Consider the following 144,179-nt stretch of genomic DNA (forward strand, 5'->3'; position numbering starts at 1 on the left):
GATTGCTGGAGGGCAGCAATAAATTTATCCTGATTTACCATTTTCCTAAGTGTGCCACCGAACATGTCCTCCTTGAAAGACTTTGCACACCATGGATTGCCTGACCTTCATCTTTTAAAACAGCAAAAATATTTTGATTCTCTCAAACCCATAAAAATGGCTGGCTTCAATTTCTTTCTCTCATATTTAAAATGTGTCAGAGAAACATGAGTTATTATAATTAGATGCTTTTCTCATATGGCATTCTCAATTAAGATGACCATAAAACACCTAGCCACATACATATATTTAAAAGATGACTTCCTCTCTCCCTCGTCCCTCCCTCCTTCCTTCCTTTCCTTCCTTTTCTTTCTTAAAAGGCAAACCAGTGTTGACTCAGTTTGCTAGGAAATGATACCTGACACTAATAGGTACAGTTCTAACCCTTACTTCATTGGCGTATTGAATACCCAAACTTCAAAGCTGTAATTGGTCCAATTTCCTACCATTCCTATCAAGAAATCGAAGCCACAATTATGTGGTCAAATACCTAGTTATGACAAGGGCACTGAATGTTGCAGCTGGCTATTTAACTGAAATGGATGCATTCTGACTTGACGTTCATGGAAGGAAAAGGCTGCTTTGTCAAATTAAAACTCACTTCCAACTTAGAGCTTTGCAAATTTAAGTTATTGTCAATCATGCTGTATTGGAGTCTGTAATCCCCAAGCAAAGCATAACTACCTGCATTACTTCAAAATATTCAACACACTCTCTCTGCATCAGCTTCACTTATCGTCCTCCCCATTGTTTTCAGCTTTGTCATGAACACCTGTCAAGTCTTGATACTTTCTTCCTTTACTTTTTTTTTTTAAGTGTTCATTCCAGATTCATTGACACTTTCCCAGGATGTGATATATGTTTTTGGTTAGCTCTAGCCTGGGTTTCCTCTTTGATTCTTTCACAAGTGTGGTGTTTGATCATCACAGGCTTGGATGGGACAGACAGCTATGCTGCAGTTTGCTCATTAACTTGGCAGATTGATCAACTCAGAGTTTCATGGGAAGGCAGAACAAATGGACCATCTGGATATGTGGTGTATGGTTGTCATTTGAGTGGCTGCTCCAGCAGTTCTCACGTTTCCCATCCCACCTTTTCAACCAACACCATACATACACACACTGATTTTCACAACCTATTTGACTTTCGGAGTCATAATGTAATAGGGAAGAACAAATCTGACACCATATTGAATCTGTTTCTTTCACTTTAACCTTTGTATTCTATTGCTTTGGCTACAAGTTAATCGCTAAACGGATGCTGCTTATAGTTTAAAGTGTACATAATGGCCCATCTCCGGGAACCCTGCCCCCCATGCCTGAGTGCTAAGCTAAAATACCTTTTGTTTAGCTCACAGGAAACATCCTGACCAGGCCGACTTGTGAATGGCTGTAGGAAAGAAGATATTAACAGATTCCCTCTGCACTCTCGCTGGAACCAGGAAATATTTACAGTAACTTATCACCTTTTTACTTTACTTCCTCACCCCCTCTTCTTTGTTCTATAAAAGAAACTAGCATCCAAATCCTGGCAAGATGGTTCTTTGGAACACTAGTCTACCATCTTCTCAGTCTGCTGGCTTTCTGAATAAATTCACTATTTCTTGCCCCCAAAACTCATCTCTCTGTTGATTGGCCTGTCTTGCAGCAAATAGTGCAAGCTTGGACTCAGTAACAATAACTGTACCTATATTTCTGAGGTTTCTGCTACTGCTTGACTGTTCACCGAAGTCTTAATTCTTTTCTTCTTTGTCCTCACAGTGTGGTATGCCACATATTAGACTGTTTCTTACTATCTTAGAGACTTTTGGATACATAGACACACACACACATATATACACAAACTGAACAAAACTTGTATTTGTTGGAGAGAATTCCATTGTTATTGCTTCCATGAAGTACTGTTTCTATAAGGTACTAGCCAGAATTTTTAAACATACTTATGACAGCATATTTTACCTTTCAGTATTATTCCTTTGAGACTGATTTGTTCTGTTTGCTTTTGCTTTATTTTTTATTTTAATTCACAATTACGCTTTCAAAATTATAGACAGGAAGAAAAAAGAACCTGTTAGTTTAAAAAATAGGAAAGGATTCCTCTTTGGTGAAGCAAACACCTTCTTGAGAAGTGTTATGATGGGCCATCTGGTTTGTGGAATGATGTCTCTTGGTGTAAGAACAGGCTGGGCTAGGAGTGAGGCAAAGGCAAACCAATTGCTCTGGTGGCAAAATAAGAAGTTTGAGGTTCTCTAGGCAGCCTGAGAATGAGAGAGAAGATGAAAGTAGCTAAGGGATAACTAGCTACTGGATAACTTTCCAATGGTTGGCATTCTCTCTGGATGGAAGATGACCAGGCAAAACTCTCCAGTGTCAGAAAGGTGACCTCAATACTATGCAGCCCTCATATCCAGGGACTGACTTTGGCATTGCAATGTCATCTGCATGTAGGAAGGAACTCTGGCTATATTAATTGCATGATGTAGGTTATGTAATTTGTGCATTTGTGTGTATTGATGGCCAAAGGAGATAAAAAGGAACATAAGGAGAAAGGTGAAAGAAAGAAGAGGAAGAAGGAAAAAGGGAGGGAGGAAAAAGGCATGTCAGCGTTCTCCTATGCTTTGAAAATTGATCATGAACTTCCTGCTGGTGCCCTTCTCTCCTCCTCCTTTCCTTCTTCTCTTCCAGTTTTTCTTTCTGTTCTTTTTTTCTCTTCTTTTATTCCTTCCTCCTTCCTGCCCTCTTGCTCTCATTTTCTTCCTTGCAAGGAAAGAGAATGGTTTGCGAATTAGGAGTGATTTAAGAACTTGGGGAAAAGGTAGCTTTGAATCAGCAATTCCTGCATTCTCTTTGGGTTTGCTTATTTGATGCAGGGAAATAACTGCACATGTGTGCTCATGTGAGTCTTTGCATATTCAGTGGGATGAAGGATATTTGCCTAAATATGGAGATGGAGGCCAAGTATGAGCTTATTATCAAGGGCAAGTCAGGACATGGGAGAGAAAAGGGAAGCGGTAGGAAGAGGCTGAGTGAAGTCCATGGGGTACAGCATTGGTGTTCAGAGAAAAGCAATATTGGACAAGTGGGGCAAGACAAGGAGGTGTGGTGTGCTTTCTGTTCCTGTGCTTTCTCACAAACATCATCCCTGACTTTCAGACCATCTCCCTGTCATTTAGATTCCCATAGGATTCCTTCTAATTGTTTACTATAATTGAAATAGATTCATTAGCTGCTTCTTCCCTACTAGACTATAAACTTCATGAAGGAAGGGATTGTAAAGTGGTTATTCAGTTCCAAGTACATAACACACGTTATTATTATTATTATTATTATTATTATTATTATTATACCACTAAATATTCCCACCTTGTATAATATAATGCCTGGCCCCTGGTAAATATTCATTAAATGTTTGCTGAAGGAAGGAGTAAATGGACAGATGCACAGGGGAAAAGCATAGAGTCATATGAATTGTGTTGGTTCTTCCAAAGTGGATGTTCTCGTCTAAGGGCTACATACAGTCAGGTATATGACTTCATATCTCATTTTTATGCTTTCACAGGATGTTCAAGTGGAAAGAGAATTTGCTTAGCAATATTAATTCAAATACTTAATAAACAGATTTGAAAAGAATCCAATTTCAGCAAAATAATTTTATATTGTTAGTTTTTTTTTTTCTTCTTTTTTTTTGTGGTATGCGGGCCTCTCACTGCTGTGGCCTCTCCCGTTGCGGAGCACAGGCTCCGGACGCGCAGGCTCAGCGGCCATGGCTCATGGGCCCAGCTGCTCCGCGGCATGTGGGACCTTCCCGGACCGGGGCACAAACCCGTGTCCCCTGCATCGGCAGGCGGACTCGCAACCACTGCGCCACCAGGGAAGCCCTATTGTTAGTTTTTGATTTTACAATTTATTTATCATTCTTTGTGACACCTGCGAGAGTGAGTTAGCCATTTTATAGAAATTATTTTGGTGAATTCTGGCCCTGAATTTCACAGTGAGATTTTCATATAACTCATGACTGAATTAACTAGGATTCAATTCACAATTTTTAACTTACTTTGTTTAATAGATAAAATGTGTGAATTGGTTTATGTTAGAGACAAAGATTCCACCCTCCCTTCCATTCAGCAATGATTTTGTTTGTAACTATCTTTTGGAAAATTCCTTTAATAAGCTCATTCCTGGTACAAAGTATGAAGTACAGGACCTCTAACAAATTATACCACTGAATGTTGACATAAATCGTATTGTAGCTGTGCTATCAGTAGTGGTGATGGGTGTATTCTTTTCAGAGATTATAAGATTTCCTGCTTCTTAAAAGAATGAAGAGTAGAAATCCAAGTTGAGACTTGCCTGTACTTATATTGTGATGACTCAATGTTATGATTGAAGTTAAAAAACATGATTCATTTACAGCTTGAGTTTTTGAAATGGAAATACCATAAGAATCATGATATTTCAGTTGTACATATTTATATTTATAACTTATATTTATAATTTTCCTTCATTGCTTCTGAATATTTCCTCTGGAGTTCACACCTTTTCCAAAAAAATCACAGTACAAAAAATTAAAGCTCTTAATTACTCTAGGTGTTTTGAAATTGATCATTTATGAATGATTTTAGTTTGTTTAGGTTTAATATAACCTCAACCATCTGTTACAAAAGAGTACTTTCAGGCATTCCCTGATGACTGATAAAAATGTATGTTACAAGAGGCTAAGTACTCTTCCACAAATCTCTTTCAAGCCACAATTTAGGCTTAGTTAAGTAAAATAATTACAAGCAAGACCAGGCACATCTTACAATTCCAAAGATTCCAATGATTCCCTTACTGATGTGTACTATGAATCCTTCCTGGAGGTGACGGTGCTCACTGGGACTTCAGGTAAAGTTTGAAATGTCAGATTATTTTGTCATATAATTCAATCAAATTTTATTGATGAAATCATTCAAACATACAGAAAAATTAGAAAATAATATAACAAACACAGGGTGCACAATTTGGACTTAACAGACGTTATTTAACAGATATGGTGTTTCCTGGAGATCACAGTTTATTTGAAAGAAACACATTAAAGATCCCAACAAAGCTTCATTCCTGTAACCCTTCCCTCTCTTTCCTCTTCAAGGGTAACCACTCTTCTGGAGTTGGTTATATCCCTTTGTGTTTTTTGTTCTTTTTACTACATATGGAATGGATTCATAAACGCTATGCAAAATTGTATTGTGTGCTTTTAAACTTTACATAAGTGGAATCATACTGTGTGTATCCTGCTGCAACTTGCTTTTTTTCAGTGAGATGTTGATACATGCACATTTGGTTCATACATTTTACCAGTTTTATTGCATTTTATAGGAACAAGCCAGTTTATCCATTCCTCTATGACGAATAGTTAGGTCGTTTCCATATTTTTGATGTTATAAATATTGCTGCAGTGAGAGATCCTGTGCTTGTCTCCTTTGAACACTTGTATCGGAATTTCTTTACGGTAGATTTCTGGAAGTGAAATTCATAACTCATAGGGCAAGTGCAACTTTACATTTTCTAGATATTTCTAAATTGCTCTCTAAAGTTATATAAATTTATACTCTCAGATCAATATTTAGGTTTCTTTTTCCCCATAACCTCACCAAATGTGGATGTTATCCATCTTAAATATTTGTCAACCTGAGAGGGGTAAAATGTTAGTTTTTCTTTCATTTCCCTGTGTAACCTAGCTGGTTATGGTTTGTTACTAGGAGACCAGAAGGTACAATTACTTCCTTTATTTCCTTTAGGATCTCAAGCATTACATTCATTATATTCCTAGGTTCAAGATGCAAAACCATGTTAGAACATGCAGGGCCATATTGTTACTTACCTGTTTGTTTGTTTGTAAATAATGTCATGGACACATATGAACTCTCAAATCCTCTACCTTTGCATCCCATAACCCTGAATTTTAAAGTGTTTATCATTTCCTTGCCATTTAGGAATTGTGTGTGTGTTTGTGTGTGTGTGTGTGTGTGTTTTCCTTTGCTTGTTTTTAAACTGCATGAAAAGAGTATCCTATTGAAGGGTTTGGGGACTTTATTTTACTTAACATTATGTAAGATTCAGCCATGTTGTTATATGCAGCTATAGTTTTTTTTTTTCTTTACACTCCATTGTGTGGATAAAACATAATTTAACAATTCTGCAGTCGAAGGGAATTTGGGTTGTTTGTAATTTTTGCTTTCTAGTTGTTCTTGAGGACCTCTCACAGTGTATGTGTCAGCCTTTCTCTTAGTTAAATTGCTATGGGGAGAATTGGTGGGTTGTAGGGTGAGCAAATTTCCAACTGTACTAATCTTGGAAGTTTTGGTAAGATTCACCTGTAAAACCATCTGTGTTGCTCTGTTAACATATTACAACTCTCCAATTTCTTTAATAAAAATTATATTTCCATTCAGGTGTTCTCTGTCTTCACAGGTTAGTTTTGTTAGGTTACCTCTCTATTAAAAATTTTTCCATTTCACCTAGGTTTTCAATTAAACTTGAATAAAGTTGCTGATAATGTTTACTTACTATCTTTTTAAAGTTCACTTGCACCATTAGCATTATGTCTCCTTTATCACTCATAAAATTATGTGTGCATTCTCTCTCTTTTCATCTATCTGTGTTACCAGAGGCTAGCTTGTATTTTGTCACTTGTCAAAGATCCAACTTAGAGTTTATTGACTTCTTTATTTCATCTTCATCTTCCATTTCATACTTTTAATTATTTCCTTTCTTTACTTCCATTTCATACTTTTAATTATTTCCTTTCTTTACTTTCTTTGGGCTTAATGTTTATTTCTAATTTCTTATGTTGGACGTTTACTCTTTAATTTTTAATCTTTCTTCTCTTCTAATGTGAGTAGTTAAGGCTATACATTCCTCTCTTCGAAAGGCCTTAACTATTCTCCACAAATCTAGGTATAGTACTTTCATTTTTATTAATCTCTAAGGATTTTTAAATTGCTTACCATTTATTTTTTGACCAATGATTTTTTTTTCATGCGGATTTAAATTTTCTTATTTCCACCTTCTAACTTGATTGTGTTGTGGTCAGAAAACATAATCTGTATATCTTTTCTCAGAAAAGTTGTGAGATTTGTATTATGGCCTAGTGTATGGTCAACTGTGATAACTGTTCCATGTGTATTTGAGAAGAATGTGTTTTTTTCTTCTGATTCTGTCTTGGATGAGACTATGTTGACCCCAGGAAGGCTTATGAGGCTGGATGAGAAGGTTTGTTCATGTCTAGCAGTAAAACGTAGGGTAAGTTGTAATCAAATTGTAGATTGTACACTTCTGAGATTGATGAGGTAAACCTGGCCCAGATAAGGTGATCTTGGCACTTACTCAGATTGGTTTACATGCACAATTTCTCCAGGATTATGTCAGGCTAGATCTGGAGAGTAGATGTCATGCTAACAGAAAGCCAGGGGGACCTCACTCATCTCATTCATATCTTACGGTCTACAACTGGTGAACTTGAACTTCTGTCTGTGCTGAAGAATGTAGCTAAGAACTTTGAGGTATATGTTGAGTGCATTTGCTTCTTTCTCTGTGCTTTAGGTACATAAACCTCATTTGATTTTCCTAAGTGGTGCTGGTCTTCCAAATTTATTACTACCATTTGTCAATACAGTGATTGTGTACCTAGTGAGGTACACATTTTTATGTTTTCTGCCAAATGGGTTTTCTTCTCTGGAATAGTTTGATTAAATCCTTTCTGTCTTGGATTATCTTTTCTCATAGATTTTCAAATTTATATATTCTAGACTTTAAGTATTTCTCTTATTGGAAATATAAAAATTAACTTTCAGATATGGCCTATTTCTATGTTTATGGTGATTTTTAATGTACAGAAAAATGTCAACTTAATGTACAGAAAAATGTCAACTTAATGTGATAAATTTATAAATACTTAAATTCTTTTGGTATTTTTATAATTCTAAATATGTTATCAAGGGAATTCTATGTGCTAGGTACTAGGTCTTGGGAAATTCCCTATCTCAGCAGTGATGAAAAATAAATTGTTATGATGAAAAATAAAGCAGGGTAACTACTTTATATTACTGAGATAGCCTGATGATAATTATGAATTATTAAATACATTGGGAGTATAATTAAAGAGTTGGGAGTTTTTTCTCTTTTACTACTTTGGGTGACAGTTTGCTTAAGACATGAATTATGTGTTCTTTGATTATTTACAGATCTTCCCTATAAAACTACCAGTATGCTTTTTGTCCATTTGTTATACATGATTTTTAAACTGCTGATTAATTTCTAACTATTGAAGCATTCAAAATTTCTGTTTATCCATGAATCATTTTACATGTATTAGTGGTGATTCTTTAGAGAACTTTCCTTTTCTTCTCCTTTTCCTTCTCCCGCCTTTCCTAAGTAAACTATACACACCATTAAAAAAGTATGCTATAATCCATTGCAATCATTATCTTTCCTGATGCTCAAATTACCAAATTTGAACTATAAGAGCTGCTTCAAGAAAGGGTCTCTTTCAACCAGCTCTATTCATTATTGAGCACACTCTTGATTTATGGAATTGCATTTCTCTCAACATGAGTAAGATTGAAAATCTGGTCATATTTATGAAAGTCATTTGTATTTCCTTTTCTGTGAAGAATTTATTCATATGCTTTGCTCATTTTCTGTTGGATTGTCTTTTTTTCTTATTTACTTGTATAAAACTATTAAATTTAAAGAGGCTAGATCTTTGGTTGTAATATTAAATATATCATTCCCATTTTATTTTTTGAGTTTTGGGGGCGTTTTATTGCTATATGGATTTTAAAATTTGTATCCTCTTAACATTATCATTTTTTTAATGACTTCTGGAGTTTGTGTCAGTTAGATAAAACTTCTGCACTCCTAGATTCTAAAGGAATTCTATAACATGTTTTGTTATATACTTTTATGATTTTATTTTTACATTTATACCTTTGACCTATTAGGATTTTATTCCTCTTATATGGTGTGTAGAACTGGTGTGTAAAACATAAAAGTTTATGTTTTTCTAAATGGTTATCCAGCTTCCCCCACATCATTATTGAATAGTCCATATTTTCCTCTGTAGTTTGAGATGACACTTTTATCATAAAGTCCTGAATGTATTTAGGTCAATACTGGACTTTGTATTTTCTTCTATTACTCGGTTTTTAATGTACTGATGCCACAAATTTTAACTAATGAATAACTGTTGTATATTTTGATAACCTAGTATTCCCTTAATGCTCTTATTTTTCAGAATTAAAAACAGTATTCTTGTATAAGTGCAGAATCACTTAAAAACCAACAAACTCTTGGCATTTTCCTCTGGATAATGTTCTATTTATAAATTAATTTAAGAAATTGACAGCTTTATGATATTAGTCTTCCTATACAAGAACATGACATACCTTTCCATGTGGTGAAGCTGATCTTTTTAAAATATAAGTTTTATAAATCTCTTATTAAGTTCATTCTCTGATTTTAAATTTATCATTGTTATTATAAATGGCATAACTGATTTCATTATTTCATTTAACTTGTTTGTAGATATATATATTTATTATCTACTGATTTTCTGTATTTGTTTGTTTTTATTAATTACCTTATAAATTCTTTGATTCTGGTAGGAATTTTTTATTGTTATTGTTGAATGTTCTGTTTTTTACAGGTAATTAATCATAAAATAGTGAGCATTTTTGCCTCTTCTTTTTTATTTTTAAATACTTAAGTTCTTTTTCTTGTCTAATTGCAGTGACTAGTACCTCATAGATAATATTAAATAATGGTAACAAAAATTTTCTTTGAGTTATTCTTGACATTAAGAGGAATGCTTCTTGTGTTCTCAGATACCAAAGAACTTGCACAAGGCAGTGCATCCCTTTCCAGCTGTGTTTTTTTTCAGTTCACCTCAGGTGAAAGTCTTAGTAATTGCAATACAACAGCTTGAAAGGGGCTATGACTGCTCTACTTGCCGTTAGTTATGGGCTCCTTACTGCCATTTGACAGATGAGTGAGTCAACTACACTATCACTTTCTTAGACTTTACATTCTAGACTATATTCAATATCAGCCATCTTAGTTCAGATTCTCTAGAAAAAGATCATGAGATGAGGAATCATATGCAAGTGATTTTCTAAAGAAATTCTTTCATGAAATCTTGTAAGAGAATATAGAAAGCAGGGCAAGGAGGGGGAAGAAGACAAGCAAATATACAACTTTTCATTATACAACTTTTGTTATACAACTTTTCAGGTAACATTCCAGCCTGATTCTGCAGGAAGAACTTCTTGAGGGTAAACTATACCTTAGAGTTTTTCTCAACTCAAGGCAAGAATTATTGGACTTTCATATAATCAGATCAGTGGGTCATTGGCTGACATCTCGTAAGGCATGTAAACTCCCAGGTACTTCCTGTTCTATGAACCTGGGAAATGACTCCATTAGTCTGTGAGCAGTCCTCTGAGAAGAGTCACAGCTATAGCTTTATAAAGCAAAATCACAAGCCAGGAAATGGGTACACAGAAACAAAAATAGTGACATGAGGAAATTTGGATAGAACATCAATAATTGGCTACAGTGGATAAAACTTTTTTTTATTCATTCAACAAATGTTAAAAGAAGAGTGTTGGGCTTCCCTGGTGGTGCAGTGGTTGAGAATACACCTCCCAATGCAGGGGACATGGGTTCAAGCCCTGGTCCGGGAAGATCCCACATGCCGCGGAGCAGCTAAGCCCATATGCTACAACTACTGAGGCTGTGCTCTAGAGCCCGTGAGCCACAGCTACTGAGCCTGCGTGCCACAGCTACTGAGCCCACGTGCTACAGCTGCTGAAGCCCACGTGCATGGAGCCTGTGCTCCGCAGCGGGAGAGGCCACTGCAGTGGGAGGCCCTCATGCTGCAGCAGGGAGTGGCCCCCTCTCGCTGCAACTGCAGAGGGCCTGTGCGCAGCAACGAAGACCCAATGCAGCCATAAATAAATAAATAAATAAATAAATAAATAAATAAATAAATAAAATTAAAATAAGAGTGTTGATGTTGCCAACAATTGTGTATCAAATTTTCCTTATAATTCTATCAAATTTGCTTCACTTATTTTGTGTCTATATTTCAGGTGCATAAATATGTTTTATTTGCACAGTGGCTTCATCCATAATAATTTTTTATCTTAAAGTTATTTTGTTTTAACTTCATGTGATCTTTGTAAATAGCACCTAACTGAATGTTGATTTTTTTATAATTCAATCTAAATCTTTGTCTTTTAACTGGTGCTTTTACTCCATTTAAATTTATAGATATTATTCATATATTTGGATATATTTTATCATCTAATTTTGTGTGTTTTGTTTAGGTTGCCCTTACTTGGCCCTTTTTTCCCTCTTTCCTGATTGCAATCTGGAATAACTGAGGTTTTTCTATTTTCTTTTTCCTTTTTTTGGATTTGGGAGTCATGAATCACTTCTTTTTTTTCTTTTCTCTTTTTTTCCCTTCCCTCATTTATTCCTTCCTTCCTTTCTTCCCTTTTTATAATTACTCTTAAATTATTCACATGAATACACTACTTTATATAATCTAATTGATTAATACCTCTACCTTCCTATGCTCAAATAAAAAGGCCTTAGTAATCTTACTTTAACCACTTCCCTTTTTTATGTTATTTTATCCAAATCTAGCTATATTTTGTTAAATTTTATTTTATTTTTTGGTTTTATTTTTATCAAAGATAAGAAGACAGTTTGAAAATTCAAGTTATTCTCTAAGGCTTATAACACGATCGGTGTTCCTGTTTTAATATCCCTTTCCATCCTTCCCCTACCCTTCTTGGTGCTCCCCAGACACAACACATTCCCCCAGAACCTGATTTTTCTCCTATTCTTTGTGTCCATATCTCTAAATAATATGTGTGTCCTGTTAGGTTACAGTTATTGTTTTGTATGTTATATATCAACTTTCTGCTATGAAAGATGATGATTTGGCTCTTTGGCTATTCCTCTCTCCCCTTAATCCACCCCTTTTTTCCCCCAGTAGAGCTATAGAATAATATTGTTTATGTTTCTGGGAGTTAATAATTATCAAATACATATCCAGTACTTACTAGTCTGTAACACATTACAGGGTAGGCATTTCAAGATGCAGAAATAAAACTTCAGTCCAAGATGAGGGCGCTCACAATCTAACAAGGTACAGAGAAAATTAATAAAACTAACTGAAAAAGAATGATTATTTGTGATGGAAGTTAGTACAGCAGGTGAGAATGAAACATGTAGATATTAAGGGAATCAAATTTCAGGCAGAGGGAATAGCAATTGCAAATGCCCTAAGGCTGCAGCATGTCTATCTTGTAGGACTAGCAAGCTCTGAATGTTCAAAAACAGTTACTAGCAAGAGACAAAATTAAAAAAAAAAAATGGGTTGGCAGTTCCTGTGTGCTCCCTTAGGCCAGGGTCAGCACACTTTCTGTAAAGAGCTGATGGTAAGCATTTTCCAGTTTGTGGTCCATTCAGTCTCTGTTGCAATTACTCATGTCTGCCGTTGTAGTGTGAAAGTAGCCAAACACAATATACAAATAAGTGGGCATGTCTATGCTTTAATAAAAAATTATTTACAAAGTCATCTGTCATAGCTAGTGCAGTGACTTTGCATGACCTTATCCTATTTGCAGTCAAGGTATTACTAGACCAAGGGTTGGCAAACTACACAAGAGCTAGGAATAATTTTTACATTTTTAAAGTGTTGTAAAACACAAATGCATACACATACACACAGTCACACACACACACACACACCACACATACACACACACACACAAAGTACACTGGACAGAGACTATGTGTGGCCTTATACAGAAAAGTTTGCCAACTCCTACACTAGACTCACAAAAATGAGTTGGATGATGTTTCTTCTTTTTCCATTCTCTTAAATAACTTTTCTCAGAAAGATTATTTAGTTCATAAAAATTTGGTAGGTCTTATCTGTAAATCAAATGAAGCTTAGTTTTGTTTTCTTTTTTTGAGCCAAGGATATCCTTGATTACCACCTTAAATTGTTATTCAATTTTTTCTATTTGTTTAATTTTTCTGTTTTTCAGGGCCATTTCAGTATCTATTTGTTTTCCAAAAAGATGTCCATTTACTGTAGATTTTCACATCAAATGTATTTATCAAGTGTACGTTCAAATTTCTTGCCCATTTTCTACTGGGTTATCTGTCTTTTTCCTATTGATTTGTAGAAATGTATTGTTTATTCTGGATATGGGATCTTTGCCAGGTACTAATACCTTCTTCCACCTTATGGTTTACTTTTATTTATTTATTTATTTTTCCTTTGCGGTACGCGGGCCTCTCACTGTTGTGGCCTCTCCTGCTGCGGAGCACAGGCTCCGGACGCGCAGGCTCAGTGGCCATGGCTCACGGGCCCAGCCACTCCGTGGCATGTGGGATCTTCCCGGACTGGAGCACAAACCCGTGTCCCCTGCATTGGCAGGCAGACTCCCAACCACTGCGCCACCAGGGAAGCCCAATTGTTCACTTTTGATTATGTATTTTGATCATGTATTTTGTATCATGAATCTCTTGATCGTGTATTTCGATGAACTGAAATTCTTAATATATTCCAATGTACCTTTCTTTTATGGTTAGTACTTCGTGTGTCCCTTTTAAGAAATCCCCACATATACCAAGTTGGGAAATACAGTCTATGTTTTCTTGTAGATCAGCACTGTTCATTAGAAACAATGTGAACCACAAATTTGGACCACACATATAATTTAAACTTTTAAGTAGTCACATTAAAAATATAATGAAGCTGGAGAAATTAATAAGGATAACAAAATTATTAAGGTGATATTTTTTATTCTTTAAAAAAATAAGATTTCAAATTCTAGTGGATATTTTACACTTACAGCACATCCCCATTTGGACTAGGCACATTTCAAGTGCTGATAACCATATGTGTCTAAGGGCTATCATATGTGGCTATCAATATGCCATATTAACCTAGTTTAGAGGTTTTAATGATATGCCATTTACATTTAACTCTACCGCCCAAATGCAATTGTTTTCTTGTGTGTAGCATGAGATAGCATACTTAACCAGGAAACTAAGTAGCTTATAGAATTGAAGGAAGACCTTCAGGATCCAGAGCCAATCTGGGTTTCTTAGGAATGAAAACAGGGCTTGATGATGTTGGGACTTTCTAAGTATCTCTCTTCTCTGCTTATTCTTTTATTTTGCAAGGATTTTCTCAATATGGCAGGGGACATGGCCTCCAGTTGTTCTAGGGTCACATCTTTACAACTTCTGACAGATGAAAAAAAAATAATCTAATTGTGTTTAGAAATATCCCAGCTCAGGCCACATTCCTATACCCTTCAGCTGGGGAGATGATTATATCTGGCCAGGTCATTCATTATATGCCCATAGTTATAATCATGGGACAGAAATTCTTACCAGAAAAGGGAAGCTACCATGATATATCACATCTGTTTCTTCCATGAAATGCTTTTAGGGAGTGGGGGCTATTTCTTGTGCACTAAATTAATATTTGTAAATAGCACTCAAATAGTTTCCCAATTTGACAGGAATGCTTAAAATAAGGCCTAAAGCAGGACGGAGGATATAAATGCATTTGCTTGGAACTAATTTTTATGGTACACACATATTTGAAGACCATACAATTTTTTTATTTATAAGTTTAGGACTGTTGATTTATAAGGTAACCCAGAAGGTAACTCAATATTTTCTTTATAAACTACATTTTCTGTAAATTTCTGGGTGACTGGATGAGGTATACTGGTGTCTTCGGTAACTGTTCTGCAGCTTTGCAGAAGTTTTGAATTTGACTCTGTTTTATATAGATAGTACAATCCTTTTGGCCATTGTTCTAACTTCAGTAACTTTTCTTCGTAAATAATTTTTAAAAATACTCCAAAGGAGGAGAATGTCATTTGATATTAAAAGAATATTTTTCCTCCTTTAGAATGTATCTAACTTCTGTCTGAATGCATTCTTACTCTCAATTTATGAGTTTAATCATTTAGCACAAAATTTAAAATTGAACTGTGGCTCTGTGTTAGTTTGCATTCTACTTTTAACTCATATTTCTTCAGGGCTAGTCTGTTCCCCTTTTGGGGAAGCAAAGGCGTCTCCTCTCTTCATTATGTGCATTACTCAAGAGAATTGTGTGATTGAAGGACACGTAGGAGGAGAAAGAGAAATAGAATCTTCCTTTAGCTTTTTTTTTTTCTATAGCTTTTTCTTTTCTTTTCTTTTCTTTTTTTTTGTGGCATTTCAACGAGGTTGAATGAGGAAAACTACCCATCTTTATTTTTTGAAAGACATGAAGCTGGGAAAAGTATTTATTTTGGCTTGATAAAAACCCTAACTTGGTATACTCAACGCAAATTACGTAGGGTTTAGCTACATAATAGAAATAAGAAATGACATAGCCTCAGTTATCTGGATGATACAGTACTGATGTGGTATCATTCCTCAGGTGCCAACATAACAGAAAACAGTCTGACCTTCTCCATGCTACTTTCTAGTAGCTGTTTCTTTCTTGTGTCATCCTGACCCCCTCTCCATCCCCACCTCCACCTTGCACACACAAGTTTTCTGTCTGTTGTCTTTGCTTAGCTGTTCAGAAGCATATTTAATCACGTTTGCAAATGTAGCTTCAGGGTAATGATAACATCTAATTCTTCTCACTGAATCCAAAACCACCTATGACCACAGCCAAAAGTGATACCTAGGATTTCTTTTCTTTCAGTATTTGTTTTATGGACACTTGGTTAAGGAAGTTAATAGGGTTTTAAAATGTTTGCCTTTCTTACTGTTTCAAAGTAAACTTTTAAAAAAAATTTTTATTGGAGTATAGTTGATTTACAATGTTGTGTTAATTTCAGGTGTACAGCAAAGTGAATCAATTATACATATACATATATCTGCTTTTTTTATATTCTTTTCCCATATAGGCCATTACAGAGTATTGAGTAGAGTTCCCTGTGCTATACAGTAGGTCCTTATTAGCAAACTAAACATTTTAATCTTAGCTTATATTTCTAATTCATTCTAAGTTTATAATCATAATATAACAATAGTTGCTATACTTTAGAAAAAATTCCTACATAATCTTAACACTTTCCTCAATTTTATTCTGTGTATCCTTTCTCAAGCCTTTGTTATATGCATGTTTTTACATCATTGTAAATTTTGCTTAATTTTGAAATTAGATTTGTGTGTGTGTGTAATTTTTTGGAACAACATGCAAATGAAGAGTATATCTTTTACTTAGTTTAGGAGATCACCTAGCACTTATGAGAATCAGAAAATGACTCTTTTCTGGAGTCACTGTAATTTTTGAAGTAGTCACACTCAGATGGCAATTTTAAGTACTGGTGTTATTATGGGTAGTAAGAAATAAGTTTTATCTTTTAATGTTAAGTAAAACTTCACAGTTGTTATGTGCATGACAGCAGCTATACAGAATCATTCTAGGTTTGTAAATATTAGATTTGACCGTGTTGCTAGGAAACCCAAAAATAAAAAGGAATTTAAATAAGCAGGAAGCATCATGAAATCTAAATTTTGCTGTTATAAACAATGCAGCTTTGAGTTCTGTTCTGTGATCAAAAGGTTGGTATAAACTATTTTATTTGTACGTTAAAGAAAAGAAACTCCTTTCAACACAGTGATCATTTCCTGTTTCATTTTTCATTTTCTTTTCGAGTGAAGAGCTTTTGTCCCTCACTAGGAGTTGCTTGAAATCTCTCGGAAGGTCTGTTCCGAATTTACTACTTCTGGATTGGTTAAGATCCCTATTAAGAGTGTGCTTTGTTCTCTGAAAGCTTTGGTCAGTTGAGCAACTTGCAGCTCGTGGTTAAAAAAAAAAAAAAAAAAAAAAAAAGAGCTGAGTAATGCTGGAGCCTTCTCATGTGGCTGATGCAAACCTGGAGAATTTGCATCATCATGTAGCTGGAGTAAGTTGGGGAGACAGGCAGCAGCTTAAATACCAGCCCATGAGGAAGTTGAGCTGGGCTGTAATGATAGGGCGGCAGCCGCAGCCTCAGCAGCAGAGGTAGTCGGGGAGGTGGAGAAACCAGAACACCATGAACGAACACACAGGTGTTCCTGTGAGTAATTAGATTGCGGAAGGCGAAAATACACCTTAGAGTTTTTACCTGGGAGCACACTAGCGCTGAGAAAGAATCTGAAGGCAAAGAGGAAGAGATCAAATCGGTCAGTCACCCCAAGAGACACCAAAGTTGAAAGTTTGGAGGTTTTATTCTTTTAATTTTTTTTTTTTTCTTTTGCTCTGTTTCCTTTTTTCCCTGCGGGTCACTACCATGGTCAGAAAGGCTGTGGCATCCACCATCTCCAATGGGGCTTACCTGCAGGGCGGTGTCAATGCGAGGCTGTCTTCCCTGGGCGGCAAGGAGCCACCTGGGCAGGAGAAAGTTGTGCTGAAGAGGAAAATCAGTCTGTTGAGAGGGATCTCCATCATCATCGGCACCATCATTGGAGCAGGAATCTTCATCTCTCCTAAGGGCGTGCTCCAGAACACGGGCAGCGTGGGCTTGTCCCTGGTTGTCTGGACGGTCTGCGGGGTCCTGTCACTGTTTGGTGAGTGTTGCTGCTTCTCTGGGGGTGTGTCTGTGGGGCTGGGTGCCGTGCTCTCTGGGAGAACAGAGGGTGATTTCTGAGGAGGGAATGAATGGCCAAGGCTCCCCCAGATTTTCTGATCTGGGGGGAGGTATGCGAACTATCCACGCACACTCTCCACTGTTGGCAGAATCCTGAATTCCCTGAAATTGCGACCTGTAGGCTGTGCTCGCTTTTCCTGACTAAGGTAGATTATTTTCTGATTTTTCCCTGTGGCAATCAAAGTCAAGGCTAGCTTTGATGACCCAGTAAAATACAGGCAAGCTTTCTGTACCAGGCATTTGTGCTCAGTTACCTGTGTTTGGGGCATCTTGGCAGCTGGTGCACTGAATGAAACACCTGTGAAGTGAAACCCGGCGTGGCCTGTTTAGACACAGAACTGAGTGTTCAGCAGAAGTTTTACTGACTTTTTATTGGCAAAGCAAATGGGTGGCAGTCTTTTCCTTTTTAATTTTTTAACTTCATGCACTTGTCAGTTCCCAGTATTCTTTCAAAAGTCCTTATTGTGGAAAGAAGTGTGATGGCATATAATTCAATTCCTTTTGTAAAAGAGAATATTGCAAGGGTCTGAGCATATTTCACATTTTTTTCAACTTTTCATCTCTCCCCAGTACCCATAAACCTTTGCAATATAAATTGTAAAATTGGAATTGGGTGTTAGTTTGCTGTGTTTGCCCAGCTCTGTTTTCTTCATTTCTAGTTCATTTGGTCTTCAGAGACACAGATCATTGGTCCACCTGTCTGCTGAGTTAGTCTAAACAGAACTGGTAGAAGAAGTATGATTATTTATTTTTCTTCAAAATCTAGATCTCTTTTATTGACTTGATAATTAATAGTAAAGAGGTAATAAATGTCCCCCCATGAGGTGGGCACATTACTAGAAAGCTACCTGGGTTAGTTGTGAAGGTGACAAAAACTGGTGAATGGTCAAGAAAATTAAATTTTATTTATGTTATGCAAAAAATGTCTAAGACATATTTGCTCTTCTCTGGCAAACAGTGTATTCTGATTTCAAAAGATACTGTTCTTTAAAGGTACTAACTCTTTGTCCAAACTCTAGGTCCAAGTACTAACTCTTGGTCCTACATGGACCAATCCATTTATTCTTAAGGCCTTGCAGTGTTTTCAGCGTTGGTTTGAGCATTCATCTAGAGAATTCAAACTTCCGTTATTAGGAAGAAGGTATTTTAAATAAAACTTGTTCACACAAACACTGTATAGAAAGATCTACAGAGGAATTATTTTTGGTTTATTTTAGCTTACAAAGAGTTCGTGGTATTCATATGGTGTGGCATGTACGTTTATAGATGAACAAAGAGAAACTTAACTGTTGATCTTTCTAAATGACTGTGCCTCCTCAGCTTTTAATCTTCTCCAACACATGGTATATTCAGAACAAATCAGTGTCTGATAGGAGAAATCATAACCAGTTTCCTGGATTTTGCATACTGTGTGCATGCAGCTCCCACTATGCGATTCCATTTTCATACACAATAAAAGGTTATTCAGATATAATAAAATGGATGGCTCTGAGCATTAACTAGTTAAAGTGATGAAAGTGATGTTGGCCTGTACTAAGAAAATATGCTTCTGCATAAGTATATCATCTCAAGAAGTTCGGGGGAAAAAAAAAAAGCTAAAGGGACTAGCTAAGTTTATACTTGAGTTGGTATTCTTTGATTACTAACTGCAGTGAGTGTGCTCCTGTACTAACCTACTTATCTATATTTGCATTGCATTTATCACTTAAATTACTAGGAACTTTTGATAAGAGTGCCTTCTTAACAGGAAGCAAAGCAAAATATAAGGAAAAAAAATCCTTTGTCTTAGAACTCTAGAACTCTGGGACTAAGAGTAAAGAATTTGTATATTGGATTTACAGTTTTTTTTAAAGCCAGGGTCAATACATGGATTCTTACAACCTATTTTGAACTTTTTTCATCTGGGTAAAATGGTTATGGAGCTTGAGACCTTTAAATGAAAATTTCATTTCTCCAGAACTCAATTTAAACCTGGGGCAACTATCCTGGAGTTTCAGCAAAGCATACAAAGGTCTAGGTATTGATTCTTGGGGGATAAATTCTGAGGTACTTAAGACACTTTCCAGTAACATTTTATATTGGCTGCTTCTTTGTACAGCCTACCAACATGGTGACTGGTTTCCAACAGAGAGTGAATTGCAACTAGTTCCAATTAGTTATAAGTAGACAGGCTATATCAGTGATCCCCAAATATCAATCTGTAGACTAGTTACTTTAAAATTAACCTGTGTGAATTTTAAAATAATAGATTTTCTTGGATGCTTCTATTGGACAGTCTGGCCTCTCTTGGTTAGAGAGTATGTCTGGGGTATAACCTTAGCATTTGTTTTCTGTTTGTTTTTAAATAAAAAATTCTCCCCAGGTGACTCTGATACAGTACTAGGTTCAGGAATACAATAAGTGATACAGCAATACAATAACTGACACTAAGATTTTGCTGAATATCCAAATTACATTCATGTTGGACAGTTCTACCTGAAGCTTTACTGATTAGTAATAATTTCGCACACTTTGAGTCCCCAGAGCAGGCCAGGCAGAAATTATGTCTTATGCTTAAGTACTTAGCAGTATGGATAGAACTTTTCACATAATGTCAAAATATATTTTTCATTTTCTTGGAAATTAATTGCTTACATTAGTAGGTATAGCTGTATTTCATGAGGTGCTTTCTGTGTGTCAGGCCCAGCACTGTCCTTGGCACCCATTTTATATTTAAGCACACAAACTCCTTGTGATGTGAGAATTAAGATCTTTATTTTACAGAGGATGAAACTGAGGTTTGGGGAGATTATATAACTTGCTCAACTCTGTGTGAAGTTTATTGCTAAATGTTAAAATTTGGTCTATAGTTAATTTTACCTAGGTTAGTACATACCTATGTATGTAAATATGTCATAGCACCTCTTTTTTAAAAGTATGTGTTATTTCAGCCATAGAGAGTGTGTACTTCGAAGACATGCAAGAAAAACTTTCCTAAAAACAGAATATCTGCATCAAAATTCATTTTGTTGACCAACAAAACATATCCTACAAGTTAAATGAAGTCTTGCAAAGCCTTGAGTCCATACTTCTCTGGAGAACAGATGAATCTTATTTATTTTGACATACCACAGAAATATCATTTTTTAAAAGGATTCTCAATATAATTAGGTCAATTTGTGATAATTCCTTGTCTTGATGTGAAGTCCTTTGAAAAATAGGTTAGTAATATTGGCATCCATCTACTCTTTTTCTCTTGTTGTCAGGTTTGAGATTCAAAATTCTTAATAATGTGATATTGTTTTAGAAGTTTGTCCTTACTATTTCAAGTAAAATTACATTGTTTGAATAGAATGAACTAGATCTCAAATGTGAGGAAGTTACAAGAGGAATCTGGAGGCTCTTAGGAATTTGATGACTGTTATTAATTTTGAAAAAGGATGTCATTCAGATCAAAGGATGTAGTAACATCTCACACAACAGAAACGTTGTATCCATTCTACTGCTGGATGACTTGGTAATATTTTAACTTTTCACCTTTTTATTATAAATATTTCACAGGAGCCTTGTCCTATGCTGAACTGGGAACAACTATAAAGAAATCTGGTGGTCATTACACATACATTCTGGAAGTCTTTGGCCCATTACCAGCTTTTGTGCGAGTCTGGGTAGAACTGCTCATTATACGGTAAGAGGCTACATACAAAAAAATTAAGGAAAAATAAACCCATTCATTATACCATTTTTTGGTTTTTTTTTTTTTTTTTTTTTTTTGGTGGTACGCGGGCCTCTCACTGTTGTGGCCTCTCCCGTTGTGGAGCACAGGCTCCGGACTCGCAGGCTCAGCGGCCACAGTTCACGGGCCCAGCCGCTCCGCAGCATGTGGGATCCTCCTGGACCGGGGCACGAACCCATGTCCCCTGCATCGGCAGGTGGACCCTCAACCACTGCACCACCAGGGAAGCCCTTCATTATACCATTTTTAAATCACCTTGATTATTTTTAAGTAGTTAGAGATATACATGTCATATGATTATGTGGTAAGCATGTCTACTTCAGGACATAAAATCTGTGATGGAATACCTTTCTCAATTAATGTGTTTAATGCAATTTTGCCACTGGCGGTAGTTTGCCAACCCTGCCAAACTTTTAAAGCATCTGCTTTTTGTTAATATTCAATTATTCTCCATGACATTTTCAGGACAGATGCTTACTTGAACAGGATATGAAGCATCAAAATCTACCTTGATAAATCAGACCTTTTGTTTGATTGTAAATCATAATTAGACAAAATTAAATGTTATGTTATAGGAACTGGAGTTTTTCTTCTTGTAGATTACACCATTAAGCCATCTTAGTTTACTCAGTTTTCCTGACTAAGAAACTTCTTTTCCTAACAATTTAGTACGTCACCAAGTTTTTTTTTTTTTTTTTTTTTGGCTGCATTGGGTCTTCATTGCTGCGTGCGGGCTTTCTCTAGTTGTGGCAGGCAAGGGCTACTCATCATTGTGGTGCATGGGCTCCTCATTGCGGTGGCTTCTCATTGTGGAGCTCCAGGCATGCGAGCTTCAGTAGTTGTGGCACGTGGGCTCAGTAGTTGTGGCATGTGGGCTCTAGAGCGCAGGCTCAGTAGTTATGGCTCATGGGCTTAGTTTCTCTGCGGCATGTAGGATCTTCCTGGACCAGGGCTTGAACCCATGTCTCCTGCATTGGCAGACGGATTCTTAACCACTGCACCACCAGGGAAGCCCGTTACCAAGTTTTATACTCTGTAAAAGAACAAAACTTCACTTGTCACAGATGACTCACGTCCTCATCTTAAACAAATCAGTAAACGACAGTTGCGAAAAGCTTTTTTGAGTTTATTTTTGTAAGAATACGTTCCTCTTCCTGATTGCCCTGGTTTAAAATCAAACCAGATAATGCTAAGTCACTCTGAACAGCAAATTTCCTCCAACTTTGTGGGAAACTTATGATGTCACCTGAGAAGTTTAAAAGTATCCTGAAGGCAAATGGCATCCATGAAATGTGACTAGCACATTCTGATTGCAGAGTTTAACATAAATAAGTAGAGAAACTTGCTCTTACTGTAAACTTATCAAACTTACACAGCTGAGAGCTCCTGTGAGCTTTTATCCTGTCATGTGGGGCTAAGTGGCAAATGCAGAGCTAATAAGTATTGACTTAACACTAATCTTGGTTTTTATAGTTCTAGGAGTCTCTTTTTTTATCAAAGAGCTTAGAGTAGTATTTACTTCTTTGTTAAATCTGTTCTCATTTTAGACAATTCTGCATTATTTAAAATTTGTCATAATGAAATATTGATAAAGAGGTATTTTGTCCCTTTTCTAAACTCTGGGATTTGCCCGGGATGTGCCTTCCACTCTTTTCTGATAATCTGAATATTACTCTTCAAAGGTCATCTTAAATTCTCTCATTTCCACAGTTAATTTCCTGTTCACCCTAGTTTATAGTATGTCTTTCCTCTCTTAATTCTTCTGAAAAAAATGCAGTCTCTTCTCATTTGACATTGAACACAATGTCATATAACCTTACTTAATATTTTAGGAATCCGTGCTCTGTTTCCCTGTTAAAACTGCAAGCATTTCAAGCATATAAGACCAGGTCTCACACTTTTTGTAACCCTTACACTACTTACTTCAGTGCCTCATGCAAAAGGTATTCATATCCTTGTGTGGGAAGAAGCACACTGAAGAGGAAGGAAAAGCTTAGAGCAGATAGAGCCTTGAATTGAAGAGTTTTTGCATATCCTGAGCATGTTTTGAAAGCACTAAGATGTCATGATCAGATTTTAATTTATACATCAAAAATTTATAAATGATGGTGACCGAGAAAAATAATCTTGTTGGGGTGAGGAGGAGGTTCTCTTGGAAAAGAAAAAAAAAATCAAGAAATCTGTCATGCTAGTACTGGCAGGTTAAGGTTGGAACACATAATGGTGGTTGGTTTTCTGACAATTAGGAGTTGGACATGGGTGTTGTATAACCAAGAGAAGGAAGATAAGCTGAAAGGGAAGACAGGCAGGACAAAGTAGATAATATCATGGACTTGCCTGTGTATCTAACAAATATGCATTCATATACAGATATATTTAAACTGAAAAGGCATCTGTAATTTTTGCATAGAAATAGTTGAAAAATTAATATAGAATGGTTTGTTACCTATTTCACTATATACCTGAAGTTATTGCATTTTCTTATTTCATGCATGTTTTCTCCATTTTTAAAATTACAAGAGTACTTTTATTTTTCAATGTATACTTTGCATCTAAATATTTCTGTGGAATTAAGAATAATCACTTGGCTCTTCAAGTTTTGGTCTGCATGGAAAACCAAGACTAATATGATATCAAGGACATAAGCATATATTTGCCATGAACACTTATTAGTACTAATTTTTTTAAGGTGAGTTTTGTGTTCCTTTTCTGACCATGCCCCAACCCATTAGACCTGCACTGTTAATGCATTCATACTGTGCTGGAGTTTAATTGTTGACTTACTGAGAAAGAAGATTGCTTCTTGTGAGGCCCACCTCTGTCAGGATCTCAAGTAATAAACTCAATTTTTAAGAAAAAGTCAAATGTGGGAAGGCAGGGGCAAAACTGACAGTACCCAGCCTTGTATCCAAGGAGATGTGAAGTTTAAAAAGTAGCCACCAGGGGCTTCCCTGGTGGCACAGTGGTTGAGAGTCCACCTGCCGATGCAGGGGACGCGGGTTCATGCCCCAGTCTGGGAGGATCCCACATGCCACGGAGCGGCTGGGCCCGTGAGCCATGGTCGCTGAGCCTGTGCGTCTGGAGTCTGTGCTCCGCAATGGGAGAGGCCACAGCAGTGAGGGGCCCACGTACCGCAAAAAAAGAAAAAAAAACAACAAAAAACAGTAGCCACCAAAGTTGTAGACAATATTTCATTTAGAATGTCTATGACAACCTAATCAAATATGGAGTTCTGAAAATCACAGACTTCCCTATTTAATATGTTCCACATGCTGAATAATAGCACCTCAATGTAGAAAAAGTTTAGTGAAGATGCTATTTTTTTTTCTGTAGTTAACCTAAATATGTACTTTTTTTTCTAGCCCTGCAGCCACTGCTGTGATATCTCTCGCCTTTGGACGGTACATTCTGGAACCATTTTTCATTCACTGTGAAATTCCTGAACTTGCAGTCAAGCTCATTACAGCTGTGGGCATAAGTGAGTATCATAGGTGTAAATATGAAAAAGAAAAAAAATCCCTACAAAAGTGATTGGAGACAAAGTTTCTTGAGACTTTTTGTGTGGTGGGACTGCTCCCCACATGGTGTTCTTCTTGCTTACAGTTCATTGCTAAGTTTGTGTTGGAAAACGAAGAAAAGAATAAGGAGTTGGAGTGATGCCTGATATGACATTACATGCCCATTTTGCACTGGGTCAGTAGCTATGATGGCTAAGCTTTTAAAATAGGCAAACAAAACCACTTTGTTAGTAAAATAGTAACTGGATTGTACATAAAAAGAGACTTTTACAAATGAAAATCCAATTTTAAATTGGATTCTGTATTGGAAAATATCCTTCCTCACTGATAACGTGTTGAATTATAATGCACTTAGCCTCATGGAATGGTGTTTGTGTGTTGGGTGTGTGTAGTGTTCATGAATTTTCTAGTGTTAGCAGCTGTCACTCTCAGTGTTAGGATTTTAGCTGTCCATCGATGGTCACAAGAGTCTTCTTCCAGTATTTGATTATTAGTAGTGTTTCTCAACTAGGAGTCTTCTTTATTGTCTCTAAATTAGGAAGTTGTTCATTTTCACCAATGGGCACAGATATTAGAACTTTGTTTAAAAAAGGAAATTAAAAAAGAGGAACATGGCCAACATGATATAAGGGATATGAAGCCCAATATGACTCTAACTTCCTTTTATAAGAGTCGACATTCCAAGCTCTTAAATATGATGGGAGATGATCACTTACTTGTAGATACTAACTGAATCACTGTTTTCAGAATCAATATGATCCCACTTGATTAAGTTTGACCTACTTGGAGATAGAGAGCTCCCCAGGAATAATTGAACTGCATACCCATGAAAGAATTTGTAGTTATACATGGTTGAAGTATTTCAATAGAACAATGAAGAGAGAGATGAACATTTGACAGTAGAGGGGTGAGTGGTCAGTTAGCAGGAAAGAGTTAGGAATTGCACATAAAATATCTCTAGTTCTGGGTACATGCATGTCTGAACATAAGTAGGTTCATCCTGGATTCTCCCCCTTAATTCATGGAACATACACAAATAATTGTTCGGTGAAATCTTTGAAGGGAAACAAAGAAAAATACTCGAATTAGACATTTCTGAGTTCTGGAAAGGTAATGGTGTTCTTGATTCATCTTGTCCTTGATACATACTACCGATGTGAGACTTGGGGGCACATCACTTCAACTTTCTGCACCTCAGTGTTCTTACCTTTAAATCGTGCCCAGTCTCATCAGGTGTCTTGTGAAGATTAAACGATAGTGAAAGAGACAATGTATATAAAGTGTTTTGGAGAATACCAGAAAGTTTTTAAGAATGAAGTTACAAATGGTAGCTCTTTATACTCTTGTGGGAAAACATCTCATCAAATTCCATGAGACTAGGGGCTTACTCACTGCTGTGTTTCCAGCCCCTCCCATGGCACCTAGCAGTAAATATTTATTGATGACTGATGTTTATGAGAAGAGGTCTAAGAATTTTTCTCTAGTAGAGAAGCCAATGGAATGCCTGTGTGTTAAACTTGGAGGATTACACATCTTCAGGTCTCTCAGGCAGCAGGAAGATGGAGGTAAACAGTTTGCTCTGATCTGACACCATGGATTTTTGAATTTTTGAACCATCTTAGCATAGTGGTGATAACTCAGGCTCTGGAATTGAAAGTTAGTGTCATAATTTCTTAGTTATGTGATTTAGGGCTAAATATTAAACCTCTTTAAGCATTGTTTTTATTTATTGGTAAAATACCTGTGAAAAGATCATTTATCTTGAATGGCTGTGGAAGGATGAAGTTAGTCAGATTTTTAAGACTTAGCAGAGTGCCTTAACCAGCCACTTGAAAAATGAGAGTGAGGTGGTAGGGGGGCATTACTGAATACTAATTCACTCCCTCCTCTTTTAAAAATGCTCTACTTCGTTTCTGTCAAATTAATAAAAATGAGAAGTTTTTGTTTACCCCAAATCTTGTCCGTTCTGGTAAATGTATCAGGCACATGGAAGTTGAATGGGGAAATCTTATATATTCACATTTGTCTTCTTTCCTCTAGCCCAATACTGACATTACTCCCTTTAACTTTTATGGAACTCCATGAATTTTCACTCTCCTTGTAGCTTCAATAAACATTGAAGTATGTTCAATATTTGAAATGATATTTAGTTTTTTGGTTCTGCTCTCCTGAAACTAGACCCTGTTTAAGTATACACTCAAATGGCAGAATATTATAATAAAAATACTTTCCTTAACATGTGAGATCTAGGACTTCCCTGGTGGCACAGTGGTTGAGAGTCCGCCTGCCGATGCAGGGGACACGGGTTCGTGCCCCGGCCCGGGAAGATCCCACATGTCGCGGAGCGGCTGGGCCCGTGAGCCATGGCCGCTGAGCCTGCGCGTCCGGAGCCTGTGCTCCGCAACGGGAGAGGCCACAACAGTGAGAGGCCCGCGTACTGCAAAAAAAAAAAAAAAAATGTGGGATCTAGTCTCAGATGCATCCCTAAACAACCTCTCTCTCCATCTCAATTTTCTTACTAGTTTAGTTTACGTAGGTGAGTAAAGAGCCCTACCTTCTTCCCATAACCTGTGGGAATAATTGGGGGAAGCAAAGTAACACTAATGATGGCGATGTGAGAAAAAGAAATAGCCATTTCTACAAATGCAGTACTGTACTTTCTTTTCTAAAACTGTACTTTCCTGGCATCATTAAATTACATGAAAGAAACTCTAGGCCCAGTTCTGTGCTAGCTTCTCAAACATTGTACATGGAGTGGCTCTTTATAAATCTGAAATTGGACTATCCCTACTCCTTTTCTACCGTAATTAGATACCATGACAAGCAATTCTTAGGTAAATACATGTCGTATTGAAATATACAAGGACTGCAGAACAGCAACCGTACCCTTCAGGAGGATGAGAAATAAAATGTGGAATCAAAGTGTCCTGAAATCCCAGCGAAGTTAAACATGAACCTAGCAGAGAGGAAGAGTCACCGGGAATTTGGAAGAACTAGGTATATTAGTGAGATTGTATGTGTCTTTTGAGCTACTTCCTCATTGTTACCTGTGAACGACTGGTCAAAGTGTGGACTCTGGGGTCAGCTTACTTGGCTACAATCCTATCTTTACACCTTACCTTCGTGAACACGGGCAAGTTAAGTAATATCTGGATTCTCAGCTGCTCATCAGAAAAATAACACCAGTGATGGTAACCACGTCATAGAGATAGGATTAAATAACATTATCCATGTAAGGTCCTTGCACAATGCTGTCATATAACAATAGTATATATTTATTTAAGGCTTACCATTTTTATTCCCAATAGTGAGATCCTAGATATAGTCTCTCTGCTTTATAAAGGTTGTTTATTGCTAAAACCTGTCTGAAATTAATGTATCCAGGAAACGAATGCAAACAAAGAGATGGAGGCGACCCAGGCAGCTGCTACAAAGAACAGTGGAACAATTCACTTTAGCTCACCATGTCGCATCCATATAGTGTCCATATATTTTTCCAGTTTAGCACAGAGCAGTCAGAAGCCAGAAGACAGGGAGAACCTGAACCTGGGAGATAACCCAGTATATCCAGGCTCAGTAACCTCACTCTGCAAAACAAAAGACAGACTTGAATTACGGAAGTGCAGAAAGAAATACTTGCCAGTCCTTAAATCATAATACCAGTTTTTAACACTCCTCGTTGCTGCATTTCAGTTCTTAGGAAACGGCATCATTAATAAATAAATAAAAACTATATGTCCCTCTGTTTTCATTTTGGTAACATTTAAGGTAAGCAATAATCATAATAAGCCCAAACTGATACAAGTAATTCTTTTTTTTTTTTTTGCAGTATGCGGGCCTCTCACTGCTGTGGCCTCTCCCGTCGCGGAGCACAGGCTCCGGACGCACAGGCTCAGCGGCCACGGCTCACGGGCCCAGCCGCTCCGCGGCATATGGGATCCTCCCGAACCGGGGCACGAACCCGTATCCCCTGCATCGGCAGGCGGACTCCCAACCACTGCGCCACCAGGGAGGCCCGATACAAGTAATTCTTAATGCATGAAGTTAGCAATCATTATTCAAAGGACGTAAAGCTAGGCTGAAAGCTTGCTCAGATTTCTTTGATGATTACAATGTGGATAGATAGTATATAAAAACCAAAGTATTGTAGATGTTGTTTCAGAAACTCTGAAAACTTGCATTTAGTGAATCCCAAACCCCTTTTCAGTAGTGTTGGATAAGCAATATACGTAGACTTAAATTTCTCTGTAAAGACACATGATGAAACAGCAGTTCTAGCCACTTGAGGACCTTCACAGTGCCTCTGTACTGGCTACCTTGTTACTTGTTAAGCTGTATCCCTTCAGGGTCATAGAGGTACATCTCATCTGGAATGTGTCCTATGGAATAATGAGGGCAATGTCTGGATGCTCAGATAAAGCAGGGTTTTGAGAAACCTTTGAGAGAAATCAGGCTTAACCTGAATTTTTATTTCAGCTGTCTGAGAGGAAAGCAAGGTGAGATTATCCATTCATAATATTTGTTTGATTTTGTCTTCCATTTTTCTAAGAAAACTTTACAACATAAAATTCCCAAAACTCATTTGTTTTCTATTTCAATAGGCATTGAATGTAGTGCCTACACTCTTTATGAACATAACAAACCTTCTTTCCTCTTCCCAAATATCTAGAGGTTCTAAATATGAGAAGGCCTCTCTCTTTTCCCTCCCCCTTCTTCCCTCCCTCCCTTTCTTCTTTTTCTTCCTTCCTGTCCTCCCGCCCTCTATTCCCTTTTCTCCTTCCTCGTTTTTCTCCCCTCCTCTCCATACAACAGCTCTTTTCTATTGTGGAGTACTCTCAAAAATACTCCCAAAAATACTCTCAAAAATACTTTGGGGTTGTAGGAGCTCTAGATAAAAGAAAACAGTGCTCTTTTGTTGGTGGTGGGAACATGCACCCAATTATTATCAGATCAGTGCTGAATCTCCTTAACTAAAAAAATAATCCCTTTCTTATCATGACTCATTTATCACAGAGTAATTTACATAGAAAAAGGAAAAGAATCACTGGATAATGAAGATGAGCACAGAGTTGCATTAAATTATTTTCAATATATAAGTGCTTTGTATAGGGGAGAGAAAAATAATTATTTTTTATCTTTTCACTGATAAAATAATGCACTTGGTGATTAACAATGGACCTGTCTATTTCTTCATGTTTCCAGCTTCAAACATAGATAAAATATTTCTCTTAGCTTCCCCTGTAGCTTATTCAGGGCTCCAGCCTTTCTAATCATTCTCATCATTATTCCTTTGAAACATTTCTTCATTAGTAACCTCCTATCTAACTTTTCATGGTCCCTTATTCTTCCCATCTTTGAGTTGTTTTCAAAAATGAAAATTGCTTTTATTGATTTTTATTTAATACTTCATGTTCATTATAAAAATTATTTTAAATCATGTAGAAAAATAAATTTTTAAACTTGAAAATTGTTCAATATTCTATCATCTATAGATACCTTCTGTTAATGTTTTGGTAAACACTCATTCAGAATTTTTCCATTCCTTTCTCTCTGTCTTTGTGTCTTTATCTATCTTTCTATCTACCTATCAATTTATCATCTACCCATCTCTCTGTAATTTGCTGTATTGGTCAGTAAAACGTCATGTACAATCTTTCGTGTAATAAATATTTAACTGCATCATGATTTTAAATGGCTGCATAGTAAACCCTTAAAAAGGTATACCTTGGGCTTCCCTGGTGGCGCAGTGGTTGAGAGTCCGCCTGCCGATGCAGGGGACACGGGTTCGTGCCCCGGTCCGGGAAGATCCCACATGCCGCGGAGCGGCTGGGCCAGGGAGCCATGGCCGCTGAGCCTGCACGTCCGGAGCCTGTGCTCCGCAACGGGAGAGGCCACAACAGTGAGAGGCCCGCGTACCACAAAATAAATAAATAAATAAAAATAAAGGTATACCTTAATTAGCCTTCCTTTAGGGGGCTAGGTTATTTTAAAAATTTTGCTATTATACATTGTGTTGATACATTTGCTCCAATTCTTAAATTCTGAAATGAGCTAATGATTGTATCAGGCAATTAGAACTATGAAGATCACTCATTATTGTACATATGGAAAGCTTCCTATTGCAACCTGAACTGTAAGAATTCTGTGTTTGGTTTTATCCTCCAAGAAGTATTTTCATACATTTTTGTTATTTGTTTAGGGAGAATACACCTTTTTAAACATAAAACTTATAGATAATAACTACAAATATCAGGTATGAAGTAGCTTTTTGGGCAGTGGAGGAGGGAGCAAGTAACACTAAGCATAAGGTTTTAGAAAGAGCGTAAAGTTGAAATCCACTGTCTAGAATAAGTCACTCCAGCAGAGTACAGGAGGCACGGTTTGAGAATATCGCCATTCACTTTATTCCTCTTTGGCTGAAGTTGGTTTTTTAAAACTGAGGATCCAGCTCATTCATTGATTCAACAAAACCATGTTGATGATCTTCCTGGGCCAGGGATAAAGCTGGATACTAGCAAGACAGAGATGAATAATGCTTGTTCTGCCCTCAAGGTTCTCATGGTCCACAGTGCGGGGAGAGTGAATAGTTGAATACTACTCGGGACACTGTGGACAGTGTCACCAAAAAAGGGAAATTTTGCTGGCTTCAGACCCAATGTGCATCTAGGAACTCTTTTGGATTCATCCCTTGTAACCTTTTTTCAAGTTCCAAAACATATCTGGGAAGCCTATACATTTAGGGTAGGTTGAAAGTCACTCCTGACTGTGCTGATTGGAAAGTGAAAAGGAAATGCAAAAAGTGCTGTCTAAAGCTAGTCCTGAAGGTGAAGAATCATGTCCCAGCTCACACTTTGCCCCTTCTTGAGTGTGATGCCCGGCTGGCAGGTGACTATGCACAAGATCAATCATTGAACGAGGAAAGAGCTGCCTGCTGTATGAAGCTGAAGAGTCACATTCAACAATCTCATTGCCTGTGATGACTTCGGGATTTGCTTAGAAGGTATTTTTATATGATTATTAGGGCCCTACAGTATTTGTCCACTCTTATTGACATATAGAAAGAACAAGAGACAACTTCTTACTGTTCATAGGTTTCATCCAAGCCTCTGAAACTTCAGTGTGCATAAAAATCACCTAGAGATCTTGCTGAGATACAGATTTGTAGTCCTCAGGTCTGGTGTGGTGCCTGAGATTAAGCATTTCTCAACTGCTTCCAGGTAATGGCAACACTGCTGGCTCATGGATGGCACTTTGAAGAGCCACAACCTAAGACATCTTCATACCAATGATGATTCACCTTTTCTAACTTCATCTATTTGTTTGCAGCTGTGGTGATGGTCCTAAATAGCATGAGTGTCAGCTGGAGCGCCCGGATCCAGATTTTCCTAACCTTTTGCAAGCTCACAGCAATTCTGATAATTATAGTCCCTGGAGTGATGCAGCTAATTAAAGGTAGGGACTGAAAAGTAAATGCTTTTTAAAATACGTTTCTGCTTTTGGTCTCTTCTAACTCTAACTTTCGCTTGTACTAGCAGAATCCCTTAATTAGACTCTCTGCTCATGGAACTTAGACTCTGTAGTGTCATCTAATTGATTTGAAAGCCTGCAGCATTGGGGGTTGAGTTGGTATTTACAGCTGAATGGCAACAAGAGGGTTAAGACTGGGCCAAGCAACAAAATAAGGCATCAGTGAATTTTCTCTTGGTCTAAACTATTTGTAGTGAAAACACAAAGGGGGAAAGAAAAATAAGCCATTAGTTTTAACTACAGATAAAGATGTTTTCTTATTTTTACTTTAAAGTAGTTCAACCACAGTATTAAAGATTAGAGGGAAAAAGATATCTGGAAAATAATGAAAAATGATGAATAATTCTTTTACGGTTATTATTCCTTTTACCTTGAGAATAGATTCTTGACAGAAGGAGAGTCAGATATGGGAATAGCGTTCGCAAAAAGGCAAATATTATCTGACAATAAAGATAGCTGTAAAAATGTAACTTTTATTGTTACATTATTTTTAATGTAAAATCTGCATTTCTGTGGAAATGTAACACCATTTTCTGGGAGTATTTGCCTTATAGACTTGACTATTAAATAAGAAAAGATGAGATGGTTGAGAGTGATGTCATTTATAGTTTCAGTTGTTCTAGGTAAGAAGGCACAGGCAATTGCTTGGATTCAGGGGAAGTTGTTGGATGAGAAGGAGGTCCAGGTGAGTTATTTAACTAACAATGGGCACAATGGTAGGAAATAAGTAGGAAACTGAGATGAAATTGTAAAGGAGTGACATATAACTTGGGCATGTTAAGTATTTAATGTTTACATTGATATTGTCTGTTCCAAGAAAGGGAATTTATAGAGAAATTTAATGAAGTGGCAAGAGAAGAATTACACAAGACAAAAGGAAATGCCAAAATTAAGCAAAAAAATAATTGCTGATGGTAGAGGCATTAAACAGTAATAAAAGTGGAACGATCCGTTATTCTGTAGCTGGGGAAAAGGAGCTGCTGCTGTCCATTTAATAAGCCTTGTGGGAGAGCTTAGAGCTCTCCTGGCTAAATGTTTGCATCAAGTCCAGCAACCTCGTCCAGCAACCTCAGCCAACGTAAACACAATGAAAATGTTTAACACTATAGCTTACACTGAAGGGAAGATGTGAGCTCACTCTTCTAGTTCACCTTGGCCTCCACAGAGCTGGCCTGCCCATATTTTATTTGACCCATCAGAAATGTAGGGAAAATAATCTGTTTTGCTGCTGCTTTCCTTTTCTGGGCTAACTCTTTAGACTTCTGTAAGGAATTTCTTCCATTTTTGGAAAGTGCAGAAACTCTGGGTCATGGACCCTTCTTTTGTTCTAGTTTAGGTTCCAAAAGATGATATACTATCCTTTAAAACAAAGACTTTTTTCTTTTCTTTTTTCTTTTTGATGTAATGTAAGACTGTAGTCAGTTTTTACCACTTATTTATATATGTGTGTGATGTGAGGTGAGGTTGCCCAAATGGTAGTGTATTGCAAATTCCTTGAGAGCAAAAGTCATGATAGATTGTTTAGATTTGTTTTTTGACATTACAATAGAATGATCCTTTAATACTTATGATATTGTTACTGAACCAAACTTAGGTCTGCCTGCCCGATGCACAGCAAAGCCAATCTACTGACACCGAGTTGTGGTGAAGGAAAGTACAGTGTTTATTGCAGGGCCAAGCAAGGAGAATGGGCAGCTCATACTCAAAAGACCTGAACCTCCGGATGGCTTTCAGGAAAGGCTTTTTAAAGACAGTGTGGGGGAGAGGGTCACAGGGTGCATGATCAGCTCATGCACCATTCTCTGATTGGTTGATGAGGAGGTAACAGGTAAGGTCACAGAGGTCAGCATTATCGATCCTCAGGTGGCAGCCAGTTTGGGGGCCACAAGATTGTGGTGATCATGCAGTTAGCTTCTTCCACCTGGTGGGGGTTTTAGTATCTGGAAAACAACTCAAGGGTATGACTCAGGATGTTATCTATAGCCCTTGAGGAGTAACTAAAAGACCTTGAGTTTGTTTTACGGCTAAACTATTACTATTTTGTTTTGTCTTGTTTGACTGCTTTCCTTTGTTTCTGCATTTTCTCACTTCTCTGATTAAAATTGCTCTTTGGAACTCAGGGAAGGCCTAGAAGGTTAAAGCTTTTCTACAAACAAGAGGCAGGGGGCATGGGGAGTGGTCTGTCCCCAGGAAGGCCCCACAGGGTCCTGCTCAGTTTCAATATCAGTGCTTAATGTGACCATGTTTCCTTATATCTCACTTAACAGAGAAGTGACCTGAGAATTTTACTACATTTAAAGTAAATTAAATATTTTGGAGAGTATTCTTAGCAGATTTATTTACTCTATTACTATAAAACAGTGATTCTCTTTGTCTCTAACTTATCACATATTTCTCACATTAATATGAAACTTCAAGAAGAGAAAAATTTTACTTATACAGATTGTGCAGTTATTCTAAACTAATGAGATCCAGAAACTAGCTGTATGTTCTGTATTCTCTTATGAGGATTTGTTAAACTTTCCTTTGAATATAATTACTTTCATCTTTGTGAGACCTCTGTTATGCAGCCAAAATATTCCTGAAACTTAGAAACACCTCTCTTTCGTAATGCTCTCAAAATGGCCCTTTTTAGGATCTGTGCTTGGGATTCAGTCTTTGCAAAGTTTGATATCTTTTATTGATTATTCAGTGCTGCACTCTTAGGAATATTGTCCCGTAAGGCCAAGTAGACTACAGATCATGGTAAAGCAATATGCAACATATGTTTTTACAGGGTTTCCAGTATTTATATTTTCCTTCTATGAGGACAAGAGATGTTTCTGTAAAACAGGTATTTTTGAATTGACAGTATCATTTTAAAAAATGAACTATATTTGGGAATTGGATGCTTTGAGGGGAAAGTCATTTAGTGGATAACTCAATATTCTCCAATTTGGGTCTAAAAACTTGCACGTTATGTTGATACATGTGTTGTTGTCTGGACAATGCAGGCAAAAACTGAGATTTGAGTGAAGAGAGAAAGGGTCTTATGTATATCATCTACCTCCCATCCACCTTTTATTTTCTTACGGGAAGGCCAGTTTTGAAACAAGTCACATTTCCCATTTAGATCATCTCATTTGCTATTTTCTTTGGGAAATAGAGACTTTTCATGCTTAACTTTGAATACTGATTGACTAAAGTAAATCTGAATTTCTATTTTTTAATTATCCAAAAGATATACAGGAAATGTCCCATTATGATTTACAAAGTAGAGAAAACTGTTATGCCTAAAAGTGCTCAGTCCAGGGCTTCCCTGGTGGCACAGTGGTTAAGAATCCGCCTGCCAATGCAGGGGACATGGGTTCGAGCCCTGCTCCAGGAATATCCCATATGCAGTGGAGCACCTAAGCCCGCATGCCACAACTACTGAGCCCGCATGCCACAGCAACTGAAGACCGTGCACCTAGAATCCGTGCTCCGCAACAAGAGAAGCCACCACAATGAGAAGCCCAGGCACCGCAATAAAAAGTAGCCCCTGCTGGCCACAACTAGAGAAAGGCTGCGTGCAGCAGTGAAGACCCAACGCAGCCAAAAATAAATAAATAAATTTATAAAAAATAAAAATAAAAGTGCCCAGTTCACATGTTGATGCAAAAATTTGTTTAAACCTATTTATTTTAGAGTTCAGTATAGTTTCTTTTGTGTTTCTAGAAGGAAACCATGCCATTCTCTAGGAAAGTGTCTGCAGACTTTCTCTGTAAATGGGCGGATAATAAATGTTTCCAACTTTGTGCACCATGTGGTCTCTGCCACAACTATCAGCTCTGCTGGAGAGTGAAATTAGCCATAGACTGATAGTATCAGTCATAGGTAAATAAATGAACATAACTGTGCTCCAATAAATCTTTCTTTACAAAAGAAGCTTGGGGGTGCAGAGCAGATTTGTTCCACAGGGTTTTCCAACCCCTGTTGGTATCTAATGAACTATAGGGAGAAAGCAGAAAGTAAGTTAAATGATGTGAGAAGGTGGTTCTTGGCTTTCATGCCTCCTCATTGAAGATAGACCCTTGAATATTTCTTCCCAAACATTACATTATCATCATTTTTAAGAATTATATCACACTCCTAAAAACTATAGTTTACAGACGATCCTTTAGTCTTCTTTCCTGGTCAAACTCTGTTACGAGTAGAGGCATGCTTAAAAAAGAGATTGTTTTTGAAATGCCATTTTCCTCTTTGCCATGATTTTATTAAAATAAATGTGAGGTAGTGTTAGTGGCAATCAGTATACTTTTGGGACTCCTTCTGTAGAATGGATACAGCATTAATAAAGTTGGGAATGAGCAGAGAGTAAGAAATCTAGACCTGAAACTGTATAGTTCATTCCCAACCCCCCTCCCCCCCATTCATGTTTATGGTTAAAGAATGAATAATAACCACTTCTTTGAAAAGTCCTAAATCTTTCTATTCTTATTGTAGGGCAAACACAACACTTTAAAGATGCCTTTTCAGGAAGAGATGCAAGTATTATGGGATTGCCACTGGCTTTTTATTATGGAATGTATGCATATGCTGGCTGGTAAGTTGATATCGCTATCAACTGGTGATTTGGATGGTTCATTAATTCCTTCAGGTACTTTAAGTGCCAAGCAAGGTGCTAGGCAAATGTGAACAGGCATAATCCGTGTGACATGCTTTACTTGAAGTGAGAAAGATGATGTGGCTCCCTTCACCAGGCCAATTACCGTGCACACAACTTAACACAAACATCACTGAGGTTTCCAGTCAAGGCAACTACCGGATTTAACCTGATAATGTAAAAAAGAAACAAATGCTGGGTCTTGAGAACCAGTACAAATCACTTATAAGTATGGATCAATAAGGGCATAAGAGCGCCACAAGAAATTAAAGATTAGTATTGATACTTTGTCAGAAAGCCTCCCAGCAGAAGCTATAGAGGTGTACCCAATAGTGATTAATTGATTTACTCCACCTTCCCATGAGAAGGAAATAATTCAGTTACAGAAATAAGTAAGATGTTCCCAGGAGGTAAAATGGTACTCTAAAGGCAGGGAGGAGAAAACGGGGTAGTGAAATCAGGTGTACTAGATAATCTGTTACATTTTAAAGGACCTTACAAATTCCTTAAAATTTCCTCAACACTTGAAAACAAAAAAATGCAGGAAGGATGAATAAAATCACTGTGCCACAAGTACATTTCCTAAATCCCTGTCCAACTGTGATGCCATTCTGGTTGAAGCATTAAAGCTTTGTATTTATGTCTTGCTTTATTCAGGAACTTGAATAACAATAATCATGGCCAGGAGTGGGATTTTTTTCCTAATTAAATTTTACTGATCTAATAAGGTTTAGTTGAAGCGACTACTGCATGAAATCCCATTAGGGAGAAAAATACTACTTAAACATCAAAATAATTATAATGTAATTAAATTTCATTGTTTTGGAATAATTACTAGCAATAGTTCTTCTTTATTATTTATAGAGCTAATAGTTGTACAGTTGCTGTGAGAATGTTCTATGAGTCTAAAAATAATGAACTACACTAGCTCAAAAATTATGTGAATTCATTTCAAATACAAATACAATTTCCTTTTGTTTCTTTTGTTTTTAGCATCTTAAATTCCAGCTAATGCATGGAATATAAAAATATTTTTTCCCTGTTAATCTCACTGAATTATGGAAATAGAGCACTAGAGGAGAATTAGGAGAGTACAGGAACTAAAAATTTTAATATGGTATTTGAAGCAAAATGTTTGAAGTTCTTAGAAGATTGTAGCTCTAAAAAGTCTAGTGTAAAATGTTTGTGTACTCTCGAAATATTTTGATAGCCATTGCGTGTAAGCATTACTCTTAGTATTTTTGAAGTCTTTTTATTTTTGTCCAAAGCACAACGTGGTGCTGAACAAAAAATAGAACGCAATTGTGCTCCCAGGGTTAGCAGCAGAATCATCTATTCTATGGCTATTCAGCCTGATCACAGCTCTGGCACCCTGGGGCACCAGCCAAGCCCTGGGAGGGTCACCAAGAGACACCAGAGCAAGTGGGGAGATGACAGAAGCTTTCAGCTAGAGCCAAGTGTTGGGGGCTTGGCGGTATTCAATCAGGAATGCGGAATGTGGAGATTGTCACGAGGGAGATTTGATTAATTCTATTGAATGAAGTTTCTTTTGCCTGTGAGTACCATGCATCTGTTCCCACGGAATCTTAACAGTATTCTTCTATCCAATTCACTCCCCTACTATAAGTGCTGAATATTCAGGTTACCTGCTTTATGTAGAGCAAAACTTCTCCACTTCTGTAAGCTTTTGAGGGCTGGTAGATTTCTCCAAGTATAAAGACTTTTCATTTTGAATGATCTTATTATCTTAATCTTTAGTTTTGTTGATGCTGAACCCCAAACATTACTCTTGTTAAAATGGTTAAAAATGACAATTTAGGTGATAATAAATGAGTCCAAAGAACTGCAAAATGGGGTGGAGGACAGGAAGCTTTTATAGGATGAAGAGTAAGGAGCAAAGAAAAGAAAAATAGAAAATGAGTATGAAACAAGGAAATAATTATAGACCCCAGAGGTGGCTTGGGGTTTGGAGGTTGAGTGGCTCCATCTTGGGCCTAGAAATATATTTCAATACTCCGTTTACAGTGTAAATGGGGTTTACATGAACATTTGGTCATACTTTTACCCGTCAAATCCTCATGTCCACATCCTAGTTTAAAGAACAGGAAACTGTTGGTTTTCTTGTATTCTAGAGGGTTCAATCATAGTGTAGGAAATTAAGGCCGGGATTTTAAATGGACTGTTATGTGTTACCAATGGTTAATGTAGGGGGCAGATAAGTAACTGTATGTCTCCAACAGGCTGTTCTGCTACCTGAATGTTGCTTTGTGGATAGGTAGAAATCATCTGCTTGTTCATCTGTGGCCATCAGTCTTAGAAAAAGGGAGCTGTGTGTAGAAGAAGTAGTCTGTTGGTTTGGAGTGCCAGAGGAAAAAGTTAATATCTGGATATAAACGGAACAAGATGGAGACTAAAAGAGTTCCCAAAGCAGGCGGTGTTTAGGCACTTTCCAAATGTGATCCTGCCTCTCTGACGTTTTTTGTTTTTTTTTTTTTGTCTTTCATGATGGAATTATAAGACTGGGTTGTGGAATTATAAATTGGGTGCCATAAATGAGCCTCCACTCCCTGTGCTGCTGCCCTGACAATCTCTGATGCAAAAAAAAGGAAAAAAAAAAAGGGTGTAGGGGCTTCCCTGGTGGCGCAGTGGTTGAGAGTCCGCCTGCCGATTCAGGAGACACGGGTCGTGCCCCGGTCCAGGAGGATCCCACATGCCGTGGAGCGGCTGGGCCCGTGAGCCATGGCCGCTGAGCCTGCGCGTCCGGAGCCTGTGCTCCGCAACGGGAGAGGCCACAACAGTGAAAGGCCCGCATACTGCATAAAAAAAAAAAAAAAGGGTGTAGGGTGCACTGCAAATGAGACAGAAGCAGCTGTTGTCCTCAGAAGTTAACTACCCAGGGTGTAAGTTAACGCAGCAAGACCCCTGTTGTCTGGGAGGCCCTGCTCCATTAGTAAGTCACCCCCTATGTGTTGAATAGGAACAAGACACAGCCAAACCCTTGGATCTGAATAGAGCAAGCTGTTGATTTATGAGGAGTGCTGGACCTTTTTAGAGTGATGAAAACTCCTTCACAGAAACATGATTAGGGGGAAAGAAATCATTAACCCAGCCAGGTCACAGAGTTGGGTCAGAACAACTTTTATATTATTGCCAACGTCTGCATTCAGAGAAATATGTCCTCCAGTCTCCCTTGTGGCCCAGGGGAACTCAATCAATTTCAGTCCCATATCCTGACCCAAAGCTAAATATTGGTTGGTGGGATTTTTTTTTTTTGAATTGTGTGATAGAAAATAGTTTTTTGGTCTGTCTTTTTTCTCCCTTTTAAATCCTATCCTCAGTGGATTTAGTCTTTCTAAAGCACCTGCTGGGATTATTTTGTAGCATTGTGTCAAATCAAATCTAAAGAATAAGCTTCTTTTCAAAATAATTCACATAGTTGGGTATCAGAATGCACTGCCAGCTTTGCAGTGCCTTTTATACACAATCATGGGAAAGCTGGAACAATAGATCTTATGAACATTCTCTAGAGAACTTGAGGAGATGGGCTATGGATGCATGGCTGGAGACTGAGAGAGCATAAAGATGTATTTCCCACAAGAGTGAATGTTTGGACGAAAATAAGAAGCTTTCTCCTTCCCACCTCCCACCCTGTCCCAAGGCTTTTCCTTTTCTCTATGGCAAAATGTTTGAAATTGCATTCTTTTTTTATAAATATTTCCTTTCTCGCCTTAACATTGTTGGAAAAAGACCAGTTCTAAAACAACTGTTTAGAAGGAACTGGCTATTTTTGAAGTGAGAAGCCTGGAAATATTTCTAAGTGTGTGTGTGGTTTTTGCATGGGTTTTTTTTTTTTTTTTTTTTTTTTTAGGTTTTTCGTTTTGTTCATTTTCTTCCTGTACTTCCCACTGCCTTGGGCTTATAACAAACACATCAGATCCCTCAGAGTGCATATTCCAGATGTAAGTATTGATTGTTGCTTGCATTCCTGGTGTAACTACAACCTCTATTTTTAGAAACTTACTTTCTAGTCATTAAAAAATATCCTTGGCTGCTGACTTTTTAGATCACCTTTGGTGCTACTGTTTTCTCTCAGATATTCAAATATTTCTACTTAGAACATGGTCCTTACAGTATTAGACACCTGAACTTTATTAAAAGATAAACTGAGGCATATTAAAATGTTAAGAGTTTGAGCAAAAATCGATATGAATTGACAGCATCCTGTCTTGCAGACAGAAAGGAGCTCCAGGGAGCTGTACAGAAGAGAAGGCTTTTTTAGGCAGAAGGCGGTGGGAACAAGGAAGTTATACTAAGCCATAAAACAGCTTGGTTATTACAAAGTTATTTTCATTTAGGGGATGGCAGGGGTCTGTCAGGCAGAATGCTTAAATAATGCAATTCCTAATTGACTGGTTTCAGATTCTATTTCTGGGAGATCTGAATCTTTAAGTGAATTACAGTTTGGTTTGGTGACAGGAAGCTTAACATAAGCAATTCCATTTTGGGCCTGTTGTCTTGTGTTTTGTTTTGTTTTGTTTTGTTTTACAACCATGAACATCAACTGCCTATTTGTGAATAAAGGTGGAATAAGACAGGTTTTCTCATCTTTGTTTTAAGGTGTGAGATACCTTAATTATATTAAAGGCTGATGGGCTAATATTCCAGCCTCTTGGTTTTAGATGATAGAGAATTTGTCCCTATAGAACCATGCTTCTGTGGACCTATATAATAGCTATTTTATCTTCTAAGGAATAATAAGAGCATAGAGGAATACAATGAAAATATGACTTTTTTACTTTGTGGAAAGTTTCTAAGCCTCTGAAATGGAGAAGTAGAAAGGTCTTTGTATGTCTAGTTCTCTTCATTATGATCCCTTAGTTCTCCCATCTTCATGATCCAGTTATCTCTGTGTGCTTATTTGAGGAGTCTGCCTCAATTTTACATCTTGGAACCTTGAAAGAGAACTTTAAGGGCTTTAAATGGTCTCCAGAAGTCACTTTAGATTGGAAAAAGAAGTCAAGGATGCAAGGCAATTGACATGCCTGGATGGGATAAGTAATGTCATAAAGTGAGGGAAAGGAATCTGAATTTCTCTAGGGCAATAAATTTAGGGTAATATATGTAATCCTATGGGACTTGAAAGTGAAGTATTGTGTGCCTGCAATGCTTCTTGTCATGTAAGAGCTGACAAAAGTGTTCAGGATCTGGGGAAAATATTCAAAGTGTTCTGCCCTTTAGTTATCAACTTACGGTGTAATGACTAACAATGGGCCTAAAATTAGCTGCCTAAATGCACACATACACACATACACACACACACACACACACACACAGCAACTTCACCGTTGCTATTATGCATAAGGCATAGTTGAGGTTATTTGGGTGGGATGCATACTGGAAAACAGTGAATTGAAAGGAAAAAGTGCAAATTGAGAATTTATTATCCTTTATCCCATTTTTATTTCCTATGTGCCTCCTGTGTTCATATCCAGAAGCCAATTCCCTAAAACTAAGAAATGCTATTACCATGCTTCTATTGTCCTTCAAGTTTTTATCACCCCTACTAAAAGCTGGATTCCCAGAAGCCAAAGGCCATCTTGTACTTACATTCTGTTCTCACTCCCAGGGCACGCTTTGTGCTACAGAGTACTGAGCTGTTGCTCACACCCCTGTGCATATAGCACTTTCCCACACCCCCGTGCTCATGTGCTGTACTCTGCCTGGAATGTCCTCACACCACTTGACCAGGGCTAAACATCAAGCATTTTTGAAGACTCAGCTTGGGTGATGCCTTCTCTCAAAAACCTTCCAAGACCTGCCAGGCTGGTTTAGACCTCACTCCTGGCTTCCATGGTAACTGGACATGCTCTAACATTGCCTTCTGTGCTGTATCACACCACTCTATGGACCATTCTATGAACTATGAGCTCCTTGACAAGAAAGATTATAGATTTTCTACTTTTATTTCCCCAGTGACTGACATGTGATAATCTCATACATTGCTGGTAGGAATGCAAAAATGGTGGAAAATAGTTTGACTATAAACATGTATCTGCTCTGTGACCCAGTGATCGTATTCTGAGTATATGCCCAAGAGAAATGATTGCATGGTCCCCAAAAGAACATATGCAAGCATATTTATGGTATCTATGTTCATAATAGCTGTAAATTGGAAATGATTCAAATATCCATCAGTGGTAGAGTGTATAGTGTTACATTCATACAATGAAAAGCAACAGTAAAGAATGATGAATTACTACAAACAACATGGATGAGACCCACAGACATAAAGTCCAGCAAAAAAGCCAGATACAAAAGAATAAATATTGTATAATTGTTATACAAGCAAATATTATTAGTCTATTGTAATGAAACAAACAAAGCTAATCTATAGTGGTATGAATCAGAATAGTGGTTGCCTTTACAGGAGGGTGGAGGAGATGATAATGATTGCAAAGGACCTTGAGGGGACCTTCTAGGGTGCTAGAAATATTGTACCTTTGGATCCTTTTGTCAGTTACATAGGTGTATACATATGTAAAAATTTATCATTGTATACTAAGATTTGTTCACTTTACTGTTTGTGTGCTATACCTCTATGAAAAAGTTAAGAAAAAAAAAAGAGCTCCATAAATACTGCTTAATAGAAAAATGAATTGTGAGAGCTTTGGGTGCTGGAGATTTTCATCTTAGGTTATTTGTTTATAAAGTTTTTATGATTCTGAGTTTGATTTTAAATATTTAAAATTTCAAACTTTGGGTGATGATCATAAAATATATTAATGGTTTATAATTCATGTATGTCTTCTTAGGTTTTATCTCAACTTTGTTACTGAAGAAGTGGAAAATCCTGAAAAGTAAGTAGCCATAACTACTCTGAAATATTTATAAGGAATGAAATGTAAGGTTGTATGGTTAAAAAAGTGGACCTAAAGAAGGAATTCAATGAAGGCTAATTAGCTTTCTCACTATCATCATTCTCTTGGGCGGTAAAACTTACTTGATTTTATCATAAATTAGATGTAAATAACTTTATTGTATATTCTACATCCAATATAAAATTGTCCGATAGCCTGAAAGCATAAAAGAATAGAGTTATATTTTAGGTAACTCATTTCATAAAAACATACATACAACTTAAAATGGACTCTTGGATGCTCACAAACGTGCTATGAGATGTGAACTCTGAAAGTTGATTATTTCTAGTAATTCATGTGAGTTTTTTGAGAGCTATCCAATTAAAGAGAATAATGTAATTAATGAACAAGTAGTTATGAAAGCCTATAAATAAATGCAGAATACTCTAGGAACTTGTAAATTTGGGGAGCTGGACGACTGCTTTTACTTTTTGTTATTGGTAAAAATCATCCTTTTGATGATTAGGTGATTTGATGATGATTTATATAATGTTTCAGAATGAATTATTTTTAACCTAGGACTTTGAAAACTGAATTATTTTTATGATTTTTCTAAAAACTTGACTTTTTACAGGAAAATCACATAATCTATAGCCAGAAAAGGGAAATTTTAAGTAGTACAGTGTAAGATAAAGACAGAATTTTAGAGTTATTTAATTCATCTGACTTTTATGAAATATCTATACCATGTTCCAACTATTGTGCATCATCTGACATGATGAATAAGACGTATTCAAGATTCCATTGTCTAGTCATTGAGTCAAATGTGTAAACAAATAACTAACATGGTGTGATTGGTACCATAGTAGATTATTTTCCCCATTTGACAGAGACGAAAGGAGAAAATATTTATCTAGGGAGATGTCGCTTATATAGAGACTCAAATGATGAGTAGGTGTTCCTTAGGTAATTATAAGGGGGCGGGGAGAGAAGGGAGAGGAAGGGACAAACTTCCAAGAAAAGGAAACAAGTACAAAGGTGAGTCAGTATGAAGTAGCCTGGACTTCAGAGAACATGCTTAAGGATTGACAATTCAAATTAATGTAGACTAAAATTCGGGCAGCAAGTATATTGGCAGCCGATTAGATCTGGCCAAGTACCAGAGTTGTCAGAATTTTGAATAGGCAAACCAGTAAATGAGGTTCAAATAGTGTTTCATACTCTCTGATTTAACCATTATGCACATCACTATGTAATATAAACATGTGAAATGTTTATTTTATTGAGAAATATGATAAATTTCTAGCAATGTTTTCATATTTATACCTGGAATTTTGGTAGAGAACATACATTTACCAAGAACTAGTTCTTTCTAGCATGGCTCTGAAATGATAAACTACATTATGACTCTAAATCCGCTGATTACAGAGATAAATGGGTTGCCCTGCCTTTTTATTTTTGCAAATAATTAGTGTGTAAGTGGCAATGAGGAGGAAAGACTCCTCTTACTAGATTTTATGTAAAGTATTTATTGAGTCTCCATTGTGTGAAAGAGATTACTATGGTTCATGACTGTCTTTTTTAAGTCTACAAACATTTTAAAGAGACCAATTACTAAAATCCAATATCAGAGAATATTTCTTATGAAAAGAATGGCAAACTGCAGGTCTGTGGATGTGATCTATAATGTAACAGTTATTACATTGTACATCAGTGGCATGGAGATAGTTCATATTCTCATTTAATGTTATTTAATAATTTAAGCATAGATCTTGTTTTCAATATGTCCAATTATACTATTGTGCATATTAAGCATATTCAAACTATGCCATTATTAAGCTTGATCTGAATTTCTGATGCATTCTGCCATAGAGGTATGCCAGTCAAGGATTCTCTCTCTCCCTCTTTCTTCTTCTTAATTTAAGAGGCTTAGTTTCACACATTGATAATCTTCATGATCAAGATATACAAATACTAAAGAACAGTGATGTATTGATTCGGGGTTTGTTGTCCGCTGTTGCAAAGAAATTTCCTCATCTCAAAAAGTGAGAATAATAATAGCACCTACTTCATTGGGTTGTGGTAATGAGTATGTAGATTAGTGACTGTTACTTTTTAATCTCTACATAACTGGTTGTTGCTACTATTATTATATCCTTATTTTAGGAGCAAGGTAAAATGTTACTCCCATAAGAGTGTTTCCTAGATTTCAGTATCCTAAGCAATTCTCTTTCTTCAGTGTTTTTGAAAGAAATGCAAAAAAAATTTTCACACCATATTGAAGCCTGTTGTATAAGACTAAGATTGTTATCACTGGTTACACTGGATGAAATATTGTCATTTTCTGGAAATCATGATTCTTCAAATTGCATTAAATATTCCTAGAATACTTTTAATTTTAAAATTATCTATATATATATATTTTATAACTTTATTGGAGTATAATTGCTTTACATTGGTGTGTTAGTTTCTGCTTTATAACAAAGTGAATCAGTTATACATACACATCTGTTCCCATATCCCTTCCCTCTTGCGTCTCCCTCCCTCCCACCCTCCCTATCCCACCTCTCCAGGCGGTCACAAAGCACCGAGCTGATCTCCCTGTGCTATGCAGCTGCTTCCCACTAGCTATCTATTTTACGTTTGGTAGTGTATATATGTCCATGCCACTCTCTCACTTTGTCACAGCTTACCCTTTCCCCTCCCCATATCCTCAAGTCCATTCTCAAGTAGGTCTGTGTCTTTATTCCTGTTTTACCTCTAGGTTCTTCATGACATTTTTTTTTCTTAAATTCCATATATATGTGTTAGCATATGGTATTTGTCTTTCTCTTTCTGACTTACTTCACTCTGTATGACAGACTCTAGGTCCATCCACCTCATTACAAATAGCTCAATTTCATTTCTTTTTATGGCTGAGTAATATTCCATTGTATATATGTGCCACATCTTCTTTATCCATTCATCCATTGATGGACACTTAGGTTGTTTTCATCTCTGGGCTATTGTAAATAGAGCTGCAATGAACATTTTGGTACATGACTCTTTTTGAATTATGGTTTTCTCAGGGTATATGCCCAGTAGTGGGATTGCTGGGTCATATGGTAGTTCTATTTGTAGTTTTTTAAGGAACCTCCATACTGTTCTCCATAGTGGCTGCGCCATTTCACATTCCCACCAGCAGTGCAAAAGGGTTCCCTTTTCTCCACACCCTCTCCAGCATTTATTGTTTCTAGATTTTTTGATGATAAAATTATATTTTAAACTCTTAAACTTAGGAACTTTTCAGGAGAGAGTACAAATCTCTAGATTTTTAGGTCAAGATAATGAGTAACTGCCAAGACAACTTGAAGAAAGAGACCTCCGATACCTTTTGGTTCTTTTATGCTAGGTACTCAGATATTCAATGTTTGCATGGAGGAGTCTGTGTAAAACTCAGACAACACATTTATTTTCTCAAAATCAGAATATGAGAAATCTCCAAAATCCCCTTAATGGAAAGTCAAGGTTAAATTTGTACTATGTATTTATCAACCAAAGAAATTCAGGGTTTTGAGCAATTTATTCAATGTCTTAATTTTAAAAATAGCATTTCCCTGAAATGTTGACAATTTTTCCAGGTCTTTTAAAACTAAATCTTATTTTTTAAACACAGAGAATGCTTTGGGAAATATTGATGATCGAATATAGAGAACAGATGGTAAAATTATGTGGACCTCGTCCAGATGTGTAATTTGTATTATTTTGCAGGGAGACACGGCTCCAAAATACCTTTAGATACAAGGGAGAATAATTATAATTCCATCTCCTTTGTGACGTGCCAAGATAAATGTGTTTGCCCATCAGTCACGGGTGCATGTGTCCAGGTGTGCTGTAACGGGCAGCATTCAGCAGCTGGTGAAATGAATCATCAGCTGGAATTACAACCCTTTTTACTGTCCTCCTCCACCTAGGCAATAAAATTTCCCTAAAATTGTGACCTGACAGAAAAAGGGATCATTAATTTAGATCAGTGAAAATAGCAATGTGAGTTAAAATATATAGGATGTGGAATAAGGTTTCATGATCACAATTGGCTACCCTTTACATATAGTTTAATTTCAGTGGAAATCTTTCAAATTAGCTAACATTACTTTATGGAATAATTTCTGAACTGCTATTATGAGTATGACTTACAGAACAGTTCCTTAATGTCGTAACAAGTGGGAGAGAAACTGGGAGATTAATGCAATCCAAATAACTAGCTCGTGGCTTCTTTCTATTCTTAAGTTTCATCTATTCTTTAAAGCTTGTAAAGCACTAATGCTAAAAATTTGGGCAAAATTCCTGTTCTGTGATTACATTTGTAATGTTAAAAAATGTTCCCATGGTTGGTCTTATAATTTGTTTTCTTCTCTAAGAGTAGCTTTGGATCTATGGGAGTAGTTACCCTTTAGGAGGTATTTAACATTTTTATTTGAAAACACAGTGATTATCATTGAAGTTTTATAGAAATATAAAAGTATTTCATTTAATAATTATTTATAGCATGGTAACTGGCTCCACAAACAATAAATATTAGAGTAAGAATAGTATTTTGAGGAGCACAAATATCCAAAGTTTGGACCATGAAGGTGATAGAATCCCAAGGAATATATGAATTTTAAAATGTTATTTTCCCCCAAATGAAGTGTATAGTGGTAATAATTGCTAATGTGTACATTTGTTCTTAAAAATCAAAGTGTTTTTATTTGCAAATATAATGAGTTTTGCTTTATGACATTAATTTTGTGGCAACTGTGCAATCTATCACTGTTCAAAAAGTTACACGGTGCAAAGAACATATCATTGAGATGTATAATGTTTGTAATCCTGCTCTCAGATGGATAAATCATGTCTCATGCTGATGAAAGCCAAGAAATGAATTGCTTTACTTTGACCTTGGGGGTCTGAGATTAGTCAGTCTGTCTATCAGACTCATTCCAGTGTTCTTCTCACTTCATTTATTCCTTCTGTTCTGAATAGTTGGAAATACTAGACTTGAAGGAAGTCAGTAAACCTTGATATCATCCGTCATTGTTGAAGAGCAGGCTATCAACACTCTGTGAATAATCAACTTTAATAGAAGGTTTAAATAATCAGGGTGTCATGTTTAATTAATACTTTGCCTGCTTTCAATTTATATTAATTGATGCCTGAAAGTCATCACACCTTGCACCAATGATAACTTAGAAGAAGAGAAATTTGGTTTGGGAAAAATGCCCCAAAACCTTTAAGGTCTGTGATCGATCACAGGGGCTCATAAATGGTCCACTATCACATTACTTACATTCAGTTCAGATGGTGCAGTCTTAAATTCATAGCATATATGTTTTAATCCTCACTGACTTATATTAAGCCAGAGTAAAGGCATTTATTAATAATATTTTACTGTTTTATAAGGCCTATTGCTTATAGGACATATAAAACTGTTAACATGATTAAAAACGCAGCAAAACTAGGGCTTCCCTGGTGGTGCAGTGGTTGAGAGTCCGCCTGCTGATGCAGGGGACACGGGTTCGTGCCCCGGCCCGGGAAGATCCCACATGCCGCGGAGGGGCTGGGCCTGTGAGCCATGGCCGCTGAGCCTGTGTGTCCGGAGCCTGTGCTCCACAACGGGAGAGGCCACAACAGTGAGAGGCCCACGTACCGCAAAAAATAATAATAAGAATAAGAATTTGCCAAATGAACTTCTTCGAAATGATGTCTCCTGACCAGGTTAATTTGTAAAATTGAATTTATACCAAAATTTACCAAGATTTCTTTGACAAAATGAGGCATCTCTTTATTAATGACAACAAGACATTGTTAGGATTATCTTAATATGTGACAGTGTTTCTCTTCAGTTGTTGAAATAATTGAAACCTAAATTAACATCACTCTATTTTATGCATTTCTTCTGGAAATATATATATATATATACATATACATATATATATATATATATGTATATGTATATATATATATATGTATATGTATATATATATATATGGAAAGTTTGGTAAACCCATTTTTAAATATAGTAGTTGAGCCACTGAGGCAGACAAAAGATCAGTATTTGCCCAGATGACACAGAGACGAAATGATTCTATGTTCAGACAACAAGGTCACCAAGTTGCTCTGCCTTTGTGCAGTTTAAAAATTTCTCACTGATGGAACATGAGGTTGATGTACCCTGGGATCAAAATTCTTGCATTTCTCAGCTTCACATATGCATAAAAAATACGTTTGGCTCAAACACAGTTTGTTCCTGTAAGGCTGAAATGTCAAATAAGTGGTGCAGAAATTACAGGATTATGTTATAGTATTTTATCAGGCAGTAATCAAAGAAGACAGATATTAATCCTTCAAGTGCTTTGTGGAAGACATTTAGATATTTAAAAAAAAATTTTAAGGATTCTAACCCCATTATGAGGCAAAAATTTGAAGGTCAGTGCTTTTGACTGCTTTACGTCCTTTCACATTAGTTGTTTCTAAATTTGAATTTTAGCTTTATTGAATTTATGTTTTGAGTCTAGACTCATAAACTCGTGTTTTAGGAGCAATAATAATGACTGATTTAATTCTACCCTGTGTTTCTGATCCCATTAGTTATCCATAAAATAAGAGACCACAAGTGAATAGAATCAAAGAACTTCAGAACTAGAAGAGGACCTTGGACACTGTATAATCTAGCTTTTCACCAAATGCACGAATCTCCTCCATAATATCTTTAAACAGATATAATTCATGTAAAATACAATGAGAAACTTACTATAACCTCTTTGACTGGGCTACCAATAATTTTTACCTGCATATGTTGATTATCAACCTGCTTATTTCTTTTTTTTCCACATCTTTATTGGAGTATAAATGCTTTACAATGTTGTGTTAGTTTCTGCTGTATAAAAAAGTAAATCAGCTATACGTATACATATATCCACAAATCCCCTTCCTCTTGAGCCTCCCTCCCACCCTCCCTATCCCATCCCTCTAGGTCATCGCAAAGCTCCGAGCTGATCTTCCTGTGCTATGCGGCTGCTTCCCACTAGCCATCCATTTTATATTTGGTGGTGTATATATGTCAATGCTACACTCTCACTTCATCCCAGCTTCCCCTTCCCCTCCATGCTCTCAAGTCCGTTCTCTACGTCTACATCTTTATTCCTACCCTGCCACTAGGTTCATCAGTGCCACTTTTTAAAATTCCATATATATGTATCAGCATACAGTGTTTGTTTTTCTCTTCCTAATGTACTTCACTCTGTATGACACATACTAGGACCATCCACCTCATTACAAATAACACAATTTCATTCCTTTTTATGGCTGAGTAATATTCCATTGTATACATGTGCCACATCTTCTTTATCCATTCATCTGTCGATGGACATTTAGGTTGCTTCCTTGTCCTGGCTATTGTAAATAGTGCTGCAATGAACATTGGGGTGCATGTGTCTTTTTGAATTATGGTTTTCTCTGGGTATGTGCCCAGTAGTGGGATTGCTGGATCATATGATAATTCTATTTTTAGTTTTTTAAGGAACCTCCATACTGTTCTCCATAGTGGCTGTATCAATTTACATTCCCACCAACAGTGCAAGAGGGTTCCCTTTTCTCCACATCCTCTCCAGCATTTACTGTTTGTAGATTTTTTGATGATGGCCATTCTGACTGGTGAGGTGATACCTCACTGTAGTTTTGATTTGCATTTCTCTAATGATTAGTGATGTTGAGCATCCTTTCATGTGTGTGTGGGCAATCTGTATATCTTCTTTGGAGAAATGTCTATTTAGGCTTTCTGCCCATTTTTGGATTGGGTTGTTTGTTTTTTTGATATTGAGATGCATGAGCTGCTTATAAATTTTGGAGTTTACTCCTTTGTCAGTTGCTTCATTTGCAAATATTTTCACCCATCCTGAGGGTTGTCTTTTCATCTTGTTTATGGTTTCCTTTGCTGTGCAAAAGCTTTTAAGTTTCATTAAGTCCCATTTGTTTATCTTTGTTTTTATTTCCATTTCTCTAGGAGGTGGGTCAAAAAGGATCTTGCTGTGATTTATGTCATAGGGTGTTCTGCCTATGTTTCCTCTAAGAGTTTTATAGTGTCTGGCCTTACATTTAGGCCTTTAATCCATTTTGAGTTTATTTTTGTGTATGGTGTTAGGAAGTGTTCTAATTTGATTCTTTTACATGTAGTTGTCCAGTTTTCCCAGCACCACTTATTGAAGAGGCTGTCTTTTCTCCATTTTATATTCTTGCCTCCTTTGTCAAAGATAACATGACCATATGTGTGTGGGTTTATCTCTGGGCTTTCTATCCCGTTCTATTGATCTATATTTCTGTTTTTGTGCCAGTACCATACTGTTTTGATTACTGTAGCTTTGCAGTATAGTCTGAAGTCTGGGAGCCTGATTCCTCCAGCTCCATTTCTCTTTCTCAAGATTGCTTTGGCTATTCGGCGTCTTTTGTGTTTCCATACAAATTGTAAAATTTCTTGTTCTAGTTCTGTGAAAAATGCCATTGGTAATTGGATAGGGATTGCATTGAACCTGTAGATTGCTTTGGCTAGTATAGTCGTTTTCACAATATTGATTCTTCCAATCCAGGAGCATGGTATATCTCTCCATCTGTTTATGTTATCTATGATTTCTTTCATCAGTGTTTTATAGTTTTCTGAGTACAGGTCTTTTGCCTCCTTAGGTAGGTTTATTCCTAGGTATTTTATTCTTTTTGTTGTGATGGTACGTGGGATTGTTTCCTTAATTTTTCTTTCTGATCTTTCATTGTTATTGTATAGGAATGCAAGAGATTTCTGTACATTAATTTTGTATCCTGCAACCTTACCAAATTAATTAGTTCTAGTAGTTTTCTGGTGGCATCTTTAGGATTCTCTATGTATAGTATCATGTCATCAGCAAACCATGACAGTTTTACTTCTTTTTTTCCAATTTGTATTCCTTTAATTTCTCTTTCTTCTCTGATTGCCATGGCTAGGACTTCCAATACGATGTTGAATAAGAGTGACGAGAGTGGATGTCCTTGTGTTGTTCCTGATCTTAGAGGAAGTGCTTTCAGTTTTTCACCATTGTGAATGATGTTTGCTGTGGGTTTGTCATATGTGGCTTTTATTATGTTGAGGTAGGTTCCCTCTATGCCCACTTTCTGGAGAGTTTTATCATAAATGGGTATTGAATTTCATCAAAAGCTTTTTCTGTACCTATTGAAATGATAATATGGTTTTATTCTTTAATTTGTTAATATGGTGTATCACATTGATTGTTTTACGTATATTGAAGAATCCTTGCATTCCTGGGATAAATCCCACTTGATCATGATGTGTGATCCTTTTACTGTGTTGTTGGATTCTGTTTATTAGTATTTTGTTGAGGACTTTTGTGTCTATGTTCATCAGTGATATTAGTCTGTAATTTTTGTTTTTCTGTGGTATCTTTGTCTGGTTTTGGTATCAGGGTGATGGTGTCCTCATAGAATTAGTTTGGGAGTGTTCCTCCCTCCACAATTTTTTGGAAGCATTTGAGAAGGATAGGTGTTAGCTCTTCTCTGAATGTTTGAGAGAATTCACCTGTGAAGTCATGTGGTCCTAGACTTTTGTTTGTTGGAAGATTTTAAATTACAGTTTCAAGTTCATTACCTGTGATTGGTCTGTTTATATTTTCTAATTCCTCCTGGTTCGATCTTGGAAGCTTGTACTTTTCCAAGAATTTGTCCTTTTCTTCCAGATTGTGCGTTTTATTTGCATATGGTTGCTTGAAGTAGTCTCTTATCATCTTTTGTATTTCTGCAGTGTCAGTTGTAATCTCTCCTTTTTCATTTCTAATTTTATTGATTTGAGTCCTGTCCCTTTTTTCTTGATGAGTGTGGCTAAAGGTTTATCAATTTTGTTTATCTTCTCAAAGAAGCAGCTTTTAGTTTTATTGATCTTTGCTATTGTCTTCTTTGTTTTTATTTCATTTATTTCTGCTCTGATCTTTATGATTTCTTTCCATCTACTAACTTAGGGTTTTCTTTGTTCTTTTTTTTTAGTTGCTTTAGGTGTAAGGTTAGGTTGTTTGTTTGAGATGTTTCTTGTTTCTTGAGGTGAGCTTGAATTGCTATGAACTTCCCTCTTACAATTGCTTTTGCTGCATCCCATAGGTTTTGGATCATCGTGTTTTTGTTGTCATTTGTTTCTAGGTATTTTTTGATTTCCTCAGTGATCTCTTGGTTATTTAGCAGTGCACTGTTTAGCCTCCATGTGTTTGGGGTTTTTCCTGTTTTTTTTCCTGTAGTTGATTTCTAATCTCATAGTGTTGTGGTTGGAAAAGATGCTTGATATGATTTCAGTTTTCTTAAATTTTCCTAAGCTTGATATGTGACACAGATATGATCTGTCCTGGAGAACGTTCTGTGTGCACTTGCAAAGAAAATGTATTCTTTACTTTTGGGTGAAATGTCCTGAAAATATCAATTAAGTCTATCCGGTCTATTGTGTCATTTAAATCTTGTGTTTCTTTATTTATTTTCTGTCTGGATGATCTTTTTCTTGGTGTTAGTGGGGTATTAAAATCCCCCACTATTATCATGTTACTGTCAATTTCTCCATTTATGGCTGTTAGCATTTGCCTTATGTATTGAGGTTGCTCCTATTGTTGGGTGCATAAATATATGTAATTGTTATGGTTTCTTCTTGTATTTGTTCCTTGATCATTATGTAATGTCCTTCCTTATCTCTTTATTTTAAAGTCTATTTTATCTGATATGAGTATTGCTACTCCAGCTTTCTTGTGACTTCCATTTGCATGGAATATCTTTATCCATCACCTCACTTTCAGTCTGTATGTTCCCTAGGTCTAAAGTGGGTCTCTTGTAGACAGCATATAAAAGGGTCTTGTTTTTTTATCCATTCAGCCAGTCTGTGTCTTTTGGTTGGAGCATTTAATACATTTATATTCAAGGTGATTATTGATATGTATGTTTCTATTACCATTTTCTTAATTGATTTGGGTTTGTTTTTGTGGGTCTTTTTCTTGCCTTGTGTTTCCGGCTTAGAGAAGTTCCTTTAGCATTTGTTGTAAAGCTGGTTTTGTGGGGCTGAATTCCCATAGCTTTTGCTTGTCTGTAAAGCTTTTGATTTCTCCATTTAATCTGAATGAGATCCTTGTCGGGTAGAGTAATCTTGGTTGTAGGTTTTTCCCTTTCATCACTTTAAATATGTCCTGCCACTCCCTTCTGACTTGTAGAGTTTCTGCTGAAAGATCAGCTGTTAACCTTATGGGGATTCCCTTGTATGTTATTTATTGCTTTTCCCTTGCTGCTTTTAATATTTTTTCTTTGTATTTAATTTTTGATAGTTTGATTAATATGTGTCTCAGCATGTTCCTCTTTGGGTTTATCATGTATGGGACTCTCTGTGCTTCCTGGACTTGATTGACTATTTCCTTTCCCATGTTAGGGAAGTTTTCCACTATAATCTCTTCAAATATTTTCTCAGACCCTTTCTTTTTCTTTTCTTCTGGGACCCCTGTAATTCAGATGTTGGTGTGTTTACTGTTATCCCAGAGGTCTCTGAGACTGTCCTCAATTCTTTTCATTCTTTTTTCTTTATTCTGCTCCCCAGCAGTTATTTCCACCATTTTATCTTCCAGCTCACTTATCTGTTCTTCTGCCTCAGCTATTCTGCTATTGATTCCTTCTAGAGTATTTTTAATTTCAGTTACTGTGTTGTTCATCATTGTTTGTTTGCTCTTTAGTTCTTCTAGATCCTTGTTAAATGTTTCTTATAGTTTCTCCATTCCATTTCCAAGATTTTGGATCATCTTTACTATCAGTACTCTGAATTCTTTTTCAGGTAGGTTGCCTATTTCATCTTCATTTATTTGGTCTTGTAGGTTTTTACCTTGCTCTTTAGTCTGTAACATATTTTTTTTGTCGATTCTTTTTTTTTTTTTTTTTTTTTTGATGAGTAGGGCTGTATTCCTGTGTTACTGGTTGTTTGGCCTGAGGCGTCCCACACTGGAGTTTGCAGGTAGTTGGATAGAGCCAGTTCTTGGTGCCGAGATGAGGACCTCCGGGAGGCCTCAGTCCAATTAATATTCCCAGGGACCTGAGGTTCCCTGTTAGTCCAGTGGTTTGGACTCGGATCTCCTACCACAGGAGCTCGGGCCCGACCTCCAGCCCGGGAACCAAGATCCCGCAAGCCAAATGATGTGGCAAAAAGGAAAAGAAAAAAGAAAGAAAAAAGAGCAGCACAATAACAAAGAATAAAAAACAAAATAAAATTAGAAAGATAAAAAATATATTAGGAAAAATAAAAATATAATTGAAACAACTGCAACAAGGTAAAACAAAACCACACAGAAAAAAGAAAACAAGAAAAAGGGGAACAAGCCAAAAGGAGCAGAACAATAACAAAGTATAAAGAATGAAATAAAATTAGAAAAATAAAAGATTTATTAGAAAAAATAAAAATATAAATGAATCAACAACAATGAATCAATAGCAAGGTGAAACAGAACCCCAATCTAAAAGAGGAAAAAAGAAAAAAAAATCTTTGGCTGTGGGGGATGGAATTTAGGCAGGGGTGGAAGTTAGGCAGGGGTGGGGTTTTGGGAGGGACAGGATCTAGGCAGGGAGGGCGGGGGGCATGGGGGGTGTAGTCTCAGGACCCACATAGCCGGAAAAGGCCCTGGGGGGGTAGGCCTAGGAAGGGTGATGTTCAAGCATGGGGCGGGGCCCCCTGCTTAGGACCTGCCCGGAAGCGGAGAGGCAGCACAGCCAAAGGGGGGGTCTCTGGAGTGTGGAGTTCCAGAGTTTGGAGGTAAGGCCCTGGGTGAGGCTGTGTGGGTGGGGCTTAGGCCCAGTGCATTGGAGGGGGTCTCAGGACGGGGGTCTCCAAGTGTAGAGGGCCCTGGGTCAGGGTGTAGGAGCGGGGCTTGGGCTCTCAGTAGGAGGGAGGCTCCGAGGACAGAGGATTAGGCCCTGGACCCCAACAGTCTCCCCCATCCCTAAGTGGACAGGGAAAGCGCTGGCTGTGTTCCCCTCCATTCCTCCATGCCCCCTCCCCCACGGTCTCCCCCAGGGTCTCCCCGGTCCCCACTGAACCCCTAACCGTGGGTGGGTCCCGCTGGGTGTAGGAACTCCTCCCCTCCCCCAGCCGCCCCTCAGGGGTGTGGGTCCTGGAGGTCCAGCCTTTACTTTTGCTCCCCGTTCCCTCCCTCCCACTCCCTCAGGACCTTCACAGCTGGAGGGGGCCTTGGTGGGCAGAGGATCAGGCCTGGGATCTCAACAGATTCCTTGGGGCCCAAGTGGGCAGGGGAAACCTGGCCACACTCCCTTTTGATCCTCTGACCTTTAAATGGTTCCCCAATTTACCCCTTCAGGCGTGGGATCCCTACCCCTCCCCCAGCCGCCCCTCAGGGGCACCAGTCCTGTCCCTCCTCCATTTCTCCTCCCCCTTCACTCCCCCTATGCCCCACGTCCTACCCAGTCGCTGGGGGTTCCTCCCGTCCCCTTAGGTGTCCGTGGTTCTCCACTGGTGCCTGGTGGGTGCCCTAGTTGTGCTGCGAGGTGATTCGCAGAGATGCGAATTCTTTGTCCTCCTAGTCCACCACCTTGACTCCGCCCCCCAACTTGCTAATTTCTGTGACCATTTCAAACTTTGATAAATTTGTTGGCTGGCTGGCATAAATAGGGTGAGCCAAATGTCTTGACTAAATAGGTACAACCCAAATGTCATTTAATTTCTCATACACCAGAGGTTGCAGAGTTAGAATCCTCTTAACTGAAAGGAAGTGCCTCCTGCAATTAGAAGTAATAAGTCAGTCATTAGATTGTCTCCTGCTTTTGAGTTCACACGTTAGTAGGTCCCCTCATCCATATTCTGCTTTATGCAAATAAGCTACCCTTCTCTATTCCTGAATTGGAAAGTTAATGATTGTACCCAACAGGCGGCTCATAACTAAATTTTACATTCTGGGTTATAATTGGTGAAAAACTTCTTAGACCCCCTAATATCTAGTTCGTGGACTGCTGCATGGTATTCATTCATTCATGAAACAATGTTGTTTAAGATTCTCACAAAAATAGAATAATATCCCACATTGTTCCTTATGGGCAGAGACAAGATGCGTCTAGGCTGTTATCTGTGTGCTCGCCATGCACTGAAGTAATTTTGATAATTTAGTTCTAGTCATATTCAAACACTGACTCAGCTTACTGACCAATTCAGGAAAATGAACCACTTTGGAATTCGTATAGGTGCAAGCTAAAGCTGTATTACCAATAATTTAAACACCTAAAATGAACCCAGTAAAGTTGAGACTTTCCAGTAAAGCAACATTTTCCTTCACTTTTGTGAAGTATAAAAATACTTACTGAGTCTTTGAAAATAGCACTTGTTCAGAAAATAAACATTCTAATGCTGTCTCCTCTTAACTAGATGTTTGACCTTGGGCAGACCTCTAAATTGCTTCTGAATCTTTGTTTACCCCTTTTAAATAGAGGGTAATAATCCCTATATTGCAGTTCTCATGGGGTTGTGAGGATAAAATATGTGAAAATCAAAAATGTTAATGAGCCTGACAAGTAATATACAAACCCATCTGCAACCCAAACCTATGTTCTTCAAAGATTAGAATATTTCATAATCTTTGGAAAAAATGAGAGGATTAGCATAATTGTTTTATGAACAGGGGTGCCTTTTCAACACACATGACTTATTAATCAATTTGAAAAGTTGTTCTGCACTGTCAGCCAAGTACCCAATTATCGGTAGTTAAAAGGTTCAGAAGATGATGAGAACTGCTTTTTATTTAATAGTCTCTAACCTCCCTCAGGTGGTAATATGCTCACGCATCATAATCAGAATGAATTTCTTGGCAGGTTTTTTTTTCCTTCTGAACCAATATTTGCATACCCACACCCATACTGCCCTCGTCACACTGTTGGCCAATGGTGCTGCTATAATGGATGGACTATTTGTACTTCCACTTCAGTCACCTATTTTTAGGCTCACTATCTTACCAAGAAACTCCTTTATGAAATCTGACAAACAAGGTCTTGATCTGAGTGGCTGGTATCATGTATTGAAATTTTTATTTTTTTTTCCAGGAAAGAAGCTATAGAGTTGGTACAAAACAGGAGAATACAAGTGTTAGTTTAGCCCCAAATGATTTTTTAATGAATTTCTGTCTAATTTAAAAATGCATTATTAAAAATATAAATGATACTTGTTATCTGAGTAAGAGATGGATGACAGGTTAGCACTAAATTATTTTTGAAAATACGATGTGTTTTATTTCCATTATTCAGTTGAGAAGGTGCATAGAAGTGAATTCACTTCTCACGGCCATGTAATTAGTACGTGAGGAAATCAGGATTATAATCCATGTTAGACATAACTCATGGACTGTTGGTCTGGCTCTAGAGATTTTCTTTTCTTTTTCTTTTTTTTATTAAAGTATAATCAATTTACAATGTTGTGTTAGTTTCTGGTATATAGCAAAGTGATTCACTTATACATATGTATATGTATATATGTATGTGTGTGTATATATATATTCTTTTTCATATTCTTTTCCATTATGGTTTATTATAGGATATTGAATGTAATTCACTGTGCTCTACAGTAGGACCTTGATGTTTATCCATTCTGTATATCACAGTTTGCATCTGCTAATCCCAAACTCCCACTGCATCCCTCCAATCGCCACCCATCCCCACCGCCCTGGCAACCAAACATCTGTTCTTTAAATTTGTGAATCTGTTTCTGTTCCGTAGAGAAGTTCGTTTGTGTCATAGTTTAGATTCCAAGTATAAGTGATATCATATGGTACTTTTCTCTTTCAGACTTACTTTGCTTGATACGATCACCTCTAGATCCATCCATCAGAGCTCTTTTCAAATGCCAGTTGTTCTCTTTGGGAGGCAGAGCAGAAATGATCCATGGGTATGCAAGGTGGTGTAATGGCTGACTAAGGAAGTAACTTGGCTGTGGAAGAGGAAGTTGGGAGAAGGGCAGAACCTAGAAAGGTAGACTAGAAAAGTAAAGGCATCTCAGATAGGGAATGGGCATGCACAAAGCCGTGGAGCTGTTCATTGGTTTCAGGGAAAACTGTGTAGACTGCTGTAGCTAAAGCAAAAGATTGTGAAGAGGAATAGAAGACACAGGGGTAGTTAAGATGTGGGTGCTGTCATGGGGTGAGCCTTAGCTTCCATTACAGGAGTTTAGGACCTGATCCAGGAGCCCGTGGGATGGGATGGGTGTGGGTATGTTGCATGTTTTTGGTGTATGTGAAGCAGTGCTTGGGGAAGAGTTTCAAAATATTTTAAATAAGATGTGTTAAAAAAGCTGACCTTCAAACATTTGATATTCCAGGGGAAGGGGGAATAAGGAGGTGAGGAAAATAGCTATGCCAGTATAGGACAAGAGTTGTGCTGGGAGGTAATTGGCATTGCCAGCCACAGTGAGATTCACACTGGTGTTGTAGAAATAGCTCTGAACTTGGAGTAAGTGAGTAACGTTCTAGTTCCGCTACTGAAAATATTTAATTTTGTGACCTTAGCTACATCCTTTATCCCCTCTGAGCTGCTAATTTTTCATCTGCAGAAAAGGAATGGTAGAGTAGCAAATTCTGAGTTTTCTGTCAACTCTAGTATGTTCTATGATTCTTGTAGATGACACACAAGTACCTAGTTTGACAAGTAGAAGTTATTTTGGGAGCATGGCGAAGGGATGAAACTTGTAAGATCTGTCTCAGGAAGAAAAAGTGTCAAGTACACAGATACAGAGAAAGGGATTCTGTGACCAGTTTCTAGATTTCATGATGATTTGGAGATCAGACAGGACCAAAGTTTTTCGAGTTATTTCAGAAAATGGTACGAAATTTGGATGGACAAATGGGGGTGGGGTGGGGATAAAGCAGATTGGCACCTCTTTATGTGGAAACTTAATTATTAGATCTGAAGATCTAGGGTTAGTCCAAGCTGTGGAATCTGATGCAGTGGGGTCACCTTTAGTACAGGATCTTATGATATGTGGTGTGAACCAGGAGGAATATAGATGCTAATACACTTGTTGGGATGATGATCAGTAATCTCATGATGAATGATGAATCCTAGATCCTGTTTACTATTTTTATCATATATGCCTACAGAAGGTATAAAATGGTCTATAAAGTGGTACAGGATGTTCCTAGTAACCTTTTACTGTGTTTATTTTTCTCAAGAGTCTAAGCATATATTATGAGGGAATTACTTATGCAGGGAGGTATCTTCTCTGATAGGTCTACTACTTTAAGCATAAGATATTTCCAATAATTCAATTAGAATTATTGATTTATTTATAATTTTATACTGCCTACCTAAAGAATGAGAGAGGGAGAGAGAGAGAAGGAGAGGGAGAGAGAGAGAAAGAAATAGAGAGAGATTTTGGTAATAACTTTCAAGAGTGTATATGCATTCCTTTACCCAACTGTTAAATGGGTATTCTAATGCTTATCTTGCAGAGTTTTGGTGAGAATGAGAAATAATATACTGACGTGTCTGACATTATTTTGCTCATAGTAGATTCTTATTTAATGGTAGTCAACTTACTTTTTATTGTTGTCATCAAACATCATGTCATTAGCTCATTTGTAATCCAATAGGGATTATCAGATCAGGATTTGTAAACTTGGGCAAAGTATTTCTCTTCTGTCCTGCTTAAGTCTTGGGTTTGCAATCCATTATGACAAGGTAAAAGACACACTTTCTGAAACACTTTGCCATGGGAGGCGGAAATTACCTCAGTCTCAGAGTTAGGCATTTCTAATCTTTGAATTTGGAGGTTGTTTTTCAAAAGCATATAGTATTTCATTCATTTTCTAAGGAGACCAGCTCATAGCTTTTAAAAATCAAATGATTTTCCCAACTGACTGTTCACTACTGTGCCGTATTCTAATTTTCCTCTTTTCTTAAATTCTCTCTCTTTCTTAAAATTTTAGATATGGAACAAATAGAACTGCTAAAAGCTTAACAGTAATCAATACCAATGCAAATTAGTTGAGAATGCAGTGATGAAATACAAAGGCCACTGTTTTACAATATTATATGGAAGATAGTTTATGAAATTAAGTCTATAGCATAGCACTCAAATATTTCATAATATGTGAAAGAGTAAGGCTTATAATATATAGTCATATATCATAAAATGAGAAAGAGACTAGAGATTATAATTCATGGCTTTATAAACAGTCATTTCTAGAACCTGGTAGGTTACCCATCACACAGTGCTTTTTATAGGCATCTCATATTCCACCTCATCCAAAGTGTCTCACCTGTTGGCCTTTCATGATGCCATTTTTCTTCCTCTCCAACATTCTACCATCATGGTCATTCTCTCAAAGATAGATCGCAAAGGATGTGATAATGTCTCTAAAGGTCTAAATTGTTTCAATTTTCATGTTACCTCTGTGTACAAATAGTTCTCCACCCATTTACCTTCTTCCATTCACACATTGGCATTGGGGTGGCCTAGTTTATTAGACTAACTTACTGTCACAGTCAACAACACAACGAACTTGACCTTGGGAAAATAAATCACAAAGGCCTGGGGTGTTAGAATTGGAAGGGAAGTAGCCATCACATTTTACAACTCTTTCTTTGTAAAGATAAAAGAATCAAAGTCATAGAGATAGATTAATTTGTCTATATTTATGAGTTAAAATCCTGAACCCTTTCCAGTCCTCTTTCTAAATACTTAATGTTGTTTGAATACACATCTAAGAGGGATGGCTAGGGCGAGATCGTAGCCTTGAAATTAGCTGGGAGAAGAATGTAATCATTAGGAGTGACCTGTACTGTCATTTGAGAAGAGAACAAAACTGCTTTTAAAAATGTGTAAAAGCATTAACATTTGCCTGCATTCGACTTTCTAAAACTGTTGTTCACACACATAATGAAAGAGGTCCCAGGCTAACTTGAATTAAGTATTCTATTCCAGGTCGTTTATTGAAGGTCTTTTAGTTACAAGATTAAAACAGAAATTTGATGATTAGGAAATGCTAAAATGTTAGGCTCTTCTCAGGAAATAGTTGCTTTTTATTTTCTCTAACATCTTTACAGAGAGACTGCTTCTTAAAATAGTTGTGCTATCTCGGGGGGGTGGGGGGAGCAATATTTAATTTCCCTGTCTTGATATTGTCAAACAATCAAAATCTCCCTTCCTGTATTCTGGCCTGAGGCAGGCAAAAGAGAAATTGAGATAGAAGATGCAATTAATTTTTTTTTTAGCCAGAAAATGACAAAAGAAATGAATGAGATAGATAGCAAGAGGAGGTCATGATTCTAAAAGACTGTTTTGTAGCTGCTCAGGGTCTGATGGAGGAAAGGTTAAATGTGTTTTAAATGTAAGTGTTTAGCTATTTGATCCTGGTAATGCCGTGTACTCTTGCCGAGGAGGGAGGGGTGGAGCAAGTAGCAAAGGTGGGGGGAAAGCAGCTGCAAATTGAACTCAGTGATGTCTCTGTCTGGGCCACGAAGCTGTTTGTCTTGCTGCCAAGCCACAGCCTGAACTCTGAAGGGCAGCGAGCGAGAGAGCTTCTGCTTGGATATGTAGGTGCTTTCAAACCGTCAAGTTTATGATACACATCAGTAACTAAACAGAGCGGCAGTTTCCTGTTCTCTAAAAGATAGTGTTAGTTCCGTTCCTGCTGTTGCCATTTGTATAGCAACTCCTCCCCAAAGTCTCTCACCTCTCAGCCTGGCCTCACAACTCCACATGGCTGATCCAGGGACACCTAGGAGCACAAGATACCCTGGTTATCTCATTCTCATATTTCTCCTAACAGACACACCTTGCTTATTCCATTTTTTAAATGGCTAGGACACAATTCTCCATCTCTAGTTGTAGTCAAATGATTTAGTCGAGAGATAGAAAGGAAAATTACTTTCTATGGCTTCTGTACCCTACCAGGAAAAGTCAAAGTAAAACTTTATGATTTTCAGTATTTTCAATAACAATATGTAGCCTTTCCCCCTTTCTCTTAATAATACTAGATGATCAAAGTTTAGAATATTCAAAAATATGTAGAAGAAAACTAAAGTCACCTATCTTCTCATAATCAGATCAAATGAAAGTACTCATTGTTATTGTTGATTTTTTTCACATTTGTGTGTACATGTGTTATTTGTGCCATGCATGTGTGTATTGCATTATATTACTTGAGATGAATGTACATATGCATTTTTCTTCATAACTTTGGCATTATATTTAGTATGTATTTACTTGTTTGCTTATTTATTGTCAGTTTCTCCTGTGTCATTCATTGCTGCATCCCCAGCAGTTTGGAGGTACCCTAAAGTCTGCTCTGCCATCTAGATGTGCTGTATCTCGAGCTTAGCTCTAGCTCTTTCTATGAATCTAGATCTATCCTTTTTTCATTTCATGTCATTTCATTAGATTTTCCTAGATCTTTAAAATCTAAGTAAACACCATTTTTAATGGTATAATATTTCATTGGGTAGGTGCACCATTATTTACTTGTTTTCCTGTTAGGCATTGAAAATGTTTCCAATTTTTCTTAATTTAATAATGCTGTGTTACTCATTTAATATATAAATCTTCGTACATATTCAATGATTTTCTTAGAAAGATTGATGAAAGAGAATTACTATGTCAAAGGCAATGAACTTTTAAAAAGTCTCTTTTTGTATTACCAAGTTGCTTTACAAAATGGGTATATGTTTCCTTTGCCATTAGTGATAATTAAGGATATTTAATCAGTGTGTGTCATTATTAACAAGAATCTTTGTTAACTGAAAGCAAAAATTATACCTCATTTGCAGTTTTTGATCACGCATGAGGGTTAATACTTCTCCCGTGTCTAGTAGCTGTGTGTGGATGCCATTTGGGGGCATGAATATTCACGATTCAGCAGAATTCTTTGTATATCATGGGCACTTATTCTTTATATCCTATATTTTTGGTAAACATTTCATCAGTTTTTCATGTAACTAAATTTTTCTTTATGATTCAGCTTATAGAACTTTGAATTTAAATATAGTAATTAATAAGTTAGATATTTAAATTTAACTACTACATTTAAATGTAACCATTAAAATTTTTTTCTATATATTGCTTTTATACCATAAATCTTTCTAATCCCTAGATCATTTAAATCTCACTCATATTTTATTTGTTTTTCCAATTTCTTTTCCCATTAAACTTTTTTTTTTTTTTTTTTTTTTTTTTTGCGGTACGCAGGCCTCTCACTGTTGTGGCCTCTCCCGTTGCGGAGCACAGGCTCCGGACGCTCAGGCTCAGCGGCCATGGCTCATGGGCCCAGCCGCTCCACAGCATGTGGGATCTTCCTGGACCGGGGCACAAACCTGTGTCCCCTGCATCGGCAGGCGGACTCTCAACCACTGTGCCACCAGGGAAGCCCTCCCATTAAACTTTTAATCTTATCCGGAATGGATTTCTTTGAGTGTGATCCATCCAGTGTAAGCTCTTGATTTCCCCCCAAATTTCCCAATATCCCATCATTTATTGAACAGTCATAATACCACTTAGCTTATGGTATTTACTTAGTTTATAATACTTACTACACATCACATTATGTATTAAGTTTTTATGTCATATACTAGATTTTATTTCAAGGTAATCTATTCTGCTCCACTTATCTTTCTATTGATGTATCAGCCAATTACTATACAATTTTTATTATTAAAAGTTTTAATACTCTTTTTAATCTGGAGGGAAAGGTGGCCGTAATTATTATTCTTTTTCTCTAAATAAATCAACGCTGAGTATAACTTATTTGTATGAAGGCAGTTTTTACTCTCAGCTTTTCATGCATAGGAAGAGAATCTATACAGTACTTTGAAATTTAAAGCTCATAGTTTTTCAAATTATCTTGGTAGTATTATCTCATAATATAATCTGTACTGTATAAAGATATATTCTTCATATATGACTAAATCCTTTGTACTCCAGAAATTTCTTTTGCTGTGTACTATGGTTAATTGTTGACTTCTGTATATTGGTTATATTATGGTTAATTGGTTTCTTCTTTTACTTCTATCAGATTTAAAAAATACTAACTAATTAAAGTAACCTACAAGGTATCTTCTGATAATATTAGTCTTATTTTTTCCCCTTTCAGCCTTTCTTTTTTAACCTCTGAGCTCTACTAATGAAGCACCTTTTATAATGATTTTCTATTTTCCAGAATATTTTTAAACAAAATACCAAATGCCAAAATATTAGTGGAAATATCAATGGAAGCATGCAAAAAATTATTTCTTTATGATCCTTGTAATTGGTGAAACTGCTCTGTAAGGGATTAAACATGAATTAATTTAATTATTATGTATGTATCCAAATAGTTGAGTTTATATTCCTGAGAAATAATCCTTTGGCACATAGATTATTAACATGGTAATAAACACAATTCCTAAGCAACATACATTAGACTGAATAAGTTTTTTCCTTGATATCCTTCTTATGATTGAACCAAACATCTGTTGGAAAATATTTGAATCATGTTTTATGCGTCTCTTAGACATTTACTACTTTTCTTACAAAATGAGAATGGCAATATTGGATTATGTCATTTCTAGCATTTGTTTTCTCATGTTGGTTCCAGTTCACCTGGTATATTCCAAATGTATGCACAGAAATCAACTCAAGACACAATTGTGCTGCTCTCTTGATCTAATAGTCAATCAAGAACCTCAGTGCTTTGACCAAGAGTGAATCAGCTGCTATTGTGTATTTAGAATTGAGTCTCCCTCGTGCCCTTTTCCTTCCTCAATGACATCATTTTAGTCTGTGTTCCATTTCCATTGGCTTCTCCCCCCAGTTTGTGACGCCTGATCCCTTCCATGGTTCGGACACCCTGTTTGTTTGTACTCTTGATTCCCTGCCGATGGCTGCCAGCTGACTGTGCTGTGCTGTGTTTGTTTGTGTTTTATGGGGAGATGTTCATGTGTGGCTGCTGTGTTTGATATTAAATCTGAGATGAACTTCAGGAGGTTTCCTGCTTTTTATTAAAAATGATTTTGGCTAGGGGCCGTGTTATCCTGTTCATAAGTCAGGTGTTCTCAGAGATTTAATAATTTAGAATTCACATGAGGTTTTGGTGGAATAAACATTCCTTTTCTCTGTTAAAGCTGCCTCTTAACCTTTTATTTCCTTTTTCCTCTCCACTGCTTCCATTTATTTATTTTTTTAAAGTCTTCTTTTGGGAGGCTTGTACAGATTTATCTCAAAGCTGTGAAAATAATGTAAAAGGAAGAGTCAAAACGATAGCTTAGTTTGGTTGGAGTGATTTAAATTTGGTAAGTTTTGTGAGTCTTTTCACCACTATTATAAGCACACTTCTATTTTAATTATTTTAATCCCAAGTTATATTTTCCAAAGTAGTTATCTTCTCTCCCTGTTTTAATGAACTATTTCTTTTAGAACATGTCCTACAAATAAAATAAAACATGTACAAATAAAAGGTTGATAAAAAAGCAAAAAATAAATAGATAAATAAATAACAGAGGCCAAAGAGGTCAGGAACTCTTTCCATGTGTGATTACAAGCTAATGAGCAGAAATTATCCTTAAGGTTGGCAAACAGTTCTGACAACTCCTCTCAAAAATATTTGCCCTAGGGCTTCCCTGGTGGTGCAGTGGTTGAGAGTCCATCTGCCAATGCAGGGGACACGGGTTCGTGCCCCGGTCCGGGAAGATCCCACATGCCGTGGAGCGGCCGGGCCCATGAGTCATGGCTGCTGAGCCTGCGCATCCGGAGCCTGTGCTCCGCAACAGGAGAGGCCACAACAGTGAGAGGCCCGCGTACCGAAAAAAAAAAAATTTTGCCCTAGAGATTTAGAGGATACATTTTCAGGCCACATTACGTGCTCAGTTGAATATCCTTAATTTCTCCATAGAATTTGGTGAGTATGAATATGTAAAGATATTTGAGAAGACTGTTGAAGTTAGAAAATGTTTGGTTTTGTTTTCCTCCCATTAAAAATAGTAGAGAATGAGGAGTACAGGGGACGTGGGGCATACTTAGAAAAGGAGGGGAGATTTCTCTGAGGAGGAGACTTTTGATTTGAGCCTAAGTGAAAGGAATGAGATGATCACGTGAAGAACCAGAGCAGGGAGCTCCATGTCTTATCCTGTTTGAATTTTAGATTCCACGAGAGAGTGAGTTTTCGATTGTAGTTGATGTCTTTATCACTTTACTTATAGTAATGTCTAGCATAAAGAAGATATTTGATAAACAGAGGTGAAGTGAACTTTTTATAAAGGACTCTGATAAAGGACAATATCCTTCATAATATTACTACAGATGTCCTCCTAAAATTCATATGATTTTTTAAAATATATTTGCAATACAGTTTTGATAAAAACTGAAGGCATAAAATATGAGTGTCTGTGATAAGATGGTCCATGTAATGTGGCATTCAGAGGTCTGACCTGATCTACAGACACTATTTTAGAATCTGGAAGGATGGACAGACCACTTGTCCTTTATTTTTTAATTTTTTTTAAACATCTTTATTGGAGTATAATTGCTTTACAATGGTGTGTTAGTTTCTGCTTTATAACAAAGTGAATCAGCTATACATATACATATGTTCCCATATCTCCTCCCTCTTGAATCTCCCTCCCACCCTCCCTATCCCACCCCTCTAGGTGGTCACAGAGCACTGAGCTGATATCCCTCTGCTATGCAGCTTCTTCCCACTAGCTATCTATTTTATATTTGGCAGTGTATATATGTCCATGCCACTATCTCACTTCATCCTAACTTACCTTTCCCACTCCCCATGTCCACAAGTCCATTCTCTATGTCGGCATCTTCATTCCTGTCCTGCCCCTAGGTTCTTCATAACCATTTTTTCCCTTAGATTTCATATATATGTGTTAGCATACAGTATTTGTTTTTCCCTTTCTGACTTACTTCACTCTGTATGACAGACTCTAGGTCCATCCACCTCAGTACAAATAACTCAATTTTGTTTCTTTTTATGGCTGAGTAATATTCCGTTGTATATATGTGCCACATTTTCTTTATCCATTCATCTGTTGATGGACACTTAAGTTGCGTCCATGTCCTGGCTATTGTAAATAGAGCTGCAGTGAACATTGTGGTACATGACTCATTTTGAATTATGTTTTCTCAGGGTATATGCCCAGTAGTGGGATTGCTGGGTCATATGGTAGTTCTGTTTTTAGTTTTTTAAGGAACCTCCATACTGTTCTCCATAGTGTCTGTACCAATTTATATTCCCACCAACAGTACAAGAGGGTTCCCTCTTCTCCACACCCTCTCCAGCATTTATTGTTTGTAGATTTTTTGATGATGGCCATTTGGACCAGTGTGAGCTGATACCTCATTGTGGTTTTGATTGGCATTTCCCTAATGATTAGTGATGTTGAGCATCTTTTCATGTATTTGTTGACCATCTTTATGTCTTCTTTGGAGAAATGTCTATTTAGGTCTTCTGCCCATTTTTGGATTGAGTTGTTTGTTTTTGTGATATTGAGCTGCATGAGCTGCTTGTAAATTTTGGAGATCAATCCTTTGTCAGTTGCTTCATTTGCAAATATTTTCTCCCATTCTGAGGGTTGTCTTTCATCTTGTTTATGGTTTCCTTTGCTGTGCAAAAGTTTTTAAGTTTCATTAAGTCCCATTTGTTTATTTTTGTTTTTAATTCCATTTCTCTAGGAGGTGGGTCAATAAGGATCTTGCTGCGATTTATGTCATAGAGTGTTCTGCCTGTTTTCCTCTAAGAGTTTTATAGTGTCTGGCCTTACATTTAGGTCTTTAATCCATTTTGTGTTTATTTTTGTGTATGGTGTTAGGAAGATTCTAATTTCATTCTTTTACATGTAGCTGTCCAGTTTTCCCAGACCACTTATTGAAGATGCTATCTTTTCTCCATTGTATATCCTTGCCTCCTTTATCAAAAATAAGGTGACTCTATGTGCATGGGTTTATTTCTGGGCTTTTTATCCTGTTTCATTGATTTATATTTCTGTTCTTGTGCCAGTACCATACTGTCTTAATTACTGTAGTATAGTCTGAAGTCCAGGAGCCTGATTCCTCCAGCTCTGTTTTTCTTTCTCAAAACTACTTTGGTTGTTTGGTGTCTTTTGTGTTTCCATACAAATTGTGAAATTTTTTGTTCTAGTTCTGTGAAAAATGCCATTGCTAGTTTGATAGGGATGGCATTGAATCTGTAGATTGCTTTGGGTAGTATAGTCATTTTCACAAGGTTGATTCTTCCAATCCAATAACATGGTATATCTCTTCATCTGTTTGTATCATCTTTAATTTCTTTCATCAGTGTCTTATAGTTTTCTGCATACAGGTCTTTTGTCTCCTTAAGTAGGTTTATTCCTAGGTATTTTATTCTTTTTGTTGCAATTGTAAATGGGGGTGTTTCCTTAATTTCTCTTTCAGATTTTTCATCATTAGTGTATAGGAATGCAAGAGATTTCTATGTATTAATTTTGTATCCTGCTACTTTACCAAATTCATTTGATTAGCTCTAGTAGTTTTCTGGTAGCATCTTTAGGATTCTCTGTGTATAGTATCATGTCATCTGCAAACAGTGACAGTTTTACTTCTTCTTTTTTAGTTTGGATTCCTTTTATTTCTTTTTCTTCTCTGATTGCTGTGGCTAAAACTTCCAAAACTATTTTGAATAATCGTGTTGAGAGTAGACAACCTTGTCTTGTTCCTGATCCTAGAGAAGATGGTTTCAGTTTTTCACCATTGAGAACGATGTTGACTGTGGGTTTGTCATATATGGCCTTTATTATGTTGAGGTAAGTTCCTTCTGTGCCTACTTTCTAGAAGGTTTTTATCATAAATGGTGTTGAATTTTGTCAAAAACTTTTTCTGCATCTATTGAGATGCTCATATGGTTTTCCTCCTTCAGTTTGTTAATATGGTTTATCACACTGATTTGCGTATATTGAAGAATGCTTGCATTTCTGGGATAAACCCCACTTGATCATGGTGTATGATCCTTTTAATGTGCTGTTGGATTCTGTTTGCTAATATTTTGCTGAGGATATTTGCATCTATGTTCATTAGTGGTATTGGCCTGTAGTTTTCTTTCTTAGTGACATCTTTGTCTGATTTTGGTATCAGGGTGATGGTGGCCTCATAGAATGAATTTGGGAGTGTTCCTCCCTCTGCTATATTTTGGAAGAGTTTGAGAAGGATAGGTGTTAGCTCTTCTCTAAATGTTTGACAGAATTTGCCTGTGAAAACATCTGGTCCTCAGCTTTTGTTTGTTGGAAGATTTTTAATCACAGTTTCAATTTCAGTGCTTGTGATTGGTCTGTTTATATTTTCTGTTTCTTCCTGGTTCAGTCTTGGAAGGTTATGCTTTTCTAAGAACTTGTCCATTTCTTCCATGTTGTCCATTTTATTGGCATATAGTTGCTTGTAGTAATCTCTCATGATCCTCTGTATTTCTGCAGTGTCAGTTGTGACTTCTCCTTTTCATTTCTAATTCTCTTGATTTGAGTCTTCTCCCTTTTTTTCTTGATGAGTCTGGCTAATGGTTTGTCAATTTTCTTTATCTTCTCAAAGAACCAGCTTTTAGTTTTATTGATCTTTGTTATTGTTTCCTTCATTTCTTTTCCATTTACTTCTGATCTGATCTTTATGATTTCTTTCCTTCTCCTAACTTTGGGGTTCTTTTGTTCTTCTTTCTCTAATTGCTTTAGGTGTAAGGTTAGGTTGTGTATTTGAGATTTTTCTTGTTTCTTGAGGTAGGATTGTATTGCTATAAACTTCCCTCTTAGAACTGATTTTGCTGCATCCCATAGGTTTTGGGTCATCATCTTATGTGTTGAGGTGCTCCTATGTTGGGTGCATAAATAGATGCAATTATTATATCTTCTTGGATGGATCCCTTGATCATTATGTAGTGTCCTTCTTTGTCTCTTGTAATAGTCTTATTTTAAAGTCTATTTTGTCTGATATGAGAATTGCTACTCCAGCTTTCTTTTGATTTCTATTTGCATGGAATATCTTTTTCCATCCCCTCACTTTCAGTCTGTATGTGTCCCTAGGTCTGAAGTGGGTCTCTTGTAGACAGCATGTATATGGGTTTTGTTTTTGTATCCATTCAGCCAGTCTGTGTCTTTTGGTTGGAACATTTAATCCATTTACATTTAAGGTAGTTATTGATATGTATGTTCCTATTACCGTTTTCTTAATTGTTTGAGTTTTGTTATTGTAAGTCTTTTCCTTCTCTTGTGTTTCCTGCCTAGATAAGTTCCTTTAGCGTTTTTTGTAAAGCTGGTTTGGTGGTGTTGAATTCTCTTAGCTTTTGCTTATCTGTAAAGGTTTTAATTTCTCCATCGAATATGAATGAGATCCTTTCTGGGTAGAGTAATCTTGGTTGTAGGTTTTTCCCTTTCATTACTTTAAATATGTCCTGCCACTCCTTTTTGACTTGTAGAGTTTCTGCTGAAAGATCAGCTGTTAACCTTATGGGGATTCCCTTATATGTTATTTGTTGTTTTTCCCTTGCTGCTTTTAATATTTTTCTTTGTGTTTAATTTTTGATAGTTTGATTAATATGTGTCTTGGCATGTTTCTCCTTGGATTTATCCTGTATGGCACTGTCTGCTCTTCCTGGACTTGATTGACTGTTTCCTTTCCCATATGAGGGAAGTTTTCAACTATAATCCCTTCAAATATTTTCTCCGTCCCTTTCTTTTTCTCTTCTTCTTCTGGGACCCCTATAATTCGAATGTTGGTGTGTTTAATGTTGTCCCAGAGGTCTCTGAGACTGTACTCAATTCTTTTCATTCCTTTTTCTTTATTCTGCTCCCCGACAGTTATTTCCACCATTTTATCTTCCAGGTCACTTACCTGTTCTTCTATCTCAGTTATTCTGCTATTGATTCCTTCTAGAGAATTTTTAATTTCATTTATTGTGTTGTTTATCATTGTTTGTTTGCTCTTTAGTTCTTCTAGGTCCTTGTTAAACATTTCTTGTATTTTCTCATTCTATTTCCAAGGTTTTGGATCATCTTTACTATCATTACTCTGAATTCTTTTTCAGGTAGACTGCCAATTTCTTCTTCATTTGTTTGGTCTGGTGGGTTTTTACCTTGCTCCTTCATCTGGTGTGTGTTTTTCTGTCTTCTCCTTTTGCTTAACTTACTGTGTTTGGGTTCTCCTTTTCACAGGCTGCATGTTCGTAGTTCCTGTTGTTTTTGGTGTCTGCCCCCAGTGGCTAAGGTTGGTTCAGTGGGTTGTGTAGGCTTCCTGGTGGAGGGGAATAGTGCCTGTGTTCTGGTGGATGAGGCTAGATCTCATCTTTCTGGTGGGCAGGACTGCATCCCGTGGTGTGTTTTTGGGTGCCTGTGACCTTATTATTATTTTAGGCAGCCTCTCTGCTAATGGTTGGGCTATGTTCCTGTCTTGCTAGTTGTTTGGCATAGGATGTCCAGCACTGTAGCTTGCTGGTCGTTGAGTGGAGCTGGGTCTTAGCGTTGAGATGGAGATCTCTGGGAGAGCTTTCACCGTTCGTTATTACATGGAGCCAGGAGGTCTCTGGTGGACCAATGTCCTCAACTCGGCTCTCCCACCTCCGAGGCACAGGCCTGACACCTGACCGGAGCACCAAGACCCTGTCAGCCACATGGCCAGGTACATGGGGAGTTTCTTGGGAAGCTTTTGGGAAGTCTGAAGTCTTCTGCCAGCGTTCAGTAGGTGTTCTGTAGAAGTTGTTCCACACGTAGATGTATTTCCAATGTATTTGTGGGGAGGAAGCTGATCTGCATGTCTTACTCCTCTGCCATTTTGAAGGTCCCTCACCACTTGTCCTTTAAATGCTCTTCTGTAATGATCACTGTTATCAGCCAGGCTGATACTATGCAGGTACTATGATGTACTGGTATTCCTGATTGAGGATAGGATCATAACCTCAAGACCCAGGAGAAGAGTTGTTAAAATCTGCGTCCTATTTTTTTCCTCTGAGCAACAGAACAAGACAGACGCAGGCACTTCCTTAGGATGCTCTGTTACATGAGCAAGGACTGAACTAAGTTTTCAAAGTATTCTGTTAAACAGTGTTTATAGATCAGCTTTATTTGTTAAAGTGATTGAATAATGAACTTCCAAGAGAAATGGATGTTAGGTTTCATTAATTCAGCACCCTCTTTAACTAAGGAGGAAGTTTATGCCTAGAGAGGTCCAATGTTCTCCAGGGTTCCTGCCAGTGACTGGAACATGACTGGACCCAGCTTTCAGATTGGAGTCCAGAGAATGTCCATAATTCTATGAAATCAAAACAAACACTGAAGGCAAAACATTGGAGACAAGATGTTGCATGAAGAGAACTTACACTTGGGATGGTACATATACAATTTTTTCTTGGTTATAGGAATTTGGGGATGGGGCTGAGGGAAATTATGAAAGAGAAGGGAAATTATAGGGTGGGTGAATGTGGGGACCACTTCTCTTTCTGGGGCAGGTAGTCCCTCAACCATTGCATGTTGTGTTTGACTTTACAAAAGTATCTTTAGGGAGAACTTTGCCTACGAATCCTTGTAGTCTAAGAAAAGGCATCACCAAATATAAAATAAAGCACAAAAGCTTATTTTTTGAAAGGTTTAACTTTTGAGCTGAAAGATAAAAGATAATGAAATTTCCATTTCTGCTGGGAATATGAATCTTTGTAAATGGACAGCCCGAGGAGAGGAGAGGGGAGCTTACAGGAAGTTCTGCCATTCTGGGGGCCTTTGTGACCTTTGCAGGGAGCTGTCAACTGTTCCAAGCAGTAATCAACATCATCCCTTTCTTGACAATGACATATCATCCCTCTCAACTGGAAATACATTTAACCCATCAATTCAATTTCTTCTCATCTTCACCTTTCTCTGCAGCTCCATTAAGCTGCTGTGTCATGTTCTCTGGGGCCCAGCCATGTGGATTTACCACTTTGATTAAAGCCAGGCCATAGCTATTGGCTCCCCTATCAACCTTATACCTTTCCTACTCTGAATGTTTCTCTCAATTACCTATAAATAGGATTTCTTGCAGTGAAAAATTATTTTCAACTTTGTAGGATCAAATATATATATACATACATACATACCTGTATAATCATTCATAGATAGGCATTTTATGAAACCAATTCATAGAGTTTGAAAACCGTGCTTTAGGAAGCCAGCATTGAGTCCCAAAAACGTATTTAAAGACACAATTTGACTTGTAGCATCTAGTGGAGTGGTGTTAAAACTGTTTGAAAGCACTGGATCCCTTCAGTTGTATATCAATACATAAAACAAGGAAGAGAGGACTGATCTGGTTGAAGTGAGTGAAAACAGGTTAGCCTCTAATCTTATCAATTGTCCATCTTCTATTCTGATTCCCATATTACCCTCGTGTCTCCTTGCCTACCAGATGTCAAAGTAAAATGATTACTAATAATTAGACTTGTCATTGTTGGTCACAAATATTGAAGGCAGTTTTCAGTGGTAGAAGCAGTAGTTCATTTGTCAGGGTTGAATGTCTCCATATGTACCTGTTCCATTTCTTATCGTGCAGCTGGTCAGAAATGTGACTGGATTTGATTTATGGGTTTATAGTAGGAGAAGTGTTATCAGTTTCTTCTAAGACATGTGTTTATGGCCTGAGGAAATTTTGACTCTAATTCCCACTTATTATACCAAAGTGGGTATATTTATTTTACCTTGCCTTGTACTTAGCATAAGAGTATATTTATTTAACATTGCATTGTTTTATTATGTGTCTTTGGCCAAAACAAGAGGCGATTATACTTTGATCTTTGTTGGATCGGAGGCAATTGTCAAATGTGCAGGAGATTTTATATTTCAAAATAGTGAACAATGGGGTCTATGTTTGCTCTGTTTCTGGGAAGTTTGAATAATAGAATTTTCACTGTTTTAACTTTAGCAAATGTAAGTGTTTCAATTTGATCTCATTTGGGACATTATTTTAAAGACTTTATGTCATATACTGGTCTCTTACAAAACAAAAAAATATGAGATAAAAATTAATGAGGACCCATTCTCATATAAACTAATTCACTGAGATCTACAAAAAGTCTTGATGTAATGAGGCCCTTCATTCTTTTATTAGTTAGGGTAATACCAGATGCTCCAACAAGAAAACCACAAATTTTCAATGGCTTTAAACAATTGAAAGTTTAGTTTCTAGATCATGTCACAGTCCACTGTTGGTGTCCCTGGCTGAGTGGTGGACTTTCTTCCTCATGTTGATTCTGTGGCCCAGATTCCTTCCACATTGTGGCTTTGCCTCTCTATAGATCCTCTATACAACTAGGGAAAGGGTTGGGGGCAGACAAGGCAGCCCACTTCTTAACCACCTTGGCCTGAAACGGCCACATCAGTTGACACATAAGAATGAGTCACACTCCTACCTAGATACCAGAGAGTCTGGAAAATGTGGTCTATCTGGGTAGCTTCTTCTCAGGAATGACTGATACTTTGGAAAGAGGAATACAAAACTGTGGTGAGTACTTCATTCTGTCAGCCATGCATATCTGAATCTCAGGAACTCAGTTATAAAAAAAAAAAAAAAGGTTCACTGAGATGTTGCATCACCTTAGAGTACTTTAGACAAAATCCTGAGGGAAATGATAACATTTTAAAAAGTATACTGTAAAAACAATATAACAAAAATAAGAGCTGAACATTAGTGTGAAATGTAATTTACTGTTATTAAAATATTTTGTTTCCTTAGTTATTTACTTGCTAACATTTTATCAAAACCCAGTTTCGTTTCTATTTTTGTGCACTCAAACTTGCTTACTAATTTCTTTACGTTCATCCATGATAAATATGGATAACTGTAATATATCTGGAAGACACACTCTAAATCTTGAGAAAACGAGAACAAATGAGATGCAGACAATGCAGATTTTTTATTGGTATGAAATTCAAGCAAATGAAAATTTACCCCCAGCTATATTTTGCTGAATAATTTTATTTAGGCAGGAATTTATTCTGCTAGTTGGATAAAAAAATAAAGTATTATTAGGGTTGAAAACGCTTAGACTCATGCTTCTGATTGCTTATGACCCTATGTTTCTGAATTATAAGTTTCCATTTCGGTTCATTTTTCTATGTGGTTTTGCTGCACTTTTCTATCTCCTTCATGCATCTGTGTACATTTTTTCCATGAGCCTCCTTCAGGCTGCAGTCTTTTGATCTGTGTCTGTTCATTTCTTACATCTTCCTACAGGTCCCTCTGTCTTCTCTTTTTGTTTATGGAGTTCTCCATCTGTGGACAATGGAGAATGGTGAGATTTAGATTAGACATCAGTGGTATTGAAATTTAAAACGTCTCAGTGAAAACACCTGTAGTTTTGCCATGGTACAGTAAGAAGCGGAGGGCAGGTGTTTAGTGCTTGAAATCAGTGGGATCACTGTGTACCTTTATGTGACAATCTGCTCGTCACATCACTGTGTTCAGCCTTGGCCCAGAAATTCTCATTAAGTTAGAACATGAACCATGGACCTTTAAGAATGTTTCTAAATAGGTTTATTGAGTGTACTCTTCCTCTTGCTACATTTTCTTCTTTCAGTGACAACCCACACCTTCCCCCCCAACTCGCCATGTCTCCTCAAGTGCATTTCTCTTATACTGTTATTAACAGTCCAGTTCCCACTCACAATGTACAACTAGAGATACAGTGATAGCACTAAATGACAAGGGGGCAAAATCACCAAAAACATACAAGGCAGTTCATAGGGTTCCAGTCATCTGTAATCTAATTGTTTCAAGTCTGGAAAACAATCAAGAACCCGTATTTGTAATTCAGTCCCTGCTAGAAATATCAGAAATCACATAGCCAGATAATACAGTTTCATGCTTGCCGGGGGGCAGGGGGGTGTCTCTGGAAAGTTTGAGATGAGCAAGAATCAGGGAAATTATGTAAAAATGTATGGAAGAAAAAAATCACGTGAGTGAAAAATATAGATAGATTTTCTTTGAGATATACTAGTATTTATCTTTTGGATTGTAACACATGACTGAAGTTTGAGGAGTACAATAAAATTAACAGCAGTGGTAATAAAGTAAACTGAATAATCCTTCAAAAATAAATTGGTAGATCAAAAAGAGAGAAGTAAGAGATACTTGAGTCACTTCTGGGTCAGATCTAGAGAAAAGCTTTCAAGGTCTCTACAGGGTCATTATAAAGAAAATGTGAAATAGGTATGATTCTAAAATAAATACTCAGAATCAAGAAATACTCATTTATAATTTTAAATACTTTATGTTGAGATGAATCATGGCTTTGTTTCAATTATATATAAACAGTTTACTAAAAAATTTAAAAGTTCTTTGAAAAACCCTGTTTTCCTTTTTATTTGCATCTCACATATTAAGAAGTTCGTCATTTTCTTGCCCTTCTTAATTCCTCTTTTCTCCCCTCCCTCTTTTTTCCTGAATGCAAGATATATGTGTTAAAACATTAATGATTTTTAAATAGAAAATGTGAAGTATAAAGCACTTCTCTTAGAAGATTCCAGAACATACAGGAGAAGGTTTTAGCAGAACTGGCATCATGCCCAGTCCCATGGCTCAAAGACAATTTTAGACGCCCCAGGATCAATGGTTTCTGTGGTCTCCAGTGGATGTATCCACACCGGGGAATGTATGAAACTTATTTTGATTCACATAAATCTCAGAAGATTTTGCGCCAGTTATAAAACAATTTTAGGAATGTCCTAAATACAAGTGACTACAGAATTACTTGGATGGCCTGAATATCAGAAATCCTTGTGACCTTCTTGTGTCCTCAACTCTCTGAAGCTAGGTTTACTCATTCTGTTTTCATGGCAGGAGTCTTTTTAGCCAACATAAAGCACTGGAAACAATGATCATCGCTGATGCTCTAACATATAGTTGCAAAGTATATTAAAAATGCATCCCATGCTCCATCATTTGCAAGATTATTTGTGATGACTATTAAGTGCATAGTAAAATGTACTTGGCTTAAAATGTGTCACATTGTAACAATCAGCCTACTGATATTTGTATCATATATATAAAATAGAGTACATGTTTGTCAGCATGTAAGGATCCTAGGAACTTTGTACCTAGAGTTAAAGTAGGCACAAAACAGCCATGATATCACTGACAAGATATTTCAGGAATGTGGGACTTAGCAATGGAGGATCTGAATTCAAGACCCAGCTTTCTCACTTACTACTTTTGTGACCTTGGCCAGTCACTTAACCTCTCTGAGCCTTGGTTCCATTGTTTGAAAATGGTGGTATTACCTCCTATTTCAGTGGGTTGTTGTGGATTTTGTCATTTGTTCATATTCTATGTTATTCCACAAAGGATTTGAAATGAAATGTGTATATTTGGAGATAAAATGCGTTTGCCAGTGCTTTGTAGATTATACAAATATAAGCTACCTGCCATTACTATTGGGGCCATTTAAATTCCTGGGGAGCTCTATCCTTAGAATGAGAGTGCTTCTAAGCAGATGTTCCAGAGACTTCCATTTAATAATTTCCAATAAAACTAATATTTATCTATGTGTTACATAGACTGGTTACAGATGCCAATTTAAAATAAACCTGCAAGGAAAGAAGACTATCCAAGACCTTTTGATTGAAGATGATTTGCAATTAATAAAAATATCAGATTCTCACTTACTTAGTGCTTATTTCTCATTAATACATAATTGAAAAGACTATGTATAATGACAAAAAGCTCTTAAGGATTAAGTAACTTCTCCCAATACATTCGTATCTTGTTAATCATAAAAAAATATATACACAACATTTGAGAAAGCTTACAACTCATAGGTGTGAGTCATTTTTATTCAGCTTAAAGACAATGCTTTTGTTGCACTTAGAATTGGTGGATACCTCACAATTACACAGGGGCTTTGAAATGTCAGTTGCCTACCAGTTCCTGTAATTCCTTTTATTATCATGAGCCATTTGCCTTAATCTTGGATTACTAACTGTGTTTATCTGCCCTCTGCATCTAAAGCCTCCAGAAAGATTGCTCTGGCATGCCCTAATAGCTCTTATCAGCTCACCCAGTGGCTCTTAAGCTTTGCTGCTTGAAATCCAGGAGTTAACCACACAGTGCCAAGCCTTTCTGAACAAGTCAACTGATTTCCTCGGTAAATGATTGCTGTTTATGCCAAGACAGCCACAAACCCTTCTCCTTCCCTTTGTTAAAGTGAAATGGAACCTTAAGGACAGAAGCTACTGGCTATCTGGCCACATCCTCTTCAATTCCCATGGCTTAATTTTACCTAGGGAGGAATTACTGGGTTTGCTGTGAATTGCTGCAAGGTTAGACCCCTTTTCTCTTTTATCCTATATTTTAAGCTCCTTTGATTTTTTTTTTCCTCTAGTATCTATATAGTATACTTGGCTGATAGTAAAGCTGCTAAAAATCTGTTTCATTTTGTCTGATAAGTATGCTTACTTTTCCTCCTTTTCTATAACAGTTGTCTAGGGAAGTTTATTCAGTGTGCCCCTGTGGTTTTTTAAATTCAAAATAAACTAGTATTTCCAAAATATTGAAACTTTTGAAAACATTCACTTGACATTATAGTTCATATCACACAGAAAAATTAAGAAAATCGTGGAATAAGTCTTTCCCCCTCCTTCATACTACACAAAACTGTATTTTCAGTGAATACATGAGAAATACAACCTTGATAAGAGCTTTCCAATAAACATTATATTCAATAATTATAATTTCTCTGAAAAGTAATAGTTAAGAGTTTGAGAACCCACATGCATGAGAGAGAATACACTTCAGTGGTTTAAATGCTTTGACTTCAGGGTAGGCTAGATCCGCAGCTGAATTCTGGGTTTCCACTTACCAGCTGTGTATCCTTGAACAGTTTTTTAAACTCTCTAAGACTTCATTTCCTCATATATAAAATGGTGATTGTGCTCCGAACTCACAGGATTTTCCAAGGACAAAATGAGGCAAATATGTAAAGTAGCTAATAAAAGGGTGGGTACATAGCAGCATCTGCTGCTGCTGTTTTTTGTTATTGACAAGCTGAGGAAGAACAAAAGGAAAACTAACCTGAAAGTTTCAAATTTTTTAAAGGTCCCTTGTGCTAACGTCAGTTTAGAAATCCTCCCTCAGAAAGACCATAATCTCCGGGCAGGAAACACAGGCTGCCTCGAAGAGCTGGGCTGGGAGGCTAGATTCTATGCTGGCAGGGCCACAGTCAGATTTCAGAGTGACTTCTCTGTGTTCTTTGACAGCATCGTGTGACGTGACAGTACTACCTGTCCCGGACAGGTTAGGTGACTTCACTGCACTGAACAATAAATCACCTCACTTTTTATTAGCAGAGCCTTTGCATTTCTTTTTTTTTTTTTTTTAATTAATTAATTTATTTATTTATTTTTGCTGTGTTGGGTCTTCGTTTCTGTGCGAGGGCTTTCTCCAGTTGCGGCGAGCGGGGGCCACTCCTCATCACGGTGCGCGGGCCTCTCATTGTCGCGGCCTCTCTTGTTGCGGAGCACAGGCTCCAGACGCGCAGGCTCAGTAGTTGTGGCTCACGGGCTTAGTTGCTCCGCGGCATGTGGGATCCTCCCAGACCAGGGCTCGAACCCGTGTCCCCTGCATTGGCAGGCGGATTCCCAGCCACTGCGCCACCAGGGAAGCCCCCTTTGCATTTCTTAATCCTACTCTTGCGAGGAGATCTCTAGAGAGTGTCTTTCTCCCTCTCTTTCTCTCTGCTTCTCTCCTCCACAGGAGGAACTCAAAACCCCATTTGGCATGTTATAAGAGCTGAAGGATTCAAGTTTAAAATATTGATAATACAGTGAGTGGTTGAAAAGCTGCCGATACGCTTTTGTGCTCCCCTTCTTACCCCTTTGCACTGATCTATCACCTCTCTTTCAAAGAAACAGAATTCATCAATTCATCTTTAATATGCCTTCTGCCACTTACCGCTCGGTATTTAATTGGCCCAGTGATTTCCTTTGCTTACATGTAGCATTTATCAATCCCAAGCAGCAATGCGTGGTACGGCATGAACAGAAAATTCCACAGGACCCTCTTCACACTGGGGAAGGGGAACATCTGCTCCTTTTCTAGTAGGATGCCAGGATTTTAGAGGTCAATGTGTTTCCCCATCAAGGCTTAAGGCTTTGGGGACCAGGGGAAGTGTCGGGCTCCAAGCAGCATAATGAATGGCAGTTGCTGACTGGCTGGGTTTGCCTGTTCTCAACAGGGGATAGAGAATTCAGAGTAATGAGCTGGGACTTAGCGTGCTCCACACACCCAGCTTGGGGAGTGAGGCAGGCTGTGCCTTTTTTTTTTTTTTTTTTTTTTCCTGGTTCGGACCTGTATTTTCATCTTGGAAGAAATTATATGGAGGTCTTCATTAGTGGCACCCAGCAGGGTTAAGGCTCCATGAAGGCTGATAAGCTCTATGGCTAAAAAAGAAAAACCACAAAACTCATCAGCCTTTGTGCAGGGAGCCGAAGGTTTAAGTTGCTTGAACTGGAAACGGTCTGAAGAGGTGATTTTGTTAAGCAAGTAATGTGTATCGGTAACACGGAGTCAAATTATGAGGGTCAGTAACTTCCTGGCTTTCCCAGTGCGTTAAATGAAGACATAACATTGTATTTGTGCCGGCTACTTCTTGATGCCACATAGTGTCAGCACTGTCCAGTCATATGTACTTCACAGCATGTCACCTCTAATTTCATGGGATTATCTGTGCTGTTGCTTTAATAGATACTCATGATCTTGAGGTTCCTTTGAACTCACAGCAGGGCAGTGCAAAGGCATTATTGGGAGCACTTCTGGGCTTTTTGTGTTATGTACAAAATTATTATTACTGTCATTTAGAAAGGTAGATATATGTTGCTGTCATGCTTCCAAAAGTGTACACATATTCGATGGCAAGGGGAATTACTGAAGGGGAAAACACTGAATGCGAAAGATCTTTTGGGAAACTAGTATTAGAAAGGTGTCAAGGCAAGTGAATCAGTATTTGAAAGGCATATATATAGGACAGTGGGTCTCAAAGTGTGGTCCCCTGGCCAGCAGCATCAGAATCACCCAGGAACTTGCTAAAGATGCAAATCCTCCTGAATCAGAAACTCCTGAGGTGGGCTCAGCAATCTGTGTTTTAACAAGCCTTCCGGGTGATGCGTGCTCAAGTTTGTGAAACCCTGCCCTAGAATTTATGGAGCACAGGAATCGGACAGACCCATATGCTCTGTGGTAGAGCAGTAGACAAGACAAATGTAGTACCTCCCCTTATGGACTTGATTAAATTATAAAGGAATATGTGGTACTTCACCCTGATGAAATGTTTATACATACCCAACAGAGCCTGTAGTTATCCATACCATTTTTGTTCTTTGTTTGAATGAGCCTGTTATCTTCTTTGCTTGCAGAGAAATGACTAACGAAAGATGACTGATAAGCGATTCCTTTGTGCATTTCAGAACCATCCCCCTTGCGATATGTATATCCATGGCCGTCGTCACCATTGGCTATGTGCTAACAAATGTGGCCTACTTTACAACCATTAGTGCTGAGGAGTTGTTGCTTTCAAAGGCAGTGGCAGTGGTAAGTCTAAGCTGGGAAAATGCCAGTTTGAATTTAGGTTAATGAAATGATGCAATTTTATAGTAGTTCCCTCCAGCAGAAAGTGTTTTGAAATCCAGTAATTTTTTTTAACGGAATGATAATGAATATTTAAAAAATTTAGAACATACCTTAGCATATTCCATTTAACTGATACAGCTACACTCCTATATGATTTCTCTGTACTGTTAATTTCATGTAAAACATTTCCACATATGTCTACTTGAAAACATATTTCCACACATACATGTTGAGTAGAAGTCATTATTCTTCCAACATGTCTTTAAAGACAGGTGGGCAGTTACTGAGTTTAAGTGAATGCATTTTGGGATATGCAAATTGCATTTATTCTGTACTCCTCCCTGTTTAGACGCTTTTCAAATGCTGACTTAAAATCTTTTTCCCAAAGTACCACTTTAGAATTTCCAAATGGACCACATAACACTTTTTTTCTAGTATATATATCATTTTGAATACAAGTTCTAGGATATTATTAATTTGAAGAAATACTGAGTTATTCAAAGTTAAACAGATGTCATTGCTATAATACTTTTCAGAATATTAGAGAAGCTAATGTGCATTTTAACTCCCTAAGACGTGGATACTCATAATTTTACAGCATTTTCCAAAATTTATTTGACTTCAGGACCATCTTTTGCTTTCAAAGGTCATGTTATGGGACTGCTATTCTGTGACACAGACTTTTTGGTATAAAAACTTAGCTAGTAAGAGGGCACTCATTCATGACCTTATAACAATGAAGGGTGAAAAAAAAAGAACTTCCCATCACTAGATGTCAGTCCCTTTTAAAATAGTCACTATTACCTCATATCAGCAACATCCACAGGGAACAAATTATCTAATTTCATGTGAACCTATGTACGAGTTCACTGTATTAGAAAAGACTCTGTCCACTGCTGTAACTTCTACCAGACAACCAAATGCACAGAGCTTCCTGATGTCAGGTCGTCATCTCATCTTACTAGACAAAGGGCAGCACTTAGTCTTTGAGCGTAATGTGGTCCATTAATTACATAGCACCGGCTGCATCAAGGACAAGTAAAGAATCCCACTTTTTTTTTTTTTTGAAAATACATCCTTCATGAAAATTTGCAATGTTGCACATGCCATGGAATGTGCAAAAGGAAATGTCAGAAGTTTTGTTTAACTTTTATATTTTCTGTAGTTTGATTTCCTTGGACTTGTGTTGGTATTCTAGCCTTTTAATAGGAGACTACAGAAGGAATTGGCAGATACCTGAGAGGGCGGGATTGACTTCATAAACAGAGATTCAGCTGATGTGATTATTCTGGGCAAAAGATTTTCAGAACTGTTCATATCCATAGTATACATGATTAAGTCCTCAATTATTTTTTGCCACGCTTTTAAGTCATAACAGTGGGATTGGTATATGAAACAGGTATCTGCAACTCTTCTCAGAATACCTTTGTACTTTGCTATAAAAATGTGGCTTTCCAGACGAAAGAGAAGGTATTATACAGAAAGATTTCTGTCTCTAAAAGGAGAACTTCTGTACTGAGTTTTTTGTATTTACCAAAGTCAGAGACAATAGATATCATAGTTGATAAAGATTTGATAAATGGATCATTGCTCTTTGGAAGTAGAGGGAAGGTGCTTGTTTAGACTATTGCCCATAATTCTGCAACAAGCAAGGACATGGTACCTGCCTTTGATTATTGTTCTAAGAGGTTAGTCTGACCCTAACCCAAAAAAGGATTATAAAACACACACATATCACCAGGTGAACAGAAAGTCATAGAGCGTGTTTAGCCTAAATTGTTGCATTTTATTCCACTTTCTGGCAAAGCATTAATTTGCTTCCGTCTGTCTTTCACTAGACTTTTTCTGAGCGGCTCCTGGGAAATTTCTCAGTAGCAGTTCCAATCTTTGTTGCCCTCTCCTGCTTTGGTTCCATGAATGGTGGTGTGTTTGCTGTCTCCAGGTGAGTGAGTTCAAGCATTTCTAGAAACGCATTTCTGTGTTTGAGATGGGATGTGATAAGGATAAGTTTAAAAAGAAAAGAAATAGTGCCTCTAACCTGCTGTTTTTAAAGGGAAACGCAAGATTGAAATCTTCCTCCAAGTATCAACAGCATGTCCTATTCTGTCCATTAGAGGGCACTGCTTGTCTACTCATAGCCTACTCTGAAGCCAGGGATGAAGGGGTTTTTTGTTGTTGTTTTATCGTATGTCTACAGAGTTTAACAACAGCATTTTATTTCTGGCAATAAAATCTTTTGTTTCGCTAAAGGTGACAAGCAAAAAAGTAAAGTAAGAGACACAAGACATCACCATCCCACCATCTGTATCCCTTTTGTTTGATGCAGAAGTCCCTTTTGTTTTAATTTGATGAAAACCCAATCACATAAATGTGAATGTTGTGAGTGTGTGTGTGTGTGTGTGTGTTGAGTTGGACTGGATTGATAACACACGTGCAGTATTAGAAATCTAGAACTAAATTCACCACCAGCTATTTATATGTGGGGTGAGTTATGCTGAGTCAGATGTTGCTACTGTTTCTCCTCAAAGGAACATAACATTTTGGCAGATTTTATAAAATTCGAAGTAATCACCTAAGAAATGTCAGACCATTTGGTATGAAGAAGATGCAAGTTTTCTCTTCGATTTCTGGATTTTTTTTCCCTTGGAAATGATTAATTGTACATTTTTCTCCTGTCAGGTTATTCTATGTTGCATCTCGGGAGGGTCACCTTCCGGAAATCCTCTCCATGATTCACATCCGCAAGCACACTCCTCTGCCAGCTGTTATTGTTTTGGTAATGCATAGTAACATGTGTATCTAGATGTAACCTCAAAGAACAGCTTAGCAAAGAGGATTTCAAACTTGACTTCAGCTCCTGCTTTCTGTTCTCATTCATTGCTAAATTGGCTCTATGTGTATCCTGGTGGATTTGCAGAGGCAGGATATTTTCCATCGCTTCCCTTCATCCAGTATATCTGATGCATATTTGATGCTTTGGAGCAATAACACGTCACTTCTTTTTCATCTTTGTAGAAATCTGTGAGATCAAAGGGAAATGATTGCCTGGGCTCCTGTCACCGACAGAGAGCCTTGCAGAAAAGGAGGTCGAGTAATAAGTCCCAATTCTACTTATTGAAAGTGGAGCTAAAAGCTACAGTCCCAAAACGCCCAGATGTCTCATCAGAGGCCCCTTATAATGAAATGCATACAAAATTACAGAAAAAGTCGACAGAATCCTAGACAGTGCAGGGATTCTGTGCTTGAAAGTGAGAATTTTGAGAGCAACCCTAAATGGGAGAAATAAAAGCACCAAAACTTAAATTTGAGCTGTACGATTCTTTATGCAGAGAAAAGTATTTGTGAAACATGGGATATGAAAAACTGTGTAAGGTGTAGAAGTCCTCAGATCCCCCATTGGCAATGTTATATTCCTTTTTACCTACTATTTTGTAACATTTTTTCCCAATCTCCTGCTGTCAGGCGCACCACAGAAGGCATTGAACACTTTTGTACCCCCATCTCCACCCCCCATGGGTTTCATTTGTTTCAAAATGTTTCCTTGAAATTTCTTTGTAAAGTCCCGGTGGGCGGGCGGGGTACTCTGTGTGGATTCTGGAAATTTACTTCACTTGTGGGAACAGAATGTATTATTGAAGAGGGCTTTCATTTTAAGCCTGCATTATCAGTCATGCTGTCCTTGGTCTGTGCAGCTGTAGAGACTTGCTGTGCAGATCTCTGTGCTTCATTCTTTTCTGCGGTCTTGAGGGTCACATGTGGCAAGCACCCAGGGAGAGGAAGTGTGGAGGAAGGAAAGGTCAACGCTTTGCACTCAGGAGAGGACACAGTCTCTAGAGGTGGCTGTCCTTCCTGTGTATGCATAGCCAGGGGCTCATCAGACACCATTCACGGAGCTCTCTGCAAATGTGTGTATTGGATGCGCTTTTGACTTTTATTGTTAGTTATTTACCGACCATCTCAGTCTCTGGGTCTTTAAATTTTGGGTCATTGAGTGTCCTGTGTTTTGCTCTTTGAAAGCATGTTCTCTTAACTCAAATGAAAAACAGCTAAAAATAATGCATCCATATGTGTGTGTAAAGAGCAAGTAGAAAAGCTGGATATATAGCTAGGAGGTTAGTTGAGTATAGGTGTTAATCGCAATGGTCGTTTATCAGTAGAAAGAATCGTTTGGAAAAGATAATAATAATGTGTAGTGATGGTATTGCTTGTTATCACATGTGTTCTCTTTTAACTCACTGTGCATGATTTTTCTCTCCCTTCCCCTCCCCCCCAGCACCCTTTGACAATGATAATGCTCTTCTCTGGGGACCTCTACAGTCTTTTGAATTTCCTCAGTTTTGCCAGGTGGCTTTTTATTGGGCTGGCGGTTGCTGGGCTGATTTATCTTCGATACAAACACCCAGATATGCATCGTCCTTTCAAGGTAACCTCAGCAATCTTGATGGGTTTACATAAATCTTCCTCCTAATACCTGGTCCTCCCTTTGTCATAAGTTGATGATGAAGAGCTTGGGCAGAGGGCAGAATCCTCTGGAATAAAATGTTTAACTCTTGCAGGTCATGCCTTCATATGGGATTTATTTTACTTTGGAAAAATAGTTCATCGGCTTGTTTGTGATATACTGAACTTTGTTAGGTCACATTGTTGAAAAGTGGGGATATTAATATACAATGTTTGTTATATTGATTTTTCATGAATGTGTCTAATGACCTGATGATATGTTCAAAATATAGACTGCTTCTTTTTTTTCTGCTGAATAGTTGTGGACAACCATACTGAGAAAGAGTGAGGCAGATATGTATGAAATCATCACTAATTAAAACTTTAAAAAGGATGCTGCTTTACAAAAAGGCATTTTAAGTGTTCTTAAATGTTGTGACTTGTTATATTGCCCCTTTTCTGCCTTGTACACTCCAGAAGGAGGAGAAATGTGAAATACATAGGGAAAGTGAAGATGTGTGAATATACCACTTAATAGAATGTCCATTTACCATAGCTAAGTGTTTCCTTTTGGGAGGGCTGACGCATATGCCTCTAGCCTTGAAAGCTCATGGACTGATTTGTCTTTACTACGTATTTGCTTTTAAGAAATAACACAGATGATCTTGTCCATCATGTTGTCAGAATTTGTTTCTAATTATATTCATTGCCTAATGCCGGCAACATCTTTCTTAGTGGTTGAATAGGAGTTGGCCTGTTTGATCCCTGTCAGTTCTTATTGTGAATCTCCAACAGAAAATCAATATGCACTGAAAGGCTTTAACATGTAACAAGCAGCCCGTGCTCTTGGCTCTACATTAAAGTGTATTCTAATCATAATTATCAAAGAACCAATCTTTTACAATCAAAAACATAAATCCTAAAACATAGTGCTTAACTAGTAAAATAATTCAAACAGAACATCTCTAATGAAACACACTTATTTATCCTTAGATTTTGTTCTACCCGAAGTTGTGTTTTTTTTTTTTAATTTAAAGGAGTGTGTTTAATATAGTCTCTGTGCCCTATGCAAGAGATTTTGGTATGAAGGTGTGATAGGATGGTGCCTGTCACTTGGTCCCGTGATCAAGGTGTATCACCTGATCACATGACTGATGTGCTCATCTTGAATCCACCTTTTGTCTCTTGAACTGCCCTTGAAGTGATTTTCTTTTGTGTTGTGTTCCAGGTGCCGCTCTTCATCCCAGCTTTGTTTTCCTTCACGTGTCTCTTCATGGTCGCCCTTTCCCTTTATTCAGACCCATTTAGTACAGGGATTGGCTTCATCATCACTCTGACCGGGGTCCCTGCCTACTATCTCTTTATTATATGGGACAAGAAACCCAGGTGGTTTAGAAGAATGTCAGGTAAGACTTTTAAGCAGTTTTGGGACCTTTTGCGAGACCATGTTGTAGAAAACCCATCTCTGTGTACATATATAACATGCATACCTTAAAGTTTGAAAATATAAGTAGGGAAATTGCTAGTTTGAATACATTACTGTATTCTAATGAGAACTGGCAGAAGAAAAGACAGGAAGGATGTTTAGGGTAGAGCCACTGAATCCTTTTGGGATATTGAGTTTCAGTTGCTTTAATCACTTCTTAGGAGAACAAATTTTTAGATAGAATTTTATCAGCAGTTCTGTAAATGACCTAATTGTTCTTCTGAATCCCTTACTAACTTAATTGTTCTTATCCTGGGTTGAATATAGTGTATTGATTCTGTATGATAACATACTACTTAATGAGTGATATGAGATTTGGTGGGGAGTTAGGTAGAGCCTGCAAAGGGCTTAAATATCATTATTATAACACCACCCTATTGGTGAATCATGGAGGGTCATAAGAATAGCAAGAATGATCAAGAGCCGCCTTCCCTGGTGGTCCAGTGGTTCAGATTCCGCGTTCCGGGCTTCCCTGGTGGCGCAGTGGTTGAGAGTCCGCCTGCCGATGCAGGGGACCTGGGTTTGTGCCCCAGTCTGGGAAGATCCCACATGCTGTGGAGCAGCTGGGCCCGTGAGCCATGGCCGCTGAGCCTGCGTGTCTGGAGCCTGTGCTCCGCAACGGGAGAGGCCACAGCAGTGAGAGGCCCACGTACCGCAAAAAAAAAAAAAAAAAAAAAAGACTCCACATTCCCAGTGCAGGGGGCCCAGGTTAGATCCCTGGTCAGGCAACTAAGATCCTGCATGCCGCAACTAAGACCCGGTGCAGCCAAATAAATAAATATTTAAAAAAAAAAAAGAATCAAGGGAAGAAACTTGATAATTACTGAGTGATTTCTATGTGTTAGCACATATATAACCTTGTTTAATTCTTATAACAACTTTGTGAGGCAGGAAAAATTATCCCCGTTTTATAGATTTTGAGTTATGGTATGGGAGAATCCTGTGTTCCAAGTCATGTAGATATTAAGTAGAAGACCTAGAATTCCAAATCAGGCAGTTTTGTACTTTGTAAAAGTCATCCTGGTGGAGGGGTGTGGGCAGTGAAGATGGATTAGAGAGCATGAGGCTGAAGACATTCTCAAAAATAGAGATTGGTGGTTATCACAGTACTCCTGACAGAACTGAGGAGGGTTTGAACACAGGTCATGTTGGCAGGGGTCCAAGAGAAAGTGAAAGATATTAAAGGAGAACAACCAACAGAGCTTGGTGACCAGGTGAGTTGGGGGAGAGGAAGCTACAGTAAAATCAGTAGGTAGGAAGGGTGCTTAGGAACAGCCTCTGTCAAAAGCCTCACCCTCTATCGGGGGCTCTGCCAGTGAAGCTGTTTTCCTCACATCATCATCTCATTCAATCCTCCACAAGATCCACATGTGAACTGGTTGATTTCTACACCCAGATGGGAAAACCAGGGTGCAGGGAGATGGAGAATTTAAGTGTATAGATTTTAAACCACTGAGCTGAGATTTGAACCCACATATGCTGGACTTCAGATTCATGCTCTTTTTAGATTGGGTACCTGTGGGAAGAGAGAGAGTGAGAACTTTATCCAGAGGAGCAGATAGGTTCTTGCTGGTGAGGTTGGTGAGTTTAGAAATCCACTTTTTTTCTTTTCATTCATTTTAATTTACTTACTTTACCATCATTAATTTTTTAAAGCCCAGTAAAAAGTTCAGGGAGATTTCTGGTAAAATTATTAATAAATTATGTCAGTGTTACTAAAAATAAAAAACAACCAACAACTTTGTGTACATATTGCATCTCTAGTGTGCTACACAAACTCATTTAGAAGCTAGTCATTTAAAATAGACTTCTGCTACTACTCCCTATTAGCTTTAATTGGTGTTTGATATCTTTAGACCTTATACTACTATTTATACCTGCATTTTGTTTCCTAGCTGGCAACACTATTCCCAGAGGAAGTGTTACTATAAAAGTTAGGTTCTTCAAGGTTTACACAGGCACACGGATTGCCTAGCAGGGTATTTAATCTCTGTGTCTTGTTAGATCACACTGGTTTTCGGTAGAATATTTTTAGTTACGTTTTATCTGTTGTAGGCAATACATAGAGAGCCTTTGCTGAAAAACAAATCCAAGTCTTGTTATACAGTATTTACCATTAGAATTGCTCGTTATCAATGTTCAGGGTAGATTAGTACTCACCACTGGTTGGGGGGCTGTGTCTGTGTCCATCTCAGATCCTGGCTAGAGACAAGGAAAACCCCTGAATGCATGGAAAACCATGAGAATTTAGGAAGAAAGAGTGGGTAGCCCTAGAGTTGGACTACAGTGTGAGAGACCATGATGAAAGAACAAATTCCTTGTTCTTGCCCACTTAGTAGGCATTTTGTCCTTCCTGTTTGCAGTCAGCCAACTCTAAAAATGCTTTCCTTCTGCTAACATGTGCATATTTTCTTCCATTTCTTTGCCAGTACATAGCAACTACTGGTTTTCATACTTGCTCCTTCTTTGATGTTTTTCCATGCTCATGTAGTTTTGAAGTTTTCTGTTATTTTTCTGTCTCCAATGGCGTTTTGAACATCTCCAAGGACACTAAATGTAGTGTTAGCCATTCGTGAAAGCAGCAGCAAGTAGCAGTCCCATAATGGTTATTTGGTTCTCAACAACGCCATTGAGTCTTACCAGGGAGCGTGGCAATTCTGCCTTTAAACTGCGATCATTGTAACTCTTTATTTTTATAGCTGACTTTTGAGTGAGTTTGCGAAAAGCAGCAATCCTCTGTAATTTTGTTTGATTTTCCTCTTAGGCAGCATTCTTACAGTAAAATAAAGAAAATTCATCATATTTATTGTGGCCGTAGCAAGTATTTTCCTAGCCTTTGGCCAAAACAAAACACTCACACACGGACACACAACACAGCAGAGTCCTGAGCCATCACCTCGCCTCTTCTCCCAATTGCCTCCTTGTTGTTAGGGGGAAACTCAGTGTAAACTTGGAGCCAGAGAGCCTCTGCTTGGAGCAGGGTGTAGAGTTAACACCAAATTGTTCTGCTGGGGAACATTCTTGTTTTGTTTTGTTTTTTTGCGGTATGCGGGCCTCTCACTGTTGTGGCCTCTCCCGTTGCGGAGCACAGGCTCCGGACGCGCAGGCTCAGCGGCCATGGCTCACGGGCCCAGCCGCTCCGCGGCATGTGGGATCTTCCCAGACCGGGGCACGAACCCGTGTCCCCTGCATCAGCAGGCGGACACTCAACCACTGCGCCACCAGGGAAGCTGAGCTGGGGAACATTCTTTAGCCTTGGTCTGATCACTTATTTTCACCCGAGTATACCTGAACAGATCATCCCTGTGAAATGATAGTTTATCAAGATACATCTTACCAGGGGGGCATCCATTAAAAACACACAAGGTCACCGAACAGCGTTCAGAAAATGGAGACAGGCTGCTGAGTTTAGATAGCCAGAGAACGTTCAGAACCCGAGGAGCTGAGAGTTTCAGAGACTTGATGAATTTCTCTGGCCACAGGATGCCAGTATTGAACCACGCTTCATTTGATAGCATTCCTGGGATGAAAAGGAAATGTGCTCTTAAGGGAATAGTCGGATGTGCAGAGAGCTTTTTTCCCCCCATCTGTGATGGAGTGCTTAATTTGTCTGGATCGATTTATTTATAGAAACACAAGCTTCTCACCCAAGGAAGAGGGGACAGATACCCCACTGACATACTCAAATTCATGGGGATGCTGGAGCCGGCAAACCCCAGCCAGGGCTCCCCACAGCCGTTTTCCTCAGCTGCCTCTGTTTATCCGTCCACCTCCATCACAGCTGGGAGTGAATGGGGTGACTGGAAGTTGGTCCCTCTGGCTCCTGGCGAGTTGTGGAGGACAGCTGTATTTAAACAAAATCTTTAGTTATAAAGAATCATACCGGGCAGCACCAGCAGAATGACTGTTGCCCGTTGTGGTGGACACTGATTTTGCAAAACTAGAATTCTAAAAGCATGTTCTGCATACAGTGTGTTGTGAGCAGTTTGTTTATGATGCTTCACTGAAAGCTGCTGCATGCATTTGACAGACTCTTCACAAAGACTGAGGTGTGATGTTTTACATGAGTTAAGCTTGCCTGCATTTCTTACCAAACCATCTTCACTGTAAGGGTAAAATGAGGCCATGCATGTGAAAAGGTTTCGAAGGCTTTTCAAAAAAAAAAAAGAAAAACATAGATACTGTTGTTATGATTTCTGGGGAAGTTTGGTTTTGTGCTAATGTTTCATAGACTTATTCCATTTTGGCTGTAGTTCCCACGCTTGTACGAGGTATTATTGGGTAAATCAGATTTTGCAAGGGCAGTAATTGTTTCAATGGATTTCAAAAACAACTACTGAACATGGAAGACAAAGCTAAAAATATTTCAACTGCTATTTGGTCTTATAGCTTACATAACTAAAAACACCAAATGCAGACTCAATGGCTCGACTTTATTTAAAGAAATATTGTCAGGGGGCTGATTATCCCCAAAGCCAAAGGCCCTATATGGGTAGGGATGTAGTTGGAGACCACATGCTCTGCAGCTTTTTTGGGCAAGCAGGAAGCTTCCTCAGAGGCTTACTTGGGTCCGCTGAGCACCACTCTGTGACCCCCATGGCTGTAGATGACCTGGTGGGAAAAGTTGGTAGGACTCCAAAAGCCACTCAGAGCCCAAATCAGTCACTGTGCTCAAACCTCCATCATGATGAAAATTATTTAAATCTCGAGATCCCAAGAGAGAGCATAAGAAAGCCACACGAGGGACTGTCAACAGGGCTGACTGAGCGTGAAGGTTCTACTGGGTGTGTAGAATGAGTAGAGAGGTTCTTTAGCCCCCAAAGTGCTACTGAATAGAAGATCCAAATGGAGCTTTCAGGAAGGAGAATGTCACACGAGCGAAGCAACAGGATCTCTTAAGTTGTTCTCCCTTTGTCTGGAACCCATGCAGTGTTGTGACATGGGTCGGTAAGATGTCTAAGAAAGCCTAGGGCTGGGGGATGCAGAATACAGAGACACACTTTTGGAAAAGGCTTTCATTTGGGGCATGGAGGAGTAGATGCTGCATTAAAAAACAAATAGTTAAAAAAAAATCTCAGTAGACAAATGCATAAATAGTCATACACACGCGTGTGCACGCACACACACTCAAGAACAGCCGTCGTTATGGAGACTAGTTCGAGTAGCAACTGCAGGACTTCTCCAGAGAGGAAGGGCTGCAGAACATGTCACCTTAACCCCACCACTTTGCATTTGACCATGGCAGAACTCTTGTTATTTAAAGCTATCAGTTAGTCCTAACTCCATCTCTGCCTGCAAAAGCCACATCGCCCTTACTATTGACTGATATCTACTTTTCCACAGTCTATTTTTCTAGGATAATTCTATCATTTCCCTTTTCTGTAAACATGAACTTCAGTTGCTCTTGAGCACTCCCTTGTGCTCCATGTACATCTCAATGTCAAGAGTGGGCTGTGACAGAATAGAATTCATTCGAGAAACATTTTCATAGAGTTTACCATTTTCCAGAATGATGCTGGACCCTTTGTAATGAATATATTATAAAAATCAGCGTGCTGAGGAAAACAACTTGGGAACACTGTTAGAAAATAAAGGATGAAAATACGTACCTTTTTTAGTGGCATTAAATATTGCTTGGAAGGGACTCTTACAGGTGAGAAGTCATAAAAGAGGAGAAAGATGGCCTGTCTGGATGAGAGATGATGTGGCTCTGAAAACCATCAAGACAATAGGTACCAGGGGCTTCAGGACCAGTAGCTGTTTGAAGAGGTTTTGTGGAGACCAATTACAGAGATAAGAGGTGGACAAGAACTAATATCTCGGGAAAGTGGAGTGACAGAGTTCTAAGACTGTTGAGATAAAATGACCGTAGAAATCACCTAGCCCAGTGACCCCTGCACTTTAGTGTCTATCAGAATCACAGATTTATGGGCCTTACCTTCAGTTTCTGATTCCGTAGGTCTAGGATGAGGCTTCAAAAGTTGTATTTCTAATATCTCAGGTGATTCTAATGTTGCTGGTCTGGGGATTATACTTTGAGAACCACTGATCTAGTCCAAGACCCTCATTCTTCTTTATTTATTAATTAATTTTTAAATTAAGAAAAAATTGACCTATAACATTGTGTAAGTTTAAGGTGTAGGAAGTGTTGATTTTGATATATTTATATATTGCATTAGATAAAACACAGTAGCATTAGCGCCTTTACAATGTCTTTATCATGGTAAACATCTTTATCATTTGCTGTTGTTGAGAACAGTTAAGATATAGTCTCTTGGCAACTTTTATAATACAGTATTGTTGACTATAATCTCCAGAACTTATATATTTACTAGTTGTATGTTTGTACCCTTAAACAACATCTCTTTAATTTCCCCACCCTCCAGCCCATGGTAACCACTCTCTGCTTTCACAAGTTCAGTTTTTTTAGATTCTACATATAAGTGATATCATACAGTACTGTCTTTATCTGTCTAACTTATGTCACTTAGCATATGTCTTCCAAGTCCACCCATGTTGTTGAAAATGCAGGATTTCCTTTTTTTCTCATGGCTGAATAATATTCCAGATGTGATATATATACCACATCTTCTTTATCCATTCATCTGTTGATGGACACTTAAGTTATTTCCTTATCTTGGCTACTGTGAATAATGCTGCAGTGAACATGGGTGTACAGGCATCCCTTTGAGATACTGATTTGAATTCCTTTGAGTACATACCCAGGAGCGGAATTGTTGGATCATACCGTAGTTCAATTTTCAGGTTTTTTGAGGAACTGCCATACTGTTTTGCACATTGTCTATACTGATTTACATTCCTGTTAACAGTGTATAAGGGTTCCTTTTCCTCCACATCCTCACCATTTGTTATCTCTTGTCTTTTTGATAAAAGCCATCCTTTTGCTAAGGTGAAGGTGATATCGTGATTTTGATTTTCATTTCCATGATGATTAGTGATGTTGAACACCTTTGCATAATACCTCTTGGCCATTTGTATACCTTCTTTGGAAAAATATCTATTCAGGTCCTTTGCCAATTTTTAAATTGGACTATTTTCTTTTTTGCTATTGAGTTGTGAGTTCTTTTTATATTTTGGAGAGTAGTCCCTTATCAGATGTATAGTTTGCAAATGTTTTCTCCCATTCTGTAGGTTGTCTTTTCAGCTTATTGATTGTTACCTTTGCTGTGCAGAAGCTCTTTAGTTTAATGCAATTACACTTATTTATTTTAGTTTCTGTTGCCAGTGCTTCTGGTGGCTTATCCAAGAAATCATTGCCTAGGCCAATAACGAGGATCTTTTCCCCTATGTTTTCTTCTAGGAGGTTTATAGTTTCAGATCTTACATTTAAATCTTTGATCCATTTCAAGTTAATTTTTGTGATTGGCATGAGGTAGGGGTTCAATTTCATTCTTTTGCATATGGATATCTAGTTGTCCCAAATACCATTTATTGAAGAATCTGTCCTTTCTCTATGGTGTGTTCTTGGCACCGTTGTCAAAAATTAGTTGACCATATATGTGGGAGTTTACCTCTGTGCTCTCCATTCTGTTCCACTGATCTATATGCCTGTTTTTATGATAATACCATACTGTGTTTTTTTTTAAGATTTATTATTTATTTATTTATTTATTTTTGGCTGCATCGGGTCTTAGTTGCGGCATGCAGGCTCTTCATTGTTGTGCACAGGCTTCTCTCTAGTTGTGGCGTACAGGTTTTCTCTTCTCTAGTTGTGGCGCACAGACTCCAGAGCGCATGGGCTCTGTAGTTTGCAGCACTCGGGCTCTCTCCTTGAGGCATGCGAGCTCAGTAGTTGGGGACATGTGGGCTTAGTTGCCCCACTGCATGTGGGATCTTAGTTCCCTGACCAAGGATCGAACCCATGTCCTCTGCATTGTAAGGTGGATTCTTTACCACTGGACCACCAGGGAAGTCCCCATAATGTTTTGATCGCTATGACTTTATAATATAGCTTGAAATCGGTATTATAGTGCCTCCAGCTCTGTCCTTCTCTCTTGGGATTACTTTGTGGCTCTAAATAAATTTTAGGATAGTTTTTTTCTATTTCTGTGAAAAATGTCAGTGGAATTGTGATCGGGATTGCATTGAATCTGTAGATCACTTTGGGTCATATGAACATTTTCACAATATTACTTCTTTCAGTCTAGGAACATGGGGTATCTTTCTATTGGTTTGTGTTTTCTTCAGTTTCTTTCCTTAAAGTCTTATAGTTTTTAGTATACAGATCTTTCACCTCCTTGGTTAAATTTATTCCTAGGTATTTTAATTTGTTTGATGCTATTGTCAATGAGATTGCTTTCTAATTTCTTTTTCAGATAATTCATGGTTAATGTATAGTAATACAACTGATTTCTGTGTGTCAATTTTGTATCCTGCAATTTTACTGAATTTATTTATTATTTCTAACAGTTTTTTAGGGGTCTTTGGGATTTTCTATATAAGATCATGTCATCTGTGAACAGAGATCATTTTACTTCTTCCTTTTGATATGGATACATTTTATTTATTTTTCTGCCTAATTGGTCTGGTTTAGTACTATGTTGAATGCATCCTTGCATTCCAGAGATAAAACTCACTTGATCATGGTGAATGATCCATTTAATGCATTGTTGAATTTGGGTGGCTAAAATTTTGTTGAGAAGTTTTGCATCTGTATTCATCAGGGATATTGGTCAGTAATATTCTTTTCTTAGAGTGTCTTTGTCTGGACTTAGTATCAGGGTAATGCTGGCCTCATAAAATAAGTTTGGAAGTGTTCCCTCTTCTTCATACTTTCATATATTTTCATGCTACTGATTAGCATATTTTTGTTTCAGCTTAAAGATCTCCTTTTAGCATTTCTTGTAGGGCAGGTCTAATGACTACAAATTCCTTTAGCTATTGTCGACCTGGGAAAGTCTTTCTCTCTCCTTCATTTCTATATGACAGCTTTTCTGGGTGAAGTATTCTTGGTGGTAGTTTTTTTTCTTTGAGCGTTTTGAATATATCATCCCATTCTCTCCTGGTCTGTAAGATTTCTGCTGAGACATTTGCTGATAGCCTTATCAAGATTCCCTCATATGTGATGATTCTTTTATGTCTTGCTGCTTTCAAGATTCCCTTTTTGTCTTTGATTTTTGAGAGCTTGACTATAATGGGTCTCAGTGAAGACCTCTTTGGGTTGAATCTGTTTGGGGATTTTTGAGCTTCTTGTGCCTTGATGGCTGTATCTCTCCCCAGATTTGAAAGTTTTCAGCCATTATATTTTTAAATAAGTTCTATGTATCTTTCTCCTTCTCTTCTCCTTCTGGGACTCCCATAATATGGATAATTTTTCTTTTGATCATGTTCCACAGTTCATGCAGGCTTTCTTCTTTTTTATTCTAATTTCTTTATTCTCCTCTGAGTGGAAAATGTCAAGAGGTATGTCTTGAAGCTCCAAGATTCTTTCTTTTGCCTGATTGAGCCTCCTTGTCAAAGCTATTACATTTTTCATTTCATTCATTGTATTCTTCTCCAAAATTTCTGATTTTTTTTCAATGAGTTCTATTTCTTTGTTGAATTTCTCATTTTGTTCATATACTATTCCAGAGTTCATTGATCTGTCTGTGTTCTCTCACATATCACTCAGCTTCCTTCAAATCATTATTCTGAATTCTTTCTCAGATCAGTCACAGATCTTTATTTCCTTAGGGGCAGTTAATGGAGTAGTATTGCATTCCTTTGGTGATGTCATGTTTCCTTGCTTTTTCATGTTTCTGATGGGTTTGTGTTGATATCTGTGCATTTGAGGATGAAGTCACCTCTTCCGGTCTTTTCAGACTGGCTTCAGTAGGGAAAGACTTTCACCTGGTGGTGGCTGTTAGAGCACCTGCTGACTGGGATGCAGTGTCTTTGGTTCCTGAGAAGGCACAGCGATGTAGCCTCCATGCCACTCCACTGGCTGAGGCTGAAACTGGCCAGACTGTGGGGTTCTTATATGGCTAAGGCTGCAGAGGACCTATAGGTGGCAGGTAGGGCTATTGGTATCTTCAGAGGCTAAGGCTGCTGACATCTTCCTGCTTCTCCTCTACTTTTTTGCTCTTGGGAGGAACCTCTACTTGAGGAGACCCCTCTTGGTGCCTGGTCTGATGTGCTGACACTCAAGAGTTCTCAGAGCAGTCTTGGAACTGAGGTCTGGGGATCAGGCACACATGGAACTACCACAGTGCCAGGGTCCTGGAGCATAGGCACACTTGCTGTGGCTGTGACACAGGTGTCTAGGGCATGGACATGTGCAGATATCCTATGGAACTGGTACTTGGGTCTCAAGGGCTCACTACTGTGACTTGTGCCGGTGAGAGGGAATACAGCAGTGATGAGGACCCTGGGATGACAAGATGCAGTGGTGGCTTGGGCAGAAAAGGCAGAGTGCAGTAGTAGCACAGCCTGGGAATGGTAGGTCAAAGTCTGACCTCTGCCCCCACCCCTCCCACCGCCCACTGGGAGCGCTCACAGAATAGCAATACTACAACTCCGGTAGTTGTTTGTTAAAGCTGTGTGTTGGGACTCCGGGAGCTGGGCACAGGGTAGTGGCAGCAAGGCCCTGGCAATGACAGTTCAGAGCCGCAACCTGGGATGGGGGGTGAAGTTCAGGGCAGTGGTAGCCTGGTCCCAGCCTCCATGGGTCAGAGTCCTGACCTGAAATCTGAGGGGCGGAGCTCAGGGCAGTGGTAGCATCCCTGGCAAAGATGGTTCAAAAGCCTCAATCTGGGATAGAGGCGGAGCTCAAGGTAGAGGCAGCCCAGTCCCATCAATGAAGGGTCTCAGCCTTGACCAGACCTGCCATGGGGGTGAGACTCAGGATAGTGGCATTGCCCTTAGCAATGATGAGTCAGAGCCAGAACCTGGAACCTGGGAGGCAGTAAGAACTCATCTCAGCAATGACAGTTCAGAGTCTTGACCTGGGATGGGGCAAGGGGGTGAGGCACAGGGCGACAGCCAATTCGGGCAGCCAAAGCATGACTTGGGACCCAGGAGGCACGGCTCAGGTCAGGGAGATTGCCTTGGTAATGATGGAGCAAGGCCCCAACCTGGGGCTGGGGTGGGCAAAGAGCAATGGCAGCTCTGGTGTCCTATATGGAGATGTGCTGTGGTACCCAATGTGTGAGAGTGGGGCACAGCAACAACTGGGACCCCTGAGGGCAGGTCTCACCTCAGCAACATCTCCAGCCTCTGGGAGTAGATCCAGAAGAGGGTGGGGGGGTACTACAGGCTGCTCCATCAGCTAGGGTCAGCGTCATTGAAGACTGAGAGGCTCTTGTACCAAAAGCTGCAGACATCCACAATGGCGAGGCTTGCTGTGGTCCTTCTGCTCTCCTTCTCCCCACGTGGTGACCTTCCTGAGAGGATTCCTCTTGGTGCCCAGCAGCTCCCGACTGGGGGATGGGGTGATAGGGACAAAATGCTTCCTTTGCTTTTGTATGTGGCCATCCTTGATTTTTGAGATCTGCCAGGTTTTTTTGCTGCTGCTTCTTTGTCGTCTAGAGCTTTCCCTGAGCTGTTTTCTTCCATTTGTAACTATTATTGTTCTTGGTTTTCTTTTTTGTTTGCTTGTTTTTGGGGGTGTGGGGGACCCCCCGGCCCTCCATCTTGCTGACACCACTCCCAAGTCCCCCCCCATTCTATAGGGGAAGCAAATGAGGCCCTAGGAGATAAAATGTTTTGCTCAATAATATACTACAAGTTTGAGACTGGAAATTATATTCTGATTCTTTGAGTTTGCTGAGGAGTTGGATGTACTCTCATAGGTGCAAAAACAACAAACCAATTTTAGACTCAATATGAAGTATAGTTTTGAACATTTATTTATATCTTGGTCCTATTGTCTCAAAATATTTTCAGCCTCCTGGTTCAGGAATAAAAGTCCTTATTTGAACGCAAAATATTAATGTATTATTATTTTTAAAATAAATTTTATTAATTAATTAATTTTTATTTTTGGCTGCATTGGGTCTTCGTTGTTGTGGCAGGCTTTCTCTAGTTGTGGCGAGCGGGGGCTACTCTTCGTTGCGGTGCACGGGCTTCTTATTGCTGTGTCTTCTCTTGTTGCTGAGCGCGGGCTCTAGGCACGCAGGCTTTAGTAGTTGCGGTACGTGGGCTCAGTAGCTGTGGCTTGTGGGCTCTAGAGGGCAGGTTCAGTAGTTGTGGAGCACAGGCTTAGTTGCTTCGCAGCATGTGGGATCTTCCCAGACCAGGGCTTGAACCAGTGTCCCCTGCATTGGCAGGCGGATTCTTAACCACTGGACCACCAGGGAAACCCCGGTATTAATGTATTCTTTCTGAGAAGCCATCATGGGAAGTTACAGAGGTGACTAATAAATTAATTGAGCATGATAGGATTCTAATGAAATAAATAATTCTTGAAAGTGCTCTATGAGATAGGCGGTTGTGAGTTTTCAATATTCAGTCCCAAATAATTTGCATTTTGCTGTTTTTATGCATTTCTGATTTCTGTGCATTTTAAATTTCTCTTCTTTATGTCTTTGTAGACATTACAACCAGAACATTACAAATAATACTGGAAGTTGTACCGGAAGAAGATTGTCATAAATTATAAATTAATGCATTTGAAGTCTTGGCAATCTATCCTTGGCTTTGTTTCTGCTCAAAGGGCTGAAACAAAAAATGTATCTTCACTCCTTTTATGAAAATCCAGAGGATTGCAACTTTGGAGATGGACTAAAGGAATTGGTTATTTCTGTTTAGTCTTCCAGTGTATTCAAACTTGTTTCTAAGAAATTTAGTTATTATTCCATGTGGTTATAGAATGCTGATATGCAATTATACCGTAAGTTCACATGATCATTGTGAACTATCAAGTCCCTGATACCTACCTGTTGAGGTTAGGGAAAAAGACTACAGAATGGCAATTACTTTAGTGGTTTTTCTCTATAACATGTCTTATGGCTAAGAACCTTCAGACTGAAAACTGAGATGTTTTCTTTAATATGGGTTTTGTAAAAACAATTTTTATATACTATAGATAACTGTACTGTGAAAATTGTTTTCTACTCTTCTGGGGAAAAAAAAAGTGTATGTCATCATTATGGACAGAGGAAAGAAAGAAATTTATTTTACATTGGCATTGCATTGCTTCCCACAGATATCAACCTAGATATCATACATGTTTTAATGGATTATACCCAGAACATTTTGAAAAAGAAAAAAAATTAGGGGTATGCCTAATTTTGATGAATACATGAAAGAAGAGTTTCTAGGGGCTATTGTTTATGAGACAAATCCAGGAATTATGTTTAAGTAAAAAAAATGCTTGAGAATTTATTATGTTAGGATTTTTTTCACTCATTATCAGGAAGCTTCATAGTTACGTGCCATTTGTTTTCATGGCAGCCTAATTGATCAGGAAAGGATGTAACGCCTTTCTTAGAGCAAAGCAGTAGTCAGTTTGGTATTAAATCCTCTTAAGCATGATCATGTGTTTCACTAATAATTTACTCTTTGATAAATACATCTAAATATGTGCATTTTTAAATCAAGTTACAATATCAACAGAAGACGGAAATCACCAAAAAAGAAAATGCCAAAATATTATGCCCCACTCTATAGTTCTACATACATTGTTAGTGTTTCTGAACATTTTTTAAAAATCTCATAGCTGTTTTTACATGGTGATGAATTTTGACAGTTTTACGTTTTCTTTATACATTTTATATTGTTAAAATATCTCTTTGGACAAAACTGTCCAGATCAATTAGGAAAAGATACATATTTACATAAAAATTAAGGAAGAAATGTCGCTGCTAAATAAGATTTACAACTGATGTTTCTAAGAATGTTTCCATTTCTCTCTCTAGGCTTTATCAGTAATTTCCTGACAAAGTAAAAGAGATAACTGATAAATTCACTGAAAGAAACTGTACATGAAATGTATATATTCAGACAGGTATCACTATGCTGGGTTTAGAAAATACTGTGGAATTTTCAAATAAGAATAATACAATGATGAAATTTGTTAACCATTATTTACTTAAGTCTCAGAGTAAATAGTCATGGCCAGAATTTTTTCATCCATAATTTTTGTCCATTTGAAAAGAAGAATTTTTGGAAGAATTACAATGATTAAAATCATTAAGAGCAGGTATATAGAGTTCATAGACAGTTGATCAAAGTAGAAATGATGATAATTTGAGGCAATTTCAATTAATTAATTTTCAATTCGTTAATTTCAATTTCAAAATTTAATTCAGTTAATTAAATTTCATTTAATTAAATTTCAATTTAATATATATCTGAGATTGAAATTTTTTCAGCCAAACGTAGTGTTTGGGTCTTTACGTGAATTTATAAAAATTCCTTCCTTTTTCTCTTACCATGGATTTTCAGAATTTGATCTGTAGTCTGTACATCTTATATCCATTTGTCTACATCTGTCCCCACTAAATTGTTGCTATTGGTGAAAACAGATTTCCTTTATATTCTTTTTTACAGTCTAGGCCCATGTAATCTAAACCAGCAAACTCTCCTGGAATTGTTTTTTTCCCCTAATGAAAAAAAAAATGGTAAAGTCTCATGGAGAAGTTTGTATAGTTACTGATTGTTCCTGAGGTTAATGTGCTTATATCAAAAGTGGAAGATAGGTCTCCTCCTTTTAGTTATTTTAGTTTTGGTTCTATTCTCTTTAAATATGTCATTATACAAGCTAACTAGAGAACATATTCATTATTATTTTCATCATTTTAAAAATGATTTTTGCATTGTTGAATTTCTAATGCCATTGTAATACCATTTTAACCAGATGGAAAGTCAGTCAGTAATTTTTTTTTCTTTTTAAAGCGATGAGGATTAAGTTGTATTTCTACTTATCCTTAGGATACATCATGACAAGATACAGGGCTTCTGTAATCATTCATTCAATAGTTGTAACATTTATTTGGAATGGTATTATGTCAAGCAGATTCTAGTTTGAAAACTCTCCTACACACTTTTATATGTATATATTTTTTTATGCTAAGTAATTTTTTCTCATATATATTTTTCTCATATATCGAACTGTTAGATGTGATACATTTGTGCCAGTGTGCATATTCAAATGTTTAAATACATTTTATCCGTTTATTATAACACAAAAAAGTAAAAGTAGCCAATATAGTTTACGACGGCTAATATACTATTTTCAAATGTTCTGCTCTTTTGGTACATAGATTCTCAAGTATTTAAATATGAATTTAGTAGATCTAGTAAAGACCTCCAAAGCTAAAACAATTTGCTAGGAGAAATGGAATGATTCTCCTTACACAATTATGAATATTTCAGTAAACGTTTTTGACCCCTTTTAAAAAATATTAGACTAGTTTGCTGAGATTTTTCTAAGATTGAATGAAGAAAACTGACCATTATAACTGGTGTCTTAGTCAGCTAGGAGTAGACCCTCTTCTTATCTTTCTTTAGGAGATTAAAGATTTGCCCTAGAAAAGATGGCTGACTCCAGTGCCAAACATAAACGTTAGATGTGTGTATGCACACATTTGCATACGTGCTTATACTGTATCTCCCCTGCCTCTGCTGGCACAAAATTAGGACAGATTATTAAATTACATTTCCAATTCATGGCAGTTTCTCTAACACTAAGATATGCAAGTTGAAACAAGTTTCTACATTGTTTTATGTGTCTGGTACAGTTGTTTCCCCAATTGCTGTTTGATATATCATCAGATGGTTAACATGAGTATAATTACATAACTCAATAGAATTCTATGTTGAACTGAATCAGTCTTCAGGAAACTTATTATCTCTATTTGAGATGAATGTAATGCTAACTGAGAAAGGGAGCATCTTTGACCTATAGCTGATTTCTTATAATTGAGGAGTGGGTTATGAAAAGATAGAAAACTAAAGGTCAGAGTAGCAGGAAATGAAAGGTAGCATGTGATTGGAAGGAACTATATTTTGGTCTAACTTATTATGCAGTATAATCAGAGAAATATAAAAATTAACTGTCTCATGTATTTCGGGGATTTTGGTTATGCCCTTTTGAATCCCCTAAAAGCTAATGAAATGTAAGCTTCAGTGCCCCTTACTTAGACATGCCCTTCCCTAGGTCCTGTACCTAATTTTGCATTAGGAATTTTGTATTACATTTCTTGAAGAAGGTTAGCAAAATTATATATACTTCTGGCCCTAAAAAAATCTGCATCTGTCCCTATGAGAAAGGTCAAGGTACTCCCATTACTTTATCCATTAGAAATAAGCATGGGGTATTTGTAGGATATATTTTTAAGTAATAAAGTTGTGAGTTAATTGAAATATCTCTATATAACTAAGTGGCTTTCTCATAGTACATATTATATGTGGTATATAAGGAGAGAGTTTCACTTTGGACATATTTTATGTGTCAATTCTGAATGATAGAAAAACAATGGGATTTTAATTGTAGCTCTTTTTCTTAGTTTGGAAAGAAATATAGAGAGATTTGAAATTTGAATGCAGAGGAGTCAAGAAATTTGATTTTAGTTAAATAAAACCTTGTTTCATTTCACCCTACGTGATATGCTTTATGTTGGTGCTGATCATGTTTACAGAGCTACATTTACTTTCGTAACCATTCAAAGTCAGGAATTAAAGCATGGCATTGTGTGACTGACGAAGCTCGTGGTGGATATAAATTAGAGTAGATAGAGTCATCTTGGCAGCTTCTGTTTACATTATTTATATATAGGTAAAAGAATTATTACCTATAAATGTATTTTAGGTTAATTTTCCCATAAACAGTATTTTTAATTTATCTCAATATATATAATACCTAAAAGTGTAACCTCTAGGTATTATTAGTACTGTACTTAAAAAGATATTTTAATAGCCAATTTTGGGAGATAATCCTTCTTTTTGTCACATTTTCAAATTAGTTGGAGTCTAAAAATAAATGCTTGGTCTATTTTTAGTTCTGATAACAAATTCACAGAGGCATACATCATGGTCTCACAGAAAGTTCACCAGTTTTCCATATGTTGTGAGATAATTGTCCTTCCCTACAATCTCGTCAGGATAATAACTTGATCTTTTTGAACCAGTTCTCTGTTTCCTTTGAGTTAATCAAATGGTTCCCTTTATGTTTTATTTTTTTTGACATGATATTTTCAAGATAGGAGTGAGTCTTAATTTTATACAATTACTTGATATTCTTAGTCTGAAACTACCACTTCGGTTATGCCCTTTTGTGTGTCCCTGCTCCCTTCTCTCTGTTACCGTTGGCTTTAAAATATCAGTGGAGGATGGTTACACTCTCCAAATAGTTATCTGTTACACGTGTGTATTTTGGCTACTTGGATCAAGGGTACATTTATAGTATCAATAAGTGCCTTAACAGTTTTATAGATAATCTCTCAAGAAACTGTGGAGCATCTAGGTGTCTAGCAGCCATACAGATGGATGCACTGTTTTGAAAGTGAGCATACTTTTTGCCCTCAACGTATACACTACTGATTTTATTTTTAAAAGTATGACTTTCAAATGAATTAATTTCTTGGTTAGAAGACTTGCCTCCCGAATCCTTATTACCTCTTGTTGAAGCCTCTAAAGGCCATGTTGAAAACTGGAGAGGAAGAAAAAAAAAAAAAAAAAAGACATGCACAGTTATCTCTTTTGCAGCAGTGACTGTATTTTGAGTACTTTGTGCAGCAGGGTATTTTGTACAGCATCTTGTGGGAAAACAGATTAGGCCTTTGGATGTTACAGCTGTATAACTGGTTGGGTTGTGATTGGCCTGACTGAAATGAGGATTGTGAAGTTAGAGCCCACTTATTCCTACTGATTAACATTCTTCTGCGCATGCTCTGAAGCACATTCATAGCACACCAGGAGGCGATGCAATGTGGTTCCCTGGTTTGAGGTTTGAGCTGTCTTATTTTAAAGCATGTCTGAATTATTTTTTTCCCTAGCAGTTCTCCTTCATTCCAAATTTCCACTTACTGACTAATGGAATAGAAAGTAAAAATACTTTGGAGAAGTAAAACACAGATTGTTTCAAATGAGCGTATGCTTATAACAGAATAGAAATGATCAACGTTAAATTAATGTGTATGCTAATTACTTCAGACACTACCACAGAGCACTTTTAAATTGCTCTGGAAGCAAAAACAGTATATATAACTATGGTTAGCACACAAACCACAAGACCCCTGCAAAGATTTCAAGTAGTCTGGGATTCTTTTTTTTTTTTTTTCTTTTTTTTAAGTCTGGGATTATTTTGATCCTCTTTTTGGAGAAATTTTTTACTTTATGGTTTTCCCTTGTGAATGTTGTTACTACTGCTTTAAATCTAGAACTTAACTATTGATACTTATTATCTTGAAAACAGGGTTCATCTTTTGACAGTATCCATCTGTGTTCAGAGAGTGGCATATCACCTTACTCTTGTTTACTGTGGACACAGGCATTTGCCTCAAATTTCTGTCTTTTTGTAGATGGATTGCAGCACAATAGTAATGAACTTTCAGTGGTACCTTTCAGCATTTGGGGAACTTTGCCAACATAAGCATCAGATGTGTTTTAAAAAAAACAAACAGAAATGGCTTATTACCATGTAATGCAGTGTCTTCTCTTTACGCCAAACTGGTGAACAAACGTGTATTGATAGAATTGTTTCACTGATGCTAAATGTTGACTACCTGCAGTTTTATAATAAGTGCAAGTCACAAAGAGACAAGACAAATGGCCTCTTGTACTGAATGCTTCGAGAACTTAATTTGTTCTAATTTTCTGACGAAGATTTGACTCTGGGTTTCAAAGAGCTTGGTTTTTACTTATCATAGAGCAAATTAGATAGTAGTGATGTACTGGTAGAGATGGTTTTTAGTTATTGACTCAGAATTCATCTCATGATGAATCTTTCATGTTGTTTTATTGTCTGTATATCTGTATTGACTTTATTAACATGGGTTTAGTGAGCTTTGTGTTAAAATTTGACCTGGTAGCAATAATTTCTTTTTCAACTATCAAGGGGCAGAAAAATCCATATGTATTGTAATGTTCATTAACATATTACTAGGTACTATATATGAATGTATTCCAATGCTTTTCACAGTCTATGTTAAACATCAATAATAAGTGCCGATGCAATCAATTTAGCCCAGTGGGAAAGTAGTCCAGTTATTCGGAAGGGCTGTGCTGGCAGCTGTCTCTTTGATCTGTGCTTAGATTGCAATTTATAGACCAGCTATATCCATTAACTTGGATCTGGAATGGGTTCATCATGACCTTGGACCATTCATTGTGAGTGGAGGGGGTGCGTTTGGGCTGGTGCTCTAAAATACAGGAACAAGAAGTGCAGCTGAGGGAGAGGGAGGCCCAACATCCTACATGGTCCTCATCTGTGGTGGGGATTCTTCATCTTAGCATTGTGATAATGAAACTCAGTAAATGGGATTGTACTATTTTATACAAATTTTGCACAGTATCTTGTATTGATAAATTTTTAAAGAGCAAAATTTCTTTTCTATATCTACATTCCAACCATATTAGAAGTACTAAGATATTTAACTATGAAAATATAAATGGTGCAAAGGGACTTTCATCTGTGGATTGTGCTGTTTCTTAGGGTTCTGTGGCACTGATGCCTATACCAGCATGTGATATGTGAAATAAAATGGATTTTTCTACAGCTTAATGATTTCCCTCCAGGGAGAGTTCTGGTACAGCAATCACGCTGCCAGATGGTGTTTACGGGCTATCTGTGTAAGTGGTAAGATACTATGAAATAAGTGTGATTTCATCTGATGGAAACTCTTGATGCATGTGTTTTTGTATGGAATAGATTTTGGTGCAATATAATGTCACTCAATGTTGCATTGAACTTAATTTCAATTGTATTTACGTATATGTATACCTGTCATGCTTCTAGTTGCTTCAACCTTTGTATATATATTTTTGTACATATTTTTAGTAGAAAACATTTGAAATGGAAGTTAAACATTTGATAGTTTATCTAATAAAAATCATGTTGTGTTTTTTGTTGTTGTTTTTGTTTTTTGTTTGTTTTGTGTGGATTTTTTTTAGCAGTGTCCATTCCATTAAATTGAAAGCTTTGGTTTTAATGATTGGATTTATCTGTCACTCATTATGTGAATTTGTTGGAGTATCCTACTTCACAAAAATTTCCTGTACTAAAAACTGAAAGTGGTGGCGGATTTAGCAAACACTGTAGACATTCTTCCTCATGGCCTACATCCATCTGTCCTCTGCTCTGAAATATCTAGCAACTTCTCTTTTCTTTTTTCACCTGTCCTAATTCGGTCTTCTTATTCCCCGTCTCTTAACAGAAGTCTCATTTCTTGTCTTTCTATAATTCAGCCTTCACATGTTTCCCCAGAATGTTCTTTCTGAAACACAAATATGTTAAAAACCCTCTATGGGGACTTCCCTGGTGGCGCAGTGGTTAAGAATCCTCCTGCCAATACAGGGGACACAGGTTCGAGCCCTGCTCCTGGATGATCCCACATGCCGCGGAGCAACTAAGCCCGTGCACCACAACTACTGAGCCCACGTACCCTAGAGCCCGTGCTCCACAGCAAGAGAAGCCACTGCGATGAGAAGCCCGCACACTGCAATGAAGAGCAGCCCCTGCTCTCTGCAACTAGAGAAAGCCCACGCAGCAACGAAGACCCAACGCAGCCAAAAATAAGTAAGTAAAATAAATAAATAAAATAAATTTATTTTAAAAAAAAGAGATTTGTACATGTTTAAAAAAACCCTCTATGACTTCACATCTAGTAATTATTAATATTTATTTCTGGGTGGGTAAAATCCATACTTCTGTATAGCATACTGGGCTTTCCATAATCTGCCATGTTTCTTTCTCCAGGTACAAGTGACCACTTCCATATTCTCTGCCACAATATTAAATGTCTTTTTAGTAGTCTAACAAAGAAAATATGCCATCATTTCATTTGGCATACTGCAGATTCCTACAGGACTTATATTTTCTTCTACCATTCCTATCTCCTATACCCAGCGTAGCATACTTCTACCCAACATTCAAGTTTGAGATTCAAAAGTCACTTCTTCTAAAAACTTTCCCCAAGCTGGTTCAGGACCTGAGCCCTGACCATCTCCATCTTCTGGGGTGCACTTCTTTTGTAGAACTCACTGTACACCATTGTAATCAATATGCTCGATTCCTTTCTCTGCCTGGATTTGCAAATTTTTAGTTGTCTTTTACTGACTAAAGCATAATAGGTGCTCAGTGCTTTAGATTCATACATTCAATAAATGAACAAATGACTTTTATTCATTAGGTTTCATGATAAACTTTTTTCTGAAGTAGTTTACAGTACCTTTAAATTTAAGCAATCTGTTAGCTTCTGTGAAATTCTGTGAAATTCTGTGAAATGTCTTACCTTCAGGATATAAGAAAACTGGAGAGTTTCAGACTCTCTTCTCTCATGTTTGTTCTCTCTTTCTCCCCACTCCTACATCCCCAGTTCATGTTGGTAGGTGAGTCTTGCATAGAGGAAATGAGCAAATGACCTACTATGATCTCTTCCCATGAAAATGCATTTGGGCTCCTATGTTATTGATAAGGTATCTTTTTTCATAATACTAACTTGAAAACAAATAATGGTCTGAAATGGAGAGCAGAAGAAAATCTGTATTTCTGATGACCAAACTTCTCTTTGAAGTAGACACAGGAGATTAAGTAGCACTTTTTCCTGATGACATATTTTGGGAGAACAATAAAAAAGGAAATGTAACTTTTGCACCTGTTAAATTTAAACACTTTTGAAAAGAAATACAAACCATGTGATATGTAGATATACTTATTTTAAAATTAATGAATATGACTGGAAATGTAACCAAAATGTGTAGGAAAAACTAGATAATACGTAATGGCTAATAATTTTTTAAAACTTTCATTAGGTTCTTAAACATGCTGGTTTAGGTTCACAATGACTTTTGCAGCTGAACTACATCTAATAATTTTCTACTGGAATTTTTAGGCTATGTCTAATTTATAAAAATTTGAGATGATGATGTATCCTGGGATGGGTGGGCAGGTCACGGATAACTGTACTGTTGCTTTTGCCTCCACATGCCCGAAAAATTATATGTGCAGACTTTCTAGGAATCTGACTTAGAAGGTCAGGTCTTCATAGCGATTTTATTGTTTTTATAGTATTAAGCCTAAAAACACCTGGTCACCAGCAGACATTGATTAAAAACTATGATCTTAAAATGTTTGATGTTTGAAAGAATTTAGAAATAAAAATATAATTAGGGTTCAATATGCTTTAAGTTTTTAGCTTTGAAGATTTATTAATCTCTGAAAAGACATGAAACAGGATTTCAAAGGTGTTAATTCAGGTTAAATTACTATAAAAATTGAAATCCCCTCTAGCTGTAATAAACTAAATTAATAAGTATAAATGAGTATAACCCTAAGAAAGGTATGAGCAAACCAGTTACTTTCCTCTTATTCTAACTTCTCTTAAAAATAAGAGAAACGAATCTTACTTTTGTCATAATAATTAACATTGTAATTATATAACAATATGTCATTATTATCTTTATGTATTCCATTTCCTAAAATCTAAATATGCCGTAAATTTTTTTCATGTTCTGAATTCCACCTTAAACTTATGTTTAGTTCTCACTCCCACATTGCCATGTTCCTTTAATAATTTGTTACTCAAGGCATTAAAGTCAAAGTTTATTTGTTTATTAATTCAAGAAAAATTCCACAAGAACCTCCCCATGCCAAGCAAAGAGATGGGTGCTAGAAATATAATAATTAACAGTTGGTATTGCCTGTGCTTCATGAAGTTGAAGACATAGATACTTTTTCTTGATCACTCAAATGTTAAGAATTAAGGTAAATCTCAAGTGCTAGAAGGCAGTATACCCCAATGTGATCTGGTCTAGGAGGTTGGGGAAGGCTTTCCTAAGGATGTGATATGAATTGATATTGAAGGATGGGTGCTCATTAACCAGGTAAAGGGAAGGTGGGATGAGGAGTGTTATAGGCAAAGCAGACTGTGTGATAAAGACCCTGAACCACAGAAAGCAAGGCTCGTTAAAGGAAATAAATGCAAGACCAGTGCAACTAGAGCACAAGACAAAGTTTATAATGCACTTTAAAAGAGGAGCAATTGTAGAGGACTTATTAGGCAATGTTCAAAGTTTTGGTCTTTACCCAGTATAATGGAGATGTCACAGACAAAAGAAATTCACACAAAACATGAACCTTGAACTTTATCAAAATTTCAAATCTTACCCTCTCCTAAAATTCTAAATAGAATTTTTCAGTAGTAAAAGATAATTTGTTTTACCACTTTCATATTATTCCTATATTTTATCTAATTAGTTCACACTGCCAAAGGTATTTGTAAACTGCAATAGGCTCAGCATCTAATATTGAAAGAGGAAGTAATTACAGGAATATGTAATCAACATACAAGGGAAATCTTTTTTCTGGGAATTTTATTGTTGTCTCTCCTTAGCATGTTTTCCCCTCTCTCTTCCAAGTTAGATTAACATCTGATCTACAATGTTGAACATTCATCAACTATCTCTAGGATGGTTTGTAATTTTTTTTTGAGAGAGATATTCCTCTGGTGCTATAATTTTTAAATCTGTTCTTAACTTCTAAATTTACTTTTTGCCCAAATGAAAACATTAAACAAAAATCTACCTTGCATGACCTATTATTAACAGAGTTATTGTCTTATGAAGAAAGGTATCATTCATCTGACTCTAGTGGGTCAATGTGAAAAATGTCAATACTATAAGTATTTGAAATTTTTTCTGGTTCTGTAGAAACACAGAGAAGAACTTTTCATTTTTTTCCCCACTCTTCATAATTCACAATGGATGAAAAGTGACTTTTCTAGCAAGAGAACAAGAATTTCATTTGAGGAAATAAGGAAATAAAGTAAGAAAAATTATTTGAGATTATTTAAAGAACACTTCTATGGAAAATGGAGAATTCTCTGATACAGTTTTCCCCCCAACTTTATTAAGATGTAACTGACAAGTAATATTGTTTAAGTTTAGTACAATGGGATGATTTGATACATGTACATATTGTGAAATGATTGGCACATTAAGGTTAGTTAACACATCCATTGCCTCATACAGTGACTACTTTTTTCTGTAGTGACAACATTAGGATCTATACTCTTAGCAAATTTCAAGTATACAGTACAGTATTGTTAACTACAGTCACCGTGTTGTACATTACATGTGCAGAATGTATTCATTTTCTAACAGAAAATGTGTACCCTTTGACCATCTCCCCATTACCCCCACCCTTTAGCCCCTGGTAGCCACCAATCTCCTTCCCATGAGTTCAACTTTTTAGATTCTACATATGTGAGATCAAGGAGTATTTGTCTAATAGTTTTTTGGTGGCAAACTTAGAGTTTGCTAAATATATGATCACGTCATCAGTAAACGAAGACAATTTTACTTCTTCCTTTCTTATTTGGACTCATCTTATTTCTCTTTCTTGCCTAACTGCTCTGGCTAGGACTTCCAGTGCTATGTTGAATAGGAGTGGTAAGAGCGGGCATCCTTGTCTTGTTCCTCATCTTGAAGGAAAAGCGTCCAACATTTCACCGTATGATGTCAGCTGTGGGTTTGCTGTGTATGACCTTTATTATGTTAAAGGTATATTCCTTCTATACCCAATCTGCTGAGAGTTTTTATCATGAAAGGATATTCTGTTTTGTCAAATGCTTTTCCTGCATCTATTGAGAAGATCATACGATTTTAATCTTTCATTCTATTAATGTGATGAATCACACTTATTGATTTGCAGATATAGTGCCATCTTTACATCCCCCAAATAAATCCCACTTGGTCATTGTGTACAGTCCTTTAAACGTTGAATTTGGTTTGCTAGTATTTTGTTGAGAATTTTCGAATCTATGTTCATCAGGCTGTGCTCCCCAGCCGGATGATGCCACTGGCTGGACGCTGTTGAAGCTGGGCTGCAGCCTGTGATCGGGCAGTCCGCTGGTTGAGCTCCACTCTTAGGTGAAGTCTCTGTCTGGGATCCCTGGTGGAGCAGGGCCTCCAGCTTTACCTGGCAGTGGGTGGGGCTGGAGGCTGTGATATGTGGTCAGTAGGGGCTGCTGTCCAAGGCTCCTGGGCAGGCGAGGCCACAGACTGTGTTCCATGACTAGGAAGGGTTGCTGACTGGGCTCCCTGCCTGTAGGAGGAAGCTTGCTGTGCTCAGCCAGCAAGTACTGCGGGCTCGGCTGGAGGCTGCCTAGGGTCTTGATTTGGGCTCCCTTGAAGACAGGGCTGGAAGTTATGCTCTGAAGTTGGGGCTGCCAGCTTGGTTCTCTGCCTCAGCTGGGCTCCAGGATGAGCTTCACAGCTGCCCAAGGTCTCTGGCTGGGCTTGCTGGTCAGGCAGGGCTGGAGGCTATGTCTAGCAGTTGAATGGAGCTGCTCACCAGCTTCATTCTCTTGGTGGGTTTAGAGGAGGGGCTCTGCCACTGGGACAGCCCTCTGGCTGTGGACCCAAACTGGGCAGAACTTCTACTAAGCTCTCTGGCTAGACAGGCCACCGGCTTGGGTCTGCAGATGGGCAGAGCTGCTGGCTGAGATCTAAGATCAGGCTAAAATCACTGCCAGCAGAAATTTGTCTGCCAAGATCTATACGCTCGTTTCTGTGAGCTGTTCCTCTTCTCCAGCTCTAGCTGTTCGCCCAGTTGTTCCCATGAGGAGCTACCTAAGTGGGTTTCCTGGGAAGCTTCCTGGATGCTGGGGAAGCTGGGTGTCTGCCTTGGGCTCTCCTTTTCCCCCTGGAGAAATTGTAGGCCAGGGGAGAACTGCTAGGTGGGATGGCATACTGACCTGAGAGAGGGGAGACTTGGTCAAAGTGAAACCATTGCTCTCACCCTTCTAATGTGTCTCTTCTTGATTTCTGTGGTCCAGGAGGGTGCTTCAGCCTCACCCCTACGTTCTGGGATCTTCACAAAGGCATCTTGTCTACGGGCAGTGCTCTTTGCTCTTTCTGTGAGGGGGAATGAAGTCGGGAACCATCCATTTTGCCATTTTGCTCTGAAGCAGATTTTCATACCCAGGTCTCCCTAATCTGAAGTTCCATTACCAGGTGTTTCACTATGCTCTTATAGTGATATATTGATTTCCTTAAAAGAATAATTTGATACCATCCAAGCATGCCTAATGATAACAAAAGGTTAATGTAGAAAGTCTATGATTCTTAGTAAAACGCTTTCTCAAATTAAAGCTCTCAGATTTCAGTGAGAGAATATTGAATCAAAGGACTGAAAGGGCAGAAGAAATTGAACAATGGTTCAGTTTTGTAATAGATGTTATTTATCATTTTTATTAAACCTTGTATTAGCCATGTGCTTTGCATTGACTGGGATACTCCTCACCACTCTCTATGAATAAGAGAGATGACAAGTCTTACTTCCATTTTTGGATTAAGAAAATGAGTCCAAAATAGCTAAAATGCCTTGCCTCGAACAACAGAGAAAGTCAAAAAGGTCAGAGTAGAAATGCTGATTATCACATCACTCTTAAATTCCTGACTCTTGGATCGAACCATCTCTCAGGTAAAGACAATTACTTTGTTATATTTATACGTCAATCAGTCATTAAATATTTATTTTGTATCCACTATACAGTTAACAATGAACTTTATGGTATGGGAAATGTATCATGATTCTTCAGCGCAAGGTACTCACAGTAATTCAGCTTGGATAAAGAAGAATCTATAATAATAAACCGCAGGAACACATCATTGAATACAGTGTATGATTAACTGTGACAATGTGTGTTGGGCTTCGCATTAGTTCTTAAATATTTGAAGGAGGGGGTCGGGGGGGTAGATGTTGATTTTGGATGATGTGTGTGTGGTTTGCAATTTGGTGGAAGGTATGTATTAAAAGCATACTATGCTTTTAGTTCATAACAGAGCTAATTCTGTTGGAGTGGAGTTGAGGACAGTAAATACAGAGAAGTTGATTGTATCATGTCCACTTATGCCAGTACCTTTATATCAGGGAAATGAGTTTAACTGTAGATAGAAGCCACTGAACACATTTCTGAAGGGAATTGTATGGTCAAAGTGGCAACTGAGCAAGGTTGTCAACTCTGCTAGAGTTGATGAGGAAAGATCTGGGTTCAGCAAAATCTAGCTGACAAGCTTTTGCAGTAAACAGGTGTGAAGAAGTCTAGATTGGGATGGGAAATAAAAGGGCAGATGAATGAGAAATTCTGGAGAAAAAAAGCAACACGACATCATGCCTGACTCACTCTGGAGGATTAAGAGGAAGAGAAGTCATAGGTGACTCCATGGTGTCAGGCCTGAATGAGCTGATAAATGAAGGGGCATGTGACTGACCAGAGGTTTTTTGTGGTAAACATCTGATTTCCTTTTATGAGGTGATTGGAGATTACAGCACATTTTCATTTGTGAAGTGCTAAAGTTGAGGTCGTGAAAATTCCATCTGTACACATCCCCTGATCATCAGATTATAGGTCAAGAGCTCAGGTGAGAGGAGAGAATTTACATACACATCGTTAATGTTCTTGGGGAGGCTTATAAATAGCACCTCTCTTCCCTACTTGAATTAATAATCAATTAAGATAGAAGTCGAAACTGTAAGTCAGATAGGAGAACAAAATATCACCTTTATTTCTGATACAGCTAATATAGAGGAATGTGATTCATAGCTATGGGCAAGTAGGCTTTCTAACATTGAACTCTGGGGTTAGAAAGGTTTACTCACCCCACCGCAGGCAGTCTAGTACCATTTCAGGCCTCTTCGCATGGGTCTCTGCCCCTGTAAAACTTAAGGCATGGAGCAGTACAGCAGAATTAATGCCCTCTGAGGTCAGGATAGCTCCCAAGAGAGAAAAGACATGCAGTTGTTTTTTTTTTCTTTCCAAACTTACCAATAAGATTAAGACACTAACCTTCTAGAATGAGGCTAAGAGTGTTTCCCTAACATGGTGCCTTCTACATGGAAGTAAATATCAGCTATGGGAAAGAACCATCTCTCCTTCTGCCCACCCCATCTCATTTAAGAGAACTCTGGGGCTTCCCTGGTGGCGCAGTGGTTAAGAATCCACCTGCCAATGCAGGGGACACGGATTTGAGCCCTGGTCCAGGAAGATCCCACATGCCGCAGAGCAACTAAGCCCGTGCGTCACAACTACTGAGCCTGTGCTCTAGAGCCCACGAGCCACAACTACTGAGCCTGTGTGCCACAACTGCTGAAGCCTGTGTGCCTAGAGCCCGTGCTCTGCAACAAAAGAAGCCACCTCGATGAGAAGCCTGCACACCACAACGAAGAGTAGCCCCCGCTCACCGCAACTAGAGAGAGCCTGCACACAGCAATGAAGACCCAAAGCAGCCAAAAATAAACAAATAAATAGATAAATAAATAAATAAACAAATTTATTAAGGAAAAAAAAAGAGTACTGTGCATAGAAACGCACTTTCATGGGTTCAGAAAACATGTCTTTTCTATTTTTTATCCACAATCTGACTCAAGCATGGAACCTGGAAAATGTCTATTACCCAACAAATAGTTTTTGATTAAATGGGTAAATATAAAGTTGGCAGTTGAAGATGATGTAACTTGATGGATTTCCACTGGAGAGAGTGTAAAAGGAGAAGTGTGTAGCCCCATGGAGTAAGCCTGCATGAGCTAGGTAGGAAATGGAAAAAGGCAGGGGAACTAAACAGGAAAAGAACAGTGGGCACCTACTAAGACTCTGGATCTAGGGTGGATGTCTATTTTGGATGACAGCATGATGTATTGTAGTTTCAGAATACTTCCACTGATGTCATTCTCTATTTCTCATATTTTGGTCAGGTTGACAGCCATTCTGGGATTTGTGGTTTCAGGTATGTGGTAAATGAAAAGATGTTGAACAATGATTACTGTTTTACCTTCTGATCCCAGAAGCCATCAAAGACAATTTTCAGCTTTAACAAGGTGGTTGTGATGTGTTGTATTATATTATTTAGGACTCTTTTAGATGCAAGTAACAGAAACCAATTCAAGTAATTGAAGCACAAGAGGGAGTAGGATATGGATATAGCCATGTCTTGAAGAACCATTTGTGAGGAATGCAGTCTGGCCTCAGAAAGGAACACATGTCTGGAACTGGAAAGCTACAGGAAGGTAGGCAATATTCTCTCCATTTCTTATCTCTGTCTCTGTGTGACTCTATCATACTTCTATTCTTCCCTGTACTGGCCTTCGCTACACAATGCCTGAGTTTATACGTCTCTTCCAATCAAGAGAAAGACGAAGAATCAAATCTTTTAGTCACAATTACAGGTAACAAATTTTAACCCCAAGCAGAATCCAGTCATGGCTTTCAGGTTCCTGCATAACTGAATGGGTGAATGGTTTTGAGGAAGCAGAATTCCTGGAGATTTTAGTAACTATAAAAGGCTTCTTCTAGTCACACACACACACGCGCACACATGCACACACGCACACACACATTCTTTAAAGCATGAATCATTCAAGAAATTGGAAAGAATAGAAAGAGTGAAATGTAGCCAGGAATAAGATAAAAATAACTAATGTTTCACAAATACGTATTATGTGCCTTTAGCACTGTTCTAAGCACTAACTATATACTAACTCATTTAATCCTCATGGCAACTTTAGGAGGTCCTCACAATTAGGAAGAAACAGAGGCAAGTTGGAATTAAGTCCAAAGCATCAAAAGTCACATGGTAAGTGCCCGGAACATTTCAGATATCTTTAAATAAAAGCATTTAAAAATTATTCCTATTCTCCAACCACTGAATGTTTTCTTTTCAGTTTGTTCCTAAGTATTGAATTTTCTTTGCTTACTGGGCAAAAGCAGAAGAAACCTCCATTGGTAGGAGGACTGGTGATGGGTATTACTGGTTCTTTGGGATACCCATGGGATACTGATGTTCACTTTGACAATGGCTTATCCAGCTGTGGGGAGATGTTAAGAATGGAAGTGTAGGGCTTCCCTGGTGGCGCAGTGGTTGAGAGTCCGCCTGCCGATGCAGGGGACACGGGTTCGTGCCCCGGTCTGGGAGGATCCCACATGCCGCGGAGCGGCTGGACCCGTGAGCCATGGCCGCTGGGCCTGTGCAACCGGAGCCTGTGCTCCGCAAGGGGAGAGGCCACAGCGGTGAGAGGCCTGCGTACCGCAAAAAAAAAAAAAAAAAAAAAAAAAAGAATGGAAGTGTAATTTGCCAGGTTCTCTCACCACTGGAAAATCCTGCCAATAGTAAGGCAATTCACCTCAAATTACAGGCCTCACTTCCACAATCCTGCCCTAAAGCCATAGCTAGTAAAACCGATTTTACTTCTAATTGACAATTCTACGTTCCTTTTGGTTTCTTGCTTTCAGGACTTTTTTTAGTAGGGGTGAAGGGGTGAGCAGTGGACAGAATGACAGTGAAATTTGGATGGATTACCAATTTTAATTGAAAATTTTAACAGACACAAGACATGAAGTTTAGAATGTTTGAAAATCATAATTATATTTAATTATATATAAATTATGTTTACATATAAAATTACATATGTATATATTTAATATCCAGTAAGCAAATATTATTTTTGAGCATCCATGGCCTATCCACCAAAACTGAGTTTCTACTGGGACTCAGTGAAAACCCACCAAATCTCAAGGAATCAATATCTTGGAGATTATGACAATAATGTAGTAAAATTAGAAAATAATAATAAAAAGATAGCTTTAAAAAGTCTGTATATCTGTAATATTAGAAAGAGACTGTAAGAAACTCTTAAGTAAAAATATTTTACAGAATACTTTGAACTACATGGTAATGAACAGCAAAAACAAGCCAGGAATTTTACGTGACAGGTAAAGCATTCCAAGAGGGAAATTTGGAAGGCAAGAAGAATGGAGATGCAGATGTAGGGGGAAAATAATAACAATAATAACAGCACAACAGCAACAAAACCAGGAGAGAGACTGTACAGGTTGATCAAGATGAAGGATCATGAACTGAGAAACCGCTTACTAGTATTTTTAAAAGACAATAGTTTTGAATAAATTAACTACAACAATGCAATAAGAATGTGTTCCATTCAAATCGGTTTTTAGAATGGGAAGGGGGGTTATTTTACAGGAAATTAAATTGATTTTGAGGAACTGTGGTAGAAATGCATGTACCAATGAAGTAATTGTCAATTCATGTTGTAAGTTACCACAAATTTCTTAGTTATTTATGCATCTGAGATCCGTAAAAGAGAGAGTAAAAAATAAAGAAGAATAAGGATGGTTAGTTTACCATGTTAGCAAGAGAAGTCCATCTCACCCATGGATTACTGCAATCCTCTGCTTCATTCCAGGGAGTTCAGTCCTGTTTTCTAGATTTCAGAGAAAAATGAAGCATAGAACAAACTTTCTCACTTCTCAGCTTGCCTGGAAGAATTTTTGACCTAATAATCTGAAGTTTCCAGGTAGTATAATTTTCAACTACCAATATCACATGAATCATAAGATATTCTCCACAATTTTACATTTAACTCTATAGTAAATGAAGCAATGAAAAGAAGCCTTGAGATAGGCTTATTAACCTTTCAGCTATATAAGATAAATATGGCAATGGGAGATCATTCCAGAGACTTTCATTTGAGTTCCAATATGAATATGGATTTTAAATTACTGCTTATCCTATAAAATCTTTTTCCTTCATTGACCAAATATGAGTCTTATCTGCAACATATCAATGCAAAGGTAATTTATACTTTTAAACTGGAAATATACCATTGCAACCCTGGTCTGTTTTATACAACATTTGCTATCTTAGATGGATTTTCCAGTTTTTAAATAACAGAATAAGTTGTGATGTTTTATAACATGCATTAAAATTTCGTTCACTGGTGACATATGTTTCTATCACAGTTCCTCAGTATTATTCCAATTTGCTGTTAAGTTTGTCCCTTCCCTTTGTTTTAAATTGATCTTTTTATAGATGTACAATATTATGTAGTTTAATTGAATAATTTAATTCATTCAACAAATAAAAAGCAACTACTACATGCCAGGTTGAGGGTTGTGTGCTCAAAGATAAAGCACTGTTTTTCTCAAGTAATTAACAGTCTGGTGAAAAAGAGACCCATAAACAGATATAAGACAGTATTATAAAGGCCAGATAGAGACATGCATGGTGCCTTATGGGAGCATTTAATAGTAACATCTAATCCTACCTAAGGAGAACAGAGATGAGATCCTGGAGGGTGATTAATAAACTGGGCATTAAAGGCTAACCAGGCAAAGGGTTATAGGAGGGTTGGGATTGTGGAAAGCATTCCAGCTTGTGGGTGCAACGTGTGTAATGCCGCGGAGGAAGAAATTGTACAGAGTGCACAGGGACCATTATCGAGTCCAAGCTTTTGCTGCTCACCACATGACAGGCCAATAAATCAAAAGACAAGTCATTGGGGAAAGGAATAGTGACTTTATTTGGAAAGCCAGCAGACCGAGAAGATGGTGGACTAGTGTCCCAAAGAATCATCTTACCCGAGTTAGCATGCAGGCTTCTTTTATGGTAAAAGGGGAGGGAGTGTTGCAGGTTGTGACACACCTCTTGCTGCAGGAATCCTTTGTTCTTGCAGCCATCCATGTGGGGCCTGTCACAAGGTTCCTATAAACCTCCAGCAAGACAAGTGTTGTTCTCTGTTCTGCAACTTTGTATCTCTATATGAATAGAAAAGTGTTATTCCTTTAAAGATCAGAGCCTTGAGAATGGGCTATCCTGTATATTTCAGGCTTTAGGCAACATTCTTTTACAAAAGGTACAGAGCCAGCCCGACTAAGCATAGGCAACAGAGCACAAGTGTAAGGGATAGGGCTAAAGGAACAGATCCAATATGGAGCCAGGTTTGTTATTCTGTGTTACAGGACCTCAAGTGGTGTTTGTGGCAGGTATAAAGGCATAAAGCCGGAGAAGTAGGCAAAGGCCAGGTCATCTGGGATCACATAGGCCTTGGTGAGTAATCTTTATATGATTCCTTGGGGGATAAGCAAAGGGAAGCTTTCACAAAACCCTATAGTGAGTAGAGACTAGATTCTAGAGGACCAGTGTGTAAGAAGGGTCATTATAAAAAGGTGGTGGCAGTGTTCTAGACACGACATGACAAGAACCAAACCAGGGCTATGGACATAGAGACTGAGATAAGGGATGTATTGGTTTCCTATTGCTGCTATAAGAAGTTACTACATAGTTAATGGCTTAAAACAACACAAATGTTACCTTACAGTTGTGGAGGTCAGAAGTCTGAAATGGGTTTTATAAGGCTAAACTCAAGGTGTCAACAAAGCTGTGTTCCTTCTGGTTGCTTTAGGGGAGAATCTGTTTCTTTGCCTTTTCCAGATTTCCTGCATTCCTTGTTGCATTGCCTCTTCCTTGCATCATTCTGACCTCTGTTTTCGTCATCACATCTCTGACTGTGACTCTCCTGTCTCCCTCTTATAATGACTGTGATCACATTGGGGCTGGCTCACCGAGATAATACTATCCTGGGTCATTATCCTCATCCCCAAATCCTTCACTGAATCACATCTACAAAGTCTCTTTTGCCATGTGAGGTAATATATCTATCAGTTTGAGGGATAAGGATGGAAACATCTTGGATGGGTCGTTATTCTGTCTACCACACAGGACAAGTTGAAAAAATATTTAGGAGGACTCAGTAATTTATTAAGATGGTGTGGGATGAGTGAAAGAGAAAGTAAAACATGCCCGGCTGTTTACCAGGCTGACTTTAAGAAAAGAGGTGTCATCAACTGTGATGAAGTATGCTGGAGGAGAAACCGTGCAGGTGTGAGGGGTATCATTCAGGTGTGAGGTGAGGGGCACGTAGAGATGGGGGTGCCTGTGGAACTTCAAGCCAACAGGAGACGTCTAGCTCTCCAGCAGGTATGTTGCTATCTGAACCTGAAGCATGGATGAAAACTGTGTTGGAAGTTTAGATTTGGATGTTTCCAGCCTTTAGGGAGCAGAGTTGAAGCCGTGTTGGACGAAAACACATGGGGAGAAATTGAGAGTGGGGAGAACAACAGGGAACCGCCATTAAGGGTGTTTGGAAGAGCAGCCCTCAACATTGACCAAGGAGATTTGTCAGAAAATTGCTGAAGGGAATATTTCAAGAGCCAAGGCAACAGAGCAGACTGTGCCCCTCAAAGTCCCGCTAGGGATCACTGCATTTCACAGTAGCAGAGAGGAGTGAATAAATGGGACTCCACACTGCTCACCAAAATCAGAGTGACTGTGCTTTTATTTGAGTCATAGGTTCACATTTTTTTCCATAGGGTTTTATTGAAATAAGGGGCTTTTTAATAAAATTGTATTTAAAATATAAAAATCTCTGGAGTAGAGAAGTTGGGGTAGAGTGAATGATGAACATCACATGGTCGCTTGGTAGAGCATAGGGTGAATGTAGCCAAAACCATACAGCTGTGATTGCGTTTATCCATCTGTGTAATTAACAACTCGTGTTGTCGGTTCCCTATGTTCTCATAGCATCTTGTACATAGCTTGATCATGGGTCTTTCCATACTCCATTTTCATTTTTGTTTTAACTTCTCTGTATCCCCCTCTAGATTATTACACTAAGAATCTCCCCAGTGGCTTTCATCTATGTATTGCAAGTGTAAAAAAATGCAGAAAAATGTATTCCCTAGACTTCATCATAAGGAGAAATTTTGCCTGTATTTAGGTAAAGAGAGAGACCTCAAAAGCATGCTTAAATAAAATATGATGCTTACTAAATTCCTTTGTGGGAGAAAGAGAGATAGATTGTTTTGTTCCTGAGGAGAAAGGAGAGGAAAAGGAAGAATGAACGAAGAATAAAAAGAAAGACAGCAAAGAGAAGGCAGGAGATCTTAAGATGCAACTCCGGTCCATAAATTGTCAATAATGTTTCTATGCTTATAAATCCTATCCTTTAAATTAATAAGTGATAAAAGTTATGAATTTTGGGCTGAGCTAACATAGAGCAAAACAGAGACAGTGTGTATAGAGGAGTTATTTGGCAAAAGTGCCATGGAAATGTAATATCTGGGAATTTGAAGAGATCACAAAGAGGCTTTGAGCTTTAACTAGCAAAGGGTTTTTGAAATAGAATATTTTAGACCAGTGCTGCCCAATAGAAACATAATGTGAATCACAAAAGACAAGCCACATAGGTAATTTTTTTTCTTTTTTTTTTTTTTTTTTTGTGGTAGGCGGACTTCTCACTGTTGTGGCTTCTCCCTCTGCGGAGCACAGGCTCCAGACGCGCAGGCTCAGCGGCCATGGCTCACGGGCCCAGCCACTCTGTGGCATGTGGGATCCTCCCGGACCGGGGCACAAACCCGTGTCCCCCGTATAGGCAAGTGGACTCTCAACCACTGCGCCACCAGGGAAGCCCCCACATAGGTAATTTTCAATGTTCTTGTAGTCACATTAAAAAAGTAAAAATAAGTAGTACAATTAATTTTAATAATATGTTTTATTTGACAAAATATATCCAAAATATTTTCATATAAGCATGTAATTAACATAAAAATTATTAATGTACTGTGTCACATTCCTTTTTTGATACTAAGTCTTCAAAAATTGGTGCACATTTTGTATTTACAGTACATTTGAATTTTAACTAGCCTCATTCAAGGACTCCATATGTGGCTAGTGGCTTCTATACTGGACATCAAAACTCTAGATTTCCATAGTCCAGGTAACCTGCAGCTGATAGTAAGATTTCATTTTTCAGTGCTCCCCTGGGATTGTTGAACTTGGACCAAATATGGAACTACATTTTGGATAATGCTTAACCAGTAATATATTCTCATCATAGCCACCTAACTGTTGGTTGCATGTAAGTTAGGACTCAACAGAGTATTAGTGAACACATTTTCTTGAGTAGGAAGAAAATGGTTAAGCGTCAGGTCTTCAATGCATTCTCTTCCTTTACCTGGAAAATGCCTCCAAGAAAGAATGAAGGTGACTCAGTCAATCTTCTTATAGACATTCTAATTACAGAACTCCTGGGAAAAGCACTAATGCATTCAGTAGTGGGAGAGTCTTTTATCTATGGAATACTTTGAGCCGATGCACCTGGTCTGTCCATGATTGCTTATGATAGTCTGTGGATTGTAGTGGGTGGGGAATGAAATCTATGGATGTGTGGCCATGGCCTTCTAGGAAATGTGATGAAAGCTATTTGGTATAAAATGAAGGAATTTCAGGATTAAAATAGATCCCCTCTGTGTAGGTACTGTAGTCACATACATTATTAGTGATCTCATATATTCATCAGGGCTGGAAGGTACTGATGTGACAAGAAAGCACCAGGGGACCTGCACTAGGGATTCTAGATTTCTCTTTGCTTTGCCTGTTCCATGGATTAATTTTAAACTCAAAATCATTACTAAAGTTTGAAACTCTGGTTCAAGTGAGTCTGGTTTGATAATTCAGTCCTTGGCATTTTTTCATTAAGATATTAGAATATTTAACGTGAAGAAAATGAGGTCTATAAAGATACACTTAATGACTTGGTTGCCAATATAGCCCTGATAATTAAGCAGGTACTCGAATGCTTAGCAAAGATTACTTGATCTAGAGTGGTGCTGTTCTAGATGGTAGCCCCTAGCCATATGTGACTATTTAAACTTTAATTAATTAAAATTAAATGAAAGTTCAGGTCCTTACTTGTATTAGCTACACTTAAAATGTTCAGTAGTCACATATGGCTAGTAACTATTCTATGGACCAGATGAATATTGAACATTTCCTTCATTGCAGAAAGTTCTATTGCACAATCTTGCTCTATACATTAGAGATTTTATTGGGAAATAGAACGTCACAGACTAGAGAGAGACTTGGGTTTGAGTCAGAACATTTCAATAAAATAAGACAGAAATGTCAGGCATGCAACTAGGAAAAGAACTTGCTTAGGTCTTTTTTTTTTTTTCTGCTAAAAGCTTTATTGTTTCCATTTGGTCCAAGGCTTGGGAGAGGGCTCCAGGGTAGTTAAAAAGCTGCCTCGTGGCTGCAGAGAGGGGCTTCGGGCAGAAACCCTGACACCAGAGGGGCTCCTCAAAGGCTGCTGGGCTTTGGAGGCTCCTAGCTGTCCTTGAGGCTGTCTTTCCAAGTGCTGCTCGCCCAGCCCAGCCTAGCCTGGGGACGAGTAGGCCTGCGGAGGCCGGTCAGGTGGTTGCCATCTTCTTGATAAGTTTCACCTGCTCCTCCAGGAAGCGGCTCTCCCGGAAGTCACAGAGGCGGGGTCTGCAGGCGGAGCCCACAGCGTGCAGCTCCAAAAGGGCCGAGTTCGGGTTCTTCTCCATGAGTGTGGTGACTTCCACAGCATCCTGTGTTTCACCCCACTGATCTTGGGACTCCTTCTGCACATCCTGGAGGAGGGCGCTGGTTTTGCATTTTCAAAAACCAGCGCAGCCGGCGCAGCCGCCGCGCTGGTTTTGCATTTTCAAGAGACGCTGGACGCCCTTTCGCTCCTCCTCGGCCATTTCGCGGAAAAAAAAAGTGGTCCACGCCGGCCAGAGCCACATGGTCGTGGTCGAAATAGAAGCCCAGAGAGAGGTAGGTGTAGGGGACCCGCAGATGCCTGTTGACCAGGCGGTTGCCTCCACCTCAGTGGAATAATTCTGATGAATCTGGGAGCTCATGGTTGATCGGTAATAAGGAGTTAAGATAAAAAAAAAAATGGTGTTGGCAGGTCCTGGTGGCCGAGGGTAGATGAGTGGCTGATTCGAAAGGTTGAGACTGGAAAAAAGGTTGGAGGGTGGGCAGAGACTGAAGCAAGGGGCGTCCCTGGGTCTGATGCATCTAAACACTGTTGAAGCAAGAGACAGATCTGTAGGACCATCGAGTGCACTGCCACTTAGGTCTTGAGAGGTGAAGGAGAGTGGAGAAGAGGAGAGAGTTTTAATGGGGAGAGACAGGGAGCTAGAGAGACGGGAGAAGTCTGTACATTCTGCCATATAATTCTATACTTGGGAGTATACAGTATTTTTTAATAGCATTACTAAACTTGAGAATAGGCAGATGTGTGTATAACTTCTGTTAAAGGAGCTAAGTTTCAGATATGGATGGGTATGAAAAAAAGATGACTTCAAGATAAAGTAGGGCTCTGGAATCATATCAATTGTGAGAAAGGCTTTGACTTTCCCAGTATTTTAAAATTTGCAATTCAGGCCATATATCTAGGTCCCAAAGAGAGATAGGGAAGATGCACTTAATATTTTGATTATATCAGTACGACATGATGTCTGACATTAAATAGATCCTCAATAAAATGGTTGAATGAATGAATTAATATCCAGTGCCAACTGCCTTTCTTGAAGCAACTTTTGTTCGTAGACAACTCTTGGGGTATGGAAGGTCAATACAGCATAATCTTTGACTTGCTTTGATTTTGCAATGACGATGTGAATTTGGATCACTGGCAGTTCAGATAGAAATACTCTGCGAAGCTAAAAGTAGACTAGGTTGGGCTGGAGGCCCCTTAACTTTTGAAAGTCTATAGTGTTTCCTTATTTAGATTTATTGCTACACTCAAACCTCTGAAATAACTAAGTATACACCAATCTGAAGCACATTTCTACCTACAGAATAAATCTTGTAAATTGAAAAGGATTTTGCAGACACCATCAAGTTGAAAAAACACAAAAAGTAGATGATATGAAGATATTAACCTTTTTGACTCATTCTAATAAAGACAATTCTAGAAGTGCATCTTGGTTTCGATCCCAGCAAACCAGTCCTGAGATGTGGCTCTAGTGCCAAAATTGCCTTGTCTGGAAACTGGTTTAGATTCAGCATTACTGAACTGTATAAGAAAAGACTTCATTACGTCGGCTTTTATTCTACTTATGCCTTTGTCATTTCTTTCAGTGTTTAAGTGAAAGTAACGCATAAGAAATCATTGCTGAGAGGCCTAGAATTTATCTTCAATTATTTATTGTTATACTACTCTCTCCACCCACCATTACACTCTAACATGTCAAATATCAGTTAAAGCCATGTTTAAGACCCTGTAATTCTCAGCATGGTAACTGTTTTGACTATATTTCATGGCCAGCACTTACTCCAAATGAGTTAAAGCATATTATTGTGTAAGCATTTATTTTCCCTACTTTACTGCCTTGGTAAAACATTTTCCTGTTTCTCCACTGCTTTTCTATTCTCTTGTAAGTTTGAATCACAGTATGTAACTAGCTAATGAATAGGATTAGATACCAGGTAGATACTTATCAACCTGTGCCAACCAGGTTGATAAACATGGGAAATTACCACCAAACTGACAAATGGATAAATGCACATATACACGTCAGATACCCTGGCCTCACATTTTTTCCACATGTTCATGACGATGTGAGACATTTCCCCTTCAACCCAGCCCCTCAACCTGGAGTTCCCTCTCTTAGAGAATGGTATCACCATTTACCTCATTGCTCAAGTCAGAAATTTTGGCTTTCATTCTCAACTATCACCCCACTCTATCTTATCTACACATTACATTTGGTGAATTTAGAATCTAATTGTATAGCATACATGATAATTGGGGTGAAGCTTAGTTCTTTCCCTTCACTCCCTGCTGGAATTATCTAGATTTTCTGCATGAATACGTGTCATCTACGGATGATTAATTGTATAGACTTTAGTTTTTCTTTCAGTCACAGACTTTTCTATTTCACACTTGAATCAGTCATGATCTTGACTTTGTAAAATCTTACTGTGTTTAATAGCTTTTAGTTATTGAATAAGAAGGGAAATAGGGATTTTGATGTATTAAAATACTGGCTTTTGCCATTTTTCTTAATTTGTCTTCTAAAGAACTTTGATGAGAGCCTGGCTATCTGTATCAAATGTAGAACAAAACTCAGAGTTAGCCTTCCTATAAGTAAATATAAATGTTTATGCACTTACATCACCTATACAGCAGCTATTGTTAAGAAAACACTCCACCATCTTGTCAGTTATCTCTATAAGAGTCAGAGAAAAGTATGCTCATAGCACTATTTGGTTAGTTGGCTAGTTATAATTACTATATGTATTAGCTCTGTGTCATTTACTGGAATAAATATCAAGGGAAATTAAGAGAAGATAATAAACATAATATGTGCATATAAGGAGCTACAATCTAATGCAAGGGACAGTACAAAAAGAGATTTTAAATAAGTGAAATTTGTAGTCAACTGAGGTTATAAAATTACATATTCAAAACTTGAGTATCAAGATAATGATATTTTTTATAGTATCATTGAAATGGTATATAATAGGAGACAAATGTCAATGGCACAATAAGTAAATAAATGGGATAGAATATAAGCATTAAAAATGTTGCTTTCCAAAAATGTTTAAAACATGAGAAATGCTCACAATATTACGTTGAGTAAAATTAATCTATGACTCAAAATCAAATACACAGTGAAAAAATTGAGTCTATGCAGCTGCCAGAAGTTTACCTTTCACGCTTATGTAAAACAACAAATCTGTTTTGCAGCTCAGTTCTTGCAGTTGTGTTTGCTCTACCCCTTCTTGTTGGTAGCATCTATTATTATCTATCTATCATCAGTTTGTGAAATCTTCGGCGCCTGGCATGTATTCATCAGAATAGGCTATTGTGCACTACAGTAATAAACAACACACAAGCTCTATTCACTTATAACCATAAATGTTTATTTTTCTCATGTTAATATCCTTCACTGGTTAGTGTTGACTCTGTTCCTTGTATTTCCTTTAGAACTTAGGGTAATGGAACCATCTCTAGCTGGAAGGAGAAAAGAGGCATGGCAAACCACAAATAGGCTCTTAAAAACTCTGCATCTCTTTAACTCACACCACTTCACACACATTTATTTGGCCAAAGCAAGTCTAGGTTCAGCAGAGTGGGGATGTTGAAGCTTCCCTCCAAGAGGGTCACTGAAAGAAGGGAAGTAGTAACATTTGATCTAACAGCAAGCAATGACCCTCAGCTCTCATTTTGTCCACTATCTCACATTAATTAACTTTTGCCACTACTCCACTTTACTTACCCATACTCATGTCACATCCTATACTATGGTTTTGGTCTCTCAAAGGAGCTCAAACCCTATCTCCCCACAGAACCTCTTGACTCCTTATTGCAGAAGAGGTAGGAATAGTCCACTTAATGTGCTTTTAGGAGATGTGTTGCTCAGAGCCAAAGAGGCCTTATCATCCACTTGAAAATGGGTAGGGGCTTTCTCTGTGCAGGGCTGGAGTGGTCTGGTACTGTCGGTAGCTGGGAGCATCCTCTTTCTCATAGATGGTTAGACCATTTATATTTCCCCTCTCTCTCTTTTGAATTCCTTCCAACATAATCAGGTAGGATGGGTGAGTGGAATGGGGATGGGATCAGTTAACTCTTAATAAAAATTGAGGTAACTATTCTGTGTCTCTTGGATATCTTGACCATTCTTCTTTCTGAAATGGTGGCCTTTACTTGCATTGAATATCCAAAATATGTGGCCATTATTTGGGCTTTGGTCTAGAAACAGAAAGAAATTTTCAATTTAGCACTTCAGCTCCAGAACTTTTCAACTTAAACACAGAGTAGTTTCTCTCTAAAGCCTACTGATTTTCTCTGGGTTGTGGGACTATATATGAGTTTCTATTTCTTTTATTTTTTTAGTTTTCTATATTTTCCAAATATTTACAGTAAGCACATCATTACTTTTACATTTAGAAAAAAATACAGTAAACTTATTTTCAAAAACAACATAAAAATTAAGAGTCCTGCATGAGGAGAGTGACTTCAGGGAAATCAGGGATAATTCCATGTCACTTGAGAATATTTGTAATATCATGTTCATTTTTGTATTTCTTATAGTTCCCAGTGTTGAAAGATGTGTGTGACCCTTATGGTGGTATTAGTTTTAGGAACAGATTTATATCCAAATCTACACTAGACAAATCAGCCTTTGTGTGTGTGTGCTTCTGGGCAAAGATGAACAGAGAAGGCATCCCAAGGGACAAGGACACTGCAGAAGTTCTAGGGCTTTAGACCCCTACTCCAATATAAAACTCCTGTGAGTTATCCTGAACCAAAAAGACAGAGAACGTTTTAGATGGATTTTCTCCATCTAAACCATCTATGTTCTAAGAACCTAGAAGCAAAAAGTAGACCACATGTTCTATCTTGTTCTTTCCTTGCTGAAGCACAAATATGTTTAAGAATTTCTAATTTAGAGCGCACCCACCAGTAAGCAAAGGAGCATGCAGGAACAAGATACAAAGCCTTGGTTGAGTGTTTGAACATTTTCTTAGGTATAGAGAAGCTTTCTGATTTTGGATCTATTTACCTAATGTAAGATGGGGAGATTTTGAGTCAGTAGAGTTAAAGACCTGAAGAGAGACCAAAGAGAAAGGGAGGGATAGAGGAAAAGTAGAGAGAGAGACAGAGAGAGACAGAGATTGACTGACTGATTTTCTCAAGGGGTTTAGGTCATGGAACATTATTCTATGATCCCAGGAAGAAAAGATCTGGAAAAGGTACATTCACATGCATTCACTAACAAAGTGTCCAGTAAAGTCTCCTAGGATCTGACCATTTCATAGCACCACTCTTTGTCTTTGCTGAAGAAAAATGAAGCTTGCTGGGAGCATTCTGAGCCAACACTTGACACCATTGCAGAAGCTAGTCACTGAATGTAGAAATGAAGAGATGGATGTTGGATGGATGAATCTTCTAATGTTTCAAATGGATTGGAGAGAGATACAATTTTTGGCCTTTATTCATCACTATATTAAGTCTTTACCCCAATGAACTGGAAGATTGATCATCAAATTTTCATGCATATGTTTTATGAATAATAATAAATTCTAACATGTAACAGATCTTCTAAGAAATGTGTATCTGGATTATCATATTAATAGTCACAAAATGGACAAAGCTAACACTTCAAATGTACAATCCTTTGTCATACTGACAGCTTTATTAACTATTATTTGCATTATTTTACAAACAGCTTTTAGGGATGTTATGGTTTACTGGAGCAGTACATTTGTATCATCATGGCTTTTCTGTCTGTTACAAAATTCCCTTTTGAGAATACCTCAGAAGATATTTCTATATTTAAAAATTCAGGTCAAATTATGAAAATTAAAACAATCCTAAGCTCAAACCTGACCATGTAAAAAGCAAGTAAAGTTCAATATAAGAAGAAAAGTTAAAGCAATCTCCAACAGTTTAAAAGAAAAAAAAGGATTTTTGTATAAGAAGATAATTCTTTACCACCTTAATCCATTATTAAAGGTGACCATTCATCCTTAGTAACCAGATCAATTTGTGCTGAAAATTTTGTTCTATATGTGTGAATTGGAAGTGATCTTATTAGTGTTCTACTATATCAAGTTTGATAAAATCCCCAATCCATTTCAGTTAAGTTTCTATTGATCCACTTAAGAGATCAATCTGGACTTGTTCAATTCTTTTGTCAAGGGATTTCAACTGGCTTGAGTTTAAAGTTATGAAATAAACATGATTTAGAAATGTAAGATGGAATAAAAAAGAGTCCAGATGAGTGTTGACAATTACTTGGACTCAAATTTTTGCATTTGAGCATTTGATAGGGCGTTGGCACTTAGAAATGGACTAGAAAAACAATAGCACAAAGAAGACAGAGTGCCTTTCAAAGTAGTGAAGGTCATACCTTCCCTCACTTCCACTAGTGATTAGGTTTCTGCGTCACTAAACAATGTGAAATCTATTTGTCAATAAAATAGAATTTTACTTTTATTCTTTAGTATGTTTTACATCTATTGATACTTTCATTAACTAAATGCTTCCTTCATATCTATTTTTCAGTTTCTTATTATTTTCTGCATTTTACCCTAAGTTTTCTGAGGAGAGAATGAATGGATTTTAAAATGTGTGAAGATCTTGGGGACACTGACAAGAGTGTCACCTGATTACCATTTTCCTGACTCCTTCTTCCCTTCAGGAAAATTTTAGAAGTGGTGCTAAAAAAGAGAACTGCCCAGAAACACTTCTCTTTCATACGAATTCTCTTCTCATACTTGCAGAATAGGCGAGGATCTCCTTTTAGCAGGAAGCATCTTTAAGACCTTGTGTTCCACCTGGTAAAGAATAGATATATAGGTATGCAGTGATTCTGCATGTATCACATTGTCAGGGAAGTTCACTGTCCTTTTCTCTTGGGGGTACCTTCTTGAGCACAAAGAGATTTGCAGGTAGAGACTGAACATATGCCAACAAGTCAGAGACTATAGTTGGTGGTCACCATGGTATGTCATGCCAGTGTACCCATCAGCTTTCAGTTAGGAGAACAGAGCCACTCTAAGTTCCATGGGAATAAAAGATTTATTAGGTTTTGTGGAAGAAATTAGACTATAGACAAATGTGGGAGCTTGCTGAGGAAGTGATGTTCTGGAAGGGTGATGTTGGAGGATTAGAGAAGCAGTTACTAAAAATCACAGAAGTGCTAGCGCAGGCAGACAAATAGAATCTTGTGGGGAATTACAGGAAACTAAGCCCTCGCGGTAGTGAAAGTGGGACCAGAAGTACACTCACACGCTCTCCCACAGGTTCTAACAGCATCAGACAGAGGAGGAAAAAATGATGAGGAAAGACAAGGCCGTGGGCAAGGAATCAAATAAGATGCGCCCTTTCATCACATTTTTATTTCAGTTATTGTTATTATTAAATAATTATTAAAGGTAAATTTTAAAGACCTCCGTTATGGTTATTTCTCACATTTGTTGGTTTACTAGGTGAAAGGCAACAGGCTACTTAAAAAGTTTCACCCTGACATACATAGAAGATTTTGGGGTTCAACTTGTTTCATTTTACACATGAGCATGCTGAGACCTAGAAAGTTAAAGAGATTCATTCAAAATGACACAGTCAAGATAGAGTTCTGTCAGCCAACTCCTACCCGTGAAGCCCATGCTTCACAACGAGAGAAGCCACTGCAATGAGAAGCCCGCACACTGCAACAGAGTAGCCCTCGCTCGCAACAACGAGAGAAAGCCCGCATGCAGCAACGAAGACCCAATGCAGCCAAAAATAAACAAATAAATAAATTAAAAAAAAATTCTTGCCAGAGACTTCGCTGGTGGTCCAGTGGTAAAGAATCCACCTTCCAATGCAGGGGACGTGGGTTTGATCCCTGGTCAGGGAACTAAGATCCCACATGTTACAGGGCAACTAAGCCTGCATGCCGCATTTACTGAGCTTTTGCGCCTTCACTAGAGAGCCCTTGTGCTGCAAACTACAGAGCCCATGGGCCCTGGAGCCTGCACACCACAACTAGAGAAGAGAAAACCCGCACGCCACAACTAGAGAGAGGCCCGCTAGAGGGAAGCCTGCGCGCCACAAAAAACAGCCTGCATGCCCCAACAAAAGATCCTGCGTGCCGCAACTAAGACCCGACACAGCCAAAAATAAAAATAAAAATAAGTAAATAATAAATCTTAAAAAATAAAAGAAAATGCTTGCTAAATTGAATAGCTTATTCATTCACCTCAAATTTACTCTGGTAGGCAGGAAAAATACAGGGTGAGAAAAGGGGTTAAATAAATATTATTGTCAAAGATACAAAAATATAGGGGAGAAAGAACTTACAGTTATTGCAGACTATGTTTTTGGCCTAAGAAAACTACATCCTTGAAAATGGGAACACATTCTAAAACAAAATTTACCCTAAAATTTTACAATGTAAAATCAAACTCTGCTGGTGCAGTAATAATGAAAATCAGAACACTTAGACATCTGTACCATTTAATACTTGTTTTGTTTTCCGTTTTCGTGAGACTTCTAAGATGGCTTGAACAGATTACAACCAAATTTAGTGGTGCTTGTTGATTTTTCACAATTGTTCTGTTTATGTCATGTAAAATTTGCTGATGCCATTGATTAATGGTCATAGCAACTCTTGAGCGCTTAATCAATCTTCAAGACAATTTATTGTTTGTGCAGTTTATAGCCAATGCTGCAGTAGAGATTTTTCTTTTTGTACATTTAAAAATCACTGAGAAATTAACTTTCTCCTTCAGGGTGCTAGGCTGTTCCTTCTCTGACTTTCTGGAAGTGGTTGGTAGGAATGAATTATTGTCAGCCTTTCAATAAGCTACTGAAGGTGGAATCTGCTTTTCAGGAGAATAGTGGCCATTCTATCCTCCTGTTTCTTATGCCAAGAGGTTGAGAGCAAAAGTACATCTGGGCAAATGAAAATATAACTAATGGAAGAGATAGAGCATCAATTTCTAGGATACAGTTATTGAAGAATGAATGGGTGGAGAGGGAAGGGTGATGAATGTGTGCTGAACACACGAAGGCATTTCTGCTCCGCGTTGTGTTGTGTGTGCTCTGCCTGATTTCTTCTGCTTCAGGTTGCTGAAAGCCCTCCACGACACCCGTGTGTTCTTGTCTCTTCTGCCAGATCCACTTCTACTGCATGTGCTTTCTTATCTGCTGTGACAACTAAGTTAGTCCCCTCTGTTCCAGCTGAATGCAGGGCTTTTACAAGCACAGAGATGCAACTTGAATCCAGGCCTGAAGTGGGTACCAAGGGTTTGGCTGCTTTGTATCACCTGGAAAGCATAGGGAGAAAAGGTGGGAGAGGCTCCCAGTGGCCGAGTCCCTACTCTTTCCTCTATGACAGTGTTCCCTCAACAAGAGGAAGAAGCAGGCCTTACTCTGCTTCATTTCAGTTGGTTTTGTGAGATCTCCTCTCTGTTTAGTTCCTTCATAGATTTCATTGATGTTCTTTTTAATCATACTTCATAGGGGAGAAGGAAAACCAATTTTGATTTGCCCCAGGTCTGATACTTCTGCCCTTTGGAGAGCCCCATTACAGCCGAATTTATAGGGCATACAAATGGTCAAGGAAGGGCCTAAAGATGATAAAATTATAGGGAAATAGAGACCTATGAGGAAATCTGTTTATAGAAGTTGAGTCATTTTTTTATAAAGAATGAAAGACTAGTAAGGATGAATACGTGGTAGCATAGTTTCCAGCCAACCAGCTAACAGTGCATACATAGAAACAGGAAGTAGCTAAAAGTGCATAGGATGGAAACACAAACCCCTAATTGTATTACGCACCCTCAGGTGGTGAGGAATTGGAAGTGATTCTCTGATTCTCATATGTTGAAATCACATTATATTTCTCAATCACAATTTTTTAAGACTTCCTTCCAGTGCTACCTTTTTCATGATCTTTGTTTTTCTTGCTAGGTAACCCTTCCATCTCTTATCTCTGAGACAGTTTCACCTCTTCATAATCTGCCACCAGTTTTTATAATAGTTTTTATTCAGCTGTATTGCTTTCATGGTGACCTTCACAAAGACCCTGAGCTCTGTGAAAACAGGAATTATTTTTTTAAAAATATTTTTGTAATTGAAAGTCTGTCACAGTGCTGAAAGAAGTTGTTAGAGAATTAGTCTGGTTTTGAAGCAAAGACTTTAGCAGAAAAGGTTTAATATAGAGATCTCTCTGGAGCACTAGGAAATGGGCAACCCAGCTGGTCACATGCCCATACCAACCTTGAGTCTTTTCCCAGCTTCTTGCCTTTTTCCACCATCTTCTCAGCTCCTTCTCAGCAATTCTAACCAGCTATAGAGACTTAATAATTAGCAATCAAAATGAACTCAAACTAAAGTTTTAAAACCCCAAATAATGGAAAAGAAAATGAGGATGTAGAAGTGGTCCACTGCTATTCACCCACATGATTCATTGACTGTTCAGTAGAATCTAGGGCACCATATGGATGAGCTGAATGGACCAATTCTCTGGGCAAGAAAACCGAAGCAGCAACTCTTTGTGCATTTATGGGAACAAAATGGTACAAAGATTATGTTCACTGCTGGAAATTGGCCCACAGGGCCATGAAGAGTCCATTTGTTCAGTATTCAGTTATTTTTATGACCAGCCATGATTATTTCCTATAAATAGAAATCATCAGTCTAAATATTCAGAACTAATTCTCCAATCCTTATCCTAGGTACATGTAATGTGTTATTACCTTCAACAAAAACCAGGAACAAAACGTTGACACCCTAAAGTTTGTTTCTGACACTTTCAGTGTCTCCTGTTCTCTGTTAGTCTCCACGTACTGCTTTCACTTTCTGCTTTTTGAGAGCATGGTCGCCGGATTGAATACAGCACTCCTTCTGCATAAAGGAGTTTAATTCTTAAGTCCAACTGGGCAAAGGAATGCCTTGTTCCTTGTTAGAGGATTGGGGGGAAAAATAATAGAAATCAAGGCTTCAACGAACACATAAAGAGGGAAACATATTGCATTGGGGGGAGGAGCCTCTTTAACCCCCCTGAAATCTGAGTTGGTAGGTGACCATCTCCTCTGTATGGGTAGGCTGGTTGTGGCATTCAGTAACAGAGGAGAGCAAGCAGGATTTTGACATATTTGTTCAAGTTTAGTAGTTGATTCATTTCCCTGAATAATTGATTTCTTAAAAAAGCTTTTAACCTGAGTCTTATTGTATCCTGACTACATGAAGGGATGTGAGTCCCTTAGTAAATAAATAGGCTCTGTATGTTCTAAATGAGTGGAATATTGACCTTGACTCTTCCCAGCAGAGTCATAAAGCAGGGCAGTGGAGATATAGCTTATGAGGCAAGTCTACCACATTAATTTAGATGACAGACTCTTCCCTCGCAAACAGCTTCCACATTCTCTGCCCACACAGCATCTTCATTTGAGTCAACAGTAAGATAACATTTGCTCACTTCCACACATTTAAATAACTGGTTCATAAAAAGCCTCATAGTTTGTTTAAACACATTTTTAATTTTAATTTTTTTTAAATTGGGGTATAGTTGCTTTACAATGTTGTGTTAGTTTCTGCTGTACAGTGAAGTGAATCAGCTATATGTATACAGACATCCCCTCTTTTTTGGATTTCCTTCCCATTTAGGTCACCATAGAACATTAAGTAGAGTTCCCTGTGCTCTACAGCAGGTTCTCATTAGTTATCTATTTTATACATAGTATCAATAGTGTATATATGTCAATCCCAATCTCCCAATTCATCCCACCCTCCTTTTTCCCCCCTGGTGTCCATATGTTTGTTCTCTACATCTGTGTCTCTATTTCTGCCTTGCAAGCAGGTTCATCTGTACCATTTTTCTAGATTCCACATATATGTGTTAATATATGATATTTGTTTTTATTTTCTGACTTAGTTCACTCTGTATGACAGTCTCTGGGTCCATCCCCGTCTCTACAAATGACCCAATTTCATTCCTTTTTATGGCTGAGTAATATTCCATTGTATATATGTACCACATCTTCTTTATTCATTCATCTGTCAATGGACATTTAGGTTGCTTCCATGTCCTGGCTATTGTAAATAGTGCTGCAGTGAACATTGGGATGCATATGTCTTTTTGAATTATTGTTTTCTCAGGGTATATGTCCAGTAGTGGGATTGCTGGGTCATATGGTAATTCTATTTTTAGTTGTTTAAGGAAAAGACTTTGTTTTTTGTGAAACTTCATATTTTGCACTGGCCTTTCAATGACTGTTTTTAGTCAAAACATTAAGTTTTGAAACATTTTAATTGGAAATGAAAGTATACAGATAAAAGCAAAACATAGCATTACTAAGGATAGGAAAGTTTTGGAAATAAAAAGAAGTTATGACAAAATTTCATCACACTTGGAATGATTTTGCTGTTCATCAGCTTCAATTTCTAAGTTTTCATCTTATTTTAGTGAGAGAACTACATGTTTTAAAGGTGTCGGGTCTTTCAAATGCTGAATGGCCAATAATTTATCATATTTATAGTTTATTTTCTTGATTCATGCCTATAGCCTTGGAAAACAAGGTCCTTAATGAATATGACCACTCTGCATTTTTTTTTTTTTTTTTTTTTTTTTTGCGGTACACGGGCCTCTCACTGCCATGGCCACTCCTGTTGCGGAGCACAGGCTCCGGACGCGCAGGCTCAGTGGCCACGGCCCACGGGCCCAGCCGCTCCGCGGCATGTGGGATCCTCCCAGACCGGAGCACGAACCCGTGTCCCCTGCATTGGCAGGCAGACCCTCAGCCACTGCGCCACCAGGGAAGCCCTACATTTCTTATAATCTTCCAGCTCTGTGAGTATTGCAAGGAATTTTGAAAGACAATATTTCTCACCTTTCTACTTTATGATAGAATTGTAAAAGTGAGGTAGCCATGTAAGAGTTTTATTTACCTTACCCTTTAGAGAAAAAAAGGAGATAAAAATGAATAAATGGCTTCCCTCAATATTTGGAGCAAATTAGATCAATAAATTTTTCCAGAACCCTCCAGCTAGTTTTGAAATCATTCTACTTTTAAGAAAATATACCTAAGTGGCAATTTCTTTTTTATTTAATAGTATTATACTTCTGTGTAATATATTTGACTTCAGGATATTTAAGTGTCAATAAGAGTAGATTAATTTTATGTGTTTATTATTTATGCCCCTCATTGTTAAAATAAAAAATATTTAAAGGGACTTATAAAATACCAATTTTTAAAGTAATAAACTTGGAAAATAGAGAAATAAGTAGGAAAAGTAAAATAAATCTGGGGATAATTTTTAACCATAAAATATATTTCCTAATGTCCAATAGGCTTTGCTATAGCTTGGCTGAAAATTTGACCTCAATCTTCCTAGCAACTAATACAGACAACATTCAAGTATTTTATTCCTGATAGCAGTGTAAGATTTTTCCTGTGGATCCTACCACTGGTTTCTAAGAAATATGTATTTCAAACATATATTTTCAAAATGATGAATTTAATAAACAGATAATATAGTGAGAAATAATTGTTAACTAAAAGAAAATAGCAAACTAAATTTTAATCATAACATAAACTAAATTAGTCTTGGTATCAGACTTGTAGGTAGGATGAAATGACTTCCTGGCTGTGCTGAGAAAAACTGGAGAGAATATTAAAACGGACATTTCTATATTTCTGCAGTGATATTTATTAAGCATCCTCCATGTACCTTGAGAATAGTGAATAATCTTATTCTGACAAATTAACAAATTGATTGACTAGTCCCATAAGGAATTGTAGATAAATATTCAATATAAGCTGAACATAACTAGTTATCTCTCTAAAACATATTGTGGGAATACCAGTGATACTGGACAGCTGGGAGAACACACAGAGATATGTTTGGACCTTGATACCCTTTTCCTTGTTCCAGAGATCAGACAAATCTTTGTTCCCTACCCAGATGTTAGTAAAATAATATTAACAATATTTATTGAGCAACAATTATGCATCAGGGTTTGTAGTTGCTACAGTTGATATTAAGAATAAATGCATAGTTTACAATGTGTATAATATAGTAAAGGTATGAGACAAGTAAACTGGAAGACTGTAATATACAATCTACCTAAGGCCATAAAGAAGCACTAACCATGTCTGATGAAGTGAAAAAGAGGGAAGGGTGGCCTCTTCTGAAGGGATAGGAACAGGTTTCATGGAAAAGATGCTGTTTGAGATGCGTTGTGAAGGCTGGATATGATTGGAACCAGTGGAGGAAGATGTTCTTTGCAGAAAGAATGCCATGAATAGGAGCCCTGAGGGGGCACTTGGTTCCATTCACATCCTTAACTCTCTGTCCCCAGCCCCCCGGAGGAGCAGTCACTATTAGGAAGTCATTTCACTTCTCCTCTCATTTCTTCAGCTTTAGATTGCGTCTCAGTGCCTCCACTTTAAAATGCCTCCTGCCCTATCTCTGTCTTCCTGGTTTCATCACAGAAACCTTATTTCTGCAGCCCTCATTTCAGCTGACAACTTACTTGGATGGTCTGCATGACTTTCCTCCTCAGCAACTCTGAGAAATGGTCTGGCTCAGATCATTTTCTTAGCTGCACACCAGCTGCCTATTGATAAGATTACAAGGAACACCTTTTCCTTCCTAGGCCTCTCCCTCCCTCCCTTTGAAGCAGGCATCTAACACCCCATACCCTAGACGAGTTGAATCCAGGGCCCTGATTCTCTGCTTATTTAGGAGGTAGGATCAAATAATGGGGAAGTGCCAATGTCACAGGAGCTACGAGTAATCTGCTTTACTAGAAATGAGAGATACATCCAGGAGATTGCTAGAACATAGGCTGGAAAGATAATCTAGGCTCACATTGTGGAAGTCTCTGAATGACATGCTGAGAAAATTGAATTTGATTTGATAAGAAATGGGAATTCAGTGGAGCAGATTTACCGTCTGCATTCGTTTCTCCCTCTTTTTCTCTAGATAGTGTGTGTATGTGTGTATGTATTTTTCTGTGATACCTTCTCATTGGAAAAAGGATGGGGTCTATTAGATTTTCTTTACGGTGCCATTCACAACCGTGTGCACCCAAGAAAGTCTTCGTAGAGACGAGGGAAAGTGATCAAAGTTGGGAAAGTTTGTTACACCATAGTGCTTTTCAGAATGTCATCTTCATAAAAGACTCAAGCATCCTTGAGAGGGAAATATATTGCTTGGAAAAGAGTAAGTAGACAATGCCAGTAAAAATGGAAAAATGTATTTACCCTGTGGAAGTCTTTAGTTTTAACTGGCAGAGACTGGATGGGAACTGAAACAGATCTCAGGGTTTCATGCTCTGCTGACAGCAGAGATGTGGTTCAGTTAGCTTCTAGCCTAGTGTTTAAGGGATACTGAAATACTTCCAGTTTACAGTACATTTGGCAGCTCTCTGTGGGATAATCTTTTTTATGTGTATTCTGTTTGGAAGTGAATTGTACACCAGTTATTTTAAGTAGTATTTTTTAATCTGTTGCTGTGTTAATTATAGCAAAGACAGCGACACTACAATCATAGCTGATGTGAATGTTTTATTCAGTGAACCAAAGAAATATCAACCAGGGCTGTATAGAAATTGCAGTGGACTGAAAATAATCGAATATGAATGGGTTTAGGTAGCCAGTGGCACTGACAGCTTATGAAGCTGAACATTAGATTTTTTTCTCCTACTGCAGTTTATGTGAGAGTCACTGAAGAAAGAAACCCTTGGCGTGATTATATTTTCTTGTGGAATGTAACTAGTTTCACAGTGGAATAATTTTGACAAGAGTTCTTAGTTTCCTGCCATATGTTGTATTTCATTTTCTAGAAAAGGGGTCCTCGCCCTGGCATACTTGACTGCTATTGAGCACCATAGGAAAACTGTTTCTTTTTCTTTCTGCAATTATCAGTGGCAGAAAGAGAAAAAAAAAAAAGATACAAACAAACAAAAAGGGAAGGTGAGTCTGGGTGAATTGCTCTTGAGCCAGTGCATGCTAGCACTGAGACCTTGAATCCAAACAAAGTGAGGGGACACCTTGGCTTCTCATTAAGGTCTGAACCAAAGAGAAAGTTATGGGTGAACGTGTGTGTGGAATTCCACACCTTCCTTCCAGCCCTGCTGAACAAGTAAACAACAACCTTCCTCGTCCTTGTATTTTCATTCAACCACAGAAACACTTGAGAAGCAGTAGTATGAGAATAAGTGGCTGATCCTAGAAAATTAAATTTTCATTTTTTTTCTAAAAAAGATATCTTAAAATTTGTATCTAGGATATGCCCGGAGGAAAATAAAAAAAAAAAAACAGAGGTAGTCCTGACTGATGTTGGATTCATTGAAGGGCAAGTCTCTTACTTCCTTGAATTTTCTGTTGATTGACTTCAAAGCTATAATTTCTAAATAGATTTCTGGGACTAGGAATCTTGGCACAAAATCTTCAGTATGTTCCAGGAGGCTGTATTCTGGCATTTATTTCTTTTATAAATTAAAAAAAAAAAAAGCTCAGGCCCTTAAATGGTTCTGTGAACATGCCTCCTCCACTTGTCTCCCACACACATGTGCGCACACCCTCACACACACAGACACACTCTCATGACATGTTTTGAATTGGACCCCAAGTAAAAACCAATCTGCTGAATAATTTCTGCTTGTTATTATTCAGTTAAGCATCAATAGAGTAGGAAAAGGAAACATAGAGCCACAACAAAGCAGTGCTGTAAATGCTGTTTATTTAATATATGTAGTTAACACCAATTTAACCTTTCCAGTGTAGCATTCATTTAAGCTCAAAAGAAAAAAAAAAAAAAGAGCAAACACCAATTCATTCACAGAAAATTGATTGCTGACCTTTAGGTGCCTGGCATTGTGCTCATGTACAAAAGTCATGGAAAATTGAATAAGAAATATGTGCTCTTGAGATTCTCAAAGTCTAACAGCCACAATATTTGTTTGTAATAGCAAATATAGAAACATTTATGACATAATAAGTTCAATGAATAGTTAATGAGCAGCTAGAAAATGAGGTGGGTTACTATGAACAGAATCAAAAGCAAACCACAAACTGGAAAAAAAAATCGCAGCTCATTTAACGGAAAAAAAGATCTAATTTCCCTAATATGTAAAGAGCATCTATAAATAAATGAGATTATCTGGTAGAAAAATGTGGAAATGATATAAACAAATAATTCATTTAAAAGGTAATATACATGACCTTTAAAACTAAGAAATGGTACTCGACCTTAATCATAATAAAATAAATGAAAATTAATATTACACTGAAATAGCATCTCTTACCTATTAAGATTGACAAAGATAGGAAAGTTTGATAATCCTGTGTTATCA

The 144,179-nt window shown here is 37.7% G+C and overlaps 1 protein-coding gene across 1 annotated transcript; it reads left to right on the plus strand.

Annotated features, from left to right (window-relative positions):
- Positions 1-16,723: 16,723 nt before the first annotated feature.
- Positions 16,724-102,148, plus strand: SLC7A11 (solute carrier family 7 member 11; the record flags this gene model as incomplete). Its single annotated transcript, XM_079712964.1, has 12 exons — positions 16,724-17,672; positions 21,293-21,419; positions 24,830-24,945; positions 32,312-32,437; positions 36,977-37,076; positions 43,949-43,993; positions 83,462-83,585; positions 85,463-85,566; positions 86,304-86,400; positions 87,898-88,047; positions 89,293-89,470; positions 102,081-102,148. The coding sequence occupies exons 1-12, from the start codon at positions 17,396-17,398 to the stop codon at positions 102,146-102,148; spliced, it is 1,512 nt and encodes a 503-aa protein (XP_079569090.1). The 5' UTR covers positions 16,724-17,395.
- Between the last annotated feature and the right edge of the window lie 42,031 nt (positions 102,149-144,179).

This window comes from Hyperoodon ampullatus (assembly GCF_949752795.1).
Source record: "Hyperoodon ampullatus genome assembly, chromosome: 1".
NCBI classification, from domain to species: Eukaryota; Metazoa; Chordata; class Mammalia; order Artiodactyla; family Ziphiidae; genus Hyperoodon; species Hyperoodon ampullatus.